The sequence below is a fragment of the Pelmatolapia mariae genome, linkage group LG7 (assembly GCF_036321145.2).
Source record: "Pelmatolapia mariae isolate MD_Pm_ZW linkage group LG7, Pm_UMD_F_2, whole genome shotgun sequence".
Taxonomy (NCBI): Eukaryota; Metazoa; Chordata; class Actinopteri; order Cichliformes; family Cichlidae; genus Pelmatolapia; species Pelmatolapia mariae.
Genome location: NC_086233.1, coordinates 37,947,673 through 38,049,962, shown reverse-complemented (window position 1 = coordinate 38,049,962; position 102,290 = coordinate 37,947,673). Strand labels below are relative to the sequence as shown.

The following is a 102,290-nucleotide window of genomic DNA, read 5'->3' as shown; positions in this document are numbered from 1 at the left end:
ACAATCTGCTTGGCCTGCCGTACCTGTCAAGCGCCTCTGGAGTCCCACAGGCTAACTAAGCCCGATAAGTCTCCTATTTCAGCCTAACGTCTTCTTTCACCTCTGGTGTGCACCATATGGTTCTGGGATTACCGCCACCACAAAAGTTGGGTGAAGAACCTTGTAGCTGCAGATGAACGTGGAGCAGAACATGGTCCACTTGGACTCAATGTCCCCAGCCCCCCTTGAAATGCAGTCTGCCGGAAGTGGGAGTTGAAGATTTTGGGAAGTGGGCCTCTGACATATGTTCTCAAGCTATGCATTGAGCTGAGCCCAACTATATCTAATTGGTATCTCCCAACGTCACGCACCACCTCAGGTTCCTTCCCCACCTGCAAGGTGACATTGTACCAAAGGCCAGTTTTGGAAGCTGAGGATTGGAGCACCACGACCTCTGCCTCTGACTGCCACTCGATATACAGAGCACTGAACCCTTTGGTTGCTTGGCTGTTCTCAGAGTTAGGCAACCGTTTCTCAAAATGTTCTTGATGTTATAAACCCATCCTGAAATCCAAAGTTGCATTAGATTCAGGCAGGAAAGAAAAATTCGGACAGATTATAGATGTAGCTTGGATCACAGTTAGTAGCATTAGCTCATAGCTTAGCACTCTACATTCTTTCAAAATATCAGCTACAAAATGTGGAGTCCAAAATAAGTGATGTCACAGTGGCTGCAATGTCTTTTTCACCTCTGGTGCCTGTCCATTGCTTTGTAAGGTATTTAAACTCATACTCATTTTGCTTGATCTGCTGCTGCTTACCAATCATCGTCTCAACCTGGCTCCAGCAACTCTCTCCCATAGCTTTAAAGAATGGCTCATCTCCTTAAACCCCCAAATCAGTTCCGATACACTTCTCGATTCCTCTGTTCCTCACGTGTTCTCTTATTCTCCAAGATTGTGTTAAACACAGGACATAAAGTCCACTGCCTGTTCTCCTGGGCATGTCCATATCTCTACAGGTATGTCATCTGAACCAACTGCCTTTACACACTTATTTTTACAACTGTCATTGTTTCCTCCCTACTAATCCTCTGCACTTGCTGCTTCGCTAAAGGTACTCCATCTGTCCTCATTTTCTACGTTCATGAGCTCTTCAAAGTAATCCTTCCATCAATACTCTTCACTTGTTAGCACATTTCTCTTTTTCATTTTCACTCTTTTTCTTTGGTATCTTCTTACTTTCAATACTTTCCTATACTTCCTCATTTCCACCACCACTGCGCATCACAAGGACAAATGCACACACAGTGGAGCCCGTTCTCACTCCTGACGAGTGATATACCGACGATTTGTCACGTCCCAAAGTGTTCCATGGGAACGCGAAAGGTGTCCTTCCGCGTTCCTATGCTACGCGCTGGATTGTGAATGAAATCAATGACGCTCCTGCGGTAACGCCCGTTACAGCAGTGTATTGAAGCCCTAACCCTAACCTTATCCCTAACCATAGCCTTATCTGTAATCTTAACCACCACCTTAATCATGTTAGATAGTGTTTTCCAAAGCGATTCAAGTAAAATAAACGTACATGCGTAGATTCATTCCAAATGGTTTTGATGTTTCCTCATTTTTCCGAACTCATAATATAGGGACATGTTGGGTGGCTGAAAGCGTAATATACCGACGATTTGTCACCTAGCGTAAAATGTTACGTTTTGGGAGTGAGAACGTGTTGCACATTGTGGTTGTTTGTGTCTTTTATGTTTTTTTGTTTGATCTTCATTTTGTTCTATTTTATTTTCATTTTACAATTTATTTTTTATTTGAACTAAGCGGAGTGCTCCGCAGGTGTCGACACCTGCAAATACAGTGCACGAGAGATGTAGGCTACTGTTGCAGTTTAACCTACAGAGTTTATCTCGTGTGAAAGATATCACACTACAAATTTAGAATTTGTAGTGTGACATTTGTCTCTATGATGGCTTGAGGGAGGCATATCGATGCTGCTTCCCAGATGCCTCGGAACTCGGATGTTGGAACTTGGGAGTGATGTCAATCCCAAGTTAACCCAACACTTACTGATGTCATTTGCTCTTACACTGTGTTTTGTAGAGACATGATTAGTCTTTCTATGCAAGTTTTTTCTTTTTTCTTTTTAATAAAATACCCTAGTAATTAACTATTGGTGACTAAATCTGTGAAGTCCATCATACAGAAAAGGAATCTTGGTTTTAAACATAGTACTGTGGTGGTTTGCTTACCAAGGAGGCTCAACAATGAGTCGTCTCTTCCAGGGTGCCAGTCAGGTTTCTCTCCCTGACATATAAACCTAGTTTGTTTTGCAAACCATACACAAAGGAAGCTCAAGCACTTTAAGACCTGACACCTTAAACATCAAAAGAAAACCAGCCCAGTATACTTTGTGAACACCAAGCAATATATTAAAAGCTGCAATTGCACATAACAATTCCCAAAACACCCATCTATCAAAATATGTAGTTAGTAATTCTTCTTCCCATTGATTAAACTCTTCATAATGATAACCTTTTTAATTTACCAGGTTTAGCTAGCCTTACAGGACCGAGCTGCAGACCATCTTCCTGAACTGTGCCTGGAAAATAATCCTGAAAACTGCAGCGGTTTTCTCCTTGGTGTTTTACAAACACGAGGTAAGCTAGCACAGGAACTCACTGAATGAGGTGGCCAAGTGTTGACCGTGATGCGTTGCAACAAACTGATCATTTCCACTCTGATCTCTCTTGCACTTCATTCTGTGTGTTGGTCCATATGAAAAGGAGTGATTGGCTGGTTTCATTTTTTGGGGGGTGGGCAGTTCAGACTCCTTGCATAGTGAATTTCCTTTCTTTCCTTTCTGGACAAAGGTTTGTGGTTTACAAATTGTAAAAGAACACAGTTTTTAAAATCAGCTTTTTTCACTCAACAAATTATAGCTTTGTTACTTTGTGGGTTACATGATGCTCAAAATTATTATTAGTTCTTGTTTTTAGTACTTTGTACTATGTTTATTTGTTGTGTGTTGTGTCTGTATTGAGAGTGTGCATGTAAGGATGCGTGACTCATGCCTGCAGAACAGGTGCAAATAAAGTAACCTGAACATGAACCAAATCTCCTTGTCCTCTTTTTCTCGTCCCGAACATGCGCCAAACACCTTCTTGGCACTTTCCCTCAGCACTACAGCTATATTTTCCCAGTCATCTAGTAATACTTCCTTACCACTGAGAATCTGGCTCAACTTCTGGAATTCTGTGCAATATTCGTCCCTCTTCATCTTCAACCATTTATTGCTGCCTAGTCATATTCTTCCCTGCCACCACCTTACAGCCTCCTGTTTCTTTTGCACCATCAGCATTAGATGTAGTTCACCTGTGTGCTCCTTCCTCCACTCTTATATTCTGTGTTTCCCCATCTGTTTGAAGTATGTGTTCACCTCAGCTTTAACACCATACCACTCGGTTTCCTTCACCTACATGTTAACCCCAATCACCCCAGGGGATACAAACTACCACTTCATCCAGCTTACTCCAGAATTCCTTTTTCATATCTGATATCCAATCTGTTAGGCATACTTATTGATAACAATTAATCTCTTTTCCAGCTTCAAATTCATGATCCTGTCAGACACAACACTATTTAGATAGTTCTTTTTCAAGAATACCCCTACTCCTTTTCTCTTCGTATATGCACTATGGTAGAACAGTTGAATCCACCTCCAATGTTTCCAGCCTTGCTTTTCTTTCAACGGGTCTTCTGCACACACAGTATATCTACAGTGGCTTGCAAAAGTATTCGGCCCCCTTGAACTTTTCCACATTTTGTCACATTACAGCCACAAACATGAATCAATTTTATTGGAATTCCACATGAAACACCAATACAAAGTGGTGTACACGTGAGAAGTGGAACGAAAATCATACATGATTCCAAACATTTTTTACAAATAAATAACTGAAAAGTGGGGTGTGCGTAATTATTCAGCCCCCTGAGTCAATACTTTGTAGAAACACCTTTTGCTGCAATTACAGCTGCCAGTCTTTTAGGGTATGTCTCTACCAGCTTTGCACATCTACAGACTGAAATCCTTGCCCATTCTTCTTTGCAAAACAGCTCCAGCTCAGTCAGATTAGATGGACAGCGTTTGTGAACAGCAGTTTTCAGATCTTGCCACAGATTCTCGATTGGATTTAGATCTGGACTTTGACTGGGCCATTCTAACACATGGATATGTTTTGTTTTAAACCATTCCATTGTTGCCCTGGCTTTATGTTTAGGGTCGTTGTCCTGCTGGAAGGTGAACCTCCGCCCCAGTCTCAAGTCTTTTGCAGACTCCAAGAGGTTTTCTTCCAAGAGTGCCCTGTATTTGGCTCCATCCATCTTCCCATCAACTCTGACCAGCTTCCCTGTCCCTGCTGAAGACAAGCACCCCCAGAGCATGATGCTGCCACCACCATATTTGACAGTGGGGATGGTGTGTTCACAGTGATGTGCAGTCTTAGTTTTTCCGCCACACATAGCGTTTTGCATTTTGGCCAGAAAGTTCCATTTTGGTCTCATCTGACCAGAGCACCTTCTTCCACATGTTTGCTGTGTCCCCCACATGGCTTGTGGCAAACTGCAAACGGGACTTCTTATGGTTTTCTGTTATAAATGCTTTCTTCTTGCCACTCTTCCATAAAGGCCAACTTTGTGCAGTGCACGACTAACAGTTGTCCTATGGACAGATTCCCCCACCTGAGCTGTAGATCTCTGCAGCTCGTCCAGAGTCACCATGGGCCTCTTGGCTGCATTTCTGATCAGCGCTCTCCTTGTTCGGCCTGTGAGTTTAGGTGGACGGCCTTGTCTTGGTAGGTTTACAGTTGTGCCATACTCCTTCCATTTCTGAATGATCGCTTGAACAGTGCTCCGTGGGATGTTCAAGGCTTGGGAAATCTTTTTGTAGCCTAAGCCTGCTTTAAATTTCTCAATAACTTTATCCCTGACCTGTCTGGTGTGTTCTTTGGACTTCATGGTGTTGTTGCTCCCAATATTCTCTTAGACAACCTCTGAGGCCATCACAGAGCAGCTGTATTTGTACTGACATTAGATTACACACAGGTGCACTCTATTTAGTCATTAGCACTCATCAGGCAATGTCTATGGGCAACTGACTGCACTCAGACCAAAGGGGGCTGAATAATTACGTACACCCCACTTTGCAGTTATTTATTTGTAAAAAATGTTTGGAATCATGTATGATTTTCGTTCCACTTCTCACGTGTACACCACTTTGTATTGGTCTTTCACGTGGAATTCCAATAAAACTGATTCATGTTTGTGGCTGCAATGTGACAAAATGTGGAAAAGTTCAAGGGGGCCGAATACTTTTGCAAGCCACTGTACCTTGCGTCTACATTTAGAGTCCCTACTCTCACATCCACAATCTCACACCCCTCCTTCTCTCTTGCTGCCTCCTAACACGCTTTTCCCTCTTCTTTTCCTTTGCTCCAGCCAACAGTACATGATTGGGCAAAATGGTAAATAAAACTTATTTATCTAAGGATTAACATTCATCTGTCATTTTTTTTGGATCAGCATATGGGGTTGATGTGGATTATGGTAAAATCACCAAAAAGTAGTTATGGAGATGACTTTCCAAGTGTTTTATAATGAAATGAATGATCTGCATACTGTTATTTACATGATCCTTGCTCTGGCCTTGGTTTTAGTCACTGACTACTGTGAATCATGTGAAAAGGCTTGTTCGCAAGGTTCACTGAATAACTAACTGATTTGTGGACTGTTGTTTTATTTTTTTTTTTAAATCTGTGTGTTTCACTGACTGGTTCTCAGTTTACTGGCTGATCTTTTCTTCAGCTGTGTTGTAGGCTAACTGTCTGGTTTGCTGACTGGGCTATTTCCTTTGTTTGAATTTTCATATTACTGTCTAATCTTATTTTACTGGGTCACAAGCACATATGCATGCCCACAACATCACAATGTTTATTAGCCTCAAATCAGAAAGCACCACAGGCAGATCAGTTGATGATGTCATGCTTTTCCCTGATTGGCTGGTACAGAACTCCCCCTCCTCCCTGCATCTCTGTTCTTTTCCTCCTCCTCTTTCAGTCCTCATTCACTCCATCACTACCCAACACCACCCACTTCTCTTTCTCCTTCTGTCTCCTCTCGTCTCCATTTCCACATCATCAGGAAGATAACTGTGATGATGATGATTATGATAGTCTGACGCTGTGGATGCCGAATGGTCACGCAAGAAAGGACTGAAAGAGATGTGCCCTGAGGCTGAGCTCAGCGCTGATCGATGCTGAGAAGACAAAAGGAAAATAACGGAAAGAGAGGGAGGTAGAGGTGGTTGGAGGGTGGGGTGGGGGGGTGGGGGGTCTGTCTGAACAGCAGTGCGAACATTGGCTTAATAAAAGAGAAGAGGAGGGGGAGGGAGGGAGAAAGGAAGCTGTCATTTGTCAAGGGGGGATCCGTCTATGCTGTCATGGACAAATATCGACCAAAGAGACCAACTACCTTGGCCCTGTTCCCACAGCTGCCACAAGCCGGCACCCAGGTAGGAGGCCTGTTTTTAAAAGGAGCTGTGGGATGCTGTGGAAAGTGTGTGTCATGGTTGGATTGTGTATTTGGAATGAGACATCTGTGGAGCCGGATTACCGTATTTCTGTGCATTTCCGGGGAGGATCCAGTCCTGAGGATGAGACAGCACTGGCTTGTTGTGTATCTGTGTATATTTTGTGTTTATGCGCGTGCTGGCACATAGTCAAATGCTGTAGATTCCTGTTTATTGATTGTTGTTGTTTTTTCACAAATTCTCCACACATGCTTTTATTTAGACAGGCGGTCCTGATAAATCAATCTGTATCATGGCAGCTGAACGGCTAGGGGTTGGGTTAGCTGGGGGATTTGCTCAAGGACACTTGGAAAAGCAGTTTTTTTGTTTTTGTTTTTTTTACCATCCTATTAAATAAATACTTAATATAGGTCTACTACACTGCCTTGCCAACCTTGAATACCTTAACTAACTTCTGGACATTTGATTAAAATTACACCAGAATAGTCTAGTCTATAGGATGGTAGCTAACACCCCTTCAGTGTTATCCCTTCTTTCTGTTATTGCATCTTCCTTAGCTTTGTTGAGTTACTTATGAGTCAACACATTCATATAGGTTATTTAAATCATATATATATAATGTCATGTACAATCAAGTAAATTTACAGGGGCTGCTTTCTCACTCTCCTTCTGTTTTTCTGAGCAAACTCTTTACAGTAGTGACCTGAGATTTTACAGAATTCCTTTTGAAAAACATACCTTTACCTTCTCAGGTAAATCTGAAATGGTCTGGTGGAAAGTATTTAATAAATTGGTATAAAGTAATTCTTATGTGCTTAGGTTGCCTTTAAATTGCATGCTTTCAGAAGTTATTAAACTATAGATAAGTATATTTTGCTTGTAAACACTAACTTTCAGACAGCTTGTCTATTTGTAAGATTTCAAATTGTAAAATAAAATAGTTAAAAGCTAAATCAAGCTAAAACTACCTAACATTTAACTAGTATGCTTTTTTTGTGTTCAACTAATACATTTTTACATTTTACATTATTTTTTACATCTCCTGTGGGCTCACCACCCACAGAATGTGCCATAAGTGTCCAGTGCCAGTGAGTATGTCAGCAGTCAAAAATGGAGGCCCGGCAGTCCAATTCCTGGCTACTAAAACTAGCTCTTGGTACATGAAACATCACCTCTTTGGTGGAAAAGAAGCCCCAGCTAGTGCCTGACGTTGAGGAGATGGACTAGATAAAATAGGATTTACCTCAATGCATGGCATAAGCTCTGGAACCAGTCTTGCTGAGAGGAACTGAACTCTGTTGCAATCTGGAGTTACCCTCAGTGAATGGCGGTATGCAGGGGTAGGACAAGCAAGACAAGTTCTAGAAATTCTGTATATAAAAACTGTAAAAAGAATTAGTGAAAAGGGCAGCTCTGGTGGAGTCCAACAGCCATCTGAAAGAAGTTCAACATGCTGCCAGCATCTTGAACCAACCTCTCGTTATGATTATACAGGGACTGAATTGCCTCGTCCAGTGCTTCACGACCAGGATGAAAACTGCATTGTTCATCCTGAATCTAAGGTTCAACTAAAAAAAAGCACCCTCCTCTATAGTACCCTTGCCTAGAGTGCTGTGACAAAGTGTTTGCCCCCCTTCACGATTTCCTGTTTTTGTGTGTGTTTGTCACACTCAAATGATTTGGAGCATTAAATGAATTTAAATATTAGACAAAGATAACACAAGTAAACAAAAAATGCAGTTTCTAAATGAAGGTCTTTGCTATTAAGGGGAAAAAATCCAAACCTATATGTGTGAAAAAGGTTTTGGAAGGTGTGTGTCCCATTACATCTGCCATACATCTGCCATCTGTGCTTGACCTCAAGCTGAAGCGCACTTGGGTCCTGCAGCAGGACAGTGATCCAAAACGCACCAGAAAGTCAAACTCTGAATGGCTTAAGACAAACAAAATGAAGACTTTGGAGTTGCCTAGCCTAAGTTCTGACCTGAATCCGATTGAGATGCTGTGGGATGACCTTAAATAGGCAAGTTCATACTCGAAAACCCTCCAGTGTGGCTGTATTGCAACAATCCTGCAAAGATACATGGGTTAAAATTCCTCCACAGTGCGGTAAAAGACTGATTGCTAGTTCTTGCAAATGCTTGATTGCAGTTGTTGCCACTAAGGGTTGTCCAACCAGTTATTAAGTTTAGGGGGCAATCCCTTTTTCACACAAAGCCATGTAGGTTTGGATTTTTTCCCCCTTAATCACAAACACCTTCATTTCAGAAATACATTTTGTGTTTACTTGTGTCATTTTTGTCTAATATTTAAAATTTCTTTCATGATCTGAAACATTTAAATGTGACAAACATACAAAAAATGGGAAATCAGGAAAAGGGGCAAACATTTTTTTTACACCACTATAAATTTTTCCAGTGAACCACAAGGAACCACCATCCCAGTCTGCCAATCCAGAGGCACTTCCCCAGACCTCCACACAGTGTTGCAGAGATGTGTCAGCCAGGACAGCCCTACAATATCCAGGAACTCCAAGAACTCTCTGCGAATCTCGTCTACTCTAGGGGCCCTGCAACTGAGCAGTTGTCTAAGTAAATGAGTGACCTAACAGCTAGTGGTAGAACAGTCATTCCTCTCACCCCCAGAGTTTGCCTCTATTACAGAAGATGTGACTGAGGGATTTAAGAGATCTGTGAAACTGTTCCTTCCACTGCCTGACTATAGTCTCAGTTGAGGTCAGCAGAGTCCCACTACAGCTGTGTGCAGTGTGAGTAGAGCACTGCGTCCCCCTCCAGTCACCTGATGGTTTGCCAGAATCGCTTTGAGGTTGGCCAAAAGTATTTTTCCATGGTCTCACTGAACTCCTCCCACAACCAGTTTTTGCATCAGCCACTGACAGAGCCACACTTTGCTTGGCCTGCAAAATGTAGAAATATTTGATTTTGCAGTTTCTACATGTTATGATTTTCCAGACCTTTGCTTCAAGAAATTTTCTCTAACTGGATCCTGTTATATTTTTTCTATATCTCTGCTATAGATCGATGCTATTGATCAAAAACAAAACATAAACATTTGAGCTGTCAAATACACATTCACCTTTCCATTACTGCATGTTTGCATATAGCAGTAGAAAGGAACGTCCATACATGTTTGCATACATGATTCTATGTTTGTTCTTCTGCAGTAATCTGCGGGTTATCAAATCATGACTGAGGAGGGGATGTCTGGGTGGAAGCCCTTAGTCAGAAGTGTCTCTCTGCTCTTTGCAGATGATGTGGTTCTGTTTGCGTCATCAGGAGGTGACCTCTGGCAAAGACAGAAAATGTTATGGATTAACATTGTTAATGTTAGGGTCATTTGTGTCACTTTGTGTCACTTAGTGGTTACTGAGTGTCTGTGGTTGTCTTTTAATATCTATGGTCATTTTTTTCTATTTTGGGAATTATTTTCGGTGTCTGTCATTATCTTATACGACTGTGGTTGTTTTGTATCTCTTTTTGGTTGGTACCTCACAGACAGGTAACCTTAAAGTACCCTGTCAGTGTATTTCAATGCTATACATGAAAATAACATGTATATAATGTATATTGTAGTCTGGTACAATGCCCTTAAAGTATATTCTTCACTAGACTTTGTATTTGTTATTGATGAAGGGTTTCCAGTGTAGGTTTGTAAGCTCCTCAGTCTGAAACGGAAAAATCTTTGAAACAGCAAAAGCTTGAGTCTCTAAAGCCATTTTGTGCTGTTTTGTTATTAATGTGCTGAGAATATTCTCTGAGAACAGTATATTCTGCACCACAAATGCACAAGAATGAAAACACCTCTTGTCCCAACTATATTAACTATGAATGATATAGATTCTCTATGGACAGAATATATTACATGTGCAAATGTCAGGGTTCTGGGTCTTTGTCCCAGCCTTTTGAGTTTATTTTGCATTTAATTCTTTCTTTGTATTGTAATGATTTAAGTTTCATACAATTTACACTTGAGTTTAGTCCTTTTCATCTCTCTGAGTTTATTGTAATTTCTGGTTGTCTATTAGGTACCCTTTGTGCCTTTGCCCTCGCCCTCTGTGTTTCTTAGTCATGTCGCTGTGTTTTGTCGCCTGAGCCTGTCTTGTTCACATGTCTGTTTCTTCCCTGTGTTTTCGTTTGTGTGTTTCCTGTTTTATTTTGACAGTTTCTCGTCCTGTGTTCAGTGTGTTTGGTTTTGCCGCCCCTGTCATGTCACGTCTAATTTATTTCTGCTGTGTTCCCATGCGTTTCCACTTCCCTTGTCACCCTTCAGTATATATATTGTCTCTGTCTTTCTCAGCCCTTTGTCAGAAAATCTGTTAATCCTCTTTCTTATCTTCATGTTTCCAAGTCATCAAGGTCTCACTTTCTTCCCCTTTTATATTGAACCCCCCTACTTTTTTATTGAGTTTGAAAATTTAGTAGTTGTATCTTGTACTGCCAGGATTTTGTACCTGGGTTTAAATGGAGTCACGGTCATTTTCATAGAAATATAGAGGTGCTCATTGTTGATCCTTGAACATTATTTAGTTTTGATTTTGTTCATTGGGCCTCACAGTTGTGTGTGGACCCAAACAATGTCAAGATCAGACCTAAGAAATCTGTCCCAGGGACCATTTGAGGCCAGGAAGTGGAAGAATCTGTTCTTTCAGGGCTACGTCTGCATGGAGATAAACCAAATGCATCTGGAAAGGCCCAGCATTTACTCATGCATTTTTGCTTTCCACTTTTTTTTTTAAAAGAGCACAATTTTTTTTCCTTATTTTATTCTCACTTTCTCCATCTTACCTGTCTTTTTCTCAGCTTTCTCTGGTGCAGTCACCTGTATCTCTCCCTTTTTTCTACATGTGTCACTATCTTTCTTTTACTTTTCTGCCATCTTTTCATGTGTAACTTGCCTATCATCTGTCTGCACTGATTGGCTTAGTGGTGTCTTGTGGGCTTGCTTAACTCACATCCAGTTGGTCTGTGCATTCCCTTATCCACTAAACCACTACCGTAAAGACTACAAAAGCACCACCAGTTAAAATAGATGCGCCTCGTCAGGTTTTAAATCATAACCTTCTGTTTTGGCTCTAGATCCAGGTCCATATGTGACAGTTTCTAAGCCCAGACCCAGACCACAGTCTGCCTGTTGGTGACCTCTGATCCAGGGACTCCACTGTGTTATTTGCAGTGCGTACTGCCTGGAATGCACAGACTTGATTAGCTCAGTGATGTCTTGTGGGATTGCTTAACTCACGTCCACTTAGACCATTCATTGACCACCAGTTAAAATAGAAGCTTCACGTCAGCTTTTAAATAATAACCTTCTGTTTTGGCTGTGGCTCCAGGTCCATATGGGACAGCTTCTGGGTCCGGATACAGACCCCGGTCCACCTGTTGGTGACCTCTGGTGTATATTATAAAAAATAAAGACAAGTTAGGAGTGTGGATCAGAGGTTACCCTGATTACCCTCTCAAGGTGACCTGGCATTGCTCTGTCCTCTGGACCAGATCCGAAGCACCTTTGAGTGTGAGGTCATTTAGAGGGCTGGTCAGTGAGGGATTGGCATACCTTTTCGTGATGATGAGGTTAGATTGCCACACACTTCCTCATCAGTCCTCCTACCTCTTCCTGGCATTGCTGTCATTAGAGACTTTGGGCCTAGTTATGTACCTAATGTGATAGAAATAAGATTTCACACTTTTTGTGTTAGTAATCCAGTCATTTGTTGATTGTTGGTCTTATTCTGCTGCTCTGTTTCATACTTTCTTTTCAGGACTCCATCAACAACAATTCTTTAGGCAAGGCCAGCTGGAAAGACTCCCACTCTTCCTCCCCACATATCACAGGTATGAAAACTCAACACAGGTTCAAAATACAAACTTATAGTAGTTCTTAAGATCCCTCAGATTATTACAGTATAATGCAAAATAGTGTATTTGATGATTTAGAACAGAGCAGGATAAATCACACAGTGCTCTCATATACAAATCTTAAACCGTAACTAATATAGAGTTCGTGGGGCCGATAACTTTTTACAACTAGTGGGTGACTGCAATATTTTACTTTCATTTGGCTATTTTTAGGTTTAGGGTAGGGCATAGGTCAGCAAACTTTATTTTATTTCTTTATTTTCTAATTCGCAATCTAATTCGAACCCAGGAAGCAGACTGTGGGTGGTTTCGTGCTTAGTTTGTCTTTTTACAGTTAATACAGAGAATTCCAGAGATTGAGCTGCTGGCTGTTAGCATGTGATTAATCAACCACTAGCAGTGAAGTCTGTGAAAATCTAGTTGGAGGAGGCCTGTGAAAGGCTGAGGGGCTGCTTCGAGACCACAGACTGGGATGTACTCTGCAGTCCACATGGGGAAGACACTGATGGTCTGACGCAGCACATCACGGATTACATCAGTTTCTGTGTGGAGAGCACAGTACCCTCCAAGAAAATATGGGGGGTTTCCAACAATAAACCATAGGTGACCCCTGAGATACAAGCCTTGCTAAATGAGAAGAAGATGCCTTTTAGCTCAGGGGACAAAGACAATCTCGAGCAAATCCAAAAGGAACTAAAATGCAAATTAGGCAGGACAAGAACAGCTACAGGAGGAAACTGGAACAGCAACTGGAGCAAAACAACAGTAGGGAGTTCTGGACAGGGCTGAAGAAAATTTTAGGTCATAGAAATAATGGGGGTACTACACAGGACAATGGCAGTAAGGAGTGAACAGATTATTATTTCAACAGATTATCAAAGAAGCTTTGAAAGAAAAGTGACTGGCATTCTCAAAAGAGTGACCTTTATCCTTTAGATGGAGATGTAAAGTTGAGTCTTGTCCTGTCGAGGTAGCGCTTCAACATTGTCATCCCTTATATAGCAGGTTTATCAGAGACAGATGCCGATGTTGACATTTTGGACAGAGGAGACAGATGGTTTGAAAGAGGAGTGAAAGAAGCCATCTATGTCCACTGTGAACAGCCATCTTTGAACAGAAGGGGGGGGGGGTTATGACACCAACTGTCAGCCACCTACAATGCAGTTTTGAGATCCCTTCCCAGGCACCTGATCGCCCACTCACATTTTGAGTTAGGTGATCTCAATAGGTGTGGTAAGGTCTCACACTGGTTTCACCTGAAACCTCTGCATACAATGACTGACTCACCCTTTTTCTCACCTCGGCTCATGCAAAGAGGCACATGATCAACAGTAGGTCAGCGAGCCTGTTAAGGGACAGCTCCCACTAGGGTTTTAATACCTGAGACTGAAGAAACTTCTAGGATGAGAGGTGAAACAAATTCAAGAAAATTAAAGAAGTCCAGGTGCTTTTCTTTCCAAGCTCATTAGATTACCATGACCTGGATGAGTGAGAACCTACAAAGACATATTCAACAGGTTTGATTCAGACCATAGCCCTCCCCCACCCACATCTGCCACTGTGCCTCCTCTTCACATCACCCAAGGCTGCCAGACACTATCCCCAGATTTGATAAACTCTAAATTTAAAGCTTGCATGTAAGTCCTCATGTGTTTAAATCAAATATTGGGTCTGTACATGTGACACTGTTTTTCATATTGTGAAACATGTTGCTAAACAAACTAAGGCAGACTAACTGTGTTATTTAAAGACTGCAAGAAAATACTTTGCAGGTTAGTGCAGGATAAACGGGTTAGTCTGCTGTACTGTGATGGATTTGAAGTAAACAACAGTGTGCGACTGGTGCACAGTGGCTGTGGTGCTCGTGGTCTGCTAGATAAAGAGTAGCAGAGATGAATATGACTCTTAGCTGATGATGCTTAGATCTAGAAAAAAGACAGCATCAACAGTGTACTGTCAGTGCAGAGGATAGAAATCAGCCAGGACAACTCATGGAATACCTGCTTAGATCTTGTAGAATTCAGTTGTGTAAATCTACAAAGAGCAGGGAACCTCAGAGTGCCAGTAGCCCAAATCAACTGATCACAGCCTGTACACAAAGAAAATCTACTGGAGCTCTCAATAGAAGTTATTGTGACTTCACTTGTGATTTTTTCCCCCACACTGAGTCACTACAACTGATTTTAGGGCTCCCCCACCTGCTAGATCACATTTTAACCCCTGACTGTATACATTTTCCTGTTTAGAGGCAAAGTCAAGCTAAGTACAATTAGAATTAAAAATTGGACTAAATTATATATTCTTATATACTAATTTTATTGTATTATTACATTATGTACAAAGCTTTGCACTAAATATAGAAGTCTAAAAGCTTTAAAAATAGTAAAAGTAGAAAACTGATAGTTAAGGTTAAATTTTGTCTAAGGTCAGACTCAAGCTGCAGATCAAGCATACCAGTAAGCAACTAATGGCATAATAAGTCTGTTCATGCACTGTTAAAGTCTCTGTTTTCCTTAGTTCTTTTTTTTCTTGTTTTTTCTTTGGAATCCGCGGCTGCCATCCTTTTGTCTAATGTAACAGTGGAATTATTTGTGTGGCAAGCAATGATGACGTAACAGAACAACAACTCCTTCAGTCAGGAAATCATCATGTGTGTTTTTTTCTTCTGCTGTTGCTGTAACAGGATTAACAGCTTACCATAGGCTACTTTGAATATCCCTCTGTATACCGTATATCTGATTGCCTAATACATAATCTGCTGCTTTTGTTGTTTGTGTGTATGTATTAAGGGGATCTCGCTCCATCAGATGTCCAACCAAAAGCTGAGGACAAAGTCCAGCACAGCACTCAGCGCCGGCCAGCACCCAAACCTCCAACAGCCAATGTATCCAACAGCAGAGCCAATGGTCAGGCTGCTGCCACTGGCTCAGACACACGAGCTCGACCACGGGAACAATCAATGCCTGGAGCTATGCATACACAGTCTTCCCGCACACTAAGGAACCAGAGGAGAGCAGGAAGTGGAGGAGGAAGAGGGGGAGGAAAAGGAGCAACAGTGATGAGAGACAGGGGCCTGGGCGACCTCAGAGGAAAAGATGGAGTGATAGATAGAAGAGGAGGACGACCGTGTGAAGAGTCAAAAGCAAAAGACAAGAATGGACATCAGAGGCCAAGGGAAGAAAACGGACTGAAAGGCCGAGCAGCTGATGGGAGAGGAAAAGGAGGCACTAAAGGAGGCAACAGAGGAAGCGCCTTAAAGTCGAATAAAACTCTGTCTAATAAGGAAGTCTATCTGCCCGCTATGGTGGTGCCACGCACACCCATAGTACAGAGAAACCTGGAGACAACACACCAAGGTATTGAACCAAGGTTCACACCAATTTTTTTTAATAACCATTTCCTGTTTGGCAGTTTTAGCAAACAGAATCATGGTTTCGTCTGTGAAACACATTATGCTCTCTGCAGGCTCCTCTTTTTATTTATTTTTTCATTGGTTTTATTTTATCATTGACCTTAATGTCTGCGTGGATATTGGACAGGGGGTGAAGACCAGGTTGGTAAAAGGAGAGGAAGTTGGAGGAACAGAAAAGAAAAGGGACAGACAGAAAGAAAGAGAGAAACATACCTGAAAATGAGAGTGAGAAAATCTCTTAACGAACCATCACTATCAGGAGGAATGTTATTATTAGCATTGAAAACTAAAGTCAGAGAGACGTCTGTGTTGAGATAGATATCTTTTTTAATTTCTTTAAGTCATTAAATTTGAAATGAGCTACTTATATTTCTGAAATCAATTAAAAAATATTAAGTAATTAAAAATACATTACTAGAGTCGACTAATGAAGGATTTCTGTGCCTGATATTGCTTTTGAGCCAAAGCTATTAAAAAAAAATCAGAGATCCAGGGTTACGCTTGATTTAAAATCTTGCATTAAATATATGTTATAGTCATGGTATACCCTTAAACCCTACAAATGAATGCACCTTTTAATAAAGTTAAGTATAGTTGTGATGTTATATGATGCCTATAGTACAGCATAGGCTCTACTGAGGTCCAGCACAGTACGATAAATGTAGCTTCCTAGAAATTTCTCCTCTTTTTTTTCTCCTCTCTTTTTGTGTTTCTTATGTAGCCCCCAATGGTCACCCCTATGAAAAAATTCTGAAAAAAACTGACCCTGCATAAGAAACTACTTTAGAGCACAGAAAATATTTGCAGGTTTAATAACTGTTGCAGTGAACAGGAAGCCTATAGTTGTGTTGTGCAAGGCGGCACCAGAATGCTAATATCAACCTGCTAACCTACATTTCGAAAGCTTCCTAGAAATTTCTAAAGGCAAATAGTCCACACAACTTTATTTATATTGGTTGGTTCACCTGTATTAATTAGACTGAACCCCCACTTTACTAATTAGAATTGTTTTAGTATTAGCAGTTGCCAGCTTTCACCATTCATATTTCACTGAGCTCAGGCAAATGTTCCATTTATAGCTACAGATAGAGATATAAATGGGCTATCTATAAATAATTCCCTGCGTTTGTGCAGTGCACTATAATATTTGATGTTTGAAAATTATTCCCCTGGGATTTGATAAATACCCAAGTATACTGCGGGACTATTGTAAATTCTATTACCTAAACCAGCAAACAAAACCCTCTTTGTATTCTGGAACCCTTGTTAACCAATTGTTAGAATTGATATCAGCTATAAAGAATATTGCAAAATAAAGCTATCTTAGAGTATAACCATATGTGTGAAGTTCATCTGTGTTACCTAAAAGTTTACAAACTGGAAACATTTGACAATGATGCTCCGTGTTTTGTATTCTTAGATCAGAACCATGACAGGACCCAGGACAACCCCTCTGTCCTCTCCCGGTCCAGCAGTGAGGGAGGGTCCAACAGGATGTCCCTTAGCTCAGACACAGAAGGACCCCCATCAGGGCCTCTGCATCCCTCTCTGTCCTACCGAACTAACCCTGACATCAGTGAAGAAGAGGGGGAGGGAGTTCCAACTCCATGCCTAAACTTACAGAATGATCTAACGTGCTGTCCCACAGGTAATAGCAAAACGGACTGTACCACTGAAACAGGGGTAGACCCCAAGAAAGAAAAGGGTGACAATATCATGGCCTCTGTGGCTAATCAGACTGTACCAATCCGTGAAACTTCAACAGGGTTAAATTATGACTCTGTTAAATATACTCTGGTGGTGGATGAACATGCTCAATTGGAGCTGGTGAACCTCAAGTACTGCTTGAATGGTTACAACGAGCACAATGATGACAGTGATGCAGAAACGGTCTATCAGTCAGCCAATGAAGATGAAGACCCACAGTATGTGGAGGAGAAGAAGAAAAATGAGGAAGCAAAAAAGAAAGGTAAATATTTCTACTAATTTTTAACATGCCCCTTGCACATTTCTGTTTTTAGAAAAGAAATAAGCATATTTTATGGCTACAGAGTGTAGTAAGGTATATCTAAGACCTACAATCTCACATAACATTATATATATATGAGTAATAGCAACTCCCATTTCTTCCGGGATTAAAACACTTTTTCCCTTTTAAAAAAATATAATTCTTATAAAATTAAACTCAAACACACACACACACACTGTCAAAGCCAGATGGACAATATGCAAAAGAGCACCCAAAAGCAGACTCAGTCAACTGTTTCTTTCTTATTAACAAAACTTTATTGAACACATGAATCATTATGGTCAAAGCAAGGCAAGGCGAGACCTTAACCTTAACTCTGTAATAGAGTGAGAGATTAGTTATTTATTGATATTTATAGAGATTAGTTACTGACGGAGGAAGTGAGTATATTTCCAGAGGTGAGGGAGGAAAACAGGAAGACCAATTTGCCACCATAAGGTAGCTGGTGATCTGGCAGAATGTAAAGGTCTGAGCTTAAATACTGCCGCTGCTGCTGATGACCAGGTTTCAGCAGAGGGCAGTCTTGGGGCAGTCTCGAGTTGCTGGTTGAGTCTGGTTGAGTCTCTCTCTATCAATTTGTCTGAGGATGAAAACCAGAACTTAAACACTGCTCGTACCTCAGGGGTACAATAAGTCTCCCAGACTTGGGAGATGAACTGACGCCCCTTGTCAGCCACGACTTGTACTGTGATCCCGGGTAACGTGAAAACATGGGCAACAAGCAGTTTGGCCATCTCAGGTGGACAGTTCAGAGGGCAAGGAATCTGTCAGTGATCGAAAGGATGACTGTCTTACTGTTTGAGGCAGGTAAACTGATGATGAAATCGAGTTTAGTGTGTGACGATGGCACAGTCATAGGGTCTGTGCGGGGGCAGACATAGAGCCGTGCCTTTGCTAAACATTTCTTGTAGGTCACGGTATTCCTCCAGCACATCTGATAGATTAAGAGGAGGTGTGTGTACTGAATCTGGGCTGGTGGGACCACAGGGCTTTGGAAAGTCTAGAAAACTATTTCTGAAGACTACTTAAGAAATTTAAGAAATTTTGCTTAAGAGCGTTAAGATTGTGTTGATGAATAAAGATGGTCATATCAAATACGGACTTGAAAGCTTGTTATAATTGTACAAACTCTCTTTTGCCTTTTGCACACATTTCAGTAAATCACTACACCTATGTCTGATTTTAATAGCAAAGACTTTTGAACAGAGATAATTATCTTCTGAATGTAAACAAACATTGAAAGCATGACATGCTCTTATTGAATTACAGAAACAAGTAGATAACTTAGTACAAAACCTCGTGTAACACCACTGACCAGATTAAATTATGACAATTTAAAAAGAGAGAATACTGGCGAAGTTGAAATCAAACCTACACCACCTGCTCGTTCCTCTCTGCTCTCAGTATAACCTGTCTTTTCTACTCTTTCCAAGAGAGGAGGGAAGTGGCGGAAAAAAGAAGAAATGAGGAAGACGTGAAGAAGAGGAGGGAGGAGGAGGTGAAGAGGAGCAGGGAAGTCATGCCAAGATCCTGCAAGCTGTCCAAGGTAACATCATCCACAACGTCAGAGGAAGAAGAGTCGAATGGTGGAAGAGCTTGTGCTCCCATAAGCAGAAAGTTCCTCAACCTGTTTGCCAAGAACGACAGCCAGAACAGTGCCACAGGTGTGTATTTCCAAACATTTAAACATTTATAACTAATGTGGTAGAATTAACTGATCTTTGGCTAGGAAAATTGGAAATAACTGGTACCCCACCAACCCACCCACCACCACCCTCCACACACACACACTTTTTTTTCATACACACCAATACATGCCATTGCCAAAAGATTTGCTGTGTTTCCCAGAATAGTAAGGAGGAGATTCCAGAAGACAAGTAGTTACTTTAGGGGAAGGTCTTTAACCCATCAGCAAGACTGGAGCAGCAAGAGCAATGATATGCTGCAGTATTGCTGCAGTATTGACAAGTATTTTGGTTTAATTTAAGCTTCCCAATACTACATTATTAGAAAAAGATGCAGGGTAGCCATAATTTTACATAAAAAATGAAGCTTTCCTAAATAAATGTCAGTGGATGCTTATTTTTTTTGTTTTATTTTGATTCATTGCTTTTCTTTTCTTTTCTTTCCTTGTTTCCCATTAGATGTTGAGGATGGCAAATATACAAACTTTAAGTAGCTGATTTGTGAGTATAATGCCAGTGATGTGTTGTTCAGGTGCTGGCTCGTTTGGTGTGTTCTCCTGTGTTCTGGATGGAGTGGAGAGGCAACAGAGTCACAGAGCTGTCTACAGGTCAGCACACATGAATTTACACAAATTAACTGTGCCATGTGCAAAGAGTCACATGAATCTGAAATCCTGTACTTTTTCTCTCCATGGTTTTAGGTTTGTTCCTCGTCATGCAGATGAGCTGGACCTTGAAGCAGATGACCCTATCTTAATGTTGAACCAGTCTAAGGACCTGTGGTGTCAGGGTTACAACATGAGGACTGGGGCTATAGGCATTTTTCCCGCCTTCTATGCTGTCAGGGTGCCCAAAGAAATTGAGCAAGGTGCGTTGCAGCACACTGGATTGTGTAAGGAGAATTTCATCAGCTGCAACTATGATTAAAAGCATGTTTTCTTCTTTCTTCTTGCAGTTCAAAAAGATGGTTGGATTGAGAAGTTCCTGGTGCAATATCTGGGTTCCGTTCAGGTTCCCATCTACACAGGCAAAGATGTGCTGTGTGCTGCAATGCAGAAGGTACAAAAATAAACTGTTTAATTAAAGCTCACAGCTGAAGTATGGACTAAACAAATTCATTAACATAAATTATCAAAATCCCCCTGAATCAGATAAAATATTTTTTTAAATAAAAAACGAATGAGATAAAGGCAGCTCTTCACACTGATATAGAAAAGGAAAGTTTTAAGCCTAATCTTAAAAGTAGAGATAGTGTCTGTCTCCCAAATCCAAACTGGGAGCTGTTTCGCCAAAGGAGGGGACTGAAAACTGAAGGCTTTGCCTCCAATTCTACTTTTAAATACCCAAGAAACCACAAGTAGGGCTGCAGTCTGAGAGCAAAGTGGGTGATGCAGTACTATGAGGTCTTTCCGATGGGGCCTGATTATTTAAGACCTTGTATGTGATGAGAAAGATTTTAAATTCAATTATGGATTTAACAGGGAGCCAATGAAGGGAAGCCATTATAGGAGAAATATGCTCTCTCTTTCTAGTCCCTGTCAGTACTCTTGCTGCAGCATTTTGGATTAACTGAAGGCTTTTCAGGGAGTTTTTAGGACATCCTGATAATAATGAATTACAGTAGTCCAGCCTAGAAGTAATAAATGCATGAACTAGTTTTTCAGCATCACTCTGAGACAGGATATTTCAAATTTTAAAGATATTGCACAAATGGAACAAAGCAGTTTTACATATTTGTTTAATATGTGCTTTGAAGGACATATCCTGGTCAGAAATGACTCCAAGGTTCCTCACAGTGTTACTGGAGGCCAAGGTAATGCCATCCAGAGTAAGAATCTAGTTAGATACCATATTTCTAAGATTTTTAGAGCTGAGTACAATAATATACAATAATAACCTCAGTTTTATCTGAATTTAGAACCAATGTCAAATTATGACTTTTTAAGTAACAGTTTAACGACTGCCAGCTTAAAGGGCTGTGGTACATAGACGATTAATAGAGCTGGGTTAATCATATTTAAGATTGAAGCATTAATTAATGGCAGAACTTGCACATTTGAAAGTAATACAAGGGTGTCAAATACTTCTGATTTGAGGCTTTTTTTAAAAGGAGTTACAGTGGTATTGTTGTAAGTTAAATGTTATTAGGAAATGATCCAACAAAAGAGAGTTTTCAGGAAACACTGTTAAATGTAAGTGTTAAATGATTAATTTCAACTAACATCATCCTGCTGTAACCAGGTTTCTGTAAGTCAGAGTAAATCAGGGTGTTGATTAGTTATTAATTCATGAAGTAACAGGGACCTGTTAAAGAGACCTAATGTTTAATAATCCATTTTTGACTGCTTTACTCTATGGTGCAGTTGTGGATACTATATTGTTCTTTCGTTGTTTAATTATGTTTAAATTGTTTTTTACTGATTTTTTGGTTGGTTTTTTAGTGGTCTGGAAGACACAGTTTCTAAGGGAATGGGGCTTTGAGTGAATAAAAGGAGGAAAAAAAAACTGCAGATAGGCGTGTAAGACTGTAACTTTGCTTCCTGGTTCCAACGGGTTAATAAATTTCTAGAAATGAGAGCTGCTCCATCCAAAGTTGGATGGATGCCATCTCTCCTAACAAGACCAGGTTTTGCCCAGAGAGCTCATATGTGGTGTTGATATGTGCTGTTCTAAATTGCATTTAAAACATGGGAGGGGCATGGTGTCAACAACCAGATAGCAGCTTGTGTCAGCACAGCCCCTCCCGAGAACCCTCAATGTCTAAATAAAATTGAGAGGTGGGCGCCTGACACCAGAGGTGAGGCTGAATAAACAGAGCGTCCTCTGGACGCCGTTTAGTGTGCCCATCCCCAAGGGCCTATACGTATGTGTCATGACAGTGTAAATAATTTGAGTGTCTAAGTTGTGGAATAAAATTGAGGCACAGGTGGCCAGGAGGGGACGGAGGAGGAATGCCTCCCCTGCACCTCAGTGACGCACCTGTACCTCAAGGCCCTGCATGTGTGGTGGTGTGATGGAGCGGAAGGGGGGAGGCAACTGGGCATGGGAATGAAAGGATTGGCTAGGGGGCAGCTCCCCCGCTGACCTCCATGGGCACGCCCGTCCCCCTGAATCCACCAAGGGCAGGGGGCCTGGGTCCATTCACACCGGGGCTCACAGCAGCAGCACCTCCAAGCCCCACAGAGCATTGGGCAGCCTACCTGGCATTACGTGCATTTTCCATAGAATTATGTCTTCATTACTGGCTTTCATTCAATATATCGAAGGTTTAGTCCAGCTTCAGTCAGTATGTTCACTATATACAGTACTGTGCACCTTTCGGAAGGTGTGAAAAAATGCTGTAAACAAAAAATGCTTTCAGAAATATAAATGATTGTTTATTGGCCCCAGATGTATTCTGCAGCAGGACAATGACCCCAAACATACAGCCAAAGTCATTAAGAACTAGCTTCAGCGTAACGAAGAACAAGAAGTACTGGAAGTACTGGAAGTGATGGTATGGCCCCCACAGAGCCCTAATCTCAACATCATCGAGTGTGTCTGGGATTACATGAAGAGACAGGAAGATGTGAGGATGCCTACATCCACAGAAGATCTGTGGTTAGTTCCCCGAGATGTTTGGGACAGCCTACCAGCCAAGTTCCTTCAAAAACTGTGTACAAGTGTACCTAGAAGAATTGATGCTATTTTAAAGGCAAAGGGTGGCCACACCAAATATTGATTTGATTAAGATTTCTCTTTTGTTCATTTGCTGCATTTTGTTGATTGATGAAAATAAATGATTAACACTTCCATTTTTGAAAGCATTCTTTGTTTACAGCATTTTTTCTCACCTGCCTAAAACTTTTGAACAGTACTGTATACTGTTTGATACTTTTTATTTGTTTATCACAGTTTCTCTTTCTTTCTTTTTTTGTACATAAAATAAAAGTTAAATTGAATGGGGTTGCATATAATTCTATTGTGCTTCTGGCATAATGACAATAAAGATTTTGATTCTGAAAAAAAGCTTTTGAAGAGATTGTTAAAGAACATTTTCCCGATGCCACTTTCATACTTGATTCGTGCGGGATTAGTCCTGTTAGAGTCAAAGCAAATCTCGCCTGGCATGATTACTAACTAACTGTGTATTTGTGTTAACAGGTAGCATACAACAGGCGGTCAGCGGGTCAGCCTCCATCAGCCTGTGCGCTGGAAGTCAGTGTGAAAGGGGTGAAGATGAGTGTCCAGGATCAGTGTCACTCTGCTCACAGGGTACAGCACTATTCTCTCTCTTCACACTTTTCTTTACTCACAGAATAAAAATGGAACACTCTAATTCATAGAAGGAATTTTTAAAATGTATGTATTTTACAATAAAGTAGTATTTGTTTAAACAGACAGTACATTTGTATATTAGCCTACTGTTAAAATGGTGCTAAAACCATTAAAACAAATAGTGTTTAATATGTACAATAAACAATAATAATAAACAATCAGTGTTGGGAAGGTTACTTTTAAAATGTATTCCACTACAGATTACAGAATACATGCCCCAAAATGTATTCTGTAACGTATTCCGTTACGTTACTCAATGAGAGTAACGTATTCTGAATACTTTGGATTACTTAATATATTATCATGCCTTTTACAACTACATGAATGTACTATTGCTGTGTGATGTATTACTATTACTGAAGGTCCGCGGCTCCGAACCGTAGTAAAGGGACCTCTGGCTAATACGTCGGTTCCGTGTCGGGCTCGTAGCTGAAAACTAGCTTTACTTTGTTATCTGGGTCAACTTTGCTAGCGAGAGACAGAGAGAGGCGTTGAAAGGCTGCTCCAACGGAGCTTATTGTTTCGGAGGAAAACACGAACACAGCGTACAGTTGAGTCTTAATAGCTTACTTACAACTGGGCTCGTCAGGCACTCTTCTTGGCTGCAGTGGTTATTATTATATTTACATGCTTCCATCTCGCGTTTCTGCTCGATAACAACTCATACTTTTCCACTCTCCTTTTTCTCCCTCCTCGTGCTCACAGACACGTAACGGGTATGGCAGTCCATTCTCCCCGCAGCACGGACTACACTGCCCATGAGGCTACATTCTTTAGGGCTATGACTGTAGCATTCTGCCTATTAGCTTAGCACAACAACAACAACAACAAAAAGGCGCTCTCTCACTCAGGAAACACATAAGCTGTGTCCCAAAACGTCGGCTGCATCCTTCGGAGGACCTGGGCTTCGCGGTATACGTGAGCCGGGTCCTCCACAGACCAAGAAGGCCGGAAGAGCGAGGTTGTGAAATGGGACGGTCTAGCCTTCAGATTTGCGTCACCGCTGTGGTGGAGTTTAATAAACTCGGCCGTCTGCTCCTTGCTATCTAAAATATAACAGGCATAAATTCTCAACCGGCTCACACTTCTGTTTAATCAGTTTTCTGTTTAACGTTTATTCAGCTGTGTGAAAATCCCGGAGGAACCCACCCGATGGATTAATAAAGTTTTATTTAATCTAATAATCTAATAACTTTGATCTCAGCCAAACCGATTTACTCCGGAACAAATAAAACACCGAAAAAGGCAAACAATTACATTTTTATGTTATCCGATTGACTTATATATCATGTTTAACCTGAGTAGCGAAAGAGCGAGGGTCTGAAAACGATGAAGCCGGGAGTCCGCTGCTCGCGCCGGCTGGAGTGACCATTGAACCCCCCGGCTTGCTATCGAGCGGGTGGGTAACAGACGTCTCCGAAAACGTCGGCACAGTTTTGCAAATATACGATGTCTTGATAAACCAAGCAGATATTTGTAATTTACACAGCAACTTTCTCGCCTGAAAATATGTTAAAAGTTTATTTTGCGACCCAGAAAGATTAATAAGACTAATTTTAAAACTTAGTAGCGGCCGCCATTGTTGGCAGCTGAAATTTGGCTGGGCCGCGCTATGAATTCTGGGATATGGTGGGCCGCCAAGGACACACCGGACCCATCCTTCAAATTCGGGTAAATGAAGGATGCATTTGTTGGCCGCATTTGAAGGAGTCGACGAATTGGGACAGCCTTCGTCGCCTGGCTGTGACGTAATCGGCCTTCAAATGCGGCCTCCGGAGGATGCAGCCGACGTTTTGGGACACAGCTACAGTCGCAGAGAGCGTCATCCTGTAACCATGGCAACCGTAACGCTGCCCCTGCAACAACAGAACATAGCTGTCAAACAAAACCCAAATAGTCCTGACCTGCGACAATAGAGATTGACAGACCACGTGACTTTCGCGCATTGCATGCCGGAAACCCGTGGCAAAACAATCAAAGTACCGCATCAAATGCAAGCATTTACAGCACCGCAAAATGTTCATTTGCCGGTTTCAATACCTTCTTGCTTTTTCTTTGCCCCCCAAAAGAGGAATGTACAAAACGAAGGAGAACAATGCCAGACCGTACAAAGACAGACTCGACGAAAAGGCAAAGAAAAGGTACGAGGAAAAAATCAAAGGAGTGAAAGGGTCAGACCCTTAGGAGCACACAGAGTGGACAAAAGACGTTAGCGTGCTGCCCAACTTTCACCACGCTCAGATTTATAATTATACGGTTCTTGGAGTGAGTGCATACACTCATGAAGTTTTTAGTAACTTCAGGTCACTGCAACAAGCCCACGTACAGTTTACCGACGGATGGGTACAGGACCTTGAAATGCACCGTGTAGAACACAAGACCATCGTACGTATTGTAAGTTTACCAGTCTCACAAATCGTCTTCATAAATACACATTCGTTAACCGTTTATTAATATAACCTTTGAGCTCAACGGTAATTAATTAGTAGTGGAAATAATTTCTGGTACGCATTACAGAAATGTAGCAGTGACAATAATATTGTATGCTGTAATCGTACTGGGCAATTAGTGATACAAAAAACTGTTTTATCCTGTGAATAAAAGTATATGTTTTTGTCAATGTACCATGGTAATAACAGAAGCGAAACGCAATATTCTGTCAGTACAATTCACTATTTATGCACAATAAACAAAGGAGCATAGCGCGACAATTTCTGTTCAGCGCCAGACTTGCTTGTAACCTATATCACCAATTATGTTATGAAAAATGAGGTATTAACTACTACAAAACACTTACCTTTGTGGAAATGCTTGGAGCAGACTAACATGTGAGCTGGAGTGTTCTGAGACGTTATATTTGGTCTCTGAATGGCTGCAATCCAGGCCATCGGTCGGCTCTTTTTTACTTCGGAAACATGGCTTGAACAATTTCTCTTCAACGACGTAATCCGATAACAACCGATCTCTTTACCCGTCGGCTTCCCGTGGCTGTCATGCGACCGGCTATTGCAGTTAATAATACAACAGCTTCTTGCCATCTTTTGTTTCTTTTTATCGCTGTGTAACTGATTTCAATTGAAAGCCTGCTTGCGCTAGTACCGCTTGCCACGGATACCCACAATCCTTTGCGGTTTTACCCCTCAATGACGTCACATTTTCAATCTCTATATGAAACAGGAAAATACCGCCGTGTAATCCATTTCTTTCAACAAAGTAACTGTATTCTAAATACCACCTTTTTAAATGGTAACTGTAACGGAATACAGTTACTCATATTTTGTATTTTAAATACGTAACGGCGGTACATGTATTCCGTTACTCCCCAACACTGTAAACAATAATATACCAATGTTAAATCTCGCAACACCGCACGTGATTTAATCTCGCCCGCTTTGGATCGTGGTTTAAGAAAGGCATCCATCTCAGTCAAGTCGAGCAGCCGCCTCTACTTTTTTCAGTATACCAAAAAGAGGACATTGGGTGGTTGTTACATTTAAAAAAGTCTAACTTGTAATTTGAACAAAATAATTTCATGTTTCTGTGGTGAACGTAATTAAATTTATTCCAGTTTATTCACACAATCCCCTCCTCTCACTGATTTAAGTTACCATAGCAACAGGTGTGTGTAGGATCCATTCTCTCTCAGGCCTGATTTAGTCTTCTGCAGGATTTAATCATTGCAGAGCCAAAATGTAACCTGCATAAGTGGCTAACATTATTGCCAGCACTTATGCTTGTGCTGGCAGGTTTTAATTACTATGTGGTCCTGTCCTGGTGTTAAATTTTCATTACAAAATGCTTATTTCCACTTATTTTGTTACAACTTTAATGCTGCATTTGAAGCAAAATTACCATTAGCACAGTGACATGTATATATTTTCTTGAACACCATACTTTACCAATAATTATAAAGCTGGATATTAAGTCCCTTATTAGTTAGACTGTCTCAGGTGGATGAGTTATTGGGCATCTGAGCCTTTTTGACACCCGTCAACTTGGTCATTGTTACCGAAACTTGATCTCTGTCATTTCTAGAGTTATGACTTACCTGTTGTTTTATAGGACAGAAGTAATGGAGTAATTTGCCTTTTGAATTTTCCCTATCTGCCCATTCAAGGTCTAGCACATCAGTTATATGCTCTATATTGGAAATATTTCATTGCTTGTATCAAATGAAAAGGGAAAGTTAAGCATTCTACAGTGAATGCTATGAACCCAGGAGAGATGTCGGTAAGATGACCAAACCACATCCAATGGCTCCTTTCAATGTGGAGGAGTTGTGACTCTTCTCTGAGTGCCTTCTCACCCTATCTGGAAGGGTGAGAATCCATAGCTGCCTCCCACCCTTCAGAGAAAACTCATTTCTGCCGGTTGAATCTGCACTCTCATTTTTTTGGTAACTAACATTCTCCACACAAAACACTTGTAAACTGAATAGGCAAATTCTCACATGCACTTGAACACCCTTGAACGGCTAAAGAATTGGTCCAGCGTTTCATGATGAGAAGGAAATCCGCATTGTTTCTCCAGAATCCAAGGTTTGACTAATGGACCTCTCATTCAATAAATTTCAGGGGTTTTTTATTAGCAAATCACAACAGTATTCATTATAAGTTCCTTTATATTTTAAGGTAAAAATCCTACAATAATAAAGAGAAAACCCCAACAATCAGACAGCCCCTTATAAACAAGCACTTGGCAACAGTGGGAAGAAACCTCCAGCAGATCCAGGTTCAGGGAAGGGAGCCATCTGCCATGACCTGTTGGGATCGAAGGGAGGAAGACAGGAAAGCATAGACCTTCCTAAAGAGGCTGAGTGGTGTAATCCTCCTATAGTTGGAATTAGTGCTGGGCGATATGGAAAAAATGTTTATCACGATATGAATTATTTTATATCACGATAACGATATATATCACGATATACCACCTGACCTGTGGTCATCTGGAAAGTATGCAGTCTGTAAACAGCCAGTGGAGAGGGTGCAGTCTTTGATTTGAGTTACCATAAAGCATGTCGCAAATCCGGGTGCACGTAAAGCAGCACCATGTCGCAAAACCACAAGACGGAGTTTCTTTGCGAAAAATATCATTTTTTTTATACTTTATTTTCTCTTGCATAAAGTTAAGGGTATGTATAGTGAGAAGACAACACTAATATATTTGCCACAGGCTATTTAACCCTTTAAGACCTACCATAGAACCAAGTCCGCCAGAGCTTATCTTTACATTTTACATGCTGTAGTGCCATTTGTGGGAGCATTTCAAGTTGCCATACATCAATACAACCGTTATAGCCCAAATTTTAATAATATGTATGCATTAAGTCCATAGTAACTACATAAATTGCAAAAAAGTGCAATAAACTACAAAAAAATTGAAAAAATCTTTTTTTACATATATTTCTAGTTAGAGAAATTTAAGAGGCTTATCCCACATAACTGTAAATACAAAAAGTTGCACAAAATAGTTTCCAACCACGAGAAATTTATTTTGAGTGTCTTCATAGTTTTATGTTTGAGATACACTAATTTATATATACTACAGGAAAAATGAAAATAAATAAATGCAAATTTGCAAAAAAACAGCATGTGCATCAAAATAAACTATTTCCAACAGTGTAATTTGACTTCTAAGCATCCCAGAAACGATACAGAAAAGCATAAAGTCAAACATGACTTTTAAAAACACCAACATAGGCTTTGAAAGTAAAAAAAACTACATTATCCGCGAAAATGACGTCACTTCCGGTTTCGGACAGGTAATGGCGGACATGCGATAGTTGCGCTGACTTATATTCCAACATAGGAAGTGTTATGAACAGCTGATCGGATCGGCAAAGCGTGTTTCTGGAATATTATGTTTTTGTTGCTGGAAGCGCTTTTTATGCAATTTTTGCAAAGCTATATGTGGAAGGAAACCGTGACTTAGGACAAGCTAATGGAATAAGATGTAAGTACAACTCCTACGGTTTCATATGCAAAAACAATTATTGCGCTACCTTACGTGGTTCCAGTTCTACAGGGATTTAAAAATAGTTAGGTAAAACGGAGTGTGCCTGCTCCGACCAGTTGTAAAGGGTTAATGATATATTTATGTAATAATTTATAAAATTAGGGTTAGAAACGATAGAAACGATAGAAGACAAATGGCACGATAGACACTTTTCTATCGTCCACATGATATATATCGTCATATCGCCCAGCACTAGTTGGAATAGACGCGTCAGTCCCCCTTCTTGATGATGGGAATTATGAACCCAGTCTTCCAATCCAGAGGCACAACCCCACATCTTGAATGAACATTGCAGAGGCTTGTCAAGCAAAACATCTCTACAGCATCCAGGGTTTTTAGGAACAGGGTGAATCTCATCCACCCTTCTGGCCTCTGCCAGACTCCTCTACATGTCTTTTGTAAAAGAAGCAACGTCTGGGAACAAGGATTAAGAAGATCCTCAAAGTATTTCTTCTTATACATTTTCTATTCAGCAGCTTTAATTTAACATTTACTATTCACGTTTCCCATTTTGCTTTATACATATTTCCATTTTCCATCCTAATATTTGGTCTCATATCTCTACTTGGATAAATAATTAAAACAAGGATGGATTTTTCTACTGGGATTTTTTGTTCTCCATTTCACATATATAATTTTAATTTTTAAAATTCCCATCTTCATTTATTTATTTATTTTTTATTAATTTTTATTGAAAATATTTTTTTCTGTTGTTTTAGTCTTCAGAAAAAAAGCCGTTTTCATCCACATTTATATGCTGTTTCTATTTTCTGTGTGTGGTTTGTGGCTTAGCATAGGAGGGGTGGAGCAGTGAGTTCAGGGTGTGGTGTGTCAGAGGCTGACCCACACAGCTGTTCTCCATTACAGGGTCATGCCTTCCCTATTTCAGGAGGATGCTGGGATCTAACGAGAGAGCGGTGTGGTGTGCTGAGAAGGAGATGGAAGTCTGTCAAAAACCCTTTTTAATAAATCACTTGTCAACGTGCAACACCGTGTGCGTGAGTCCTTATTCCTGTCACAGTGTTGCCGAAAGTGGCTCTGAGCGTGGAGCAGCTTTGTGGATGTCTGCCATTTGCCAGGCGGTAGTGGAACATTTGAGCCTTGAGCCAGAGGACTATTGCCGGCGTTTCCAGGAGGAATAAATGGGTCTGGAGGGCCAGCCTTTCGCCTATGCTAGGGGGCTGTGTGACGTGGTGGCAGTGGCTGCAACCAATCCCTGCTGAAAGGGAGGCTTGCATCGTGGAGCTGGTGACGACAAAGCAGTTCATAGTTGGGCTCACCGCAGAGACCTCAAGGTGGGTCCGTTGCCAACGGACAGCCAGCTTGGATGCTGCCATGACCCTTGCTGAGTGCAGTGGCTCTATTACATGAAGGATGGTAATGCCCAGATACCTGGTGGTATCTGGCTGGTGGCTCTCCGGCCTTTTAAGTTCAAGGTAGTCTAAGGTGGTCCATCACTGGGTCATGCTTTTCCTATTTCATGAGGATGAATGGACCTGACGAGAGAGCAGTGTGACGTGCTGAGCAGGAAAAGGCAGTTCAAAAGCTGCACGAACAAAGTGTGTCAAAAACCCTTATCAATAAAACACCTCTCAACGTGCAACACCCTGTGGGTGGGTCCTTATTGTGGTCACACTGTGATACTATGTCAATTGAATACATTGAGATGGGTTTAATTTCTAAATACAACAAACCCAATATTAAATATTGCATTTTCTTGTGTACTTACAACCTAACATAACCTAACATATTCACATGGTTCACGATTTAAAGCTTGTCATCTTCTAATCAGAGGCCTCCAGCCCATTTGTCAAAGTGTCATTAGGCAAGCTACAAATCCTCAAACTGCTCAGAATGAAGGCACAGATAGAAGCAATGTATTAATGGCTGAATGTGGTTGCATTCTTAGTTAGAAAAGTCCTGCATAAGTTCAAATTTAAGAAGTTATATTCACTATCTATCCATCCATCTTCTTCCGCTTTATCCGGGGCCTTGTTGCGGGGGCAGCAGCCAAAGCAGAGAAGCCCAGACCTCCCTCTCCCCAGCCACCTCCTCTAGCTTGTCCGGGGGAACACCAAGGCGTTCCCAGGCCAGCCGAGAGATATAATCTCTCCAGCGTGTCCTGGGTCTGCCCCGGGGCCTCCTCCCAGTGGGACATGCCCGGAACACCTCACCCAGGAGGCGCCCAGGAGGCATCCTTGTCAGATGCCCGAACCACCTCCGCTGGCTCCTTTCGATGTGGAGGAGCAGCGGCTCTACTCTGAGCCCCTCCCAGATGGCTGAACTTCTCACCCTAGCTCTAAGGGAGAGGCCAGCCAACCTTCGGAGGCAGCTCATTTCCGCCGCTTGTATCCGCGATCTCGTTCTTTCGGTCACTACCCACAGCTCGTGACCATAGGTGAGGGTAGGGATGTAGATCGACCGGTAAATTGAGAGCTTCGCTTTTACGCTCTGCTCTCTCTTCAGCACGACGGACTGGTGCAGCATCTGCATCACTGCAGCCGCAGCACCAATCCATCTGTCGAGCTCCCGCTCCCTCCTCCCATCACTCGCGAACAAGACCCCGAGATACTTGAACTCATCCACTTGGGGCAGGAACTTGTCCCCGACCTGGAGTGGGCACTCCACCCTTTTCCGGCTGAGAACTTTTCAACTGTCAGTGGCATCATAGCCCCTCTAGCCTAGGTAGAAGATAATCAACTCTTAATGATGTACTCATAAAGTTATCTTAAATATAATTGTTGACTGCTACCCCGTGACTGTGCTATGGGACTTTAGTTCCAATAGGTCTATGGGTAGTTGATTTCTCCAGTTGTAAGTTACCATTTAACAACATTTTCTAATGTTATTCACTGTAATGAATTAATTTAAATTCTAGCTTAACAAAAGTTTCCAACTATGATGTTAATTTAGAGTAATATTCCAGAATTACATTTTTACATGGCTCTTTGTCTTTGTTGTCATCAGGGGGACCAGTGCTTCCATTTCTTCCAGTTGAAAAATATTTCATTCTGTGGTTGTCATCCAAAATACAGCAGGTGAGTCAAATGCTTTAGATGGCTTGTATTACAATTCCCTCACCTCGTGAGAGATTAGTTAACTTTTATGAACATGAATCTTTTCTGTGTGCTGCTTGCTCTGTTGTTGTTCGTCCTGCAACAGGCTTAATTATACCTTGGGAAATAATTGTTTTATTTGCACTGCAGGTACTTTGGCTTCATCACCAAGCACCCTGACCAGCAGCGCTTTGCTTGTCATGTCCTGATGTCACAAACAACTTTACATCCTTTAGCAGAATCTGTCGGGTAAGTCCTACTCTACTGTGTTCGGCTCTGCATTTAATTCAATTATATTTAAGATTCAATGCATATGACTGTCCTATCTATGGACATGCTGCAGAGGGATTATTACTTCTGTAGACACTAGCTTATAGTGTGTTATGATTTCTATCAGGGTTTCAAACTCTGACAGATGAAAGCTCTGAGAAAGTAGTGTCTTTTTAATTGTTTTATGGGGGAAAAAACACATCACCGAGGTTAAGTACAATTCACTATGGTCACTATGGTGTCCAGTAAGTAACAGGGCAAGGCTGATGTTGGGAGGCTTTTATTAGCTACAGTTTTGTTTTTATCCTGAACAAAACAACATGGAGATATAACCTGTTTCCAAAAAAAGATGTTAGGCTGTGTAAAGATAAATAAGAAAAAATATAATTACAGTTTTTTTATTAAAAGAACCTGGTACAGTGGAATATTTTCCAATGTTACATTACAACCTTATCAACAACAAAAGTGCTGGAAGCCCAGGAGGCCAGTTGTAGTTTTAAAAGCTAAACGTTTTCGTTTTCATGCTAGATATGAGATTTTAAATACCCAATTAATACCTATATAGCATTTATACAGTAGCATTTCTGGATTCCTTTTATGTCTCATTATTTCTTTGCCATGTAGAGTTTTAACTTGCATTAGTGGCTGATGGGAATGGTCTTCACTGGCACCGATTTTCATGAATTGGCCTGTGAAATGATTTCTACAACAGAACTGTGTTAAATGCAGAAACCTGCGGGCCTTGACTACTTGGTTAGGTTCAGGAAATAAAAACATTAGACAATAAAAACTATTTTGTTAGGTTTATAAAAGGATCGTGTTTTGGGTTCAAATATAACAGCTGCCATGTCATTCAAAGAGCTTTTTTCTCGATGAGTTCCCTTTGAGGATTCTCAGCAGCACATTCACACAATATATTTCTGTTGAAATATATTAGGTTTAAAGCTGATTTTAAAACAATTTTTGTTTATGTACACAAAATAAGTCTTTCACATTTTGCCATAACACTGGCTGGACCATTAAAACAAGTCAGTCTGGCTTGTAGCTTGTAAATCAACCATTTCCAGTGACCTGGTCTGCTTGGTTATGAAATCTTTTGTGCTATTTTTCCCAACAGGAGGGCATTCCAGCAGTATTACAAGGAGCACGTCGGCTACTCCTGTCCCACAGAAGACATCTTCATTGAATAATGCCTCCTGTCCGTCCATTCTATGAATTTAATATTCACTATGTGCATGTAAGCCTGGTCTTATATACCACCAACTGGATTACCAATATATCTTCTTTGCATGGTGGGTTATTTCTTTTCTAAGCTGCATCCACTAATACAGCAAGCTTCTCCTTCTTTTGGCCATATCACAATATGAATAACTCTATGGATTGATAGGGACACGTGGGATTTTTCACGCCACAGAAAGTTACCAATAGTTAAACAGAGATATTGAATATTAATGCATTTTATTTGCAAAAATTATCTTAATTAACTATGCATGGATATTGCATATATACAGACTACCTTCAGAGCTACTCTAACCCACAAAGCCAAATCTCAGCAACTACAAATGTTGTTAGAAAAAATCTGAATCATCTTTCTGATATTAGCAATTACCATACAAACAATCTGGCACCATAGAAACATGTCAATATCTGTCAATGATTGTAAGCAATCTAATGAGACAATGTTTAAATAACAGTGTTAGTCGTTGAATCACATAACATTATAGGAGCTCAAATAAAACACATGAGTAAAATCTCATAAGATTTAAAGTAGTGGTCCTAAAAACTAGCTGGAAGTGCAGCTTCTGATTTTATTTGATTAAACAACCTTTGAAGTACATATTTAAATGTTCAGAGATACATATATTTAACTTTAGCTCATAAGTTCTGGGCAACAAAGCTTTAAGCAGAATAAAAATTAAATTATATAACTTAAATATTTGTTAGATTGTTTAAGAGCCTTAAAATTTAAGAGCCAGGTCGCTGTGGTTCAGGTAGGAGAGCAGGTGTCGACCAATTTGGTTGATAGATCGAGCCCTGGCTCCTCCAGTCCACATGTCAAAGTATCCTTGGACGAGACACTTAACCCCAAGTTGCCCCTGATGCATCTAGAAGCACTAGATAAAAGTGGTGTGACTGTGTGATTGGGTGAAAAAGACTTGTGGTAGAAAGTCCTTTGAGTGCTCATATTGAGTAGAAAAGAGCTATATAAGTACCAGTCCATTTAACACTTAAGTGATGTTTGCATAGGTAATCATGTATGACTTTTTAGGGTTAGTATGGAGTTTAATGAAAACAAAAATTTTAAATAAATTCTTCCTGAACTTGCAAAGAGTGCGCAAAAGAAAATAATCACTTTGATGATTGATCAAACAACCACAAATAACAGCAAAATCACCCGAAAGAGACTTCAAATAGTCACAAAACAACTACCAAGAGACGCAAGACGTAGGTGAGAGAACGTTTAAGTGTATTTAGGGGCTCATAGTCTCAGGATGAATCTATGGTCACCAGCCATTAGGATTCATGCTGTGGAAAGCATGATCATTTGTTTAAACTCACATGGCAGTCTGTCCACTATTTGTATAGTCTATGAAACTGATGGGTGACACCGTTCAACAAATGGAAAAACAAAAAAATCTGGTTCTTCTAGTTAAACAAATCTAGAGATGTTACTGCTTTTCTCTTTTAGAGTGGGGGAAATATTATCTGATGCCCTGCTGAATTTTTAAAGCTTACTCACTTATAAAGAAATGAACACTCTCAAATGTTTATGGTAGTTTCATTTTAATGGAGAAAGAATGACACACAAAAATCCAGAATAAAAACATAAAAGTTCTAAATGTATTTGGACGCATTGAGTGAAATATGTATTAGATTTCCAAGCCGTTTTCTAGTTACCTCAAATGTTGGATATTGGGAATGTCATTACTCCAGAGTTGAGTGCATTCTTATAGTAAAGTCAGAAACACAAGGAAAAACTTTTTTTCGTCTTAGGACGGTTGAGCCTTTCATGTATCGTTACCAATACAATACAGTACTTTTTTTGCACTTTAAAACCCAACTGCAGCAACACTGGCTGTACGGATTAAAGATTTTACAGTTTTTCTAATGTTTGATGTTCACTGCCATCATCTTGGACTGTTAACTTGGGGTTAATGGGGCTGCGCTGACGAGGTGAGGCAGTGTTCCAGTTGAAAATTCCACAAATTCAACTTCTGACTTGTGGACATGAAAAACAACATGTATAAAGGCTAATTTACACTGCCTGTAGCCCTGCTCTCAAAAACTGACATAGCTGTAACTCTGTATGTGTGGCTGGTTTTAAGAAAGAAATGCTTAAAGTTCAAGTTTTTAGAATATGTGTAGCGCCATCTTGTATCAGTTACAGAACATTACATCATCGGGTTGGTTGGAGTCAACAGACATTGCATTAGTTTATGTTAGCTAACTAGTAACACAACCAATAACTCAGGGGAAAATAAGGACTGTAAAACTTTTGTGCTGCTTTTCCTCACCAGGCCTGAACTGTGCAGTCAGCTGTTAAAACAGTTTCTCACAAGGTGTGATCTGCACTATTTTATGTAATAATATTCTCTTTTCCCAAGCACATCCAAACAGGGTTTTTTTTGTCACACCACAAACATAACTATGTTTTTTTTTTACCAAAACACGATTGAAAATCTTAACGTCCATCAGCATGTCCATAGGAAAATTTTTTTAAAATCTCCACTAGTGCTGTCAGCGTTAATCTCATTAAAATGACGTTAACGCCATAACCGCATTAACGCGGCAAATCTCCGTTAGCGAGTAAGCGCAGGTCGCCCCGTGCGTGGGGCTGCATGGCATCAACGCATTAGCACGGTTAGTTCGTTAATGCATTAGCGCTGTGCAACCCCACACACAAGGCGATCCGCGCTTACTCGCTAACGGCAATTTGCCACATTAGTGCGGTTATGGTGTTAACGTCATTTTAACGAGGTTAACGCTGACAGCACTAATCTCCACATTACACTCCCCCTCACTAACGTTTGGGCTTCACTTTTCTTCACTTCTAATATGAAGAAATCCAGTCACTGAAATGATGTGAGGAAATAAAAAAGGTTTCCAAATAGTGTGGCATTTCTTCCTTGGAGCCTCCATTTTTTGTTTGTTTGAATTTTGGTTTTTGTCCATCACACACATCGACCTATTTTTCCTGCAGTTCATGGGATTCCCAATCGTGCTTTGGTAAGAAACGCAGTTATGCTTGTGGTGTGATTCGCATGTAGTAACCTGTTATGCTGTAAACTGTCTGGATGTGCTTGGGAAAAAGAGAGACTCTTTTATTGCATAAAATAGTGCCGATCGCATCAGCTGATTGCGCGATTCTGTACACCCAGCCAGAGGAGGAAAAATCAGAGTTTCTTACTCCAGCTTGTCCGTCCAGTGAATCATCTGTCACCTGACTCAAAAACAGACTCTCCTCCACACTGTCCTCATTCAAAAAGTGCTTTGCAAACCCGAACATTACGACTAACAGTTCTATTTCCCTGTTTTAGTGTAGCTAGCCAAACATCGAAGAGCCAGTTACTGCTAAAGACAGACAGTGAAAGTGGACAGTATATGCTTAATTTCTTAACATAGCAGGAAAGTGATCCCCTCAAACTGATTTTTAGCTTTAGTGCTTTTAGTGCATTTATTATCCCCTCAGTTATTGGTTGTGTTACTAGTTAGTTAACATAAACTAATGTAATGTCTATTGACTCCAACAAACCGATGATGTCTTGTTCTGTAATGGCACAAATGGCACTAAAAATGTTCTTTAAACTTTAACGTTGAGCACTTATTTCTTCAATAAATAACTCCAGATACACAGACAGAGTTACATCTATGTCAGTTTTTTGACTTCTGGGCTCGATGGTATAAATTAGCCTTTATACATGTAGTGTTTCATGTCCACTTTAAACTAAAATGCACTTTTAGTACTTGGTAGATAACTCCTTATTGGCAAGCACAGCAGTAAGATGTTTCTTGTAGTTGGTCACCATTTTTTCACACATCTCAGCAGGGATTTTGCGCCCACTCCTCTTTACAGAAATTCTCCTAATCCTTTAATTTTCTTGGCTGCCTGTTGGCAACTTGAAGCTTCAGTGCTGATTCTCTCTACAGATCAGATTTATAGGATAGCGGTCTAGAGACTGGCCCCTCCATGATCATAATGTTCTCCTTTTTTAGCCGCTCTGTTGTTTACTTGTTTGTATTTAGATCATTTTCATTCTTTAAGACCCATGTACAGCCGATCTTCAGTGTTCTAACTCAGGGAAGAAGGTTCTCATCCAAGATCTTACAGTACAGCCCTGTCCACTGGCCCACTCAATGTGATGAAGTAATCCTGTACCCTTAACAGCGAAACAGCACCAATGCACAATGCTCCCATTTTCATTGCTTGACTGTAGGTATGGTATTCTTTGGGTCATACTCTGTATTTCTCTTCCAGCAAACACAGTGCGTTTAACTGTCACTAAACACCTCAATATTGGTTTCATCTGACCACAGTATTTTCTCCCAATCCTTCTCTGAATCATTTAGATGTTTGCTGACAATCCTACGATGGATCTGTACACGTGCCTTCTTAAGCAGGGGGACTTTGCAGATGTAGAGGATTTACAGTGTAGTGTGTTACCAGTGGTGTTCTGAGCCCCAGACCAAGGGCCATTAATAGTCATTTTATATTTCTTCCATTTTCAAAAAATTGTACAAATAGTTGTGACCTTCTTACCAAGCTTCTTGCTGGTCTTGTAGCATATTCAAGCTTTATGCAGGTCTACTGTATTGTCCCTTTGGTCTTTCCCTTGTTAGTGGAGAGGCTGGAATTGAAGAAATTGTTTTGGTGGACAGGATTAATGTATAAACACAGCAAGTTGAGACCAGGAGTATCTCCAGTGTACTGAATGATTGATTTATTGTGGTTTGTGTGCCACGTGGGCACTCAGAAATCTGTGGGACCCAGAATTCTTACTGGGTTGTAGGGGATCAAATATTTTTTTCACTCAGGGACATGTAAATCAATTTAGGACTGTTTTTTTCCCTGGATTTTTGGTTGACATTCTGTTGCTCTCCATTTGAATGAAACTGACATAGAAATCCAAAACTGTTCATTTCTTTGTAAGTGAGAAAATGTACATGTTCAGTAGGGATTCATTTAAATATTTGTATGCCACTGAACACTTAGACCACACTTTGAGCTCCAGGAACATAGTCATTAATTTTTAAACAAACTGAATAGTTAGTAAAACAAGAAACTAGTGCATGAATGCTCTTTCTTCTTATTAAGATTTGATGTAACTGAGTGATACAGGCACTTGAGTTCAAATGATAACGCTTTATTTTACAAGTTTTATATTTTCAAGCTAATGTGGTAAAAACAAAAGACTATAAATTACAAGGATATTTTTTTAAACCCCTCAAACCCCCTTTTAAACACTTTCTACTTTTCCCCCATTCTTTCTTATTTTCTCTGTAGTCATTCACAACTTAAAGTAGGATTTAAAAAATAGCTAATCTATTCTACCTGCTTAAATGATTATGTGCAATGATGATCATCTCAGTGGCGTAACTACATTCTTTTGATCAAACGAAATTCTTTTGACAATCTTTGATTCAAGTTTATTTTAAAGATTCCCCCTGCAGTTTCCAAGACAGTATTTTAAAGGATAATAAAAACAAAAAACATTTCTAAAACTATAAACTGTGTATTTTCTGATCCTCAGACATGACAGTCTACTATTGATGATCTTTGGAGTTCTTGTAAAGATGTCTCATTCGTCTTTTTTGCTGCTTTCCTTTTTCTTCCAAATGTGGCTCAACTTCAATTCTTCATGCAGCTTTCTTTGACTGCGCACTGATGTACTTGATGCAGACTAATGGGAAAGACTGCATTATTTTAAGCTGAGACATTTTCTGTATTGCTTAAAGCATACATACTCAACCCTTGCTAACAGTTGGAGCTTTAAGTTATCAAAAAGGAGGTAGAAAGTGGCACATGTGGTTTCACAAATGGAAGCCACATGTGCAGGTCACGCTAGGTGGTTGGGTGGTGTGGACACCCAAGTTTATGAATGTGATAACTTGAGCACAAGGTGACGTAGAATTTTGAAATTCATGCCATAGGAGCACGTACTAAAAATCTCAGATGAGTTAGAATCTCAGTCAATCTTCAGTCAGAAGTAAAGTTTTCTGAAAATCCTGTGAATGCGACAACTTAAGAACAAGGGTGATGGAGGATTTTTCGCAAACCACTAAATATCTTGGACAAGAATGAATCTCAGTGACCTCGACCTCAAGGTGAAGGCCAGAGGTCAACTTTTCTGAAAATCTTTCTGAATGCAATAATGCAAGAAGGAATTCACCCAGGATTTTGAAATTGATACGATTGGTGCATCTTCTAAAACTCTCGGACAAATTTGAATCATGGTGACCTAGACCTTAAGGTCAGAAGTCATTTTTTCTGAAAATTCAAACTTATACAATAGGGGGCTCTACTAGGAGGCTGAGGTGGTAGCAGTGGCAGGTGCCAGCATTTTCTGTTCTAGGTGATGTTTCACTTTCTTACTGGGGTAAATCACCATGATACTTGCTGACCTCATATCACTTTTGCAGTGGTGACTAAGCCTATTTATAAATTATGTTTTAATACTAATCCTTACTCTCTGACCCCTAAACAATGTTTATGTTTTATAAGTGCAATTTTTTAAGCTGTAGTTCATAGTTAATTGTTAATCTTGTGGTTTTGCACACAGAACAAAAAACAAAGTAAATGACATTTTGTTGCAGATTAAAATTACATGCAGCAGTATTTAATATTTTTTCCAAATCACCAGACTAATACACGAACATGCCTGTGGCAATGTGACTCACAGTTTTGATTCTTCGAGCTGTAGACCCTGTTTAAGGATTTGAGACAAAACATTAAATCTAAAACCAGAATTCAAAGGTAGTCTACTTACAAATTTCATATGAGGTCAGCAAGTACAGTGTAGGTGTCCTGTTTTAGGATCAGATATCAATGCCAGTAAAACAATAAAATTCTTTGTTACAGTGAGAAAAAAAATCAAGGAATAAGTTTTCATCTAAAAGTTATTTTTTATTACTGATGCTCATTAAGGAAACAAAGACAGTTTATGCTAGTAAAAATCTTCCTCTTTTTAATGCACAGAGGTCCAAGTGACCTTGCAGGCATGGTAATGCTATTTTCTGTAGAAGTCAGTAGGCAGTGATTTTATACCTCTCGATCACCAATCAGGATTTTAACTTACAGGTTAGATTCACAGCATACGTTACCGTGGCGATTTACCCCAGTAAGAAATGCACCGCCTTCATAGTGCAAAACACCCAGGGTGAAACCTGAAGTTCCCTGGATAAGCTGAAATCCTGCTTCCTAGTTTAGGCCTCTGGTCATATAAAATGTAGACAGCTGTTCTGCCACCCAGATGTGGCAAAAATCTACTTACAGGATAAGATCAGGAATTTGAATCTTTGGTCTTCTATTATATGTATATGAAATAAAACGATTTGAGCAGATTAAGCCAGTGGAAATAAAGGTGGAAAAGTTTTACACTATATCAGAGCAACAGTGCCTTTTTTTTCTATTTTATTTTCTGGTGTAATGATGATGGCTTTCCTCTTTGTCACAGAATCGAAATAGAAACTACAGCCAGTTACAGACAAGCAGTCTTGTAGCTGGACAGGACTTTAGAAGAGGGACAGAGAGGGTGGAGCTCTTATTAAGGAAGGCATATAACTGTATGGACGATCCCCGACCAAAAACAGACATTAAAAGCAAAAATTCTGGGGACTGAAAATAGGCATCTTTCTGCTATTATAGGTGGTGTGTTTTGCCCAAATATTAGAAAAAGACAATCAGTGCTTCATCTTGGACTCCTCATGCTGTCACTCTTCTTGTATGGGCACTTCTGCAACTTGTCCGTGAGATTCACTAGTAGGAGCATTGCAGCTGCTGTCCTAACACAGTAATCTCAGTGATCTATATGGTCCTCTTTGCATAAAACCTGAATTTTTCAGGACAACCAAAACAAAGTGGCCTGCATCAAACACACTGTGTCACACCATTCTTGGCTTACATGTTTGTTTCAAGAATTACATTTGCATTACACAAAATATATAAGACAGCAAACTTTGTTTGTTGGTTAAGTCAAATATGTACGACTGTGGCTGTCATCTTAGCTGCATCATGGTGAGAGGCTGTACCAGAAAGTGCCCTATGTATTCCACTTCTGTGATTCTAACGCCATGGAGATCAAGTGCACATAACTCAGTATAGATATATCCTGTATAGATGTTTGTATAGAAGTTATTATTGTATGCTGCTGGTTTGACAAAAACCTGGGTGTGACACTGCATAATATCAGTGTTGTAAAACAAAGTCAAGATGATGCTGGTGGTGGTTCTTGTCAATAAATCATGTTTACAACTTAATTTCAAAGCAAGACATGTTTTTTTCATAAAATATAAAATGTGTTCAATTTCAAGAAATATTTATTGCACGAAGTTTGTGTGCTACTTTCAGACCTGATACTTTTGATATGTATGTTACAAGAATACAGTTGAATTATTCAGTTTTGACATACACTTTTTTTTTTTTTCTGGTTTCGCAGATAGAAAGATAACATTGAATGATGTTTAGTTTTCATCTGAATCATCATTGTGGTCCAGATTGAAATCTCAGTGCTAAATAAATGTTGAATCAGTGTTAAAATACTGATGAAACTGACAGTGTAAAAGTAATGACACTGAAATAACACAGATTCAAAGTTGACCTGTTATAATTAATTAATGATCTATTTACAGTTGACCAGGTGACAACAATGATGCTCAAATGTCATGGATTTATAGTTGACCAGAAAATTAAAGCTATTATCAGATGGACTGTTCCATCGCAACCCTCTCAAAGTGGTACATCCCATCTCTCCACCATTGAAACATCATGGATTTATGGTTGACCGGGAGACATTACTACACCCCAGAGATATCCTCTGTAATACATCAGGTAAGCATTCACTTATTTTCTTCTATTTCAAATATATTTTTAACCAACTATATTTTATATATGTTGTCGAACACTCAGTACAGTGATACATATTGTAGATGTGTAATTTAAGCATATTATGTTAGCTAGGGTGAGTTAGAGAAAGGCAGAACTATATATTAAGTAGAAAAACTTAAATCTGAACAAAGTATCCTCTTTCCTTATTTTTTCATATTAGTTTTTTATTTTGTTTTCGTTTTGCGGATAGGGGCGACTCATCAAATGGAGGCAGTGACAGTTCTGAGTTCTCCTTTACCTACAGGCAGTTCACAGTTAGGATCCAGACCAGGTGGAGGCAGGACACCATTCAACGTTTGATGAATTCACCAAAAACTATTTAATTATTAAACTATTAAATGACAGCTGGGATAGGCTCCCCACGACCCTGAAAAGGATAAGCAGAAGCGAATGGATGGATGGATGGTGAAGTTGTCTGTTGTTTATATGTTAGAGCCTAGTGTTTAATAGTAGAGTTAAAAATGTTTTCATCAACATCCTTATATCAATTTATACGACATTAGACAAGAAAATTACATTATTTTGAAGTATTGTAAGTAATTTGTTTTGTTTAACATCACTTGAAATGCCACTTATGTCCTCTTGATCTTTAGTAGTGGCGTCCACATTGCTTCAATATTAACTGAGGGTGCAAAAAAGATCGTATTTGTATTCGTATTGTATCTTTATTTTGAACATGTTAAATTAATACAACAACAACAACAACAGAGAAAAAAGAGACAAACAAAGCAAAAAAAAATGGAAAAAAAGGGATAATAATTATAAATAACTTACATGTTCAAAAAGGAGTAGGACGCAGCATAAGCTTATTTAATCCCACCACCTTTCCACTATTTAGTAACTAATAGTCAACCATTTTATCTTCCTGTTTATCTTCCTATTCATCAAAATTTCTGGGCCATGTGTAATATTAGTTGGGCCATGTGCAATTCCTGAGCTGGGCCTAACACCTCATAGGAATCAGGCTTTGCTTAGGCGCTTATGATGAACTGATATACTGTTTCTAAGATAATTTGGTTGCAGTGGTAGCAATTATTTCCTTGGGGAAACACTTAGTGCATGCAATAAGTGTCCCCATGTGATTGTATTTATTTGGGGTTTGTTTGTTTGTTTGTTTGTTTGTTTGTTTGTTTGTTTGTTTGTTTGTTTGTTTGTTTGTTTGTTTGTTTGTTTGTTTGTCAAAGAAACGCACCTGTAAGTTTCCTGCTGGTGAGAGCAAGTTATCCGGTGATTGTTACTAACAGCCACAGTTTGCTTTTTACAGTTCTGTAACAGCTTCATGGGTGGGACACATTGTCCAAGAGTGATCTTCTGTCTCCTACCACCTGCACTGGCTCGAGGGGGCGTCCTAGGACAGAACTGGCCTTCCTGATGAGCTTATCCAACTGCTTCCTCTCAGCTGTAGATAAGCTGCTGTTCCAACCAATGACAGTAGAAAACAGACAACACCATTTTTGAGAGAGTTAAAAAAAAAAAAAAAAAAAGGTCTTCAGGAGCACCCCCTACACTGCAGAAGATCCGAGTCTCCTCAGCAGGTAGAGTCTGCTCTGACTGTTCCTGTAAAGAGCATCAGTGCTGTGACTCCAGTCCAATTTATTGTTCAGGTGAACACTCAGGTATTTATGTAGTGATCAGAAATACACAATAAACGTTGAGGCCTTGAGCCTACTCAGCCAAATTATATCTGATTTATTTATTTAAAGGGTTTACAACAAAATTAGACCATCTGACTCCTTAATTACAATAATTAGAATACATTGTTTACATCCCTGCTTTTAATTGCAGTTTTTCCAGTTTCTGTAAAAAGCACAAATATACAGCACTTTTTGTACATTTTTATTAATTATCCTACTCTGTTGCACAGCGGGGTTTTGAATCTGAGTATGCTATTTAAAGTGTAAATATGCCCTCTACAGTCTTATTTATTTTCTGCTTGTTTTTTATTTCATCTTTCTTCTTTGCATGCTCTATCTGCCGGTCACTTTGCTACCTGGATTTCCCCAGTGAGGGACAATAAAGGATATTTCTATTCTTTTTTTTGATCGTTCTTCCAGAAGCACATTCGTGAGGTCAGACACTGATGCTGGACAACAAGGCCTGGCTCACAGTCTCTGCTCTAATTCATCCCAAGGTGTTCTATCGAGTTGAGGCCAGGACTCTGTGCAGGCCAGTCAAGTTCTTCCACACCAAACTTGCTTGTCCATGCCCTTATGGACTTTGCTTTCTACATTGGTGCACAGTTGAGGTGGAATGGGACGTGGCTGTCATCAAACTATTCCCACAAAGTTGGGAGCGTTTGTCCAAAATGTCTTGGTATGCTGTAGTAATAAGAGTTTCTTTCACTGGAGCTAAGTGGTCGTGCCCAGCTTGTCAATATGCAGAACCATCACCCCAATAGTCTTTCTGTTTAAAAGGTACAGTCTCTGATCCTATGAATATTACCAGTTAGGCAGTGCAGAGCCTGGATGGCGGTGATAGGCGATGGGAATCGTACCAACCAAACACACTTGTTGCAGCAGCTCTCCTCTCAGTACCCTTGGACTAGGTTTAATTAAGTGGTCTGGAGAGCAGTCCCAGGGGATCTGTTGTTTTTAAACCTCGAGTAACCTGTAAGAGCTATTTATAAGATGTAAACTAATAGTCAGATTTTTACCTTTCCTGTTTAGAATGGGAACATATAGACTTTTTGAATGCAGGATGTCTTTTTAAAGAAATTTGGGAGTAAAGCAAAACTAAATTTAAATAATAAAAGCAAAATAATCAAATCACCTTAATTGTATTTATCTAATAAACCTAATCTGTGCTAATTTTGATTTTATTTCTGATCTTTGAGGGGAGTAAGACTAAAGAGAGACTGGGCACGCCTTGGCCAAAAACACAATGATCTTTCATTAATGCTGATAATGACCCAACAAGAAAGCAGTATCCCCTGGAAATTCAACTCCTCTGGAACACTTTTACCTTCTCCACAGATGTAATGAGAGGTACACCAGGTTAACTTGAAACTCTTCTAATTCCCTCTTTCTCAACAAAAACTCCTGAAGAACAACCCCTGGACTGTACAGCAGTAGAGATGTGTTCCCTGAAGTGATGCTTCTCCATCTGCCAATCCAGTACAATTCATGGTTCAGGGGTGGCTGTAGCTCAGGAGGTTGGTGGTTTGATCGCTGGCTGTTCCAATCAACACAGCAAATATCACAATATACACTTTCCCATTCAATTTTATTTATACACTGTAAGTTCACAGCAAAGTCAAGGTGCTTCACATACTAAGGTAAACAACCTACAGAATTAGAGAGAACCCCAACAATCAGATGCCCTGTATGAAAAGCACTTGGAGTAAGAGACCTCCAGCAAAACCAGGTTCAAGAAGTGGGAGTCATCTGCCTCGACAGGTTGGAGGGTGACGGGAAAGAGCAACAAGAAAAGTAAAAGTATGTCGTTTTGCATCTTTCAAAGTTGCAAGGCCTTGTTGCTTAACAAGGTCACAGAATTTTATTCTGTATGCAGTTTTGTGTTTACAGTAAGTTTGTAGATGTATTTTTTTCCACATTGCTCTTGTGATAAACAGCCTCATACAAACATGGTTACATATACAGAAATGGAACGATATTCATATAATGCTTTCTGCTTTTCTAGTCTTATTGACTAAAAAGCATGCTACAAGACAGGTTTGTATTATATATTTACTATTTTTGGATGCAGATGTGTGTGTATTGATGTTTGGAACTCATCTGGTTCCTTGTTTTTTGCATTCTGCACAGTTTGAGCCACAAACAGATTCATCAATAAATTATAGTACAGTAGTACAGCTTAATTCTGTATGTTTTCTAATGCATGTTAGACACATCCTGCTTTCTTTAATATTATTTGCATTATTTACAATTGTAAAAGTTAGAAGGACGTCTTCTTCTTCTTCAGTCCTGACACACTGTCGATTTTCAACAGGCGTTCCTTTAAGACAGCAGGCAACAGGTCACTAAGTTGTCAGAGATCAGTTTTCAGATGAATCGGTCTCTTCAGTGGAGCCGTCACTCTCCACCTCCATCCTCCTCCTGTGGTGGATGTTCCTCCTGGGTGATGCCTTCTTCTGCACTTCCTTTAGCCCCCCCACAGCACTACTGCTACTGTTACTGCTAGGACTTACTACGATTTGAGCAATCCTGGACAGCAAGAGAACAAAAGATTACAATTAAAAGAAGAAAAGAGCAAAATGGGGAAAAAAGCAAAGTTAAAGTATGTAGAGATTGTACTGGAGCTCTATTACATTTGAACAAGAGAGTAGCAGCAGAGTAACTGTTTTCATGCCAGTGAACAGAAGTCTGACAATATCAGAATCAGCAGCTTGGACATTAATTAGATTTTGACCTTTGAAACCCACAAATTTACATATAAAAGATAAACCAGGAACTTTGAGCAATCCCGGACAGCAAGAGAACATCACTGCTGTGATTTTTCAAAAATTGATAAGTGTTAGCCATTATTGACATAGACATTGAAATGTATAAAAAATTATAAATTATATTATTCAAGGGAGTTCATTTTTCTTGTTTTATAGCCTTGTGCCGCTGAGGGGTTTAATTTCAGATTACTTTGATGCTCTTTGCTATCAATCCAATCTACCTTACTACAATCTATACTAACTTTATACTGTCTAGGGGTTGAAAAGCAGCTCTGAAAACTCTTGTAGCATCTGCTTATAAAATGTAGAATTCAGTTCGCTTAATCCTCAATAAGAGTAAAACAGAAACAACACAGGTCAGCTGAAAATAGTACAAATCAATTTTTTCTGTTGTAAGCCTACTGAGGAATCCCTCACTTGTCATATAACACATTAACACCTGGTTACAGCTACCTAATATATGGGGTAATGTTCCTGTTGTTGATATGTTTATTACTATGTGCATAGATGTGCAGTCTCACAGTTTGTCCAGTTCCTGGTCCATCTCTGGGTCAATGAGCAGCTCTGCCTTACTGGGTAACACTCCTGCAGAATCAGGGAAACGAAAAGGTTCAAAATTCAAACATTTGAAAGCACCACTAATGTAATACAAACCAAATGGACTGATGTAATGCTTATGCACTGTGTGTCAATAAGACCCAGTGTCTCATTGACACACAGTGGTGGTTGAACCCACCAATAGTTTGGTTGATGGCCTCTTGTTTAGCCAGACTCATAAGGAAGCTGTAGTAAGAAATTCTGTCAGTTTGCTTCAGGATTTCCCTCATACATGACCTGGGCGGATGACTGCACACACACACACACACACACACACACACACACACACACACAAATAATGACAAATCAGTACTACAACTGGCACTGAAATTGCTGTGTGGTGAGGTTGGAATATTTTTGCAAATATTTAGTGTATACGCACAAAAACGCAGTGATTTATCAACATTTTTGCGCCACAATTTTTTCGTACTTCACAAACAGGAGTTTGTGTATGGACAAAATACAGCCTTACTGTCTTAGGAAATTTAAACACGCGTCTTTAAAATGAATACTTTTTTTAAAAATTCATCATTATTATTGCCTTTTGGTCATTATTTATTAGTTTATATATTTTTTTTATTTACAGATTACAATTAAAATTTAAAAAATGAAGAACCTAAATACTGGCCTAGACGCACTAGATGCAATGTGAAAATCCTAAGTTACTTCCTTAAGTAATCGCATTCACAAGATTTTAAGTGAATTCTGACCTTGACCTTAAAGTCTAATGGTAGGAATTTGAAAATATTACATCAGCTTTGAGAGTTATCGCCTTCACAAGATGTCTACATGAAACTAAAAGAATATAGTGGTGAGTGAGAACTGAAGTGTTTACCTGTGTTTGGACCTGTCGCACAGGGCGTCTATACACTGAACCAAAGTGGAAGGCTCCACCCCATCTTGTGGCTGCTCTTCTTTGTTGTTCTCCTCTGTAGACACAGATGGGATCTGCTCGATGGAGGTGGATGTGGGGACGATGACAGTGTTGGGACTCTTACCTGCTAGCAGATCTTGGTAGATTACCAGCACACAGTCCAGGAACTCTACAAACACAATGGATGAATTTAATGCACGTTTAACTTCTACAAAAACAAATCACATTATTAACATTATTACATACATTTTATTAATTTTGTATTTATTGTTATTACTATATTTTTATTATTATTGGTTTGTTTATTCCCTCGGGTGAAATAACTGAGAGAATGGGTTAATAAAACCTATTTTCTCAGTTATTTTATCCTTTATTATCCAATTTAATCAAATCTTTACATTCTTATCTGTTACCCAAGTTAAATATTCTCTTTTTCTAGGCTACTTATTTTTTCAGTTAGTGGTGAATTCTTTACCCCCCTTAGTTTATTACACAGTCGTTATGAATGAGTCCCTTTATTTTATTAACCCATATTACCATTCGGTTCCCTGGATTAACATTAATCCGCTCCCTTTGTTAATTTTTTCAGTCTGTTTCCTAAATTTCCTATTTCATTAACTAGGTTCTCTTCATTTAATAATCAGTGCACATGAATTATTACCATTTTCCCTTATTTTCTCTATATAATCCTTTGGGTTTTTATTCTGTTCCTTCAGTTTATTGATCCTTTCCCTCCCTAAGTTCATTAATTTGCTCTCTTTAATTATTCTTTTCATCACTTGGCTTATTACCTTGGTAGTAAAACTGCAGCTGGAAAGCATAAAGAAAATCAGAGAAAGACATCAGACAATCGATGGTGTCGTCCATCACAGCAATTCTAGAGGAGGAGAGAACAGCAATCATTACCCAGAAACTTTCAGCCTGTTAAGATCTGTTGTGTTCAAAATGTGCTACATTGAAAATGTGCTCAAATGAATTACACAGGATTATATATTCTGCAAAGCACTCAGGTTTCATCTTGATGTGAAATAATCAAGATGAAACCTTGGGAAGTTACTCTTTTGCTGACCTGGCGGCACTCTGAACCAACACCACTGGAAAATCTGGACACAGTAACTGCAGCAGGGACCTGTATTCCAGCATGGAGAGCAAGTCTGGAACACAAGACACAAAACATATGTTGGCTACAAATTACACAATGACTAACCACCAGTTTTAAACAGAAAACTCATGACAGCACAAACCTGTAACACATAAAACTGTCAGTGACAACTAAAACAATAATGTAACACTTATGACATAAACATAGTTTTATATCTATTTTTTTTATTAATTACAAATACACTGACATCAAAAACTTTGTCTCTTTGATCTGCAAGGATTTGTAAATTCACTGATTTTGAAAAAGCATGTTGTTTGAGGTCACTGCAACCACATCAAGAAGAAACATTCAGCATCACCCAGATTTAACTCCTCCTGTGTCTATTTAATGTCTATGTCTACATTTACCAGCTTCCTAAGTATACCATAATAAACTTTAGATCTAGTCAGTGTGTCCTGCTGGGATGTTTCAAGAGTACAGGGCTATTTGGTCCCTGTACAACTGTATTCACACTTATTTCTAGTGGGTGATGGAATCTCCCAAGGCTGCTTTGACTGATTTTGTCCATGATTTTTATGGACAGAGTTTTAAGGTCAACAGGTCCAACCAAAGGTTGTAGTGTGTCAAGGTTGGTAGTCTCAGAATCTCATGTCCGATTTTTACAAGTGATGCTCACTCAGTTGTCTTCATTAAGGCTCAGGTGGTAGAGCAGATCATCTAATAACCGGAAGGTTGGTGGTTCGATCCCAGTCTGCCCTAGTCTGCATGCAAGATGTTAGTCCCATGTTGTTCTCTGGTGTGAATGCATGTGAATGTTAGACAAAAAGCACTTAGAAACAGCATAGAGAAAAAGTGCTTGTGTGAATGGGTGAATGAAACAAGTTGTGTAAAGCACTTTGAGCTCAGGCAGAGTACACGGGCGCTATATAAGAACCAGTCCATTTACCATTAATCATTAAGAGATACCCTCCAGCTCGGAGGATTCCAGAGTTTGGTTCGAAGTTAAGTGTTAAGTGCCTTGAATGAGAATTAGGACCACAAACTGTGAGGCCAGAGTTCTCAGTCTTAACCCAGAGTGCACATTCTGGGTTAAGAAAAAGTTGCTGTCCCAAGTGGTTAGGTCTTAGTATCTCAGGAGAGTGACAGATGAGTAGGTCTGTCATCAGCAGTACTGTACATCAGCAGTAGCACTGTACCTCATAGCAATAACATCCTGAGAGTGAATCCAGGCTGGGATATTTCTGTCTGTAGTTTCCATGTTATTTACTATGACTACATGGGTTCCCCCCAGGGGTACTCCAGCTTCATTTCACAGTCCAAAGACATTATTGTGTTCTCACCTCCACTTTTGCCAATCTGTCTGTAGCATTTCCAGAATACTCGAATGAAGGATGCTCTGTTATGTGGAGTGGCCTGGATGTAGTTAAACTCTCTGAAGAGGACGTGGTTACTGTTCTTTACACTGCTGAAACTACAGAGACATTACAAACCCAGATATATTATATATTTCTCACACACACACACAGACACACAAATTTACTCAATTGCTCTCTGTGATTAATGAAGTCTCTCTGACTCTGATCTGTCTTTATAAATAACTTTCTGTCAGGACAAGGAAGGCAAGCAGTGTTAAAGCTCCCCGCCTGTCTATTAGCATGTGCATCCATCCTTTACATTACTGCCACCTTGTGACCACACGAAGCTAGAATTGCTGCAGCTCTCTCTGGTTTGAGGGCGTGTCCATCTCCCGTAACACTGACTTGAGCTGGGCAAGCTGAGAGGCTAGCAGCTTTTTTCTGGTTGTTTTGCGCATGTGCACTTTGGATAAACTGCTAGTCTTTAACAGTAAACAGATGGGAGACCAGTGTGCGAAACAAGCTGCCGCTGGCTCAGCTTTCACTGCTCTGACACCAGTAATGAACTGTGCTTTGTCTGGAAACACAGCCACCATTACCCTGTAAAATAGCTTCAGTCAGATTCATCATAACAGATGAGTTTCTTCTTGGTAACCACCTTGGCCAAAATGTGTAATGTAGAGAATATGGTGTGAGAAAAAGTTGTTTTTAACTTCTTTAGTACTGTGACAATACTCAAGATGGGATAGTAGCTCTGACCATGTCTGCTCTAATAAAACAAGGGAGTTAACCAGGCGTAGACTCAGCAGCGTTTTCAGATTAGCATCTATAAGATTTCCCGAATGTAGATTTTTTCATTAATATGTTTAATTCCCCAATAGACATATGCACAAGCTTTTTAATTCAACTGGGTTTTTTTTATTATTAATGTATTTTAATACACTTAAAAAATGATGATGAAGGACTGTGAAACTGAGCTCCTAAACAACAATTTCTTTTTCAGAGATTAGATTTTTCAGAGATATGTGATGCTCACACAACAGCCACACATATGATGAATATGATACTGTACATTAGGGCTGCAGCTATCGATGATTTCAGTAATTGAGTAATGTATTGATTATTCCATCTATTAATCAAGTAATGAGATAAGATAACTTATTCCACTCTCCGTGTTCCAGATACTTGATCCACAGATTCATCATTTTCACAGACTTTTCCTGTCTGTCTGTCACTGTGTAATGCAGGATTAAAGACCTGGGGGGGGGGGGGGGGGGGGGGGTCTCCAGCTCCTGCAAATGCATGTAAGAATCAATATGATCTTCAGGCAACAATGAAGATAGTATTGATACGTATAGCCTATGCATTTGCACGAGTTGGAGATGATAATCCTTTTAAACCGTATGACACACTGGCAAACAGTGACAACCATTCCTTGAACATGACGATGTAACACCAAGTACACGGAGAGTGGAATTCGTAAACAAATCTAAGTAGTTAACGTAAAAACCTGTTAACCTGAAGCACCGGAGCTGCAGTCTCACTGTTTCAACAACTGTGTGGAACCTACTATTCAGCGAAGTAGCGGATCACTCCGAACTGGTTGTATTCCTCTTTGTGTTCTAGCAGCTGGATCACAGCATCATTCAGGTAGAACAGCACATTGCTGTCCGCTGGAACACAGACACACACAGAGATTATAAAGTTAGCCTAGGAGCTAACTGACACAGCTAACAACACACGACCTACCGAGATACTGATCAGCGGGAACCGTGGGGTTCAAACGGTTCATTCTGCTCTTCCTAGAGAAACCCACTGAAACAAGACTTAATAAATACGCAGCTATAATCGGTGAACAGTGCAGCTATTTACTGTACGTACACTGTGTTCTTATTACTCTGAATTTTGTTAGCTAGCTGTCCTAACATGGTGAGCTGGTGGACTTCCATGGAAACCGCCGGATGTTGTGAGTTACATTAATCAGAGCCCCTCGAACAATACTACTTACAAAGATTCCGCTTTGAGAGCAAATGTTTTACAGAATTTAAGAGCTTAAAAAACTGAGAAAAATTGGAACTTGTATTTTGAAATTCTCACGTGTACAGATTTTTTTTAACACACTTGTGTTTTTAATTTACAGTTACAGAAAAATATTCACAAATGTGTAGATTGATATTTTCACAAATAGAATAGAATAGAATAGATCTTTATTGTCACTGTTACAAGAACAGTGAAACACAGTTTGCATCTCTCCGTTGGAGACATTCAGATTCTTTTAGGATGGACACAGGGAATGTGTTGTAATACACAATAATAATAATAGTATGTACACAGCAACATAAGAACACACACACACACACACACACATATATGTATATATATATATATATATATATATATATATATATATATATATATATAAAGAACAAATGAGTGATCAGTGTGCAGTATAAGGTGCAGTGTGATCAGTGGTATTCCGCATTGAGTAAGGGATAGGAATGCTGGTTACTACTATAATAAATACGGTTCATAAATGCGTTGTAAATGTCCATGGATTTTAACAGCAGAGTTAACCTTCAATCAGGGTGGGGGTACGGCATGTTTGACAGCCTTGACATTGACATTGATTCTGTTTTTCTTTGACCTGATCGACCTGTAGCGTTTACCAGAAAGAAGGAGGGAAAAAAGTGAGTGTCCGGGGTGCAAGGGGTCCTTGATGATGATACTGGCTTTCCGCTGAAGTCTGCTGGTATAAATGTCTCTGAAGGGGGTTAGTGAAGTTCCAATTGTCCACTCTGCCGCCCTCACCATCCGTTGCAGTTTTCTCTTGTCCTCCACAGTACAGCAGTTGAACCAGAGTGTGCAGCAGTAGGTCAGAAGACTCGCGATGGTGGAGCGGTAGAAGTTAATTAGAAGTCTTTGGGGTAATTGCGCCTGATGCAGCTTCCTGAGAAAGTACGGCCTTTGTTGTGCTTTTCCTACCTACTGGGAAATGTTTGTGGAACAGGTAAGGTCAGCCGAGATATGGACCCCGAGGAACTTGAAGCTGCATCAATGTAGAGGGCGAAGTGCTCAGATCGCCTTGTTCTCCTAAAGTCGATTACCATCTCCTTGTCTTGGCTGTGTTCAGATGTAGGTTGTTGTTGTCACACCATCGCTTCAGATGCTGAACCGCCTCTCTGTAGGCTGAATCATTGTTGTTCTCAATCAGTCCTATGTAGGTGGTGTCATCAGCAAATACACTGTGAGCTGCAAACTTCTCATTTAAATTTTACTGAAATTAATTAATTTTTTTTTTTTACTGCTTACAACCACAACTCTGTGATTACAACCTCTTATATCAGTGAATACAAGCACTCGACTGCGCCCTCTCAAGTCAGATTCACATATTCTGCAATTTTGCAACACTTCTTGGGAGAAAAGCATTTCAAAACTTGCACTTGTAGCTGAAGGGGGATAAAAAACAGAGGTGTTGGTGGTGGTGGAGGGAAGATACGAGGGGGGCTGGGATGGAGGTAACGACAGTAGAGGTCAGCCAATCAGAAAGCCTCTGTCCTCTTTTCACCATGTTGGATTCGCAACTACAAAGCACAGAGCCTGGTTTCCTTCAAAACTTTGTTTAGTACATTAGCACTGTGGTTGATCAGGAAATTAACACAGACACAGCAGTCCCCCATTCCTCATTAGGAGCAGCAGCAAAAACCAGAGTGAATGATCATTTTAGCTAACAGTACTAGCTAACTAGCTACCCAGCGTACACTGATCAGTAATACACTGTTATAACCGTTCTAATCCTTGTTAACAGACCTGAATGTTGCAGCTGCATAACACACTGTTGATGACAACTGTGATCTGTTATCTTTGTACCAGAATAAAGAGGGAATCCAGAGTATGAGCAAGTCCAGTGTCTCAGTGCCATCCTTTCTGCAAAGGCTTATGAAGTCACATCCACCATAGACTCTCAGGACCACAACAGCTACACCAGCAGTATCTTCTCACTCAGTTTATCCCACTGTTGGAAGTAAAAGAGGACTTATTTAATCTCTGAGCCCTCACTCTGAACCACAGCACTTTCTGCAGGGACATCAGTACATCACACTTTAAATCACACTAAACTAGTCTTCCTCAGTACTTTCGTGCTGACTCACCCACGTTTATTATGCTAAAAGGAGACCAAGTTCATACCAACACTTACAAGTTTACAAGTTCATAATAAATCCCTGAACTCAACAGATAAAGCTGCCTCTGCTGTCCTTTTTTTGTTCTTTTGATTGATTGGTCATTTTGTTTTGGTTAGTCTGTCCGGCCGTAAAGGCCGTTATGAATGATTGAGAATGAGTCTTGTAAGGGCGGACCAACCTCTTTCTTGTTTTTTCGTTTATTTGGTTGTGCCACTTCCCTTAAAGAACCCAGGTTGCAGGTCATACATAGCGCTGATTCCCAGCTACGCTGTTTGCAGAGCGTGCCCACAGGTAAACTGACTGCAATTTCTCTAAAACCCATGTGTGACAGTTTGCAGTGTAGTGCTATTTGCTGGCTCCTTTGGTTTGATAGGTCTCATGTGCAGCTGGGATAGCAGTAGAATTTATTTCTTTGGCATTTCATTCGACACCTTAGTGCTTGGTTACATAAATGTTTAAAGTAGATCATCTTTAGTTATTTCGATTCAGAAACAACACAGAATTATAAGTCAAATGTCTCCTATGTGTGTTGTCCGTTATCCGTGACTGTACTATCCAAGGAAAAAGACAAACTCTCTATACTTAAATGTTTCATAAACATTCTTTAAGATACTAAAATTCAACTCAAATTAGAGAGGCTGGGATTTGGTGACTTCGTATAACCAACAACAATATTAGAGCACTTTTCAGCCCAAATTGATTTTGGGCAGTCAGTTTTGTCTTATCAAGCAGCTCATACCTGGAATACAATACCCTCAGAAATAAAGACTGTATAACATTCTTGATTTCTTTTTCTAAATTTGTAAAACAGTGATTATTGGATAATCAAACATGTTGTCATGACATAATGCTTGAAAGTCCTTGATTCTAATGTTTTTTGTTTTTTGTTTTTTGTTTTTTTTTTGGGGGGGGGAGGGGGGGTTGTAAGTGATTATAGTGTTTGATCTTTAATAATGGTATATGGACATGTGTTTATGTCACACGTTTTATGTTCACACGCTTCTAAATGTTTGGTTTGTTGATGTATTTAATATGCCATTAACCTGCCAGGGATTGCAGATGAAAATGAGTCTGTGGGTAAATCTGGCATATTTACATGATGAATTTAAGTGCTCATGTTAATTAATAAGTATTTTCCCTTTTAAATAAACACAAACATTTACAAATTGTATTGATGATCACAGCCATCACTAAAAAATTAAACTGTGCATGACTCTTGGTGTGCTATGTCCAGCTGATATTGAAATGTGTGTACTCATGTAATTAAAACATATGAACAAATGAAATGAAATTATCTCTACTCTTTACCTTGGCAGACTACAGTTGGAATGACAGAAATAACAGGATTATGTGTCTATTGTATATTTTGCGTTATTTTACATTTTCGTCACAAAAACTCGCCAAGGTTGATTCCTAGTGAGTGCAGGCCACTGTCTGCTGTTTTACCCCCGCTGTCAAAATGTCAAGTGCCCACATCTGTCTTACTGTGGAGGAAGCTGTAAAACCTTGTGTAACATTTTGATAGAGATCAATAAGTCACCTAAGCTCACTGCTGTCTGTTGACAGCAATACTCTGGTGAGTTTTCTGTAAGTGATATTTTTACTGCTGTTAGTTGCTGGTCTGCATTACTGCGTTACTTCTTTGAAGTATAAAAAATATAAATTGTATAAGTATAAATTGTCATCTGGTGTGAGAATTTAATCAAACTGTTTATCAGAGTGAAAATACGATACCTTTTGGACAGTAGCGGGCATAATGTTAGCTTAATTGTCAGCTGTTATTGTTGTCAACAACAGCAACAACCCACAATGAACGGGTCCAGACCGGTGTCTTGCCAAGGTAGGGATCCCGACACAGTTTCCCCTGTGTCGGGAGCATGCGCTGGGCTGTCCAAATCACGGACAAACAGTATCCGTCATTCTTGATTTTTAGTTCGCAAACACTTCTTATAAATGACTTATTACTACTGAAATTTTGGAGGTTTTAGCTCTTTATACAATCAAGTTACAGGAGGATACATATTACCAGGTAAAATGTCGGCAGTTTGTTGAAATAATCCCGTCCGATAATACGTGAGAACAATAAATGTATCATTTCTGTTGTAACCCACAAACTGAACGGTAATTTAACGACACTCATCTTTTACTTTCTCACTAAACTGAAACGTCACGACTTCCACGTGTGGTTAGTTGGAATGGAGGCGGAGTCAACTGGATCCGCTTTCCCTGCCCAGCGCGTGCTCCACATGCAGGGGAACCTAATTCCTTCAGAGATACCTACCTTTACTTACCTTGACACGACACAGTCATTTTATGGTGGCCATCAAATTCTGCACTGAGCTTTGGAGAGACTTTTATATATCCTTTATTTACCCGGATAAAAAGTGTCGTTGACATTAAAAATGTGTTTTTCGAGAGAAATCAAGCCAAGAGGGTAGTAGAAATTGTAACAAACATAACATCACAGTTCTATAAACTTACTTAAAGTGACCAAAAAGGACTGCATTGATGACAATATGGGTACAAATACGCAGAGTTATAAAGATACTTCAACAACAGGTTATTTCTCTCTTCTATATATAACCCAATCATAAATCATGTTCACTACTGTCTATTTACTAATATGAGTAAAAATATTCGACCGCAAAATACACATAAAAACACTTTTGGCATAACATCGCTCATCACTAAAGTTTAAAGGGCGTGCACGAAACAAACAAGTAGTGTTTACATAGACAATCGTAGTTTTGAGATAGACTTAATTTCAGAGTAGCCAATGAAATCTCTTCTGAGAAAGCAATGCACGCGTTGTTCCAATCAGCTAAGGAATTTCACACATTGAAGGCGGAGCGTATTTCAAACGCAACCAATCTCTCTCCACATCTGTCTCCGTCTAGTGAAAAACAAGGAAGCCCATTAGATGAATAAGTAGTCACATAAGTAAAATGTCACTGTATGAATGTAGCATTTTGTTTGTGTGCTGCTTCTTCACTGTCCATGACAGGTTGCTTATGCAGTCGGACTAAATATTAAAAGTGATTCAGCACTGGAGTGACGTCGTCGGGGTGGTGTCCCGCTCTCCGCTCCGCCTCTGTCTGTCCGGCTCTGGAGAAATTTGAAAAAGCTGAAAGAAGTTGGACGTATTTAGCGAAATCGGAAGTGGGCGTTCATTTGCATTTTAAATAAGAGTTCAACACACGCATATTTCACAGACAGACAAACAAATATTTTCACATCCCAGCCCAGAAATACTTTTTTGAAGTTTTTCTTTTAACGAATACGCAATTTCTGTAAATTATATTTATAATTTGAATTAGATAAGAAACAGCGCAACTGTCTGTTTTATTTTGTACCGGAAATAGTGTTGAATCTCCTTCGAGGCAGGGAAGCACTTGTATAAAACTCGGCTGGACCCCGCTTCAGTGATCTTTATCATCCTCATCGAATTGGGGAAGCAGCATCGTATTTTTTAAAAGACGCAAACAGGTATTATGTTGAAGATTTAAAATATTATTATTATTTTAAGCAACTACAAATCATGTTTGAATCGCAGCTAGTTGTGATGTAATGTGTGTAGCTGCGAACTGCGCTGTTAGGCCTGGTTATGTTGGCGCGGATGGAAGGTTAGCTTGTAGCCTTGTTTCTAACCAGCTAACAGCTATTACCAACCGACAATAAATTAACGGCGAGGTTTGACTTTGAAAATAACTTATGCATAATACAATTTTGCACGACATGTTTAACAATGTTTATTTGTCATTAGCGATAGCCGTGTGTGTTGATGCGCGTTGGACCTGAATGAGCGGTTAACGGGGTAACGTAGCAACTGTCACTGTTGTTGCTAAGTTAGCTAGTTAATGGCCCTCAATAACTAACGTTAGCAACTAACGACCGCTAGTTATGTTATGCTGGCCACTCCCAGTCAAACCGGGAAAGCAAACAATCAGTGAAATGGTTAATTGACGGCAAGGTTGATAACCAAAGTGATAATGACTGGTTGGGTGTATTTAAGGGTGAGTCTAGTTGATAAAGGTTAGCTGTGCTCATTTGGTTATATTTTAGTTTGCGTTCTGTAATACTGAGAGCTAGAGGTGTAGTGCTGCTTTTTTTGGGTAGGAGAGCTCATTGATCACATGTGTTGAGTTGTAATTTGTTTCTAAGGCTATTTCACTAAAGTCACAAATTTACATTACTCTGACCTGAGAAAAGTAATCAAATGTGAGACTGAATTTAAGAACATCATCAGTTTTTACATGCTGTTTACAGCTGTCTCCTTCGTGGATGTCTTCTCTTTTTCCATTCTTTCCTGTTGGGTAGTTGTCAACTCTTTCTCTAACTCATCTCTCTCCCTCACCTATTCTCTGTGTTTTGGATCTTCTACCTTTCACAGCATTAAGCTCCTTTTCCATTAGTACCAACTTGGATCGACTCGCCACGGTTTTTAGGGTTTTCCATTAGGTCATAGTACCTGCTCGGCTGGGGTTCCAAGTGATTTGAGCAGGTACTAAAATGTGACGTCAGACTGCATGCCACTGATTGGCTGGTCAGTGGCGTCACTCGAGTCATGAGACCGTCTCATTCACGAAAATCAAAACTGCAGTCTTTGAAACCCGACAACAAGGGAAATGGCTACAAAAAACAATGCCATGGTCCCAGAGTCCGATGAAAAGCTACAGACTGAGCAGCAGGTATGTTCTTGCCTTGAACTCCATCTTTGTTGTAGTGTTCGTGTCGCATACTAATTACATCACTGGACACTCTGCAGCATGGCTATGACGACAACCACGCACATTCGATGGTACTTGATTGCAAACCAGTTGATCTGAGTCGAGTCGATCCGAGTAGGTACTAAAGGTAAAGGAGCTTTAAAGCCAGATTTATAGATTTATCCAACAGCTTAATTGATTCATCCAGAGGACACCTGCTTTATATCAAGCGCTTCCACTGTTTAAACCTAGAATCTCTTACACCTGACTTGTACGATGTGCATAACACAAAACGTTATTTACTGTCAGATCCTGACACATCCCTGTATTGAATTTAGAAGGTAACTGTGTCACATGCTCAAGTGTGCCATTGCCCTTGTTTTTTCTTGTATGCCAATGTGTGGTATATTAAAGTCAGCATGAATATTGCAACTCCATTAAAGTGGTTTGTGGTTTTCATCAGCCAGATTGTGCTACAGTAAAGCTCTCTTTCAGCATTAAAAAGCAACTGTCAGGATTTAAGAAAGTGGTGCTAAGTGGTTTGGACTGAAAAGTGTGGAAACGGTAGATATTTTATTTGGTTGGCCTTGTTGCATATATATTTATATGAATTTCCCTTTAACAGGACACATTTTTCAGAGAACAGTTATTAAATAGATCATACAAACATGATTAATTAGGATTTTTGCATTCAGTTCCATTGTAAATGTAACAGTGATATTTTGGTGGTGGAATTTGTGATGGTTTGAATCAGAGGAGGAAATGTTGTCAGAGAGTGCCCAAGTGTCACCAGTGGATGCCTCAAAGCTAGCAAAGGTTTTAGCCATATACTCACATTGTTAAAACTTTGGCTATATACTGTACAGAATATGATTTTGTGTCATGGCAAAGGCTGTGAATTTAGAGAGGGAGCAGTCAGAACTGAAGCGACTCTTCTACCAGAAGGAAATGGCTACAGCATTAGAGACATTGAGGGCAGCTACAATGACCTCTGAATCCCACAGCCAAATAGGAATTGTGAAGAGGCTGCTAGGAAAGCCACAATCACCAAATACCTGCAGAGAGTAAAGCAAGTCCTAAGGAGTCAGCTGAATGGGAAGAACAAGATCTAGGCAATCAACACCTACGCTCTGCCAGTGATTAGACACCCCGCTGGGATAATAAGCTGGTCAAAGGAGGAGATGGACGCCACTGACATCAGGACAATGAAGCTCCTTACAATGCATGGAGGGTTTCACCTAGAGCTGGGTGATATAAGATTTTTTCATATCACGATATGTTTTTTTCATTTCAGGCGATAACAATATATATCACGATATAAGCCAAATAACTATATTTGTAAGATTGAAATGTGCCGTTGCTCACAAGTAAAATGTGAAATAATCTGCAGCTTGTTTTGATTTAAATATTTATTTCCCATAATAAGTTCAACAGGGTAGATGTACTTAAGGAACATGAGACTTCAGTTTCAGATAAAAAATAAAGGCAAATATTGCAAACTACACAAAAGGCAGCCGCTAAAGCGTTTAAGTTTCAAAATAGAACAAACAAAACAGACTACTAAATTGTCAATTCCACTTAGAAACAACATTTTAATTCTAAAAATAAATCTTAGTTCGTTTAACAGAAGAACAGACAAAATTGACTAACTTTTGTCAATATCAAACTGAGAACTAAAAGGAAATTCTCAATCTCTCCTTGTTGTATAGCTTAGCTTTTCAAACAGTTTTAACAGTGACTTTAGTCTGACAAAAGCCGAATGACGAATTAGCGCTTTCAGTCAGAGATTGAGCATGCACCGGTTTATTGTATTTCCAGACTTGCTTTCGGCACAATTTACAGTACTCTGTTTACACAATTTACAGTACTGTTTTTTTGTCAGACTTGAAATAGCCGAAATACCTTCACACTACGGAACTTCTATGGCCCTTCCGTTCGACAATCTCTCCGGCATTGGAACCATCATCTGTTTTTTTTCTTCGGTAACCTTCACTCACGCTCTCGGTTGATTTTTCTCTAGTCAGCAAACTCATTTCCTTCATTACCTGGGCAGCCCGGCTGCAAAAACAAATACACATGTGCGCCTTGGCACTTGTGCTGTACGTAACAAGTCACGTGACGCTGCGGCTGTGATTGGTTCGGCTCTGCGCTACTTAATTTGGATTGGCTGTTCTTTCTTTTTTTTTTTTTTTTTTTTTTTTTTTTTTTAAGAGGACAAGAGAGATGAGGCCTATCGCAATAGTTTAATTTTTCTATCGAGAAAAAGTTATTTCGCAATACATATCGTTATCGTTCTATCGCCCAGCTCTAGTTTCACCCCAAATTCAGTAGCCTGAAGACCTTTTCACATAGGCTCTGAAACCCATTAATTTCTATTGCATGTGTCGCACGATAACGGTTTCCTGCTGAATTAAGCAAAGTACAGCGTAATCGTGTCAGCAAGGAGTTCTTGCACAGCATCTGTGCTGTGACATGCCTTTGCATCACCAATAGAAATGAAGCCAACAGCCACGCTAAGTTCAACCACTTGATGAACAAAAACATTCAGTGCATATCAGAGTTCGGTGAACTTTTTGACAAAACTTTATGTGTGTATATAGAGACCTCCAGAGCCTTTGAATAAGCCATTCCTTTCAACAGTTCTGGGGACCTCAGGAGAAAAGCAGTGTTGTGGAAACGACTGTGTCGAGTATGGCCTGGAAGTCGTGATGTTAAACTGGGACATGCTCTTTAGGGTTGTCGAGAATGACCGAGCTAAGGTCCTGTGGGACTTCCAAATACAAACTGATGTTGGCTAACCAACCGGACATAATATTTGTGGATAAACAGAGGAAGGCAACTGTAATTGATGTCGCTATACTAAGTGAAAGCAACAAAGGATCATGAGAAGCTTGAAAAAAGTACCACAGGCTGAGGGAAGAGCTTGAGAAGATGTGAAGGCAACAGTGCTCCCAGTGGTAATCAGCGCATTGACCCCAAGCTGGACAAGTGTCTCCAGCAGATCCCAGGAACAACACCCAAGATCTCTGTCCAGAGGAGCGCAGTCCTAGGAACAGCAATGATGCTACGCAGGACCCTCAAGATTCCAGGACTTGGGTAGAGGACCTGAGCTTGAAAGGGGACATGAAATGCTACACATATTAAGCCTAACTTGCATCATAGAGCCCTGCTCTCAAAAACGGACAAATCGCCCTAAGGACTTAAGAAACCAATGAGTGATGCCATGGTAGCTAAGCCAAGTTAACAAAAAGTCAGAGCTCTGTTGAGCCATCATTCTTTCAACCTTAACTAGTAATGACTTCATGAATTTCTTAACAACAGGGACGCTGTAAGTTAACTTTGAGAATCCTTTAATGGAAAATGTCAATAACTAATAAAAGCATTTTGAACCATTTATCGTATTCTTCAATAATGGATCATGCAGCTTAACTGTGCATGCATCATGCATTATCAACATTAAACATTATAATCTAGAGAGAGCCCATCTACCTTTCAGAGAAAGCTAATTTCCAACCTTCCTTTTTATCTAAAAAATTCTTGAAAGTGTAGTTGCAAAACGGCTAACTGATTACTTGCAGAGGAATGGTTTATTTGAAGAGTTTCAGAGCTCATCACACTACAGAAACCATATTAGTGAAGGTTCCAAATTATTTTCTTTTTGCATCTGACAGTGAGCTCATCTCTGTGCTTGTCCTGCTAGACCTCAGTGCAGCATTTCATACGGTTGACTGTTATTTTATTACAGTAATTAGAGCATGCTATAGGTATTAAAGATACTGCACTGTAGTGGTTTGAATCACATCTACCTAATAGACTCCAATTTGTTCATGTAAATGGAGAGTCCTCTTCACACACTTAGGTTATTGAAGGAGTTCCACAAGATTCTGTGTTAGGACTAATTAAACTTAAATTATGCATGCTTTCCCTTAGCATTAGATGGCATAGCATACATTTTCCATGATTTGGTACTATATAAATAAAATTGCATTGAAATTAAATTGAATCTCTGGGCGTTTCCCAGTGGAGTTTGGTGCTTCATCTAGCCAAAGAAATAACTACACTATGTACATTCACTTTTTAACCCAAAACCAAGTGCCTCAACTGATCTGGACCATGATAATGGTGTCTGTTTGGGCGTGACCTCAATTGCTAAATTAATTATCAATGGGCAAATGTACTGTAAGTCTCTTTTTCCCAACTTTAGTAGCTATCAAATGACAGTTACCATTAGCTGTCATTAGCATAGAACACTACGCTGTACTTACTCCTCCTTTCCTTTTTGTTTTTCTTTCTCAGAATCCTGCTACATCTATTTCTAACTGTTGACTGTACAGTGGGAAGATGAGGCGATCGAACTATACAACATTATCCACTCTAGATACATTAGCAGATGGTCATAATACATTTTTAACCAGTTGCTTAAAGCCCACTATCTACCACATTGTTTCTGAACCACTGTTTGCTTTTTCTGTCATATGGACTTCAACTAAGATGTTCGCTTGAGTCATTTGTTTACTTTTTGCTTTTTAGAGGTTGCTAAAATAGGCCCTGCCCCACCCCACCTCGTTTTTTTTAAAAATATATTTATTTTTTAATAAAGGTATTAAATTGTAATTTGAGGCTGACTGGCTCTTGTTGTCAGACATGCCCAGGCTTGTCTTGTGTATGTGCAAAGGAATGTAAACAGATGGCATTGGTAGAGTATAGATTGCTATGATATTTTTGTCACATAAAAAATTTATACCAGGATGACTGGTATAGGGAGAGATCTGGCTGATGTAATGGAGAGAGGGAAGATGGATGAATTGTGTGTGTGCAGGAGACCAGGTTGAATACAAGCAAGGCCAGATGCATTGGAGGTGGATTCAAGCTATTCTTGATGTGATATATTCTTATGTGATGAGAGATAAGAGTAGGTATAATTTTAAGAGAAGTGTGTGAGAATAGTGTTGTGGATCTGGATTGTCAGGTAGGGTCATGAATTTGAAGCTGGAAGTCGAAGGTGTGACGTTGAATATTGTGCTTATACCCTACAGGTTGGTTGTCAGTTAGAAGAGAGAGTAATTCTACACTAAGGATGTTTTCACACTTAGTTTGTTTACTTCGGTCCAGATATATTGAATTTATAAACTTCTAGCTTTCTTCTGGGTTTGCCCCCCCCCCCCCAAGCTGACTTTTTTTTTTATTTTTTAAATTAAGCATTGCCACACTCAACTGGTCAGTGATGTGCTTTACCTTCATAATGCTCTAAGCTTGTAAATTTGAGTTAAAACTGAGGGGTTTCTTCCAATGTATACATTATATAAAAACTTCAGCAAGAATTTGAGCTCTCACTTGAGAAAAAACATGCCAAAAAAAGAAATTAGTTTTAGATTTGAGAAAAAGAGTTCATGCTCACAAAGCAGAACATGTATCTACAAGGTTATCACAGCATTTCCAAGTGTGAACAACTGGAGTGTGAAGTATTATCAAGAAATTCAAAGAGCCAGCCAAGAATCTTCAGATGATGGTGCAAGTAAACCGCTTTAGGCTTCCAGTGTGCACAAGAAACTTATACGTATTATTATAACTGGTGCACTTTGGTGTTGGTTTGATGTTGGTGTAAAAGTCCCACTTATCATAACTGCTGGTTAGCTTACAAAGTTAGAGGCTTCCCAGATTAATTAGGATATCCGGATAACAAGGACTTTAATTTTATTATTATTTTTTTTTTTTTTGACATGCCGTGTAAATGGTGTGTGTGTGTGTGTGTGTGTGTGTGTGTGTGTGTGTGTGTGTGTGTGTGTGTGTGTGTGTGTGTGTGTGTGTGTGTGTGTCCCACACCTCAGTAGTGTACCTTTGGGGAAGCTGAGTCCCCAGGCAGCCACCATGGGGGACGAGAGCGAGTGGATGAAGCTCCCCATTGACCAGAAATGTGAACACAAGGTGAGCCTCTCATTTATGCTTGTCCTCTGTGAATGTATTTATTTTTTCCTTCAAAAATATTTGTAAATGTTTCCACACAGCTCTTTTACTTGATATTTGATTTTTAATAAAAGTTATTTCACAATTTGTCTTGATCTATGTAAGGAAATTATAAAAAGTTTATTGTTCATCTGGAATTAGCGTTTTCAGTGGGAGAAACGTTTTGTCACTCAAGACCAAACACATTTGCTCAGTGCTGAGAGTGGTCCTGTTGCTGAGGTTGGAGTCATCCTGTAATGTCTTATGAACTACCTCCACTCTGCTGAAACTTCTGTCCACAGTTGCTCTGCTTCTACATCTGCAATGTTGTTGTTTCGAATTCAGGTTGGGTTGACACACGCAGCTTAGGGGAACTTTTTGGGGTACTGCAGCTGTATGCCCCGGTACTTTAGAAATGTGAATATGTGAAGGATGTTTTTTTTAAGTGGGGTTTTTGTGTATTAATAGCTACTATAGCCCGTTTTACATTAGTACCTACTTGAATGGACTCCGTACGGTTCGCAACAGTTTTCCCATTAGGTTATTGTACCTGGTACCAGGTACTTATTTTAGTACCTGCTTGCCTGGGGTTCCAAGTGATCCAAGCAGGTACTAAAATCTGACGTCGTCAGATTGGATGCCACCGATTGGCTGGTCAGTAGCGTCACACGATGAGTCATGAGAACATCTTATTCATGAAAATCAAAACGCTCATTTTGGTAACCCAGCAACGGGGAAATGACTACAAAACCCCCCCCAAACAATAATATGGTCCTTGAGTCTGACGAAAAGTCACAGGCCAAGCAGCAGCTATATTCTTGCCTCGAAGTCCACCTTTGTTGTAGCATTCGTGTCGCATATTAATTATGTCGCAGGACGTTCAGACACGTTGCTATGTCGACAGTCACGTACTCAAGGCAGTATTATTTTGTACTGGAAAACCTGTCGAGTTGTGGCGATGTGTGGTGGTTCGATCCGAGTAGCTACTAATGTTAAAGGGGCTTTTATTTCTTTGGAAAGAACCAAAGAATTTAGTTTTCTAGTTTGTTCTTTAACACATTTCTGAAATGTACATTATTTTTCAGTTTTGGGTAACCTTACCTTTTTTTTAACCTCTGGCAGTTCACCACTTACCTTTGTACCATTTCAAGTTATTCATTGGACTTGAACGACTTGAATTGCAATAAATAACTAAAACAATTGGGGTGTTCTAAAACATCTGACCAATAGTGTAAATCAGTATTGACTGATGTGGGGAAAAAATGATCATATAATTAAAATGGTTCACCTTGTTAGATTTGGAATCTGGACTATGCTGGAGATTAAGCCTCCGTTTTATTCTGGTTGTAGCCACTGGAAGATGATACAGCTACTCAAGCAAATGAACCACTGGACATGGTTAGCATAATCAGCTGGAATATGTTTTATATAGATATAGAAGTGTCCCCCCCCCCCCCCCCCCCCCCCCCCCCCCGAGCATGAGAGCCACAATTAATTAATTAATTAATTTATTTATTTTTTTATTTTTTTTTTGTATACCAAACAAAAGGCTTTTAAATGAACCACGCCCTGAACTCAATGTGATTAGTGCTTTTGTGTTTAACATGGGCGGGAATGCCATTGTGGTGTTGTGGACTATACAGAGAATGTGAGCAATCCAACTTTCTAAAGCTAAAACGAAACTGCACCCTTTTCCTTTGTTATTCTCTTTTAGCTCACAAATAAGCTTGACTGAAAAGCCAGCAATCACTTTGCCTACAGTAGATTTAATAGGCATATGGAGCATACAAGGATATACACTTTCTAACTGATGTCTGAGATTTTTCTTAAGGCAGTTCACCTGCGCAGAAGCTTGAAACACTGTGTATGTCCATTTAGTTTATTGTTTGTGAAAGCATGACTGAATAGGAATATTTGAATGGTTTTTCATCGTGATTTTATACCATATCACTACATCAACACAAGCTGTACTTTCTTGCTCTTTTTTCCCCCCTTTACAAGAGTGAATTGACAAAAACCAAGCAGTAGTAGCAAATATGGATGGAGCCACTTTGCATCACACACTGCTTAGTGAGGCCCTCTTATGAAGCCTCAAGCTAAGCATTGGCATCACCATTCCATCATCTCCCAGCATAATGGAATTCATGTTGAGTTAGATGAAGTCTTGTGATGCATGAGACTGAAGTCGAATGAGTGACAAATGTTTCTCCCATTGAAAACGCTGCATAAGAATCAACTTTTTGGGATTCTGGAGAATCCTGTCTGCCTCTTAGAATTACTATCATTTAGAATGTTTTATCATTTAAATTGATAAGACATGTCAGACTTCAAGGATTCATGTTGTATTTTTAGTTTTAGGCTTACTGGTGATACATGATTTATCTAATTTGGTTTTTTTTTTTTTCTTTTTTTTTACCAAAAGCAACATGTGAGATCAATGTGTGATGTTTTAAGACTATTTGATCTTGGGATTGCAAAACAAATGTTTTGTCAATATAAGTTGTCTTGAGTATCTTTTACCCTTTTGCATCATTTAGCATTATTGTCCAAACAATGTATGAAAGTTGGAAGTAAAATATGGTGACAACACTAATTCTCAGTGTGTTTCATTCAGATTTGGAAAGCCCGCCTGAATGGTTATGAAGAAGCACTGAAATTGTTCCAGAAGATAGAAGATGAAAAGAGTCCAGAATGGGGGAAGTACCTGGGACTGATTAAGAAGTTTGTCACAGACTCGAATGCAGTGGCTCAGCTCAAAGGTCTGGAGGCAGCCCTTGCCTTCATTGAGAATGCCCACTTTGCTGGAAAGTAAGTAACAGTAACAACAAGAGTTTCTTCTGCAATTTCTTTTAAAAGTCTGGAAAAGCCCGCTACTGTGCCTCTAAACAAAAAACAGGCTTTCTTGGTTTTACATAGTCTGTTGCCTTGCTGGAAAGTGTTGGGTTGCACTGCAACAACAGTGGTTTGCCTTGTGATTCAATTAATGTATAAAGGTAAACTGGACTCAAAGGTGGTACCAGTTAAATTGGTGGTGCTTAATGGTTATTAGTTTTTCCCTTGCTAACACCAGCTTTGGACCTAGTCTGTAGAGTTTCTGTTAATCTAATGAAAATAAAATTGTTCATCAGAATGTAGACTTACTTTGTTGCCATTAGCCTGCATTTATCTTGAATTGCAGAAACAGTACAAAGTTTTTACTTTTGTTTTGCCAGAAAAACGGTGTTTGTGACCACAGAACAGAGTACATAATGCTGAAATTCAATACAGAAATCTGCTGGGTATTAGTTTTTGCTGTAAGCAATTAAACACATTATTTGAGGGTCAGATTTTTACAGCATTGATTTAAGGCATTAATATGATTTGAGGGCAACAGTCTGTATTGTGGTGCTCTAATGACAATTAATAGTAGTTTTTAAGAAACTGTATTGCTGGTGTTGGTTAGTAAAGTGTCATTGTTTGTTTGGCTAATCCCTCACATCGCTAACTGCAGTCCTATCTGTAGTGAGTGATATAGCCCTAGAAATTGTACCACATGATTTTGTGAAAATTTCTGATGAAAAGGTGTAAGTACATTTGTAGTCAGATGTTTATATACATTCATCATAGGCATGAATGTCAGGATAAAATGAGGCTTTTAACAATTTCATTGAACATGTACAGCATGCATGTTTAATTATTTTTATTTTATTTATTTATTTAACCAGGAAGATCCTATTGAGATTAAAAAAACCCTTTTTTAAGGGAGACCTGGCCAGGAGAGGCAGCAGCAAGTGTGACACAGTTACAAAAATTACAAAGTTAAACACAGGCAGCACACACACGCTGAAGGATGAAATAAAAAAAAAACATTGTTTTCTATTTTATAAATTGCAATGAGCAATTATTTAGATTTTTTTTTTCTCTTTTGAATAGTTATTATTGCTCATTAATATGACAAATATTTTTCTTTTTATTGGATTACTCAATTAATAGATTGGATAATCAATAGATTAATTGATTAAAATAATCAATAGCTGCAGTACTACTCATTTCCCTATGGTGTTGGGGGGACATATTTTTATGTTCCTGCTATGTCGTTATAATTTTGAGCACCTGGTGAAAAAATGTGTTTTTTAAAAACAAACAAAACAAAAACGTAACTAGAGCTGGGCGATATAAGATTTTTTCATATCACGATATGTTTTTTTCATTTCTGGCGATAACGATATATATCACGATATAAGCCAAATAACTATATTTGTAAGATTTAAATGTGCCGTCGCTCACAAGTAAAATGTGAAATAATCTGCAGCTTGTTTTGATTTAAATATTTATTTCCCATAATAAGTTCAACAGGGTAGATGTACTTAAGGAACATGAGACTTCAGTTTCAGATAAAAAATAAAGGCAAATATTGCAAACTACACAAAAGGCAGCCGCTAAAGCGTTTAAGTTTCAAAATAGAACAAACAAAACAGACTACTAAATTGTCAATTCCACTTAGAAACAACATTTTAATTCTAAAAATAAATCTTAGTTCGTTTAACAGAAGAACAGACAAAATTGACTAACTTTTGTCAATATCAAATAAACTGAGAACTAAAAGGAAATTCTCAATCTCTCCTTGTTGTATAGCTTAGCTTTTCAAACAGTTTTAACAGTGACTTTAGTCTGACAAAAGCCGAATGACGAATTAGTGCTTTCAGTCAGAGATTGAGCATGCACCGGTTTATTGTATTTCCAGACTTGCTTTCGGCACAATTTACAGTGCGCGCTACTCTGTTTTTTGTCAGACTTGAAATAACCAAAATACCTTCACACTACGGAACTTCTATGGCCCTTCCGTTCGATAAGCTCTCCGGCATTGGAACCATCATCGGTTTTTTCTTCGGTAACCTTCGCTCACGCTCTCAGTTGATTTTTCTCTAGTCGGCAAACTCATTTCCTCCATTACCCGGGCAGCCCGGCTGCAAAAACAAATACACATGTGCGCCTTGGCACTTGTGCTGTACGTAACAAGTCACGTGACGTGACGCTGCGGCTGTGATTGGTTCGGCTCTGCGCTACTTAATTTGAATTGGCTGTTCTTTTTTTTTTTTTTTTTTTTTTTTTTTTTAAGAGGACAAGAGAGATGAGGCCTATCGCAGTAGTTTAATTTTTCTATCGAGAAAAAGTTATTTCGCAGTACATATCGTTATCGTTCTATCGCCCAGCTCTAAACGTAACACAAAAACGTAACATATTTGGAAGCTGAGGGGTAGCACTGGTGGCTGCGAAGATCCTTTTTTGGTATTCAAAAGTTTTGGAGTCAAGTTATTAAAGAATAACAAAGGTAGCAGTAAAGCAGCTAAACTCTTTATTAAGCAGTAGTAGCACTGATGAAAGCGTGCTATTGGATCACACACTACTCCTTATGGAGAGGTAATTATGGCCACAAGTCACTTGTGAATTTATTTATTTTTTTCTTTTAAGCTGGTTGTGTTAAGTGTGGACACAGTTTAACTTCTGTCTTTTTAATTCTGCTAGCATGCTATCATGAACTTGTATATCTATCTATGTATATGCCTATATCATAGGGCTGGGCGATATATCAAAAATTTATCGTTACCGAAATTTATGACTCTCATCGACGTCATTTTGCCCATGTTGGTAAATTCGGTATTTAAAAAAAAAAAAAAGAAAAGGCATGTGCAGGTTGGCGATGTTCATGTCCCTTTAAGACGCTGTGCTACGTTACAGACTTGACGGGGTGGAGTCACATGACTCTACTACCTGTAACAAGACGAGACACGGGTGAACAAATGGAGGACGATTTAAATGTTGAAGCAGCAGCGACGGAGGTAGAGCTGGTGGAGGAGGAAGAGGAGACGCTTGTTAACAAAAAAAATGCATCATCAATCGTTTGGCAACATTTTGGATTCAACAAGGATGATATTGATCAAAAAATTGTTAAATGTAAACTCTGCAAAAAGACTGTTGCGTCAAGTCAAGGTAACACAACCAACCTCTTCCACCACCTGCAGCACAACCATGAGATTCAATTCGAATTCGATTTTCTGTGTTCAATTGACATTTGTGTTTGTGACATTATTTGTTTACAAGTTATAGTACCTCAAGGCCTTAGCAGAGATAGGCCTTTGTCCATGATGGCATTACATTTGCACAATCATTGTTTACTTTGTGAATAGCCAATGTGAAACATATTTATTATTAAACTATTTTGTTTACAAGGGATACACATTTTTTAGAGAGCATGGTTACATATTGTATCCTACACTTTTTATTTTGTTCAGTTAATAAATCTTAACCACTAAAAGTAGTTACTACTATTGTCTTCATTTATTTTCAGTGACATTTTACAGTCCTTTAAAGTGGTAATAATATAATTGCAATGAATAGGTCTAGGGGGAATAATATTATCAAAATAACTGGAGGAACTATGCTGCCTGCCACAGCCCCATCAAATGAAAAAAAAAAAAAACGTTTGTTTTTTTGGCACTTGGGGTGGTTATCGTCCATTTATCGTTATCGAGGTTAACTGCTCAATTTATCGTGATATTGATTTTAGGCCATATCGCCCAGCCCTACTATATCATTTTTTGTTTGTTTTTTGTCTTTGTCACTCTATAGGACGACAGGTGAGGTAGTGTCTGGTGTGGTGACCAAAGTGTTCAACCAGCCAAAAGCACGGGCCAAAGAGCTGGGTATGGACATCTGTCTTATGTACATTGAGATAGAGAAGGCTGAAGTGGTTCAGGACGAGCTGCTCAAAGGACTGGACAACAAGAACCCCAAGATAGTGGTGGCGTGCATCGAGACTTTAAGAAAGGCTCTCAGGTTAGTGTAACTATACTGAGAATCCTTTAATGTATAGACACAGCAAATGTAGTATGTCATGTTAATGTTGCCTGTCAGGATAAAACTCTGTAGCTGCCACACAAGACCAAATAAACAAAAAGCATTGACTAAGTTTGATCAAATTGCTCATTTCTGACCACTGGAATCAAATTGCTGTAAGTCAGTCTATGTAAGTGTCAGTTCTGTAAATGACAATAATCAAATGTCATGTAATTGTCTTTTCACAGTGAATTTGGGTCTAAAATAGTAACATTGAAGCCAGTAGTGAAGGTTTTACCCAAACAGTTTGAGTCTAGAGAGAAAGCTGTGAGAGATGAAGCCAAGCTGCTTGCAGTAGAGATCTACAAGTGGATCAGAGATGCTTTGAGACCTTCACTTCAGAACATTAATTCTGTACAGGTGGGGCCCATTATTATACACATTTTGCACACGTTTCATTAATTTTCGTTCATTTCAAGTCATGATAAACTGAATCAACCTGTCCTTTTTTTTTTTTTTTTTTTCTGCAGCTCAAAGAGCTAGAGGAGGAATGGGTGAAGCTACCTTCATCTCCTCCCAAACAGACGCGCTTCCTGCGCTCCCAGCAGGACCTGAAAGCAAAGTTTCAGGAGCAACAGGCTCAAGGAGGAGAACAGTCAGATGGTAGGTTTATAGAGTAGAGAATTGCTTCTCTGGCGTGTTGTTCGATAAAGAGGAGATAGTCATAGTGTGGTATTGACTGTTTCTCCCTCCCCCCCAACAATCAGGAGATGATGGGGAGGAAATGGTGGTGGCAGTGGATCCTTATGAGCTGCTGGAGCCTGTGGAAATTCTATCAAAGATGCCCAAAGACTTCTATGAGAAAATTGTAAGTTTACGCAGCTTTCCAGTTCAAAAACCTTCCCAAACATCAAAATAAGGCAATGGACATGGTCAGCAATAATACTCAGGTAGGCTGTCGCATTTAAAATATCTTCTTTTGGTACTACAGAGCCCAAAGACAGTATCCCTCACATCAATACAGCTATACCACCAGCAACCTGAATTGTACAATGAATGGATCAGTCATTCATGTTGATAATGCCAAAATTTGACCCTACCATTTGCTTTCAACTGATCCAAGCTGGAAAAGAGTAGAGTTCCCAATATGTTTTATACTCCACCTAGGGGGGTGTTTATATACAACATGGAAAAAGAGCCACAGGAACAACTAGGGCTGTGCAATATGACCAAAATCTCATATCCCGATATAAGACATTTATTGTCCCCGACAACAATATATATCACAAAAATTTTACATTTTCTGTTAATTCTTTGAATCTCAGGTCACTTGCGTGAATTGTTTTCAGCTGGGCGTCGTGTACCTGGAGTCAAGTGTTACATAAGTTGAAACGGCCACAAATTTCTTTTAGTATTTATTACATGCCGTGATGCGGGGAAAACCCTGTTCTAAGGTTTATTTTTTAGCACCTGACGGCTCTTTTTAGCTTCTTGTCCGTAAACACTCTACATACCTTTTCACGTGATTCAGTTTATTTTGAAAAATCTCAACAGGATCTTCAGCTTTATTGTGAAAGGTTTATGTGGAAAATAAACAAGCGGACGGCGGAGCCACGCGATGGTTTTACCGTCGTTGTTGCTAACGACAACTCATAAAAACAGCCGCTTGTCCGTCCGTAGTGTGGTTATACTAAATATAAGAGAAAGAAAGAACTTTAAGAAATTCTACAGTGACCATCAAAACGATGAAAAAATATTGCCGTAAACAGTTTATTTTGCGACACCACGAAACAAACGATAGTGTAATATGAAAAGATAGATGTTTTCATATCGTCATCTGATCTATATCGTTATATTGAACAGCCCTAGGAACAACTTGTTAAAACTGTTTTTATATGACAAGGTTACAAGCTGCAGTAGTTGAAATGGGGCATTTTCTAAAGAATATAACCAAGACAGCCTAATAAGAAGAAAGACAAATACAACAACTTGCTTCTCTAACATAAACAGAAGTAATGTAATTGACGTTCAAATGCATCCTTTGAAGGACACAGCTCATAAATTGGGACACAGTTATTGAGCTCCCCTGTCTGCCTTGGTTTTTCTGTTGTTTTTGTGTACCAACAGGCCTGTTTTTGTTAGTTGTAAATATTAGCATATTAAAATAAATATTCAGTTCAGGTGATGGTACAGTCGTGGAGTTTAAATGCTGTTTAATAACGTGTGTTTGTTCTGTCTATTGTAGGAAGCTAAGAAGTGGCAGGAACGAAAAGAGGCACTGGAGGCTGTCGATGCTTTGACCAAGAACCCCAAACTAGAGAACGGAGACTATGGAGACCTTGTCAGAGCCCTAAAGAAGGTAAAGGTTCAAAGTACTCTTGAGTGGCTTCAAAAAGCTTTTTTTTTTTTTTTTTTTTCTCACAGGTTTGGGTTTCGCGATTGTCTCTTGACAAGTTTACTGTGTTCTAGGTTGTAGGGAAAGATGCTAACGTGATGCTGGTTTCAATGGCAGCTAAATGTCTGGCAGGACTGGCTACTGGTCTGAGGAAGAAATTTGGAACATATGCAGGACAAGTAAGTTGAAGTGCCTTTTCTTGATCTAAATAACAGCACATTTTTGAGAGGAGAAAATGTTCTCTTTAACCTTGAAACACTAAATGTATGCTGTAGGCTGAAATGATCAGCATAGCAACTTTAGGAAATAAAACAAAAAAACAAACATGTATTTTATTTTAATTTTTAAAAAAATTCCTTTTATTCATTAGGAATAAAAACAAACAAACATTATGCAAAGCTGTATAACAGATTGAGGTATCATAGTTTTCTCTAGTGTTGGATGCTGCACAGCAGTCATAAGTTTTGCACTTTTAAACTGATCTGTTTGTTTGCATCTTATATCACCTGTTTGTTTATCTCATCGAATAGGCTGGCCCAGTTTGTTACTTTCTAATGTGAGATCTGTCTTTTAAGGTGGTTCCAACCATTCTAGAGAAGTTCAAGGAAAAAAAGCCACAGGTTGTCCAAGCCCTGCAGGAGGCAGTTGATGCCATCTTTCTCACTGTGAGTAAATTCTTTACATCTCATTGACAACAGACTTCAGCATGTAAACCTGATTGAAAAACCTCTAGTCCTTGTTATGTGTACTTTCACTTAACAGCATAGATCAGCATGTTCAGTTTTTAGCCCTCGACCATAAAAGGCTGTTTGGTTATTGTCACCACCCCCACTAGGCCGGTGCTGTGAACACCTAAGTTTGTGAATGCAAGAACGAGGTGACGTAGGAGCTTCAAATTGATACCTAAGTGCATCCACTAAGAATCTTGGATGAGTTTGAATCTCAGTGACCTTCTGAGGTCAAGTTTTCATAAAAACTTGTGAATTCCATAACTTGAGATCAAGACGGCATAAGATTTCGAAATTGATACCTTAAGTGTGTTGACTTATAGCTGAGAGGTAGCACTGGCAGTTGATGGTATTCTTAATATTATATGCACTTTCCCAGTAGTTATAAACTTAGAACTTAAACTCCTGGTAATTGTAGAGAATTTCACTGACTGTGCAGACTTCTCCCCCCTCCAGACAACTTTCCAGAACCTGTCAGAGGAAATCCTGGCTGTGATGGACAATAAGAACCCTTCAATCAAGCAGCAGGCCTCTCTTTTTCTCGCCCGCTCCTTCAGACACTGCACACAAGCCACACTGCCCAAGAGCATCCTCAAGCCTTTCTGTGCTGCTCTTATCAAGGTGACTTAAGAGTACAATTTATAATTTACAATTGCAGCATTACAGTGTAATGCCTTTTAGGGTGAACCTATAATTAACCCTTTCATGCATGAATTACAACCTCAATCAGGATTTCTCCAGAACCTCGAGAGGGTTTTTTTTGTTTTTAAATTGGGGTGTGTGTGTGTGTGTGTGTGTGTGTGTGTGTGAAAATTCTGCAGTTTAATGTCAAATTGCACTCTGAAAAAAAAATCATGGTACAAATAAGCAATTGGAGTGAAAAAATAAATTGTGAAATCAATTTATAGACCAAAATGTATTCTAAACTTTTGACTCAAAGTAGCCACCTTTGGCAGATATAACAGCTGAACATACCCGTGGCATTCTTTCTGCAATAGAAATCAAATATTCTTCAGAAAGTTCTTCCCATATCTGTTGGAGAAGTTCCCATAAATGTGTGGCACTTGCAGGTTGCTTTGCTTTCACTGTTCTGTCCAGTTCATCGCAAACAAGCTTCAAGTCTGAACCCCTGACCAACTAGGCACATATCAGAGGGTATTGCATGGCGCTGCAGAATGCTGTGGTAGCCATTTTGGTTCAGGGAGCCTCCCACTCTGTACAAGTCAGTGACCCTGGATCCAGCAAAACAGCCCCAGACTGTCACACTTCCTCCTCCATGTTTGACAGTTGATGCCACACACTGAGGAACCATCCTCTCGCCTACTTAGCGGCATACAAAGATCCTGCGTGATGAACCAAAGATTTCAAATTTTGATTCATCAGTCCGTAATACCTTCTTCCAGACTTGAGTAGTCCAATGGCGGTGTTTCATGACCCAGAGAAGCTTCTTTGTCTTATTCTGACATCTTAGCAATGCCTTTATTGCTGCAACTCATCCTGTCAAATCTGCAGCTCAAAGTCTTGTCTTTGAAACTAACACTTGCTTACTACCACCACTATTAAGCTATGCTTGAAGCTGTTGTCCTGTGAGCTGGTCAACCTCCATTGCTGCAGAACTGCTTTACATTGTTGATCCCCCCCCCTTTTTCCTTTTCTTTTCTTTCTTTTTTTAAAAAAAACAAAAACAAACAAACCCCAAAACAAAACCTGGCAGTTCTCCACTTTTGTATCATTTCAGTCTATTCTTTGGACTTGAATGACTTGAATTGCAACATTCTTCTTTGTTAGTACTGAGTGCAATCTTGGCAGACAATATAGGCGAAACTGCCCCCATAGTTTCCTGAAGTGTATTGCTGTTACAAAAATACATGTACATGGTATTAGTATATGACAATAAAATTCGATGAATTTGTATAGTCGACGTCATCGATAATGTTGAGGATCGTTGCAGCCCTGTTTGTGTATATCTGTATGAACTCGGTCACCTCGTTAACAAATGTTTGCTGTAACATTCACAGATACAGTGATGTTAAGTTCTCTGTTTGCATTTGTTTTATGTTCAATATATGTCACTTGTATGTAACTTAACAGACACCAAAATTCGTATCGCCTATTGAATTTTGTTCTAGTCACCACTAAATATGGAATGAAAAATTTGAAAAGGCACTGCATGTCTGGCCAACTAATTCTAAGTATACCTATGTTTTCCTCACAGCAAGTAAATGACTCTGCCCCAGAGGTCCGTGATGCTGCCTTTGAAGCTCTGGGGACTGCCATGAAAGTGGTGGGAGAGAAAGCTGTGAACCCTTTCCTGGCTGACTTGGATAAACTTAAATTGGATAAGGTGAGGATCAGAAAGATGTGAATTCAGACCTTAAAAGTTCAATTTTTTTGTTGTCATGAACTGCTCACTTTGTTTTTGTTGCAGATTAAGGAGTGTGCTGATAAGGTGGAGCTCTCAGGAGGTAGGAAGGGTGCAGGAGGAGGCGGCACAGTTGAGAAGAAATGTGCAGCTAAAGCCGTCGTCCCTGCTGAATCTGTATCCAAATCCTCTGTTCCATCGAAGAGCCAGACTTCTGCCAATAAGGTGTGCTGGGAGCAATGCATGTACAGAAAAGTCAAATTAGTCGAAGGAGAAATATTGTTGCCTTATTGTATATCAGCTTTGTTAGTGATAAATAGGATGGTTGGCGTCTTTACCAGTCTATAGTTCTACTTGAAACTTTCTCCATTTTCTCCAGGTGTCAGCAGTGCCACCTAAGAAAGGGAAGCCAACCTCTGCAGCTGGTGCCAAATCCAAGAAGTCCTCCGATAGTAAAGAATTCACTGAGTCTGAACTTTCAGTAAGTCATTACTTGACTGCTTGCTGGTCCTCTGCAACAAATGTCTGGCATATCAATACATGCCATTGCTAGAACATTTGCTGTCTCCCAGTCCAGTGTGAAACTCATTGAGAAGAGAGGCAGCTATTCTAAGAACGCTGGACAGAGCTGTAGAAAGTCTTTAAGCCATCAGCAGGGGAAAAAATGTGTATATACTTGTACTATCCTACTACAGTGCACAGTTGACAGTGTTACCTGCCCAATGAAATGTACACACAACGCAAGACTTTACATTCCCACATAGTTTATTTCTTGCCAGGCTTTACAACTTAAAAACAAAGACAATGATATGAATGCAACAGCCTACTATACTGTAAAACAACATGCTAGTAAGCACAGTTGAAAATAACAGATTTAAACAGCTGAATAAAGTAACTAAAACAACTCCATGTTTTCACTTGGGATTATATGAATATTGTCTTAAAGTTGGTTTATCTTAGTTAATCCTTTCAGTATCCAGTCCTCACTACTGACAAAGAGTGCCGAGCAGCACTAACTCATGTTATCATAGTAATATTTTATCCCTGTGGGATACAACATTATCAGGCTATTGCTTTGGAATTTCTTATTGTGTGCTTGTGTGTTGTTACATCAGGCTGAAGTGTGTCAGGACTTGGCTGCAGGTGTACTTCCTGCCTCCTGTGTTGAACAGCTGGACTCGGCCAACTGGAAGGACAGACTGGCCAGTATGGAGGAGTTCCAGAGGGTAAAGTCTTCCTGTTCTGTCCTCATCAGCTGTGTCATAAACAACTTCATCACAGAACAAAAGCTGATTGACTCATACTATCCAGCAGTGATTGCAAATAACTGGCATTTTTCATTAAATTTGTGTATCCTTCTAGGCTGTTGAGACAATGGATAAAGCTGCAATGCCCTGCCAGGCCTTAGTCAGGATGTTGGCCAAGAAACCAGGGTGGAAGGAGACGAACTTCCAGGTAATCATTGACAAGATGATGTTAATGAAACATCATTTACACCTGCTCAACAATTAACAACTACATTGCACAATTAACAATTAACTAATGGGAGTGTCTCTTCCAGTTGACAGTGCTCCTATACAAATTTTACTGAATGATTTGATGAGAATTAAAAAAAAAAAAAAAAAGTCAATGAAAAGCTGCTGTAGAGGGAACCAAAGTTTTGGCACTGCACTTAAAACCATTGGCATTCTTTGAAAGCCAGTGTGTAAATGGCAAAATAAAGCAACTGTTATAGGCACAGATCAGCCATGTCTGATTACTTACCCTTTTCTTGTTCAGGTGATGCAGTTGAAACTGCGGATTGTGGCTCTCATTGCTCAAAGGGGACAATTTTCCAAGACCTCAGCCTCTGTTGTTTTGGATGGCTTGGTGGACAAGGTTGGAGATGTCAAGTGTGGTGGAAATGCTAAAGAAGGACTGACTGCTATTGGAGAGGCCTGCTCACTGCCATGGACTGCAGAACAGGTAAGGATCAATTTTTCTGGATTGTTAAAGATTGAAAAGGTCTTTTTATATGTGCAGAAAATGACAGAAACATCAACAGATACTACTGTAGCAACAGCGCCTTGATACAACTGTTATTAATAAAATTGAACTGAGAATGCACAGTATTAATGACTTATGATTTTTCTTTGTCAGGTTGTTTCTATGGCTTTTTCCCAGAAAAATCCCAAAAACCAGGCAGAGACTCTGAACTGGCTGTCTAATGCTATGAAGGAGTTTGGCTTTGCAGGGTAACTTCCTGTCCATCACACATCACTGTATTTGTAACATAATTTCCAAGTGATTTTGATTTTGGGGGGGGGGGGGCAGCGGGGCTTCTTTAAAACGTCTTCATTTAACATTTTGCCAGGGAGGTTATGTTTTTGTTTCCAACTGCCACAGGACAATAGGCAGGGTAAATCTTGGGGAGGTCCATTCACCATTCACACTTATATTCACATCTATAGACAATTTTAAAATCACGAACTAACCTAACCGTACTAACTGCATGTCTTTGGTGGTGTTAGGAGGGGGAATACCTGGAGAAATCCCGCCTATTCCTGTTAGGCAACAATAACACCAGTAAATAAATAAAAGGAAAAACAATTCTACAAAAAAGAGTGGGCCAAAGTTTTTCTACAGCAAAGACTCCTTGCCAGTTATTATAAATTCCTGATTGCAGTTCTTGCTTTTTCATATCGCAACTAGATCGCATATAGAAGATTGAGATGGGCACCATGACATCAGTTGTTTTCCTGGCCTCATGTATCTATGCCATTTTTCACCCTGGAAGTTGTCCTAAAGACCTCTGTTAACATTTGACCTCCCTACTCTCCAGTATCAATGTGAAGGGTTTCATCAACAATGTGAAGACAGCTCTGGGAGCAACCAACCCCGCTGTTAGGACAGCAGCCATCACTTTGCTGGGAGTCATGTACCTCTACATGGGAGCTCCACTACGCATGTTCTTTGAAGATGAGAAGCCGGCTCTCCTTGCGCAGATAGATGCAGAGTTCGAGAAGGTAGCACTTCCAGAGATTTCTCTAAATTTAACTATGTGCTCAGTTTAGCAAGTGTGACCGGTTTAATTATTGTAGTAGTATAATAACAACAACAACAGGAAAAATAATCACAACTAGTGTCTCTTTATCCTGTCTCCTGTTTTAGATGCAAGGTCAATCTCCACCACCCCCTATCAGGTTCACCAAAAAAGTGGCGGCAGAGGAGGAGGGTGCTGAAGTTGAGGAGCAAGATGAAGATGCTGGAGGTGGAGGACAAAATATCATGGACCTGCTGCCCCGAACAGATGTCAGGTAACCTGATAGTTTCCTTGAAATTTATTTAACCATGCATCCATGTGCGGCACCTGGAGCATGGCTTCTCTGATGGCGACATTTTCAAATTCTTAGGTCCACACAGGGTTGTTACCCATCTTAAGAGCTTCTAGACCAGTGGTTCTTAACCTGGGTTCAATCGAACCCTAGGGGTTCGGTGAGTTGGTCTCAGGGGTTCGGCAGAGCCTCAGCCGTGATATGCACGGCTCATTTTGTGCACCAGTAAAAAACATATCTATGTCTTGAATTTGAAAAAAATCATATTTTATTTTTCACTAAAGAGGGGTTCAGTGAATGCGCATATGAAATTGGTGGGGTTTGGTACCTCCAACAAGGTTAAGAACCACTGTTCTAGACTGTTGCCGTTTAGGCATTTATCTGGCTAATTAAGCCATCAGTAGGATGTTGGGCCTTAAATCTGTAATATGTCATGTTTGCTGTCCCCCTTCTTTCTTTAATGTAGCTCTTTTTCCTTCTGTCTCTAAGTGACAAGATCACGACTGACCTTGTGTCTAAAATTGGAGATAAGAACTGGAAGATCAGAAAGGAAGGTCTGGATGAGGTTGCAGCCATCATTTCAGAGGCCAAGTTCATCATGGCCAACATTGGAGAGCTGCCTCTGGCCCTGAAGGGACGTCTCAGTGACTCCAACAAGATCCTGGTGCGTAAGACGGTGCTCTTCACCTGACCTACAGGTCTCGTGTGCGTGCGTGCGTGATTTGAGGGGGGGAAAATCACCTGTACTGTATTTATCTACTTAACCTATTTGGTTCTTATCTTTGGTGAGGAAAGTATGGAGAAGGGATGAGAATCCAGGCCTAAAAATTATCGCTTTGTGTTCAAGCATTAGTGCTCCTGCCTTCATTTAAAATCATGCATATCGATGGTCTGGTGAAAAAAACATTCAGTCATTTTTACTACTCACATTTCTCCTTCTAACATATTGGTCAAACTTATATTTCGATTCATCTTTGATTAAGAATTGGAGTGCTTAATTGGTCATTTTTACTCGCACAAGGCTGGATGTTAAGATCCTTTAACCCCTTCCCAGCTGTGACAACAAGGAGCGGCCAAGGGGCACTACGCAGGGTAAAAGTCACTTTTTTTTAGGGTGCTAATGTTCACATTTTGAAATGAAAAGGCAGATGGTTTGGAAGACGGGTAAAAGAGGCCATCTGTGTCGACTGTCGTTGAACAGAGGGGGTAGCTTACGACACTGACTATTAGCCACCTACAATGCAGATTTGAGATCCCTTCCATGGCGCCTCAACTGCCACTCACATCTGTGAGGTGACCTCAATAGGTGAGATGATTGGGTTAGGCAAGCTCTCAGTGGTTTCATCCGAAACATCTGGTGTTAATGATCCATGCCTTTATTCATGACGTGATGAGGCACATTAACACCCACTAGGGTTTAAATACCCAGAACTCCATTTGGATTTTGAACTGAAGGAGCCTCTTGGATGACAGGTGAAATGTCTCTGTGAAACTTAAAGAAGTCCAGTTGATTTCCTTAGATGAAATCACAACGTGTTTGTGTCTGTCTCAAAAATTAAAAACTGTACCAGTTTAGTGTGGAGCGATATTATGTGAGGTAACTGTGTAGTAATACTTAAAATAAATAGGCAGTAAATGTTAATAAGGGTTTTACTTTGTGTTTTTCAGGTGCAGCAGACTCTTTCTATTCTGCAGCAACTGGCTACAGCCATGGGAGCTGGACTTAAGCAGCACGTCAAAGCTCTGGGAATTCCCATAATAACCGTTCTAGGAGACAGCAAGGTACTCAGACCACCGATGATAGTATTCATGTTCATCTTGTTGCAAACTTTTTTTTTTTTTTTTTTTTTTTTAAACCCTCCATTTCAGAGCTTTCGTGCTTTTGAGATTTTTACATGAAAATTTCATAAAAATATGAAAGTGCCATGAAGGAAACATGTTAATGAAAACAATAGTTAGATATTTAGACCTAGATTGAATTGTGCTGGCAATTATTTCTGCAGCCAAATGTGAGGGCGACTGCCATGACCACACTTCAGGCCTGGGTGGAGCAGACTGGGATGAAGGACTGGCTGGAGGGAGAAGATCTTTCTGAGGAACTGAAGAGAGAGAATCCCTTTCTGCGACAAGAGGTACACACACACACACCTATTCTTTTTGATGTGTGGTCTCACAGAACATAACTTTTGATTGTTCTGTTTTCTAGAGATGGATTGAAATTTTAGTTGTTGGTGTTCCTTATTGCATGAATTGCAGCACCAAGGGGATGTAAGTAAGAGACTCATGTTTTGCTGGAAACCTCTCTGCATTCCCCAGGTGCTCGGCTGGTTAGCAGAGAAGTTGCCCACACAGAGGACTGTTTCAGGGGATCTGATGCTGTGCATTCCTCAGCTTTATGCCTGTCTGGAGGACAGAAATGGAGATGTGCGGAAAAAGGCTCAGGATGCCCTTCCTACCTTTATGATGCATCTTGGCTACGACAAGATGAACAAAGCGACAGGCAAACTCAAAGTACGAACCTACGGGATATTTTTGCTTCTTGACCGCAAATAGTGAGTAGGGATTAATGTCATCTTACTCTCATCTCCCCTCAGCCTGCCTCTAAGGATCAGGTGGTATCCATGTTGGAAAAGGCCAGAACAGTGATGCCAGCTAAACCTGCGGCTCCAGCCAAAACGGGGGGAGGGAAAGGATCTGCAGAGCCAAATAGAGCTGCTTCAGGTATTTTTAATATTTTAGCATAGTCCCGAGTAAGTGTTCAGAACATTTCGGTGGGTGGTACTCAAATTTATCTAAACAATGGATTGTAAGACTGTATTGGACTTTTTCTCATTTGTAACTAAATAATGATGGAACCCTTTTTAGCTTTTAAATCCCCTGTTTTGTTTTAAGGGTACTTGTTCATGTTTAAGAGTGATGCCTTTTTTTGATCTCCTCTCCTTCACAATGAACCCTCTTAAACTGGTCTAACAATAGAACTCAGGATTTCATTGGAGAGAAGTTTGTCATTTCCTGTTAGGCTTGCAGGTATGAGCTAAAACAGCCAGACCATTCTATTAATTTAAATCTGTCCTCTGCAGCCTCCAGGTCTCAACTACCAAGTGAAGACGTCGCTGATAGTAAACCAGAAGTTAAGAAAGTCCGAGGTGGAATGGCTGCTAAGAAGGTATTTGTGCTTCTCACGTGTGTGTGAGTGAACATTATTCATTTTGTGTACCGCACTCAGCAGATACAAAGTGCTTTATAAATTAAGTCAGTACAGTATGGTTTGCCATGCCATGCACATTTGCCACTGGGGTTTTTTTGTTTTTGTTTTTTTCTTTTACACTATTTTCTTATCAGTTAATTCAGGACCAAGAAGTTGTAAACACAATATGGTTTTTCTACTCACCCAGCCTCCCTCCCCACCTGAGGAACCCATCCCTCCCCCTTCTTCCAAGGACAAGGACAATAATGGTAGTAAAAAGCCTTCCAGCAAAGGGAAGGCTGCTGGTGGCAATCAACAGGTAGATGTTCAAGTGGTGTTTAGTGATGAAACTCGGCTCAGAACTTCATTTGAACTGTCCCTACTCTCTCCCAGTACATCAGGAGCAGAGTTTCTCACTGGGCTCTTTTTAACTCTTTTCAGCCTCTCTCTCTCTCTCGCCTTGGTTGTGTCAAAAATGCACTAACTTGGTTGCAAAAACAAAACTGATAGTTCACACAGGATTCAGGTTTCACTTAACTGCATGAATGTGTGTGTCAGACTTCAGCGTTGCAACCTGCCTCGCATAACACCTCCTATATTTCTTCTTTCTGCAGTGTGTTATTTACAAGCTCTTCCTCTCTTCATTTGACATTAGAAAACATTACCATGCTCACACATCCACAGACAGAACAATGTTTAATTCTGCTGTTCTCACTATGAATTTGCTGTTGCTTCCAGGGTGCTGCTGGTAAGAAGCCTGTGTCTAAAGGTTTGAAGGATGATGAAGATAAGTCTGGGCCACTCTTCATCCTCATCGCCAATGCGAAGGAACAGAGGATCAAAGAGGAGAAGCAATTGAAGGTACCAGTAGCTGGAAAAACAGCAATAGGGCATGTCTTTGTGGACTTTCTAATTGTAGGTGTATCTTTTGGGCTGCTGGACTTTGAAGTTTTAGACTCGTGAAGTCTAAAAACATGAAATTTAAGAACTAAGTTGATTAGTATATATATATATATATATATATATATATATATATATATAATTTTTTTTTTTTAAGCTGAAATTTAAATTGAAAATGTTAGATATTGTTCTGTGTGCAGTGCGCTAAACACCACAATGACATAGAGAACCAACCTAACATGAAGTGACAGGAAGATAACATGCTCAACAACACAACCAAAAGAATAGAAGTCCTATAAAAGAACACAAGTTTTATTGGCACAGACAAAGGCTTTGACTTTGAAATGAAACATACACAATCTGGTGATCAAAATATGCTGGTTGTACAGCTGAAGTCAAAGTTTAATAGACAAAGACCAGTGTGTTGTCTCTATAGATGATGTACACGTGAATATAATTTTGGCACAAATGGAACTTCCATAGGAGCCGTCATAGGGCAATAGGCGGCATGCACTCTGGGCAGGTCACCAGTCCATTGCAGGGTCCATACAAAGACAGGCAAGCACATACTCATATCCTCATGTATAGCTAATTTAGACACTCCAATGTAACCAAATTGGAGAAATGGAAGAAAACCATCACAGATAAGAAATCTCCATGCAGCATAAGATCAGGTTTGTACCCAAACTTTTATTACTTTGAGGAGAAAGTACTGGAGAGAAGAAGACTTGAGAATTAAAAGCAGCTCTAAAAATATATAGAAATACTTTTGTCTTATTAATGGGCAATAATGAATATTAGAGAGAAAAATACGTCTTTCAAATTGAACTGCTCATTGGTTTCCATTTTAGAATGTTTTTTGTTTGTTTGTTTGTTCCCCCCCCCCCCCCCCCCCCCCATTTGTTTCATTTTTCCAAAAAACAACCTTTATTTGTGAGTAACTGAGTTTGTCTGTAAGTCTTTAAAGAAGAATGTGGTGAGAAGCAATAATAACAGCATTCTGAAGTTTCTGTGCTGCTGAAAACAAGATCTTATGAAGGTGTAGCTATTAATTAATATTAACAATAATTCACTGTTCGGTGTAATAACCCTCAGGTCAGTGGCTCAGTTTTACTGGCCCAGTTTTACTGGTACACACCTACCCAGTAGTCATACAAGGTGGTTACAGGAACAGCGCCGCTGTGTTGGATACTAAAAACATGTTTTGTTTTGTTTGTTTTTTTTGTTGTTGTTTTTTTTTTTCACTCTACCTGAGCTCAGTGTGTCGGTAACTGCTCGGCCTCTTTGCTCTTCGCGGTGTGTAAACAGACTCTGGCTCCATGTTAAACTACGCCAGCGTCATCATCACTGCTGCTGTTGTCTTATCAGGGTTTCTGTTTAAAACTGGGGCCTGTGTGGCCTTAATGTCACACCTTTTATTTACACAATGCTCCTAAATAAGTTTGTATTACAGCCCCGTTTTTAGTCGCAAATGTGGGTGAAACACATGAGTTCCCATTTCCATGGTGACAGCGGCACGCTACAGAGCCGCGGTTTATTCAAAGTTTTTATAATCAGATACTTCAAAATACTTGATGAATCATTGCAGCTCTATTTTTCATGTATGTCCAAAATCATTTGCACCTTTTGTTCTATATTCCCTATTAATTACCACCAGTTCCACTTATAATACAAAAACACATTTGCTGCACACGTATATAGCTCTTAAATGGAATAATAAAGAGCTGTTGTAACATATTGTACTGAAAAAAGCAGCTGCAGCTCTAATTACAGTATCTTAATTACGAGATACTGTAATTAAGATGCTGTGTAAACTACACTCTTGTATTTAAGAAATTGTATTTCTTAAATTGCATCATGATGATGAGAATGATTACAAAATAAATGAAATAGTAGAATACATGTAGCCTCTGTAGGACTGTTGAATACCAGTTAAACCATTTAAAAGCATTTTCATAGTGTTGCATTGTGATAAAATTAGATGTGCAAAATGTATTTTATTTTATTTTTTGGTGAAATATGACATGTCTGCTTAAGTAAAAAGAAAACGTTTTTGTTGTAGATTCTGAAGTGGAACTTCATCACCCCTCGAGATGAATATGTGGAGCAGTTGAAAACTCAAATGTCCACCTGTTTTGCAAAGTGGCTACAAGATGAGCTGTTTCACTTCGACTTCCAAAGACATGTTAAGGCCATTGGAGTCATGATTGAGGTATTGGCTGGTCCTCTTCCTACTGCAGAGCGTTTTGTTTGCGTTTCACTAATGAAGTCTGTTTAACAGAGGTTGGAGAGTGAGAGTGAAGCCACCATCAGCTGTCTGGACCTGATTCTGAAGTGGTTCACCCTGCGGTTTTTTGATACCAACACCACAGTCCTGATGAAGGTGCTTGAGTATCTAAAATTGCTGTTTGCCATGCTGAATAGAGAGAACTACCACCTGACGGAGTATGAAGCCAACTCCTTCGTCCCCTACCTCATTCTTAAGGTGAGTACATATCCGAATGGGACCTCTTCATTTATTTTCTTCCTCACTCCATCTGCTGAGCATCTTCCCTCATATTTAGGTTGGAGAATCAAAAGATGTGGTTCGCAAAGATGTTCGGGCTATCCTGGCCATGCTATGCAAGGTTTATCCAGCATCCAAGGTCTTCCCTTTCCTCATGGATGGAACCAAATCCAAAAACTCCAAACAGAGAGCTGGTAGGTTTTCTTTGGTTACAGTCTTTGCTGCACCACATGACTATCAGTCCTCTTCTGTTTGTGCCAATTTTTTTTTTTTTTTTTTTTTTTTTTTTATAGCTGTAAAACAGAAATTACATTAAAAATGAAAGCTGTGTGGCAGGATTTTGATTTGGGGAAGGAAAAATGTTCTTTTCAAATTCTGTCAGCTCCAGCAATTCAGGAAGACATCTGTAGTGATAGGGTTGGGTGTGAGGAGAAAGACGAGGGCAAACAGAAACGGGACCGAAGACTCACTATGGGAGAAAGGGCCAGAGTTTACTAATTAAATGTAGTAGTCGTGTATAAACCTACAGGGAGGAAAAAGAGATGAGTAAAGAAATGCTCAGTGCATTATGGGAAGCCTAAGCCTATTGTAACATAAGCATATAAGCTTTATCAGAAAGGAAAGTTTTAGGCCTAATCTTAAAAGTAGAGCATGTATGTCTCCTAAATCCAAACTAGGAACTGGTTCCTTAGTAAATAGCTGAAGATTTTGCCTCCCATTCTACTTCTGAAAATTCTATGAACCACAAGTAAGTCTGCAGTCCAAGAGCAAAATTGCTGTTAGGTTAGTAAGGTACTATAAGGTACTGAGGAGGCCATTAGACTGGAACATGGGGGGGAAATTCAAGTGAGAATGGACAACTCAAACACCAAATGGCTTAGGAAAACCACAGAAGACATTTAAGTGGGTGAGTGCAGGAATGTTTCCCGAGTTAAGGAGGGAGGAAAACTCTTCACAACATCTAGGGTAAGTCGGTAGGAATATCATTGATATTCCTGTCAGCTGACTGACATTGCCCTTCATCTTCATAATGAGATAGATCACTCACTCACTCACTCTCTCACACACACACACACACACACACACACACACACACACACATATTCATATATATATATATATATATATACACACACACAGTATATCTTTATATTGAGATATGTCAGTATATACAAATAGACAATTTATCGACTATATGGTCTTCACATTTATTTTCTTTTTTAAACTACAACCAGAGAAGCTGTATGTAGAGAAATGCAGGGGAAATACTGTAACACATTGTAATTGTGTTGGGTTTTTTTTTTGTGTTTTTGTTTTTCTCAGAATGTCTGGAGGAGTTAGGTTGTTTGATAGAGGGCTATGGGATGAATGTATGCCAGCCTACTCCAGCTAAGTCTCTGAAAGAAATTGCTGTGCACATTGGTGACAGAGACACATCTGTACGCAATGCTGCCCTCAACACTGTGGTGGCTGTCTACAACGTCTGCGGGGATCAGGTCTACAAACTCATAGGAAATGTAAGATGACCACTGGTCCTGGTCATGTTTTGGTAAGACTTCACATGAAATTGTACTCTGCACTCTTTGACATGCTTCTATCCCTGTGCCTCCAGTTGTCGGAGAAGGACATGAGTATGCTAGAAGAGAGAATAAAGCGATCAGCAAAGAAGGCACCCACAGCTGTGCCCAAACAGACTGCAACAGATCGGTCTCAGAAGGAGCACCCAACAAACTCCAATGCCACCTTCCTCCGCAAGCCTGCACAGGAAGACCCTAATAAGCTTAAGTATGTCCCCACTGATTATGAGTTTGTCTCAACTAAATAAAAATAAATAAATAAAAAGGACCCTCACCATAAGATATTAATATTGATGAGGGGGAAAAAATTGTGTGATTACTGCTTGGTGACAGTGCACAGCAGGCCTTTGAAACAGCTATTCTTCAAGTTTAGCGACTGGTTACAGTAGGGTAGAAATACTAGAAGTTTTCACCTATAGTTTAAAGCATGATACAAATCACTTAAGGCACTGGTCTTGTAAAAATGACTCTCGTTGTAATGAGGTTGACGGTTTCTTAGTTGTGCCTGCACAAATCCCAACATATTAACAACTCGATGCTGAAACTTTACTGACTCTTCAGTGTAAAAGTAAGCTTCATGTCAGCTGATACAGTTATAATGCCCCAGAAAAAAATATTAGTAATCCAGGAGAGCAGTTTGAAACTACTATACATCTTAGTAGAATCATAGTGGGGAAAGACTGGACTGGAGTACCTGGAGAGAACCTACGTAGGCACAGGGAGAACATGCAGACAAAAACAGGGTCCAGTCAGCTGGCAGATTCAAACCAGGAACCATCTTGCTAGTAGGTGACAATGCTGCCACTACACCTCTTTGCTGGCAGCATTTTATTTTCTGTGCCACTAAAGTGCCATTAGGTAACTGTTGTTGTGATTTGGTGCGTTATAAGTAAAATTGAATTGTGTAAATCGGTTTAATAAAGCTGTCATAGTTTGAGAGTTACTGGCTCAACATTGACCCTTTCATTATGCACAGTGAATTATTGTAGCATGTAGTTTTGTGGATCAGTGCACAAGGGAGCAGCTTCACAGTAAACTAAATGGAAGACCAGTATGACTATAACTTACAACATTAACCTCCTAAGACCCGAACTCTTCCACGACATGCATTTTTAATTTGTCTTTGATATTTGGGCATATTGGGGCGCGATGAATGTAAAAACAAAGAATTACCAGATTTTTTTTTTTTTTTTTTTTTTATTACCTGATTTTTGTTTCTAAGAAAAATAAGAGCCACATATGAGGATATTCGTTTAAAATTTCGATAGAACAGTAGCTGTATAATGTCCTTGTAAGTGGATATCAGGCCCTTGTAGAGCAAAATTGAGTATTTTGGTCTAAATAACCCAAAATGTGATGTCCACATATGTGGACGCCAGGTCCTAGGAGGTTACTAGGGCTGCCACAAACGATTATTTTGATAGTCGACTAGTCACCGATTATTTTTGCGATTAGTCGACTAATTAGGTCATGCATCCATTGGACGTAAAACGTACAGCTTATTGCACCAGCATGCATCTGCTCTTATATAACTATCATTAGCTTACAGCTTTAAGTGTTTAAGGTATGTGCTAACTAAAAATAAAGACAAGATGATAGTTTATTAAATTTTAATGAAATTTGCAGATTGTTTCCGTGGAGTTTAATAAACTCAGCCGTCTGCTCCTTGCTATCTAAAATATAACAGGACACCGGAGTAAATTCTCGAGCATCTCACACTTCTGATAACCAGTTGTCTGCTTGACGTTTATTCAGCTGTGTAAAAACTATAACTTTAATCTCAGCCAAACCGATTTACTCAGGAACAAATAAAATACTAAAAAAAAGCCAAACAATAATATTTTTAAGTTATCTAAGTGACTTATGCATGTTTAACCTGAGTAGCGAAAGACGGCGGTGGGTTTGAAAACGATTTGCCGGGAGTCCGGTGTTCTCACGGGCTCTAGTGAGCCTTGCCCCCGGCTAGCTATCGAGCTAGTGGGTAACAGACGTGTCCAAAAACGTCGGAGCGCTTTTGAAAATATGTGGTGTCTTGATAAACTGAGCAGATACTTGAGGTTTACACAGTTACATTCTCGCCTGAAAATATATTAAACGTTTATTTTGTGACCCAGAAAGAATAATAAGAGTAATATTAAAACTAACTAGCTGCCGCCATTGTTGGAAACTGAGCTGGGCTGCGCTATGAATTCTGGGACAGAGCTGCTTCTTCTTCTTCGGGGTTTAACGGCAGCTGGCATCCTTGTACATGCAGTGCTGCCATCTTCTGTTTCAGTCCGTTATTACACTCTTAAATCTTACTACTTATTCCTGCGTCTTTTGTGGTCTTACAAAGCTTCAAACGACGCGTCGACTATTAAATCAGTCGTCGACGATTTTGATAGTCGACGTAATCGTGACTAGTCGACTAATCGTGGTAACCTAGAGGTTACGCTAAAAAAAACCCATTCAATATGGTTTCTACAGTAGCCAAGTTAATCATCGTGGCTTATGTTAAAGAAATGAATAAATAAAAATCTTAGAGGGATTTAGATTGTTGTAATATCTGCCGTAAATAGTTTGCATTATGAATTGCCTTGAAATGCCATGATACAATCTATTCCAAATGTTTTCTGTGAGCATGTTAAACATTTGGTCCATTGTGTTTTGGTTGGGATGAATCTAATGCAGTCATACATCAGTTTGAATGTTTGCTCACAACTTTGTCTGTCCCCTTCTTGCCTTGATATTCTGAGTCATTGCATGTTGGGTTCCTCTCATAAGGTTACTTGTCTAGTCTTCAACTTAGTTCAACTAAAATCACCTTTCACTGGCCGACTGCCTGCCTTTCTCTTAACCCTTCATCTTTCTTCCTATGTGATTTCCTCCTTTTTTCTGCCTGCCTTCCTTTCTGGAGCAGAATAATGTATCGCACGTATAGGATGTGAGTACCAACTCCTCCTCCTTCCCCTCTTTTCTGTCTGTAGCCATTGTAAGAACTCGTCTCACTGTATTCTTGTTCAGTGTGTTCAATGTAAACTTGTTATTTCTGTTCTTCCTCTCTCATTTCTCTACTTTTAGAGGGTTATTTTTGCCAAATATTGTGGTTGCTGTTTCTTCAAACAGAAGCATGAAAATGTATCTTTTCCCCTCCACTGTATTATGGTTATCTGAATTTTTGATTTTTGACCCAGAGGTGTGAATCACTCTTGCAGCCTTCTTGCTGATGTACATCACCCACCGTAGTACACCGGTTAAGCCAATGAGCTTTTCTGACATGTTTTTCTTTTTAGTTTTTCCACTGTCCACTTGCACTTATTTATCCCAGACACATTTATCACTTTTGTCAGTGGATTATGGTAAAATTTCAGTGTGTGCTATTCTTTATTTTTCACTAAAAGAAGGGCCACTGTTTAAAGAATATTGTGATGGGGGTGTTGCACCGGCACTTAACAATATGCCATTGCAGCCTAACCTAAATTTTCAGGGTCTTTGGACTGCTATGAAAACAGAAAATAGATTTCACCAAATTATGGGGTTACTTCAAAGTTCATGACATGATTAAAAGTTTGGTACTTTCTAATTTTATAGCATGCCGTCTGCCCACCACAGTTGCACTTTGGTGCGTTCCTAAATAAGTCGTAATGAGTTCCTAGTTGGAAATCTTTATTTTTTTTGTGGAACTCCACCCTTAACTCAGATTTCCCACTCGGAAAATCAGAGCACACCAACATACCCTGAGTTAGTAATCCAAGATAACTGAACATAAACAGTAAAAAGCAAAACTGTAAATGTTTCATCTGTACTACTACTGCTGTATTTGTATTGATCAGGCTCTATCCATCTATAGCAAAAAATAATAGTAATATGCTAATGCACCATAAAAGCATTATACTGCATTGCTAGTGATGCCTGAATGGCTCCAACTTACTAAATCCTGTTTTTCCTCATTCTGTCTGGAATGTGCTAACTCAAGAGTGACATTACACCTTTCTGAGGTATCTGGATTCGCGGCATTTGTTCCCTCATTCTGGCCAAAACAAAAGGTTCCTTAAAATTTCAGTCTTGTTATACAAGTACAAAGTTTTTCTTTTTACAAAATCAATATCATAGGTCGTTTATGCATATAGCTCAGGCTATGCTGCTGAAATACGTTACCAGCTGGATAAATCACTTTCATCAACCTGTTATTTGTTATTAATGTAATGAACAGTAGCCTTTTATCTGGTTGTCCACATGACTTTTTCCCCATCTCGCTGAAGGATACAAACTCTCAGTGTCTTTAAAATCAGTGCTGCTCGGTTTCTGTTCAGACAGTCCCAGTGAAATTTGGTTGATCAGACAATTCTCACACATACAAGTCCTGTGTTGGAATACAGTGATAATTCATAATGTGACATTTGAGAGTTTCAAACTCATTTATTAATCATATTAAATTGGAGAAACCCTTCTTTAGGCTGAGGATATTCACTTATATCCCATTATCTCTCAAAGCTTGAAGTCGTGTGAGGACTGGAGCTAAGCAGCACTGATGGATTATTATTCTCAACTAAATTTAGTGTCTTGTCTTCTTTTCCCACCACCTGTCTTCCAATCCCTCCCTCAATCTATCTAGCCAAGCCCGTCAGAATGCACAGCACACAGAGTCCCTGCATCCATCCATCCCCAAGGAGTTCCAGCTAGACCTGGATATGATTGAGATGGACCAGGGTAGAGTGTGCGAGCTGCCGGACCTTGTCCAACACAAGCTGGATGAGCTGCTGGAGCCCATCATGATCCCTGAACCCAAGTAAACAACCTCAGTCCTGATAATTAAGCACACACAAGCAACACAAACAAGAAGAAAGAAGTGAACATTTGTTGAGGTTTAATGCTTCTTTGCAATTTCGTGTTCAAAGGATGCGTTCGGTCTCACCACACTTTGATGAACTGCACAACAGCACGGCTTCCACCATCAACTTTGTCATCTCTCAGGTTGCGAGTGGTGACATCAACACCAGCATCCAGGCGCTGGCACAGGTAAACAAACATATTTTGCACAGAGCACATTTTCAACTGATTGGATATGAAATATTTAGTAAACTGTCAACCACCACTCGCAATAATCATTAATGAAGCAGAAGAGTTTCTTTAAAAAATACGGTGACTTTGCACTGCTAGGAAAACATGGCACAGATCTTTCTTTTTTTCCCTTCTTTTCAGGAATGGATATTTTCACGTGATAGTCAGGATTTATTTATTTGTTTATTGGCACAAGCACTACAAAGATACTCCTATCACAACTTGATGCATAAATGTTGAATAAAAGTATAATGGTATCCCTGAACCCATGCTCAGTGTTCCCAAATAGCATTTCTCTCTAAATCTGAAGGAGTTTCCTTTCCTCTGCAGATTGATGAGGTACTGCGACAGGAGGACAAAGCAGAAGTGATGTCGGGACACATTGATCAGTTTCTTATTGCAACCATCATGCAGCTGAGGCTCATCAACAGCACGCACATGGCTGATGATCGGGTGGATAAGAAGGATATCATAAAGTTGTATAGCTGCATCATAGGAAACATGCTGTCTGTGAGTTGTGCCTACACAGTAATCACATCTGTTAGCTTGATTTGAGAGGAGGACACTGATGTCTTTATTGACCTCCTCTTGTTCCTTTCTACTAGCTGTTCTCTATGGAGTCCCTGGCCAGAGAGGCATCTATGGGTGTGTTGAAGGACCTGATGCATGGTCTGATAACGTTGATGCTGGACAGCAGAGTGGAGGATGTAGAAGATGGAACACAGGTCATCAGGTCTGTCAACCTGCTCGTAATCAGAGTCCTGGAGAAGTCTGACCAGACCAACATGATCAGGTCAGTAAGAAGAAACTCCTCACTGCGATAACTTCAGCTAACTTCTGTGTGTGTATCTGTATTATCATTTCATTCTTCCTTTTACAGCTTTAAGTCCAGAGAGGTCAGTTTTGTGTTACTAAGGTGGGCGGCTGAATCACCATAATTAACCTATTCTGAACACACAACCTGGTTGGGAGCCAGTTACATTCAGTGTTTCAGTTTACTATCAGCAGAAAGCGCCACAGTCTTCTATTTTATTTACATAAATAATTCATCATCAACATGTTTCCATTTATCTTGCAGTTTTTCAGCAGGACCCTGCTGGAAATCCAGCTGCACAGCAGATAAATGAGCCTTTTTTTAGTTTCAAAGAGACAGATTTTGGGGTATTACCCAAAGTCTGAACTGCATCATCCACCTGCTCAGTGTCCATGGTTACCATGGTTACTGCAGAAGCTGCTGTGAATTAAACAGCTGGCACTGCGATAACTTGCGGGTGGGATGAGTGTTTGTTTTTCATTACAACAGAATTGTCTGACTTGGTTGACTTGTAGTTTAGGAATATCATAGATAACGCCCACGTGAGTGTGTCCTCAGAAATCTGGACTCGTGTGGACTTTCCAACGACATAGTGGTAACTGTACACCACTATACTGAAATAAATAGACTATTACTGAAATAGTGCTAGTGCTATATTATAAACTATGATATAAATGTGGAGGTGCTAATAACATGTTTAGTTATAAAGGACACCTTCCTGCCTTTACTCTCATGTATTAGTTGTCTGCTAACATCCAGAAATCTCCATGATGTGTTTCATAGTTTCTAACAAGTCTTTGACAGTTAAACGTAACATGACCAAAACGCCAACATTAAAAAAAAAAAAAAAAAAAACCCACACACCACACAAATCAGATGTTATTCTGATTTCATTTTTATTTTAGTAAACTCAGAAAATTCTAACAGAGAGCTGGTGCTTAGAATACTGCTGAATAAACATTTCTTTAAAAACAGATGATGTAATAATTTCTGGACAGGCTGGAGTCTTCAGTATCCACGAACAATGTGTTGGTTCAGATGCTTCTCTGCTTGTGATTTGAAATGCATTCTGGGATACCTGGCTGTCCCAAGTCTACACTACCACCAGTTCATAGCAATCGATTATCTCGGCTCGACCTGTCTTGACTTAATTTAATATTTACTATTTGATTCTTTGGACTTCAACATGTAAAACCTTTTGTCTCGTTCCTGTTTCTTTCATTTAAGGAACATTTTTAAATTGCTACAAATGGTCTCCTTATTCAACGCATTTATGTCATTCCATTTAGATTATTTTAGTGCTGGACTATTAACGCATTCTAGCATCACTTTCTGTTGAGATTTTTTTTTTTTTTTTAATTGAATTACTATTTGTTTATTTTTAAACTACCAGTTGATATTGTGTTTACTGGCTGTTATAGTCCTTAATGTTCCTGTTTATTTTACTTGTTTTGTGTACGGGTGCTTTGTGACTGTTTTTCTGTGAAATTGACTTGACAAATAAACTTTACTTCTCTCCTTCCCGTCCCTTGGCAGTGCTCTGCTGGTGTTGCTTCAGGACACGCTGGTCTCGACAGCTGGTTCCCCCATGGTCTCAGAGCTGGTCATGAAAGTAAGGGAACCTGATGTTAGTGCCAAACCTGCTGTCCACTAAAAATGCTTTAAACTGGACTTCTAACTCATCTATGTTTATTTACATTCAGTGTTTGTGGAGGGTTATCCGCTTCCTCCCAGAGACCATCAACAACATAAACCTGGATCGGATCCTGCTGGATGTCCACAACTTCATGAAAGTTTTTCCCAAAGAGAAACTTAAGCAGCTCAAGAGCGATGTCCCACACAGGACCCTCAAGACGCTGCTACACACACTCTGCAAGCTCACCGGGGCAAAGGTAACGCACACAGTAGCTGAGTGGCTAATACTAGCGCTTCACAGCAAAAATAAAAGTTCCTGTTTTGAATCCCTTGGTTGACTTGGGTTCCATTTGTGGAGTTTGCATGCTCCCTTTAGAGTGCCATCTAAATGTATGGTTCAGTGCAACTTGTTGTCTAAAGAGCTTTGAATGGGCACTAAAACAAGAAAGGCTCTTATAAAAGTTATAATAAGAAATATATAAGAAAAACTGTGCAATACCTGTTTAGTAACCCATACATGGGTCCAGGTCACATTATTTTACCATTCATTCATGCTTAATGCTTTTGATAAAGTTTTGAATTGGACTCTCTTTTTAAATGAGTATTTATTGGTGACTTTTTCCTATTGCTTTGTATTAATGATGATCAGATCCTTGACCACCTGTCGATGATTGAGAATCGTAACGAGTCTGAGTTGGAGGCCCATCTGAGGCGGGTAGTCAAACACTCCGGAAACCTGGCGGGACTCAAGAGTGACCGAAGCAACGAGAAGGGGGGACTGCGTATAGTAAGTAACGCATAAGACTCGGAAATGATTCTATAAATGGAGAATTTTCCATCAGTCAGTTCCATCAGAGTTGTGAGTTTATGTTGAGCAGAATGCTGATGCACAAGTTAAATAAAATTCTACTTTTTTTTGTGTGAATATGTGTTTTATTCCTCCGGGGTTTTTTCTCTCTTCTCCTCCCAAGTGCTTTTCTTAGACGATCCAGTTTTTTACCATTTCTTCCTGCACTAAATGTGACGGCAGTATTCAGGAAAAAGCATGATGTAGCAAATCCATTGAGTCCAGAGGGTTAAATAATTGAACTGTCAACTACTACTGAGTTACACTATCCTGATGTTTCTTTTGCAGGACGATCGGATGTCAAAGGCAAAGGTCAGTGACATTCTGTCTGAAATCTTCAAGAAGATAGGCTCCAAGGAGAACACTAAAGAGGTCAGCATCGCTCCTGTTTGAAAATCAAAGCAGCAGTGTAATTAATTTTGAAACACGTTTTATGATACTTTTGACCCTGGACAACAAAGTGAAGCATGAACACTCTCCTTTTCAGGGTTTGACAGAGTTATACGAGTACAAACAGAAATACTCAGACGCAGACCTGGAACCGTTCCTCAAAAACACATCCCAGTTCTTCCAGAGTTATGTGGAGCGAGGCCTTCGCATGATTGAGTCTGAGAGAGAGGGGAAAACTCGAATCCAGACCACAGCAGGTACAGCTGTACCCCATGTTGTCATGGTGCTCTTTGGTTATTATCAATCAGGAATGTGTAGTAACATCTGTGTGTATGCTTCTCTGCAGTGATCCCTCAGCATGGTGTTGACTCCAGTCTGAGCAGCAACGAGGAGCTGAAGCCAGCTGTTTACTATGAAAGACTGAAGATTCTCAGACAAAGACAAGGCCTGGAAAACACTTCCAGGGTCAGTTGGTATTATTCATTTAGTAAAGTCACAATGCACTGATGAGCTACAGCTGCTTATCAAAGCCATAGCAATATAATTCCAGGATGAGTGTTTGTCAGTAGTGGTATGCAGCCGAAGTTAACGTGTCTTTTCGCCCTCTGTCTCCCTCCACCAGCAACAGAGTGTTGGGGGAAGTGAGGATGAGGCTCAGCAGCGACCCACCATCTCCTCCCTGCTGTCCTCAAAGCCGTCAGTGGCATCATCCACCGACATGCTGCAAAGCAAGCTGTCACAGCTGAAAGAGTCGCGGGAGCTGTACATGCAGGAGCACAACGTTCACTCCCCGACACACACCAACACCCGCTCAGCCTCACCAGCTGCCAACCTGGATGACCTGAAGAAACGCCTAGAGAGGATAAAGAGTAAACGGCAGTGAAGCAGGAGCACCACATCATCTCATCCATTAACCTTGTGGAGTCCTCTAGTAAGAAATGGACCATCCACCTTTTTAACTCATGCTGTCTTTATATTGATGTTCTGCCGGAGGGAAAGAGAAGGACACAGGACCCCGCCTCAGATTTGAACCTGACTCCACCCACTGTGCCTGTATGTTGTTAGAAATAAAACACACCCTGTAGAAACCATACAGGTGTTTTCAGCTACTGTTATCAGAATGTGAGTTATTGTTCATCAGAGTGAAAAGCTGAAGTCCTTCAGCAATATGAGAGGAGGGGCGCTGGTGGTGTTGTAGTTGTTAGAGAATTAGGATCATGTACTTTGTTCTGTCTTTGCCCTCTATGTACACTCTTCACTGTATTATGAAGCTTCCTCAGCCACTTGTCTGCTCGGGGTTTTTTTTTTTGTATATATTGAACAGTTCAACACTTCTGTTGGCTGCAGGGGAAAATGTCAAGAACACAACAGTAGCAATATTCAGGTAGACGCCCAAAATGAGGTGCGTGACATGAGGTGAGTGCCCCCTATTGGTCATACATAGTTTGTGTGATTTTCAGCTTTGCATCAGTTCAGTATGATTTTAAAGGATGTGTTCAACACTGAATTAAATTTACCTCAGCAGGAAATCTGAGAAGATGGTCTTAAATTTCATTTGCAAAAGCCTTTAGTTTTCCCCTTTTCTGCTGTAGTAACACTTTATATTCTGATGTGAATCCAGTTGTCAGGTTTCATTCTCCACCTCTGAATAGGAGATGTCAGTACTGGGAGAGTGAAATTTGCTGGGACAGGCTGATTTACTGCTGCACTGCTCAAGAGTTTAGCTTCAGTAATGAGTCCAGGTCATATTAATTATAAATAGGAATTAATGTTATATTCAGCTGAAAGGATAACCTTCAAAAAATTAATGTACTTAAAACCATTGTTTCACATTAACGGTCATTAACTAAATTTCAACTGTATAGCTGCATGAAGTCAAATTAAAATAATAATAATAATAATAATAATAATAAAGGCTTTCTGTCCTCTGGCCCATGGTTGGCATCTCTAAGTGACACTGTAAAACTCCAGCACCTACTTTAATTAAAGTGTCTAAAGTTTTTTTGTCAATTTCAGACTTGAAAATATTTTAAGTTGAGTTTCATTTATTCAGATTCTGATGGATTATCTGCGTCGTCTTTAACCAGATATTCAGATGATGGGCTTTCAGAAAGTATCTGGTTTGTTTTGTGGCTTTTTCTTGAGCGTTGTTATCACAGGAAGAGCAAAAGTGTAACCAAAAACATTGGCTGGTCCACACTTCGGTATAGGGTTTTAACTACTAGATGTTCTCTATTAATCTGCAGGTTATTTTCTCATTTTAGTGTTTGCAATGGTTGACCCATCAGAAAACAGTGGGAAAATTTTTCAAACTCTCATCAGCTTGCACTGAAGGACGGGCTGATCTCATAACGGTCTCCTTTTGTCTGGATCTCTAAAGTAGACTCCTCCAGTCCACTTATTGTTAGTGGTTTTGTAAACTGAATTAATCAGATCCATTGTTTTAGTAACTCCATCTGTTTTTGTAGTCTTGCTTCAGAGTCTAGAAGCTACTGTTTTTTCCCCTGAAATGGGTTGGAGCTGGTGTACAATTAATGGTGCAGTTTAAAAAACAAAAAAGGCTTATTTTGTTGAAGGAAGGAAGTGACCGCTGAGAATTTTTCTTACATGTGTGCAGTTGTGTTGCGCTGTGCTGTGGGTTTACACTCAGCTGTAAATAATGTATGTAAAACTCTCCATTAACCTTCACTTAACAAACCGCAGCCATGAAGCCAGACTGCAGGGTGAACGTGGTTGCCACTGTAAAGTGCATTGTCCAAACTGTTGTTCAGCAGAAGGAAGCACTCTGTGTTTGTAGGCTGTAGGAGCATGGCATGAGCCTGTGATTTTTATGTTATTCTGTAAATAAAGTTTGCATCAATTAAACTGCTTATTACATCTTTTATTTCCAGCCCTCGGCCAATGAAGATAACTAAGGCTGTCAGTCATCTGTTCCGTAGTTAATATTAAATACTTGCATACAAAAAACAAATGCTGAGTAATTCCTTAGCCATGCTTGTATAATATGTTGTGGAATATTTTTTTCTGCCCTTAAAGGAGAAAATTTGTTGTTTTAGAACTTCTGTTCTTCTGGGTTTTTCCAAAATTCATTATTATTTGGTCTATAAAATATTAATGCCCTCCCTTTGGGAGGGGAAAATGGTTAAAATACTATATGATATATAGTGACCACCAAATAACTGATTTTACAATGATGAACTAACACAAAAAATTTTTCTTCACTTCTTTTTTGGAGACCTGAAATGTAAACCTAAGCTATAAATAAAATAGACCTGACAGTCAACACA

At 39.6% G+C, this 102,290-nt stretch overlaps 3 protein-coding genes across 8 annotated transcripts; 2 read left to right on the top strand and 1 right to left on the bottom strand.

The window, feature by feature from the left end:
• The first annotated feature begins 6,442 nt into the window (after positions 1-6,442).
• On the top strand, positions 6,443-36,987 carry mapk8ip1a (mitogen-activated protein kinase 8 interacting protein 1a). Its single transcript, XM_063479011.1, has 12 exons — positions 6,443-6,555; positions 12,353-12,425; positions 15,239-15,805; positions 17,282-17,830; positions 19,324-19,554; positions 20,108-20,183; positions 20,277-20,443; positions 20,531-20,634; positions 23,719-23,829; positions 32,872-32,942; positions 33,111-33,209; positions 34,348-36,987. The coding sequence occupies exons 1-12, from the start codon at positions 6,484-6,486 to the stop codon at positions 34,418-34,420; spliced, it is 2,193 nt and encodes a 730-aa protein (XP_063335081.1). The 5' UTR covers positions 6,443-6,483; the 3' UTR covers positions 34,421-36,987.
• Positions 36,988-46,546: 9,559 nt separating this feature from the next.
• cstpp1 (centriolar satellite-associated tubulin polyglutamylase complex regulator 1) lies at positions 46,547-53,617 on the bottom strand. Of its 3 annotated transcripts, XM_063480904.1 has the most exons (10): positions 53,412-53,617; positions 53,233-53,335; positions 51,648-51,778; positions 50,275-50,359; positions 49,997-50,082; positions 49,330-49,374; positions 49,167-49,260; positions 48,471-48,580; positions 48,256-48,319; positions 46,547-47,495 (listed from the first exon to the last, which is right to left on the bottom strand). In XM_063480904.1, exons 1-10 carry the CDS (start codon positions 53,452-53,454, stop codon positions 47,327-47,329), a joined length of 930 nt encoding a protein of 309 aa, XP_063336974.1. In that variant the 5' UTR covers positions 53,455-53,617; the 3' UTR covers positions 46,547-47,326. The 3 variants fall into 3 exon arrangements, with proteins under 3 accessions (XP_063336974.1, XP_063336973.1, XP_063336975.1); XM_063480903.1 differs by having other exon boundaries at positions 49,167-49,374; XM_063480905.1 differs by lacking the exon at positions 46,547-47,495 and having other exon boundaries at positions 48,252-48,319; positions 49,167-49,374.
• Positions 53,618-59,219: 5,602 nt separating this feature from the next.
• ckap5 (cytoskeleton associated protein 5) lies at positions 59,220-101,873 on the top strand. 4 transcript variants are annotated; one of them, XM_063479007.1, is made up of 45 exons: positions 59,220-59,329; positions 66,378-66,474; positions 69,107-69,300; positions 73,102-73,308; positions 73,557-73,728; positions 73,839-73,971; positions 74,076-74,176; positions 75,554-75,667; positions 75,778-75,882; positions 76,279-76,368; positions 76,888-77,052; positions 78,647-78,775; positions 78,860-79,018; positions 79,173-79,274; positions 79,909-80,019; positions 80,156-80,248; positions 80,573-80,758; positions 80,933-81,027; positions 81,615-81,798; positions 81,944-82,089; positions 82,597-82,771; positions 83,776-83,889; positions 84,111-84,239; positions 84,424-84,618; positions 84,702-84,828; positions 85,188-85,273; positions 85,503-85,613; positions 86,033-86,155; positions 88,257-88,406; positions 88,476-88,679; positions 88,759-88,894; positions 90,024-90,217; positions 90,313-90,485; positions 93,177-93,200; positions 94,872-95,045; positions 95,155-95,275; positions 95,648-95,827; positions 95,923-96,110; positions 97,668-97,743; positions 97,835-98,023; positions 98,416-98,553; positions 98,902-98,985; positions 99,101-99,260; positions 99,350-99,468; positions 99,626-101,873. In XM_063479007.1, the coding sequence occupies exons 2-45, from the start codon at positions 66,418-66,420 to the stop codon at positions 99,884-99,886; spliced, it is 6,174 nt and encodes a 2,057-aa protein (XP_063335077.1). In that variant the 5' UTR covers positions 59,220-59,329; positions 66,378-66,417; the 3' UTR covers positions 99,887-101,873. The 4 variants fall into 4 exon arrangements, with proteins under 4 accessions (XP_063335077.1, XP_063335079.1, XP_063335078.1 ...); XM_063479009.1 differs by lacking the exon at positions 85,503-85,613; XM_063479008.1 differs by lacking the exon at positions 93,177-93,200.
• The last annotated feature ends 417 nt before the right edge of the window (positions 101,874-102,290 follow it).

Excerpts from the sequence above, each read along its gene's own strand:
- cstpp1 (XM_063480903.1), bottom strand. The coding sequence starts at position 53,454 with ATGAACCGTTTGAACCCCACGGTTCCCGCTGATCAGTATCTCG. Across the intron at positions 53,336-53,411 it reads TCCCGCTGATCAGTATCTCG|CGGACAGCAATGTGCTGTTC; the intron begins GTAGGTCGTGTG and ends TCTGTGTTCCAG. Across the intron at positions 48,320-48,470 it reads GGCCATCAACCAAACTATTG|GAGTGTTACCCAGTAAGGCA; the intron begins GTGGGTTCAACC and ends CTGATTCTGCAG.
- ckap5 (XM_063479007.1), top strand. The coding sequence starts at position 66,418 with ATGGGGGACGAGAGCGAGTGGATGAAGCTCCCCATTGACCAGAAATGT. Across the intron at positions 76,369-76,887 it reads TTGATGCCATCTTTCTCACT|ACAACTTTCCAGAACCTGTC; the intron begins GTGAGTAAATTC and ends TCCCCCCTCCAG. Across the intron at positions 98,554-98,901 it reads AGAAGGGGGGACTGCGTATA|GACGATCGGATGTCAAAGGC; the intron begins GTAAGTAACGCA and ends TTTCTTTTGCAG.
- mapk8ip1a (XM_063479011.1), top strand. The coding sequence starts at position 6,484 with ATGGACAAATATCGACCAAAGAGACCAACTACCTTGGCCCTGTTCCCA. Across the intron at positions 19,555-20,107 it reads CAGCCAGAACAGTGCCACAG|GTGCTGGCTCGTTTGGTGTG; the intron begins GTGTGTATTTCC and ends TGTGTTGTTCAG. Across the intron at positions 23,830-32,871 it reads AGTGTCACTCTGCTCACAGG|GGGGACCAGTGCTTCCATTT; the intron begins GTACAGCACTAT and ends TGTTGTCATCAG.